Here is a 144,179-nt window from a genome sequence, read left to right as displayed (position 1 = left end):
AGAGGTTATGATTATGCTATTTGCTGACTACTGATGATCCGCCATGTGTTATATAGGATTGTTTTATTCACTAATACTATATAAAACACAACTGAAAGCTAGGGGGGGTCTATATAACACCTAGGGTATTGATTCTGACACCTCTTTGTACCATCAGAGGTGAACAATGCAGATGATATTGTGTGCCATCAAGTTTATTTGTTGGTCATCCTATGTATTTCCAGTTGATTATACAACAGCATCATTTACAGTGGAGCTCACAATCTAATTTCCCTTTTTCACACATACTAGGGCCAATTTGAGGGAAAGCCAATTGACCTATCAGTATGTGTGGAAGGATTTAAATGTGAAAACCCTGTCTTGCAGGCAGTATCTCTTCTCATTGAGCTGCTGGTGCTGCTGGACAGCTCCAATGCTGAATCTAATGTCTGGCTTCTTTTGATTTTTGCCTCTTCAGATTCCTTGCCTTTATTAGTCTCACCCTTTTGGCTTCCTATATAAGCCAGTCCCTTGCACTTCTTCCTTGCCAAACTATTGAGCTTCCTGCCTCTAGTCTAGTTCATTGTTGCCTTGCTCTATAAATAACTGCTGCATATCTGTGTACCGAACTTGGATTTCTTCCTGACCACGTCCCTCTCTTATGCTAAAAACTGTTGCTACTTATCTGTGTACTGAGCTTGGATTGTTTAATGTCCCCGTCCCTGTCTTATTCTACAAACTGTTGCCGCTTGTCTGTGTACCAAACCTGGACTGTTACTTAACTTCTCTTGCTATTATCGTCCATCTTCCAGATTGTTTCAGCCACTGTCCTTAGAATCTCTTTTCAATGTGTTAAAGGAAACCAGAGTCTGGCTTGGATTTGTCAATCACAGATACCTCAGTGCCTTCATGAAAAATACAAAGGTGATGTGAAAGGGCAACTGCATTCCCTTAAGCAGTTATGCACATACCTGTGCAGAACACATTTTTTTGTATAAAAGATCACGTGGTTTCCACAACTGTGACCCCTGAAAACTAGATAAACACTTTGTTACCCACACGGAAACACCATAAGTAGCAGACAACCCGTCTATGAGGGTAACCCTTAATGCAAATGTCAAAATTTTAGCACCAAAATGTTTTCAGATTTAGCAATCTGTGCTGATTAATACCATAGTATATTTTTATAGCTGTCGGAGCTGCGTTTTTCTGATACGGAGCTCCAAATCTCCAGCATAGACCAAGTTAAATGACAAAATTCTGGCTTCCTGCAGCCACCACTAGAGGGAGCTTACTGTATACAGTTTTATTATTTAGTTCATATGCAGTAAAACCCCTCGCTCCCTCTAGTGGTGGCTGCAAGCAGACAGAATTTTAATCATAGCTCATTGATTTGGAGCTCTGTAGCATAAAAACAGAGCTCTAACCACTAGAAAGATATATTAAGATATTAATAAGAACAACATTTTGGATCTATTTAGAACTTCTTCAGAACGGTGTTATCCTTTATGATAAAAAAAAGTTTTAAAAAAGGAGCTGTAGACTGTAGCTAGACATAAACTTGTCTGTACATAGCACCACTAGAAACCATACCAATCAATATTTTTTGTTTTTCGCCTATCTCTAAATGAGTGGGATGCAAAGCTGTATAACCTGCCAATCATTGGCCATTGCAGTGAACCCTAACTTTTGTGGGCAGAGCAGCACGAGAGATTTACCAGCTATCTATACTGAAATGTGATGCTGCATCTGCCGCAGCAGGGGTTGGAAGCTACACAGTGATCTACAGATACATATTTGCATGTTATCAATTGGAAGTTATGAAATATTAGTGGACATCCCCTCTGGATTAAAATACAGTTCCCGATCAATAAAGCAGATTTCATATATTAGGCATTATAGCTCAGCAATTATTTTACCATTGTTTTCGTCTCATTTCCTAATATGGGAAAGAGATTTGCTATAGTATGTGTTTATTATGACCTTTGATGACCTTCACTTTCCTTTTTTGCAATAGTTTTGACCACGGAGCAATGACTGGCCTCTTATTTCATCTTCATTTTCTTTGGACTATGTGGGGGCAGAAGGAAAACACATGTACCCTGCATTCCCATCTCTAAAGACTTCGCGGTTATCCATCATCCCGATCTTTATAGACACTGAACTAGTAAGGCTGTGACAGCGGGAAAAATGGGAAATATCTTGGCATCTGGTCTTAAATTACAAAAGTAAAACAAAGCAGCCGGGATATCTGATGATTTTTATATAAAGCACTAATGTGGGTTGTTCTTATGACTAAATGGTTTTCATTGCATCTCGAGCAAAAAAGATTTTTAAGACTGAGAAAAGGCACTGTGGATTTACGCCAATAACCTGGTGACTGCTGGGCAAAGCTGCTCATAGACAAGGTCAGATAATGCCACTGGTTGGCCCGGGTCCTGTCAAAATAATGGGCCCTAAAGAAGAAGAAACCCTCATTTGGAGGTGAATTTAGAGCCAACCACTTTTCTATTTCTCATGGGATAATTTACAAGTAAGGCCTGATTTACATTGAGTTATTTTTCTTCCATCGGAGGTATACGTAGGAAGGAGTCCTGACGTATACCTCCAACGGAAGGTAGCGTTGTATCTCATTGTATAGGCATTCAATGGGATACGTCGCCCAAACTCCCTCGGGCAGAGTGCTAATTGAAGCGATATGACCGGGGAAGCCCCTGACATCATTGTCCATGTATGGGGCTTTCAACTTCGGAGTCCCCGGCCAGAGCATAGCAACACCCTGTTAGGGGACTCCTGTCTTGGGAAAGCCCTTGACATCACTGTTTATATAAGGACAGTGACTTTAGGAGCTTTTAGATGCCGGAATCCATGGCTCGAGCATCGGCAACGCTCTGGCCCAGGATTCCGCTCCTCCAGTCCTGGAGTCCCCGACCATTTATACCACATGGTATATGTTTTATTTGCAGGATCCCTCAGGATGGAATAGCGTAGTCTACTACATTATTTCATCTTCCAAAAAAAAAGGTACACCAGCCCAAAGAAGACAGAAGACCAAAAGGACACTCTTTTGGCCTCCATCGGACTAATGGAGCCCTATGGACACGTTTTTTGTGTACATCAGTTTTCCTGACATACACGCTAAACGTAGGGCTAAATTGCAGGGTGAGTCAGACCTGACTCATTCGATCTTATTGATGATATGTGTGCAATGATAAAAAATAGGGGAGCTGCTATAAGGGGTACATCCCTGTACCCCTTACTTCAGCCCCCCTTGTTTTTGTCACTGAGGTCACACCGAACTCTAGAGCTTAAAAAGGCCCAAAAGCCCCTCTGCCATATAAGACACCAATATTATAAATGACACATGGTAGTTGGGGGCCTAGAAGCTTAAAGTTACATCCCTGCTTGCAGCACTGGGGACCTGGGATCAAATCTGATTCAAGATCTATGTGGAGTTTGTATGTTCTCCCTGTGCAATGGGAAATTAAAGGGGTTTTCCCATCAGAGACATTTATGACATATCCAGAGGATATGTCATAAATGTCAGACAGATGCGGGTCCCACCTCTGGAATCCACACCTATCTCTAGAACGGGGCCCCCTAAACCCCGTTCTATCGCTCTGTGTTGTGGCTGAAACTTTGATTTTCAACCATGCTGCTTACGTAACTGCCATTCACTACTATGGAAGTTACGGAAACAGTGTAGCACAGCGAGCTAGGCTGTTTCTGTAATTCATGGGCGGAAATCACACACTTCAGCCACAATACAGAGCAGTGGAACGGGGCTAGGGAGGCCCCATTCTAGAGATAGGTGTGGGACCCGCATCTTTCTGACATTTATGACATATCCTGTGGATATGTCATAAATGGCCCTAATGGGAAAACCCCTTTAAGTGATAAAATAAAATAAAAAATTTTGGCTGATAACTTGTGTTTTTATGGTGACTGACAAATGACAATTTCAAAATAATATAAAATGGTTTAATAAAAAAAATTGGGCAGACATTTTTCAGGTTGTAGATATTTATTTGCGCAGGTATGTTAAAGGGAACCCGTCACATTGATCTTGCAGCCTGATAGAGCAAGAGGAGCTGAGCAGAGTGATATATAGTGGAGTGTGAAAAGATTCAGGATAACCTGTAATTTATTCACTTAAATCCCTGCTAACTCTTAAGAGTCCAGTGGGCGGTCCTACTAAGTGATTGGCAGCTATTCTTGTATTCACCCTCATACAGAGAAGGCTGTCAATCAATAGTTGAGACCGCCCGCTAGACTCTTTGGCCCACAGTGAGCAGGGATTTAAAAAATAAGTCACAGATTCTCCTAAATCTTTTTGCACAAAGTTTTATATCAATCTGCTCAGCTCGTCCTTCTCTATAACATGCTGCAGACAGATGGGACTTCATGTTCTACGTGGCAGGTTCCCTTTAAAAAGGTCTACTCCAGGATTAAAGAAAAGGACGAAACAGCACCACTCTTCTCCATGGGTTGTGTCTAATATTCAAGTGAATGGTGCTGAACTGCAATACCAGACACAGTCCATGGACAGTCTGTTGAGGTTTGGCGATACTGTACACAGACCAGTTTCTGACACGTTTTCAGCAGAAGTCGCCATGGTGCAGGCGGCATCTGACATCTTTGTAAATCACTATTGTCAGTGTGAACAGTAGAGATGATCAATAGGGATCTACCTTTGGCGATTTCTTCTTGAGTTGGACTCTCCTGGGACACTGGGCAGATCTCTAAGTGCAGACTGTCCTATCCTTGATTTATCCATCATGACTACAGGCAGAGCATATCTCACCGTGATTGATAGGTCACTATTTTAAGATCATTCACCTTCGGTAGGACAATACACCACGGTGAGATGTATTAAGAATTAAGTATTCAGGAGTAAACATCACTTCTATTCATTGTAGGATCACACTTTCCCTTCTCTAGCCCATGACGGACAAGTCCTCCCATGAATGAAGATTTTTAAGTGTCCCTTGAAGATATGAAAGATCTTGGTATAACAGAGAAGTGATTGATAAGATACAGATGTCTGGTCAGTCTTCAAATGAGTGGAGAACCAGATACATATAAAGCTATGGAGATAGCAAAATATCTTGACAGTGAAGAATACCATCATACTATCATCTGTACACCCAACTTTTCCAACTAAGTTTGCCATCATGTAGCTGAATCACAAGCTAGTGTATGGATTCCATAAAGGCAGCTGTGTACATACCGCAGAGGCAGAACTGTTAGTTATGCTGTCCTTCACGGAATAATAGAATCAAATTATAACTTTGTAGTTACCTGCAGCCACCACTAGAGGAAGCATACTGCATAAAAAATTATACAGCTCCTTATGAGGAGGTGTATAAATTCATATACAGGAAGCTCCCCCTAGTGGCTGCTGCAGGCAGTCAGAATTCTATAATTTAACGCTATCACTGTATAAAAGGAAGCATGAGATTTGGATCTCTGTGTCAGAAAAACATATTGTCTATTTTGTCATGAGACCGTATAACTTTTGAGTAAGTCCCCGCAGGGGGGACATGTAATGTAGTCCAACGTGCGGTAAGGCCAAGTTGCAGGTATAGTCGCAGAAAGTTGGAGCAGAGACCAGAATTGATAAAAAAAATAAAGAACGGCACTTTACTAGACCTGGCGTTGCGCTTACGTAAGGCAACAACGCAAACAGCGGCACAACAGTTCTCAGGCAATGATGACTGCTCACCCCTCAGTTGTAGGAGAGAGTCTTGACGCTCCTCCCTGATACAGGGACACGTCCTATTTAAATAGAGGCCCTTATTATTCTTTTGCTCCTGCAACTCCACCTACCACATCCATGGGTCTTCTCTGGCTTCAGGGTTTACTCACGTCACAACAGCACTCCTGGTTTTCTGTGGGAAGCAGCTTGCGCACTGACCCCATTGGGCGTGTACAGCGTTGCCCCCAGGGTGAGGCACACAGCGTATCCACGCTATATGCATCCTCACCATTGATATAGCGCAGCAAAATTACTCAAAGATGGTATCTAGGCTGTTTCTCTTGACGCCTGAATTACATAGGGGAAAACAATGAAGGGTAGTAAGTAGCAGTGAGCTTTTATGGCTTGAGCATCTGCACGGCTCAGAATATGTGACCACAGGTCCTGTGCACATTGCAATACAACAGTACCGCATCACATAATAATGCAGCCTTACCACTAGGTGGCTTTATAGCAATGGAAATATATACATATAGTGACATCTGATCTCCTCCAGGTCTGGACCAATAAAGGAAAAAACATACATAACACAAAAAGGATCTAAAGAGGCAGCAAACCTCTATCTCTTCATTCATCTATGCAGCTTCTCTCTTGAACCAAGATGGTATTCCCTTCCACACATTAGGCTAGTCTAAATCCACTTCCCAAAGCATGGAGTGTGACTCTGCAGTGGGCACCGCAACATTAGTAAAGTAGAAATAGGGGAAAAGGACACAAGTGTCATGCTACTCCCTACGTCACAGGGGAAGGGGGTTAACATACCCCAGTCCCTAGTGTCATATGATGGAGTGGATTGTGGTATGAGTTGTGCTCTTCACCTATATGTTTCGTTTATTAAATTGTAATTCTACATATGTGCAACTTTGTTCATGAAGTAGTATATAGTATAATAAATAAGTTTGTAATTTACATTCATTACCGCTCTCCTCGTCATCTGAAGCTGAATCCCTGGCTGAGATGAAATGCAGGATCTAAAAAGTCGCTGGTTTGTTTGGAGTAAGTGACTGTTCTAATGAACCAGCGGTGCAATGTGCTCCCCTCTGATTGGCTGCTCTGAAGTGATAGGTCTGTAGAGGGTTAATAGCCCTGGAGACACAAACATAATGATAGCAGTTGCAACTTCTCCTCTGGAGCAAGCATTAAAGCGGTGGTCTCATAAAGACAACCCCTGCCCATATGCCTTATTAGGTCATATAGATGTCAAAGAGGGGGGTTCCCCACTTGCATATCTCCCGACAGTCCCAGATTCCGGGCGGTGTCCCGCTGTCCCCAGCGGCTGGTGGTGTGTCCCAGTTTCAACTGTGTCTGTGTCCCCAGGATGCAGATACAGTTGAAATCAATGCTAAAGCAGGGAGTCAGCTCCCTGCTTCAGCATTTACTGTGTTAGGCGGCCGTGAGCCACTCAGCACAGACAGGTGTGATGGGACATTATACTGTATAGGCAAAAAAACACAAAAACAGGGAGAGGGCTCAGGTGCATTAAATAGTCTTGAGGGGAGTGGCTTCTCAGTGTTATCACTGCACACAACCAAAGCTTCAAATAATGTGCCAGTCGCATATCTTGCCAGATCACAGCCTATTAGTCAAGCCAATACTATTAGATCAGGTGGGCTGCCCTGCACGCTACACCAGACACTGGCACACTATAATCTCTCAAAAGTATCAGACCTGGCTGCATCCTCAAAAAAGTGTTTACAGTAAACGTATCCATGAAAATCATGAGGTATTAGTTGTTATTTTGGCTAAAATACGCAAGCTCGCAACCCAACTTCAAGGGTCCTCACCGTCTTGCAAGTCCATACCCTAGAACTTTTCGTTTCCTACATAAAAGCAATGCACAGAAAAAAGGGGGACAAGACTAGTGGGAGTGGATATCACTGTTTAATACACCTGAGCCCACTCCCTCTGTAGCGTTTTTGACTTGTCTGCATCCTGTTGGGAACTGGTGTCTACCAACCCATTTAGTAAGTATGGCCTGTTTTTGTGTTTTTTTGAGTATATCTATGTCCCCCTTTTTTCTGTGCATTGCTTATACTGTATAGGGGTACCTGCTAAGGGGTCATTATACTGTATGGGGGCAGCTATGGGGGCATTATACTGTATGAGGGCCACTGCTAAGGGGTCATTATACTGTATGGGGGCATTATACTGTATGGGGGCACCTGCTAAGGGGGCATTATACTGTGTGGGGGCAGCTATTTGGCATTATACTGTGTGGGAGGCACTATGGGGTATTATACTGATTGAGGGGCAGTATAGGAGCATGATACTGTGTGGGCTGAACTGGGTGTGTATGGGCGGGGATTGGGCATGGTTAGAGGTGTGGCTTAACAGGGGGAAAAATTTGCTACGTGCAGCGTATCAGTTCTTCCTTTCAGCAATACTTGAAAGCTGGGAGGTAAGCACTCGGGTCCCCTCTATGAGCCGAAATGCAAAGCCGCTCTGTAAGGGTATGTTTACACGCAGTGTTTTCAGTCATATTTCAGGGCGTAAACGCCTCAAAATACACCTGGAAAAACACTACTGAAACTCCAACAAACAGCTTCCCATTGAAATCAATGGGAAAAATGGCGTTTTCAATGGGAAATCAATGGGAAAGACAGGCCGTTTTTTACGCCGCTGTTTCAAAAAAATAGGGCGAAAAAAGACGCTGTGTAAAAAAAGGAGCAGACGTGACGTCTTTAGCCGTCTTTGGAGCTGTTTTTCATAGTGTCAATTGAAAATTTGCTCCAAAAACGCCTCAAAAAAAAGTTTTTTGCCGTTTATACTTGTGCGTGTGAACATAGGCCTAAGAGCGGCTCTTGTCCTATTAGACTCGAGCTGTTCATGGACGACCAATGCAAGGAAAATGTCTGGCCAGAAAATTTTGCATATTTAGCTGGAAAAGGCAAATGGATCTTTCTCATATTGCACCATAAGGCCAGGACTCCAGGTCATGTGACGGCCACAATAAAATCATGGGTTACAGTGAAAGTGGGGGAACAGCTGAGCAACAATCACAAGCTTTATTTATATAGAACTAGAAACCCCCTTTAATTTACACTTTCTCCATATTACAGTTTCTTGTCATCTGTCGCTTTTCATGATCCTTCTGTAATACAACACCACCATCTAGTGGCAGCCTCTATGTATTACATCTTTAGCATCATACCAACAGCTCTTACTGTCATGATGGTGGCAAACCTCTTTAAATTATGGCATCTACTAGATGCCCTCATAGAGATAGGCTAGTGGGTACTACTGTGCTGGGTAAACAGCCTTCTGTGGTGGTGGGCAAAAGAGTGTGTTTTATGTAAAGAAGTGAGTCCTACTCGGCTGCGCTGGATTATTGGGAATTCAAAACTATTGGATGACTGGATAGAATATATAGGGCCATATGGGCAGAATATTAATGGGAATATGCCCCATAATTGCCATTGTTTCCCATTAGACACAGCAGGTGCCGCTGACCCCACTATGCAACCGCAGACTAGGGGAAAGTCTACACATAGCATTTTTTACCTACAGCGGATTTAGCTGCACATATTTGAAAAAAATTGCATGTGTTACAAGTGGATTTTGCAGCAGATTTCACTGAGCATTGCAAAGGTTGAAGGTTGCGTTGAAAGTCTGCAGCATTTCCGCAAAAGAGCGTCCATGCTGCCGGTTAGAAAACCCACAGGACGCGCTGATTTCTGCATGGATTTCTTCTAAATTCCTGATAATCCAAACTTTTTTTTAAATTTATTTATTTATTTATTTATTTATTTTTTACATACCGGATGAGCAGGAGTGACAGACCATTGGGTGCTGGATTAATGAACCTCTACTGTATAAGGGCAACAATAAACCTTAAAGAAATATTCCCATGAAGACATTTATAGCTTGTCGACTATGTGTAGGTTCTTCTTCTTGCACTCCCACTATTTGGGAGAATGGGGGTCTCCTGCTCCCCTGTTCGGCACTCCAGAGAAGAGGAGAGAATGTATCCGTACATGCGCGGCAGCGCGGGGCTATGTCCATGAAGTTTATGGGAGTTACGGAAAGAGCAAAAAAAACCTGGCCCAACATTTAGGACATGCCGCTCATTCTGAGTCATTGAATCATTAATTGATAGGGGTTTGTTCCAAATAATAGCAGTGAGGAGTTAAAGAGGCTCTGTCACCAGATTTTGCAACCCCTATCTGCTATTGCAGCAGATCGGCGCTGCAATGTAGATTACAGGAACGTTTTTATTTTTAAAAAACGAGCATTTTTGGCCAAGTTATGACCATTTTCGTATTTATGCAAATGAGGCTTGCAAAAGTACAACTGGGCGTGTTGAAAAGTAAAAGTACAAGTGGGCGTGTATTATGTGCGTACATCGGGGCGTGTTTACTACTTTTACTAGCTGGGCTTTCTGATGAGAAGTATCATCCACTTCTCTACACAACGCCCAGCTTCTGGCAGTGCAGACAGCGTGTTCTCCAGAGATCACGCTGTGACGTCACTCACAGGTCCTGCATCGTGTCGGCACCAGAGGCTACAGTTGATTCTGCAGCAGCATCAGCATTTGCAGGTAAGTAGCTACATCGACTTACCTGCAAACGTCGATGCTGCTGCAGAATCAACTGAAGCCTCTGGTGTCGATGTGTCCTCGCTCGTCTGACACGATGCAGGACCTGTGAGTGACGACACAGCGTGATCTCTGGAGAACAGCTGTGTCTGCACTGCCAGAAGCTGGGCGTTGTGAAGAGAAGTGGATGACACTTCTATGCACAACGCCCAGCTAGTAAAAGTAGTAAACACGCCCCGATGTACGCACATAATACACGGCCAGTTGTACTTTTACTTTTGAACACGCCCAGTTGTACTTTTGCAAGCCTCATTTGCATAAATACGAAAATGGTCATAACTTGGCCAAAAATGCTCGTTTTTTAAAAATAAAAACGTTACTGTAATCTACATTGCAGCGCCTATCTGCTGCAATAGCAGATAGGGGTTGCAAAATCTGGTGACAGAGCCTCTTTAAATTGGTGAAGCCATTGATTCTGTGGAATAACAAGTGTCAATTTTTGCCCGTATTTAAGGTAGGAGGATGGCAGATGTTGCACATGGTTATAGTGCATTTCCTTCTGAAATATTGGAGAAAATGAAAAGCGGACTTTGATTAAAAAGTTGATTGGAGAGGGAAAAACCATTAGAGAAGTGCAGCAAATTATAGGCAGCTCAGCCAAAATGATCTCAAATGCCTTGAAGTGGCAACTAAAGCCTGAAAGACAGAAGGAACCGGGGAACTACTGTTCGAATGGATCGAAGAATGGCCAAAATGGCAAAGGCTCAGTCAATGATCACCTCCGGAAAAATCAAAGACGATCTGAAGTAACCAGGGAGTCCTGCTACAATCAGAAGATGATTAAGTGAAGCCAAGTTACCAGCAAGAAGTCCCCGCAAAGTCCCGTTGTTGTTGAAAAAAAAAGACATCTCATGAATAGGTTAAAATTTGTCAAGGAACACATTGACTGGTCCAAAGAGAAATGGCGCAACATTTTGTGGACTGATGAAAGCAAAGTTGTTCTTTTTGGGTCTAGTGGTCGCAGACAATATGTCAGACGACCCCCGAGCACTGAATTCAAGCCCCAGTACACTGAAGACAGTAAAGCAAGGTGCTGCAAATATCATGATATGGGGATGTTTCTCATACCATGGTGTTGGGCCTATTTATCGCATACAAGGGATCATGGTCAGTTTAAATATATCAGAAAACTTGAGGAGATCATGTTGCCCTATGCCGAAGATGAAATGCCCTTGAAATGGGTTTCAACACAACAATGACCCAAACCACAGCAGTAAGCGAACAACCTCTTGGATACAGACAAATAGGATTGAGGTAAAGGAGTGGCTAGCTGTTCGCCTGTCCTCAATCTATAGAGAACTTGTGGGGTGACATAAAAAATGTGGTTAAAACCCAAAAACGCAGAAGGACTATGGAACGTCGTCCAATCTTCCGGGACTGGATACCTGTTCAGAGGGGCCAGAAGTTGGTTGACTCCATGCAACACAGATTTCAAGCAGTTCTCGGAAACAACGGTTATGTCATTAAATATTAGTTCAGTAAAGTGAAATCTGAAACATTTCTGAGTCTTTAAAGAAAATACTGGCACGGCTATTTTTTTGAACAGCCTAATATTACTTTTTCTTTACTTTCTGTAAAGGATTAAAGGGGTTTTCCACTTTCTGACAACTGACGACCTATCCACGGGATAGGTCATCAGTATACACTACCGTTCAAAAGTTTGGGGTCACCCAGACAATTATGTGTTTTCCATGAAAACTCACACTTATATTTATCAAATGAGTTGCAAAATGACTAGAAAATATAGTCAAGACATTGACAAGATTAGAAATAATGATTTTTATTTGAAATAATAATTTTCTTGGAATGCTCCATTTGCAGAAATTACAGCATTGCAGACCTTTGGCATTCTAGCTGTTAATTTGCTGAGGTAATCGGGAGAAATTTCACCCCATGCTTCCAGAAGCCCCTCCCACAAGTTGGATTGGCTTGATGGGCACTTCTTGCGTACCATACGGTCAAGCTGCTCCCACAACAGCTCTATGGGGTTGAGATCTGGTGACTGCGCTGGCCACTCCATTACAGATGGAATACCAGCTGCCGGCTTCTTCCCTAAATAGTTCTTGCATAATTTGGAGGTGTGCTTTGGGTCATTGTCCTGTTGTAGGATGAAATTGGCTCCAATCAAGCGCTGTCCACAGGGTATGGCGTTGCAAAATGGAGTGATAGCCTTCCTTATTCAAAATCCCTTTTACCTTGTACAAATCTCCCACTTTACCAGCACCAAAGCAACCCCAGACCATCACATTACCTCCACCATGCTTGACAGATGGCGTCAGGCACTCTTCCAGCATCTTTTCAGTTGTTCTGCGTCTCACAAATGTTCTTCTGTGTGATCCAAACACCTCAAACTTCGATTCGTCTGTCCATAACACTTTTTTCCAATCTTCCTCTGTCCAATGTCTGTGTGCTTTTGCCCATATTAATCTTTTCCTTTTATTAGCCAGTCTCAGATATGGCTTTTTCTTTGCCACTCTGCCCTGAAGGCCAGCATCCCGGAGTCGCCTCTTCACTGTAGACGTTGACACTGGCGTTTTGCGGGTACTATTTAATGAAGCTGCCAGTTGAGGACCTGTGAGGCGTCTATTTCTCAAACTAGAGACTCTAATGTACTTGTCTTGTTGCTCAGTTGTGCAGCGGGGCCTCCCACTTCTCTTTCTACTCTGGTTAGAGCCTGTTTGTGCTGTCCTCTGAAGGGAGTAGTACACACAGTTGTAGGAAATCTTCAGTTTCTTGGCAATTTCTCACATGGAATAGCCTTCATTTCTAAGAACAAGAATAGACTGTCGAGTTTCACATGAAAGCTCTCTTTTTCTAGCCATTTTGAGAGTTTAATCAAACCCACAAATGTAATGCTCCAGATTCTCAACTAACTCAAAGGAAGGTCAGTTTTATAGCTCCTCTAAACAGCAAAACTGTTTACAGCGGTGCTAACATAATTGCACAAGGGTTTTCAAGTGTTTTCTAATCATCCATTAGCCTTCTAACACAGTTAGCAAACACAATGTACCATTAGAACACTGGAGTGATGGTTGCTGGAAATGGGCCTCTATACACCTATGTAGATATTGCATTAAAAACCAGACGTTTGCAGCTAGAATAGTCATTTAGCACATTAACAATGTATAGAGTGTATTTCTGATTAATTTAATGTTATCTTCATTGAAAAAAACTGCTTTTCTTTCAAAAATAAGGAAATTTCTAAGTGACCATAAACTTTTGAACAGTAGTGTATGATCGGTGTGCGTCCGACACCCGGACCTCTCACCTATCCGCCACTCCGCGCACCAGATGTTTGGAACGGGATGCAGCAGTTGGAGCCGGTAGCAGATGTCTCCAACCACTGTATATTGGCCATTCGGCAGAACTGCAGCTCTGCTCCTAGTCACGTGTATAGTAGCAGTACTGCAACTCGGCCGCTATTCTTTGACTGGAGCCATTTGCTTCCGGCAATATTGTCCGGTGCCCACAGGCAGCCAAAGTGGCGGATCGGTGCGGAGTCCAATCATATACTGATGACCTAAAGGTCATCAGTTGTCAGAACGTGGAAAGCCCCTTTAACACAAACTGGGTACAGTCTGTTCTTGTTTTGATTTGGGATTGAGTGTGTAGTATGTGGAATTCAATGTGTATTTCCAGTGCATTTGCATTTAGGCGAATACAAGTTATTCTAATGATTTTGCTCTTTATTTGCTTTTTTTTTTTTTTTTAAACTCCCTGCTATTTTTTTTGAACACTAGTGCATAGGGGCCAATAGCATTGTGTAGTATCTACTTTTCTGTGTGCTCCCCATTGGCTACCGGTCTTTTTTTTTTATTTATTTTTTTTAAAATCCTCCTCCTACTTACCATGTCAGACACGCTCCGAGGAATCCACGTGGTGAGGAAACAGGACAGCGTGCGCACTAACGTCCCCGTCGAGCTGGTGTTTGGCCCATGCGGACATGGCCATGCAGCTGAATGCGCTCTGTGGAAGCGACTACTCCGTATATTGGGCTGTTGTTTATATGCCCACACTATTCTAAGAGGACTCACCACAGCCTCTACAGCGCATTAACCTGGATGACCGTTTGATGTATCGGCCAGGCTGCCAATTGCCACCGCACCTCTGGCCTGTTGAACTGATCTTCATGCTTGAGCTGCATTACGGATAAGTAACAGATTACCTCCATTGCTTGTTACTGCTGGTACCAGAGTGTTTATTGACGAACCGGTATAGTACCGAGTGGGAAAGCCACAATCTCATACAGTGAAGGAAATAAGTATTTGATCCCTTGCTGATTTTGTAAGTTTGCCCACTGTCAAAGTCATGAACAGTCTAGAATTTTTAGGCTAGGTTAATTTTACCAGTGAGAGATAGATTATATTAAAAAAAAAAAACTGAAAATCACATTAAAAAAAAACTGAAAATCAGTCAAAATTATATATTTATTTGCATTGTGCACAGAGAAATAAGTATTTGATCCCTTTGGCAAACAAGACTTAATACTTGGTGGCAAAACCCTTGTTGGCAAGCACAGCAGTCAGACATTTTTTTGTAGTTGATGATGAGGTTTGCACACGTTAGATGGAATTTTGGCCCACTCCTCTTTGCAGATCATCTGTAAATCATTAAGATTTCGAGGCTGTCGCTTGGCAACTCGGATCTTCAGCTCCCTCCATAAGTTTTCGATGGGATTAAGGTCTGGAGACTGGCTAGGCCACTCCATGACCTTAATGTACTTCTTTTTGAGCCACTCCTTTGTTGCCTTGGCTGTATGTTTCGGGCCATTGTCGTGCTGGAAGACCCAGCCACGAGCCATTTTTAATGTCCTGGTGGAGGGAAGGAGGTTGTCACTCAGGATTTGACGGTACATGGCTCCATCCATTCTCCCATTGATGCGGTGAAGTAGTCCTGTGCCCTTAGCAGACAAACACCCCCAAAACATAATGTTTCCACCTCCATGCTTGACAGTGGGGACGGTGTTCTTTGGGTCACAGGCAGCATTTCTCTTCCTCCAAACACGGCGAGTTGAGTTAATGCCAAAGAGCTCAATTTTAGTCTCATCTGACCACAGCACCTTTTCCCAATCACTCTCAGAATCATCCAGATGTTCAGTTGCAAACTTCAGACGGGCCTGTACATGTGCCTTCTTGAGCAGGGGGACCTTGCGGGCACTGCAGGATTTTAATCCATTACGGTGTAATGTGTTACCAATGGTTTTCTTGGTGACTGTGGTCCCAGCTGCCTTGAGATCATTAACAAGTTCCACCCGTGTCGTTTTCGGCTGAGCTCTCACCTTCCTCAGGATCTAGGATACCCCACGAGGTGAGATTTTGCATGGAGCCCCAGATCGATGTCGATTGACAGTCATTTTGTATGTCTTCCATTTTCTTACTATTGCACCAACAGTTGTCTCCTTCTCACCCAGCGTCTTACTTATGGTTTTGTAGCCCATTCCAGCCTTGTGCAGGTCTATGATCTTGTCCCTGACATCCTTAGAAAGCTCTTTGGTCTTGCCCATGTTGTAGAGGTTAGAGTCAGACTGATTCATTGAGTCTGTGGACAGGAGTCTTTTATACAGGTGACCATGTAAGACAGCTGTCTTTACTGCAGGCACCAAGTTGATTTGGAGCGTGTAACTGGTCTGGAGGAGGCTGAACTCTTAATGGTTGGTAGGGGATCAAATACTTATTTCTCTGTGCACAATGCAAATAAATATATATCATTTTGACAATGTGATTTTCAGTTTGTTTTTTTGTTTTATATATAATCTATCTCTCACTAGTAAAATTAACCTAGCCTAAAAATTCTAGACTGTTCATGTCTTTGACAGTGGGCAAACTTACAAAATCAGCAAGGGATCAAATACTTATTTCCTTCACTGTATCTATCTCTCTCTCTCTCTATATTATATATGTCTATCTATATGTGGATTGCTTCCAGAGGTTATTTCATCTATTTTCATTAAAGGGTTTGTCCACTTTCAAATTAACCTTTTTTTTTTTTTTTTTGTATAATAAAAGTTATACAATTTTCTAATATGTTTTCTGTATTCATGCCTCACACAGAGATCTCTGCTTGCTGTTACTCTGTAGGAATATTCACGGTTTACTTTGTGGATAAAATTCTGTCCATGCTCATGTGATCAGAGCTGTGTCTTCTAACGATCCCAGCACCTGTGCGTCCATCACATGAACCCGGAAACAAGCCGTGCACCTGTGTGTCCATCACATGACCCTGTAATGAGCCATTCTTCACATAACCATTTAAAGGATTTCATCCACTGGAAATAAACAATGAATGTTCCTACTGAATAACAAGCAGAGATCTTGAAAACAATGGGGAATGAATACAGAAAGTATATTGGAAATTATAGAACTTTTCATTATACAATTCAATATGCTAAAGCTGGTCAACACCTTTAAAGAGCATCGGTCACCAGTTTTTACAACACGAACTGCAAACATTATTAAAAAGATCTTTGACCTGATGAAGCTGGTGTACTTACTTTGAAAATACTGTCAAAGTTTTCCTGCCGGATATTAAAATTAGCATTTTATGAAGTCCAAGTATATTTATGATGTCATCTCAATCTTATGGGGGAAAAAAAACAAAACATACATTTGCTGAAACTGTAATACCCCTTAAATTTTTTCCTTGTTTCAACATTAGTACAACACTATACCTATGTGACTGACACTGCCTGATGGCGCATGAATTGACTGCATAGCCAATTTTCTGTGACCATGCAATACTTTCATTTTATAGCGCGCCTGTTTGATGGCCACTGCACTTTCTCTATGAGAACAGCAATTGTTAGGACTGTGCAATAAGACGCTAAGCTACGCATTTCATCTATGGCTTGTGGTCTTATTTTTGTGGCTATATTTTAAGTCTCCTGCTATTAATTAGAGGTTTCTTTATATCAATTATGCCATATAACTTTATATATGACTATTACGTGTGCCACCTTTTGAATATAATCTTGAATCCCGACATGAATTTTCCACTTTATGTATTTATTACCTACATTCCCCGTCATTTTGCTCTATTTATGATGGATTGAGTAGTATGAACTTTGGATTGCGCACATATAGAAGTTATTATTCTGAAAGCAGAAGGTTATCTCTGGTATAGACATGTGATGTCGTTCTTTATGCAGGATCGGCTGTTTTTTTTTTTTTAAATTAATTTCTTACATTTAATAAAGAGGTCAATTAATCTTACCCCTCTAAGGCCCCATGCACACGACCACATGTCCCGGACCGAACAGTGCAGGGAGCCGGGTCTCCAGCATCATACTTATCTATGACGCTAGGTGTCACTGTCGTGCTGCGGGACAACTGTCCCATACTGTTATCAGGTTTTCAGTACGGGACAGTAGTTCCGGACAGGCAGGGACTCCTAGCGTCATAGATAACTATGATGCTAGGAGCCCGGCTCCCTGCAGTGTGTTCGGTCCGGGACATGCGGACCGTATATCACGGATCGAACACCGTCGTGTGCATGGGGCCTAACAGAGTGCAATTTTTTGCCCTCATCTTCCCCATTATCTATGTCCATCTTCACAGCCATTTATTTTCCATCTCCAATGCATCTAAAATGAAAAATGAAGCAAACTTTGCAAATAGTCATTAAAAAATATCCTACCGTTGTGTCTATGGTTCTCCATGGTAACAGACATCAAACTCTGTAGTCGGACCCTGCAGCCATATTCCCTCCTATCCGTTCCCTACTTTTTGTAGATTACCAAGAAGTTAGGAAAATGTAGGGGGCAGATTGGAGGGAGTACGACTGCAGATTCTGACTACACAGGGTTTGTTTGTAGTCTGTTACCATGGCAACATAGGTCTGTATTACAAATACAGAGCCAAACCGTTTGAAATTATTAATCTAGACTATTTGCAAAGTAGCTTATTTTTTCATTTCAGATGCATTGGTGCAATAATAAAATACTAAAAATAATTGGTTGCGAAGGTGGACGCGGCATTTAGGCTACTGTAATGAACGTAGATCAAGGGAGAGGTTTTCACCTGGCATTAATGGATTCCTATTGTCTTTTTTTTTCTTTCATAAATCAGTAGTACATGTGAAGATGTCAAACTCTGTTCATGTTCAGAAACCTCCTCAATCCTCAAAATCTATCTAGATTAAAGCCAATAGAGTTGGGGAGAGAAGGAGAAGCAGAGAAAAGGCATCTCATTGGTTTAGGTCACAGTAATTGCAATTCAATAAAACATTAAAAAGGTCCAAATAAGTGAATACCATAGACGCCCCAACGTACAGACAAGTGACTATACACAAAGCTCCGGCACTGCTACATGTTTAAATAGAATTTATTAAGACATTCAGCTATGTCTGTCAGTCTACATCCAAATGTACCACTAAAAAAAAAAAGAGCAAATAAAACATTTCTCTAAAATAAAAAGTCACATCAGTGAGATTGACAGCTCAATCTCTCTTTACAGCCAATGCATACTAGTATAAATTAAGGGTTTTTCCTTTATTTTTATTTTTTTTATTTAATATCAAAATTCACATAAAAAAAGGTTTGCTTTTTCATATTTTAATTTTTTTTCTTCCACCTAAAGCCATAATCAAATGTGTAAATGTTAACAACATTTCTGGCCAGGGCAAAATAAAAAAGGAGAAAAAAAAAGAAAACAAAAAACAACAAAGCAAAAATATATAAGCCAAGTGCTAGCTCTACCGAGACGATGGCATTTGCTGAATTTGATCATACATTAGACATGTACTCATTTCCAAAAAGTGCAAATATCGCCATTGTTTAACACTGTATTTTTTTCAGAAACAGAAGACTGCAGCGACGCGATTCGCACGCCCCTTTTCTGTGCGGTGGAGCTCATCCCATAGTCACATGATCACCTGAGCTCCAATTATACTTCATATAAAGGGCTGAACGGAACGGCAATGCAATACTACTAAAAAAAGAAAATAACTTGCAGGGTCCATCATTTTAAATTCCAGTGATGCCCCTAATTTTTAACATTTTCCCAGATTGTGTATATTTTGAGTGCGAGCATGCAAGCGTGCAGCCTCCCTTTTTTTCCACACCAGCAAAGTCAACCTTTCCCCCATGCTTTTAGTTAATTCCGGAAAAGCAAAAAAAATATGTTCTTGTCTGTGTAAACATTGATGGCCATAAAATCCACCCCAGTGGAAAGAATTCTATTCCAAAATTTGGAGAAAAAAAATAAATAAAAAATATATAAAAAAAAATTCCCCCACCAAGGAAAGCACCCACCAGTACTCTGTGACCATTGGCAGTGGCTGGCAGCGGTTAGAAGTGATTACTCGGTTAACTTTACTTATCTTCTTTTGATACTGAAAAGTTAAAAATTAAATAAAAAAAAAGTAAAAAAATAAAAATAAAAAATTGCACATGGGAAAAACTTTGCATACGCGTTGATGAGTGTCAGTGCTAAAGTCCTCGCGTCCTCTCCGGGAACTGTAGAATGCCGCATGTGGCAACGATGGGATTTGGCTTGGAAATGGCAAGTTCCAGCAGGCAGAGATGACCCTCAGATCCCCGCACAAACCTCGCTGCCTGGGGAAAAACACTTCTCTCTGAAGTCCTCGGCCTGTACAGCGTCCGAAAGGCTCCCCACCTCCTCCCTGTTATCGAGCCCCCCCATGTCTCTATGTAGACCGTCCTCCCCCGGTTCCAGATGAGTCTCTGCAGGTCCTGCGGACGGAGCGTCTCTGGTCTGTGCGGACTCTGCATTGTTCTGCTCAGGATCTCGGTCTGCAGGGGCCGCGCTGCCCTCTACTCCCCTATAGATATTTTGGGGCTGTGGATTTGGTATGCTGGCATCGGGTACAGGGTTGACAGCAGCGCCAGGTTCTGCCCCCACCTGCTGAGACAGAGATTTCAACTGGCAGTGACATAAGGGACAAGTCTCCTGTACATACAGCCACTTTTTAAGGCATCCAGCATGGAAAATATGGCTGCAGGGTGTGATGACCGCAGAATTCATGTCCTGCAAAGACAGAGAAAATAAGTAAGTTCCTTAATAAGCTTGAAATAACTTACAGGGGTCATCCAGTTTGAACTGGGGCTGTAGGTTAGTCATTGCATGTAATAATATTGGATCACATGTTAGGGCTCCTTCGCTGGAGGGAGGGGACACATGGACAGATCATGCACTGAAAGCCTGCCCCCACAGCGCTCAAGGAGAAAATAAGCATTACATGGATCCCATTAATCCGGGTCCCTGCAGTGGAGGAGTCTCTACGAGCCGCTAATAAACTTGTCTGAGCAAGTGAGCCACTTCTATTACCATCTATTGTAAAGTGCTGTGGAATATGTTGGCGCTGTATAAAAATCATATGCCTGGGAAGGGATTGCCTAAAGGGTTGGATTCACATACTGCATTTTCCCGGCCAATCAGACGATCGTGTGGGCACAGTTTTTGTGCCTCGTGTGATTACCATCACATATCTGTACGATGAGATGCAGGAAGGGGTTAAAGGAGTTATCCCATAATCAATATTTATTACCTATCCACAGAATAGGTGATAAATATCTGATCAATGAGGTCCGACTGCTTGGACTCCCCACAAGAACGGGTTCACCTTGCCGTTTCTGGGAGTCCCATAGGAACGGAGCAGTAGTGGGCGTGCTCGACTACCGCTCCCTTAATTTCTATGGGGTTGCTGAGCGCCATCTTCGGCAGCCCCATAGAAATGAATGGAGCTGTGGCCGAGAATATACATATGCGCTCTTTTCCTATGTGGCTCCCAGGAACGGGATAACCCCATTAAAACCATCCGATTAGTGCAGGGCTTATATATTTGGTTTGGCTCCATATAATCTACTGGTGATCATCTGCCGCTTTTAGCAGAATGTTTGGACCACACACACGGGTACCCACCTGATAGCATATAGAACAGATGTCGTTGTGTTGCTCCAGCTGTACATTGGTGGCAATGGGTAAAGACTTGATCTTATTTACTGCATCTCTGCGCAAAAGAAAACTCTTCCATCCAAGCTGTGCCCGCAGCCAGACGTTATAGTACGAGTGAATGAAGATTATCATGGAGCCCATTACGGTCCATTCTCCAAACACAGTCTCGGAGACCCCGTATGCCACCACGCACAGAGCCACAAGGAATTCCAGCAGGCGATAAGTGCCATTCACATAGTAAATGACTTCATCCATGTTTTCCACCGGCTCCTTGCGAAACTCCTCGATCATAAACAGAACGTAGACGAACAGGGTGCCCAGTACCTGAGGGGAGAGGGTGGAAGTTACATTCTGGAAATAACTTAAGACTCCATCTGCATCTCCAGCAGACCAGGAAAGTTCTAGAGGAAGAAGTTACAGCCGTGGTTCCCAGTCACAGATGTTTATTTTCATCAAAACAGGGTTAACCCTTAAGGCCACAGTCTAGTTTACGCCTTAAAGGGGTTTACCGGAATCAAAAATGATCACCTATACACGGAAAAGGTGGTCATTGGACCCCCCTACAGATCGCGAGAATGCGGTCCCTCTTCACTGATTGACCACAGTGAGAACATAGATTGGAGCGGTGGTCGAGCATGTGTGATCCCGCTCCTTTCAAGGTCTATGGGAATGACAGAAACAGCCGACTACAGCGCTCGGCTGTTTCCATCAGACATTAAATGGAGGAGGGCACGTACTCGACCGCCGCTCCATTAAAGCTCCTCCTCACTGCGTGGGGGTGCAGTACGGAGGAAAGGAGGGAACGGGACAAGCAATCAGTGGGGGTCCCAACAATCAGACAACCACCTATCCTCGGGATGTCATAATTGTCAATTCTGGGAATACCCCTTTAAGAACGCTGTGCTTCTTTTTGTGCTTTTTTTCTTTTCAGTGTTTCCATTACTACATTCCAAAAGCCATAACTTTTATTTTTCCCTTAATGTGGCTGTATTAGGAATGGTTTGATGCGGAATGAGCTGGATTTTTTTTTTAACACCACCATTTTGGAGTATTGAATAACTTGCTTTTTTCAGAGAATAAAAAAATGTGACCTTTAGTCTGTAGGTTGGTACAAATATGGCAATACCCAATTGATATAATTCTAAGACCAATAACATTTTTATTTTTCTGTAAATCGAAGCTCCACGAGAGCTTGTATTCTGCGGGACTAAACGAAACTAACTCCGACATTTTTTTTGGGGGGGGGGGGGGAATAGGGGTGATGGGGAAGATGAACAGACAGACAACCCATTAGACCCCTGTCTCAAAGAGGATTAAATAAGCTCACATACATGGCAGTCCTGAGAACCCTTGTTAATCCCCTAGCCGCCATGGAAACCCATCAGCAGCCTGCAACCGTAAAACCACTAAGGTGCCGCGGTTGCTATTGACCGTAGCATCTAAGGGGTTAAACTGCCAGGATCATAGTTACCTCCGATCCCAGCCCTTGCAGCAAGGTGTTAGCTGTAGGTTACCACACAGCTACTGAGCCCGTGCCATCACCGCCCTGTACATAAACAGCACTGTGCGGATAGTCCATCCCGCCGGCCCTCGTGGGAAGGAGTTAATGCAATAAAAAATAAAATAAAAAGGTCTGACTTGAAGTAAAATCGCACAAAAGTCCTTCCAAGCTTCCGTGTCTCTTCTGTTCTCAGTTCAGTAACAATTCAATCTTGAGCCTGAGGTTGCTAGGGACACACTACCCGACAGGTAGTATATCCCAGGCAACCAAATTGTCAGACATGATTTAGCAGATCTGCTCTTAGCTAGATTGGCACTGAGTAGACAGCAGAGAAGGGGGAACGTGAAGGTTGGTAGGAGTATTAAACGCTGCACTGATGCACAAGCTCTGAATTCAGTGATGTATCAGATGCAGAAAAGTCATTACAGAAGAGATTAGAGATGATTTTACCTGCAGAGAAGTGAGGATACTGCTGGATATGATAATCAGGAGCCAGAAATCCATGTGGAAGAACTGACAGATCATATAGGCCATGTAAGAAGGGAAAACCAGGAGGAACAAGCAGAGGCTGACCGCTCGGAAGTGCTTCCACAGACTCCTGCAGGATAAGAAATATACAACGTGTAACTCTGGGTTTGGCACTCGCTGGGTATTCGCAGATCATATCATCGCTCTACCCACTTATCGCGAGAAGCTCCCAAAGCCAGGACAATGGGATCAGCAATCTCTAGCATAGACTGCAGGATGGAGGCCACCACTATGAAGAGGATAATGCTCAGGAGGAAAGCTCGATGGACCACTTGTAACTCAATCAGTCCAGTCTGTACAGCGAGGATCAGCAGGGTCACCCCCTCAGTCATTCCCCTAGAGAGAGAGGAGCCGTAAACAAGGCATGAAGACGTAGGAAATATAGGACTGTGGCAGGAGTGGTCCTTTAATGTTCTTATGCTGTGAACCGCCCATAGACATCAATGTAAAGAGACACAGAGGTTATGTATGGACGTAGACAGCGTACACTCACCGGTTCATCACAGGGTCATTTATAAACGCACGATGCCCTTGTAGATAAAACTTGCAGAGGGTCAGCACGCCGAGAGCCACGAAGGAAACGGTGAAAACCAAACCGAGGAGCGAGTACGGTGTACTACAACACTCAGCAATACTGTCAAAGCAATACACAAACAAGGAGTAAAAAACTAATTTAATGATGAACTTTCAGTAACTTTCTCATACATTTTTCAATTCCTCGGACTTTAAGATCTTTGTTTGCTGACAGAGAATGGGAATAATACGGTTAACACCCAGAGGCTGAAAACCTAATACTTCCCCCAGCTGATGTCTGCTACATTAAAAGCCATCTAAGGCCTCATTCACACTGCTTTTTATCCCTTCCGTTGGAAGGAGTCCCGACGTATAGGTTTAACATATACCTCTGATGGATGCCATACACTGATAAACGTAGGGCACAAACGTGATGTTAATCAGGCCTGAGAAATCCGGTGTGCCAAGCAGAAATTCGATACTTTTCACCTGAAAATTGTAGCAAACTATTAGGACAGGAGAGCGATTTATGCTGCAGATGTATTTAGTTCACAGAAGATTGTCAAGACTGGATACATTGTAGCAAACTCTCAGCTAGAATAAAATGTTAGGTCTGTACAGCCCCTGGATGTGAACGATCTCATTCACTGACAGCAAGATAAACTCAAAAGGCACAACTCAGAATTTTTATATTATTGTGACATTTAATTTTTTTAAGCCGTGACTGGTACAATATTGGAAATGCGTGAACATCAGGATCTAATTCCTGCGCTGTATAAATCCACACACGCTACCAGCATTACAGGTCTGACCTGCTCCGTTCCCATCTGGTTTGTCAGATGTCAGAATTTCAATGTAGAAAACGTGCAGTGAATGGGTCACGTAGCGCACGGAGCGCATGGAAACCTGAACGGTTTACTGTCAGAAGGCAGGACCACACCACAGACTAGAAGGATTTATTGCAGATTCTGTGATGAGGAGTCATAAAAGATAAGATTCAGTGAATCCATATGGTGCAATACCGCGTATGAGGTGTCTCGGGAAAATATTATGAAAAGTCGGGATTTCTAGTGAGGATCACATCAATCATATTTCTATTTTTCTAAACAACATCTGTAGAGACACCGGCTACAGCACTGTTCTCCCTGTAAAGGTCCGTTCACACCTGTCGGGTTTGGCGCGGATTTTCCACATTAAAATTCCGCAACCCTTTCACATGCTACATTAAATTTTCCGCGCAAATTTATAAATAAACATAATAACAAATCAATCAGTTCCTGGTTAGTTTATATAAACAGGCCGTGTATGTTCATCTCCAGGATATCTCTGGAATGTGATAAGCTTTCCAAGTCAATGAATGTTCAGCTCTTTAACGAAGTAGCATTCCAGCCCTGGATTTGAGGTCTGAGTCTGACAGGTCGCTTATGTTATCTGCTTTGCATCAGCCGCACCTTAGCAACCAATATAAATATAAAGCAGGCGATCGGTGATGAATATGAGCAGTGACATCAGTAGGACCCTTGACCAGACATCTCTCCCAGCCGAATCCCAGGCGTAACTTAAAGAGGACCTGTCACCCCTCCGATCATGTTTTAGTAAATAATTATATTACCCATGAAATAACAATTCTGGAGCATATTTTCTTAGAACTGTGTGTTTTGTAGATCCTCTGTTATTCCTCCTAGAAATATATGAATAAGTTGACACTTGGTGTTAGCAGTTGGGGGTGTGTCCCTTCAGTCTGACAAGGTCCAATCAGCGCTGACAGAATGAGACGGTAGGGACACGCCCCTTAGACCAGAGGAATGGTAACACCCAGTGGTCAATTATTCATAGATTTCTAGGAGGAATAGCAGAGGAACAGCAGAATGCAAAATTTGTTCCAGAATTGTTATTTCATGTGGAATACAAGTATTTACTAAAACTGACATGTCCGGAGAGGTGACAGGTTCTCTTTGGGGACAGATTACACGGCTGGATTTACATGGTAAAGCAAGGCACCGCCTATGATTTTAAGTTACATCTTGTATTATAGTCCAGAGCTGAATTCGCAATTCTGCGGTTTACTATTCGACAAGTTTGTGGTCCGACATCCCTAACAGATTAGCTCCTCTAATGCAGTAGACGAGTGACTTTCTCTTACATCATTTTACTATACAGTGCCTGGTGAGAAGAACAGACTTCCCCTACCAGGTCACCAGGGAGAGCTTTGTGATGTAATTTTGATCAGCTTCAGTTTTCTGAAAACTGTGAAATTGTGTTTAAACAGATGACCAGAAGACCCCTTTAAAGTCTACATTCACCTTTCAACAGGGATTTCGGGAGAGACAACATTGATGGCCTATCCTCAGGTTAGGCCATCAAGATCTGCTCGGTGGGAGCCCGACTCTCGGCACCCCTGCTAATCAGCTGTTTTGTGGAGGCCGCGGTGCTCCTGCGAGCGCGGCTTCCCCTTTATTCCTTTTACTACTCAATACTATCAAATGCCAACACACTTGAAGCAGAAGTTCACAGTATTACAGCCTTCTTCCATTCAAGTTAATGGGAGAAGGCTGTGACCCTCCGCTACAAGGGTGTCGGCGTTTGACAGTATTGAGTAGCTGAGCAATGAAGGGGAAATCAATCGCGCACAAGCTCTGCTGCCCCTTCAAAACAGCTGATCGGCGTGGGGGTGTCAGGAGTCAGACAATCCCCCCCCCCCCCATTCAGATATTGATGGACTATCTTGAGGATAGGCCATCAATTTCCGCTCTCTGGAAAACTCCACGCGGTAAAACAGATGATGACCAGAAGTTAAAACTTCAAACAGAAGGAGATCTCAGAAACTTTTTTTTTTTTTTATAAAGACACAAAATATCTTGTAAACCTACCTTGTAAGAAATAGGAATAGCAGTCTCTCGCGGGAGGTCGGCTGGTCACGTGTACTGAAGTACGTGTAGATCTGAAGCGCAAACAGCACCAACCAGAACACCATGAACAGGACCGGGACCACAAGCTGATTCCAGAGAGACATTCCCAGAGCAAGGAGCCCATAGACTTCTACCACCTGTCAGGTTACAACAGTAATCAAATCATTTGTTTTATATGGTCTGCAACCGGTCATGAAACTACAACCCTCAGCCTGAGATTGTAGGGGTATGTTGGGAAATGTAGTTTCCCGGCAGCTAGAAAGACACAGATTGCAGACCACTGAAGTAATGAAAGGAGCCAATAGCGGTTTTACCACCTCGGATGCGGATGGCATATCGATTAGCCATGACATCAATGTCTGATAATTGGGGATACGGACACTGAGCACCCCACCAATGACTATAAGGACTGCACTTATGACCGCAATCTCTCGACGATCAATTATTATCCCCAGGGAATGACATAGTTGGCCAGTGTAGTATTACATGATGACCGTACAAATGAATGTAATACATGGACGGGATGGGTCTGCCAGAATGGGAGCCGTTATCACTTGGCGGCTCGCTGCTCTGGCATTATAAGAGGGGGAACTCGAGCGAGGCATACCCCTCTATGATGTCCACATGCTCCAATAGGGTATATGGACAGGGGTTGTCTTTAGGAGATAACCCCTTTAACCAGCGGGAACCATTGCATACATTTTATAGCTTATTAATGAACAATCTTAGATACATGTTTATACTGAACGCCATTTTTTTTACTCCTTAATAAATAACCCTCTACTACTGCGAACATGCAACGACAGCTGTTAAACTAAGTTAAAGGTGAATAGCCGATGTCTTACAGGACGTTGATGTTTTACCTGAACAAGCTCCCTGTATGCAGACTTAGCAAGATTAAAGGGTACCAGTAGGTTGGATGCCAAGAAGTACAGCACTTCGAGTCCAGTGAAAATCATGGCAAACTTGTTAATGACGACAATGGTCTCAATTGGGACAAGGCAGAGACGAGCCAGCAGGGGGAGCATGTGAGCTGAGAAAAGCCAGATCTGCTTTGTCTTCATCACACAGGAGCACAGGGTACAGACGACCAGCTGGCCTGTAACATAACGTCACAATGACCATCAGATTGACCATTAATAAAATGACTTAACATTAAATGAAGTAATAATCTTAATCCCAACAATTCAACAAGGGCCGATCTTATAAAAAGAAAAAAAAATAAATAAAATAACGCAATTACCGCATTCATATAACTAAATCACATTCAACTTGTGGTCAGTGAAGCATAAAAGGCGCACAAAAACGAAAGTATAAATTTTATCAATAGATCAGCTGATAATATCAGTCACGCGTGTATGTAAACGTCTGTGGAGGTTCTCTATATTTATAGGGGTTGGAACTCCATTTTTTAGGATACAAAGCTCCAAATCCCCTATAAAGGTGGAGTTAAATGACAAAAATCTGTTTCCCTGCCGCCACCACTAGGAGGAGCTTACTGCATATTGGTTATACATCGAACTCAATAATAAAACAGTACACAGTCAGCTCCTAAGCTCCCCCTAGTGGTGGCTGCAGGCATTTATGAGCTATAAACTCGTTTACATGACAAACATTAAATGTGTTCATTGATGGACATTCACTTGGCAGGAGTTTTCCATAGTTCATTATAATTCCTTCATTACACTGTACACTAAATGATTTTGAGTAACTTACGATACTTATTTCAGGTTACAATAAAAAAAAAAAAAAAAAAGTGCGGCATGTGACGTCAAATCCACACATCGCAGTCACATGACTAGGTCACATGACAGCTACAGATAACATCCCATTGGAAGACTGGACACGGTCTTACAAAGAACGCTTAAAGGGAATCGGTCAGCAATTTTGACTGCCGACAGCGCTAAATAGGAGGGAGACTGCAAGTTGCATAACCATGAACTCGACGTTCAACGCAACCCCCCCCCCCCCGACACCAATCGCAAGTGTTAGACACAACCCCTTGATGTTCAAGTGCTCCACGGCCTCCTCACTGAACGCTGTCAGTCTCTCCGCTCCGAGTTCCTGCTCTTGCCGTCTCCTGATTGGACATGGGAGTCGTCAATCAAATTTAAGAGTGGCACTTGCAAACGCGGTGCCGGGGGCATTACACCTCCATCATGCAATTTGTTATAGTTACACTGCCCTTCCCCTATATAGCGTTTTTACCAATTTTGAGAGCTCAAAACTGCTCACAGATCCCCTTTGGGCATTGTTCACAAGGCGCTGCAAAAAAACGACGTGTAAACGCATCAAACACGCTACTGTTTTTTGCAAAGCGCCTTTTAAAGTACAGGCGTTTTTTTAAGCATTTTATGGGCGCATAATTAGGACTTCCATTGACTATGGGGATTAGGCGTGTTTTACGCGCCTGGAATTGACCTACTTTTTTTTTTATAGGACGCATTTTTTAAACACGCGCGGAAAAAAAACGCATCGTATGCACTACAATGCGTTTTCCCATGGATGTTAATGAGAAGCTTAAACCATGCGTTTGAAACGTTTTTCAGCACGTAAAATGCGTTGAATACACGCCATGTGAACAAAGCCTTAAATTGCATGCTATAAGTCACCGTGGAACCTTCCCGTTACTATGTAGACGGCTCTGTGCACACTGACTGTTAATACGGATTTGCAGCCGGCGTATCTCCCGACACTGCATATTAGATATGCTTACAACTCTCCCGGATGCGGAGTCAGGAATGAGTGCGGGTGATGGGCGAGTAGCTGCAGAGATACATTACATATAAATGTTGTGTATTGTTTTTTTTAAAGCTGCATTAGAAGTACTAAATGTCACTTACCCACTAGTGCCGTGATGAACCGGTTCATAGACAGGGGCTCCAAATGCATAGGTCCCTCATAGCCAGACTCCATCTCACTGCGAACATAGTCCCTAAAGCACAAAATGGAAACGGTCAAAGTCATAAAGGAAACATAATACGGTATCGGACTCATTTTTCCAGCACATCTCACAGATGCTCGATCGAATGGAGATCCGGGGATTCAGTGCAGATATTCTCAGACCGACTAGGGACATGATCCATAAACAATAACAATGGAAAAACGAGAAGCTGTCCATTTATTCATACATTTCTAGGAGGAATAACAGAGGAACATAACCCAAAGTTCTAAGAAAAGATGCTCCAGAACTGTTATTTCATGGGGAATACAAGTATTTACTAAAACAGACATGTCTGTAGTGCAGAAATACTATTATTTTCCCCACGTAATTCATAACCGCAGGACACTAGGGAATCGGAGTGGTCCTCACCTGGAAATCTGGTGTCCAGTATAGAGAAGCACGGCAGTTACAAGATAGAGGTACAGCTTAGCAAGATGTTGCCGAGGTAAAGTCAGAAGTACAACACTGAGGATGTAACCTGCGGAGAGAAAGGACAATGTGACCGGATTACTCATGAGGTTTTGGGGGGACGGGGACGACTAAAAATGATCAATACAATATATGTCCTGTGAACAGACCAGGACACCGAGGCTTGAAAATTGCTGATCTACAATCAGATCCCATAGACTGAAAGAACTGTGTAAAGTCCGCAGCGGGGGAAGCAAAACATCATAAAACTTATGGCATTCCAGCGCAGTTTCTATTTTAAGGAACATGATAAAGCCCTATCATATCTACAGCATATAGAACATGATCCCGACCTTCTGCCCAACACAAAGCAATTCAGGGACGAGGCAGTATACGGGACCAGCAGTGTAAGCCCCTCCCTTTAATCAAGCCACACCCCCTTATGCCAAATAAACACAAAATACCCATAAGTGAATGTATATTATTGGACCAGAACCTTACAAATCCAATTCCCAAAAAGAAAAAACGTGCAGCTCCCCAAAATATTGTTGATTTTGGAAGTCCCCACTGATCAGCCTAGTGTAGCGCTCCATGGATACCTGGACTATTACAACTGATGGCAGAGTACCATAGAAATGTTCTTCACGGCTTACAGCTGCATGACATGTACGTAATTATTGATTTCAAGTACACCCTCAAAAAAAAAAAAGGGCAGGGCCTGTACCCACTAAGCACCCACCCCCGCACTCCCATTCAGCTAAAAAAGCATGCGGAATTTCCCACCACGTGTCCGAATCCATGCCGCTTTACTAATGGGGAATTATTTAGGGGTGTTATTTAAGTTAAAGGGGTCTGTTCCAATGACCGATTCACTTTAAAAAGGATGGTCCCAAATGGACAACTTCTTCTCCAAAGGTAGCCGTCCCATCAATCAACTGACTGTAGTGTATCAAGGTGCTGATGCGCCATGAATGAATGAGCGACTACGTAGCACAGGGTTAGGCAAACTTTTTTTTTTTTTAGGAATACCAAAAAGTACTCCAGTTGCCCTGCAAACATAATCACAGAACCAACTGTAACCACGTATGCGACAAACCAGTTACTCCGTTAATTAAACTCACAATTCAGCACAAACCTTGGCCCTGACTTTAATTGCAGAGATGATCCATCTGTGGTGCATACGAGGCTACCGAATACCAGCTGGGTGGTGCACATAGGAGAGACGGCAGCAACCGAATACCAGCTGGGTGGTGCACATAGGAGAGACGGCAGCAACCGAATACCAGCTGGGTGGTGCACATAGGAGAGACGGCAGCTACCGTATACCAGCTGGGGGGTGCACATAGGAGAGACCGCAGCTACCGAATACCAGCTGGGGGGTGCACATAGGAGAGACCGCAGCTACCGAATACCAGCTGGGGGGTGCACATAGGAGGGAGAGCAACTACTGAACCCCATCCTTGTGGCGCTGACCACCAGGAAAGAGCAGCGCTTCATTATGCGCTTGGGGACGCTGAACATCAGGAGAGAGAGCAGTGCTGCATTGTGTGCTTGCCAAGTGTTCAGCAGCAACAAACACAATGACACTGTGCCGCTCTCTCCTAGTCTTCAGCGCCGCCCTCTCTCCCAGTCTTCAGCACCGCCAAGCACACAGCGGCGCTGTACACTGGAAGAGGAAAGTGTGCCAGCAAACCATGCCCCACGTGCCGGCTGTGGCATCCCAGATGTAGCTGAGGAGTCCGGAGCTGGAGAAACTCTTATTGACCTTTCATGGGTGAATCAAGAAGCACAACATTTGACCAGTCTGTAGCGCTGCCGTCCGTTCTATAGGTTCACATGGGACCCTCTGGCTCAGGGTCTCTTTGGCGTTGCACGCTTCCTCCTGTGCGGCTTTCTTTTCTGCTCCAGACTATGGTAAATACCGCGAGCTGCTGCCTCTAAACCTTCGTCTGTATAATTCATTACAAATTCCCAACTACTGTTCTGTAATATCTAAAGAGATCTCCTGATCTAATACAATGTTTAGAGAAATCTTAATCTCGTACACAGAAATACTAAGCCTTTCCATGTCACATGACGGCCTGGAACAACTTGTTGGCATTTAATGAAGTCTGCGGAGGAGAAGAAAATGGAAACAAGTATTTCTGAAAATACATTCAAGAGCGTGGAAGGCGCCAGTGGTTTTGGGACATCCTTATTTCAGGGGAGATAATGTAAGCGTTCCTAAGCAGACTGCAGTGACCACATCAATATCACATATATCAGAGATTAGGACGGTCAGGGAACCCCAAGCTGAATCCTAATATTTATAGTAGAGGGTTATGCCTTATTATATACATCTCGGGTGCTGCAGAACCTCTTGGCGTAGCTTCATTGACTTAAAACTGGCACCTGTGTTTGCCCTGAAGTCCATCAACAAACTACAAAAACTTCTGCCTATCGTCCGTTGAGCTTGTCACGACACAACCCATGGCTGCAGTAATTGAATTTCCCCGACCACTGCTGTGCGCTTCTGACGTTACTGTAAATATTAGATCAAATAATCCAGATGCAGAGCAGTGGTTTCCATTCCAACCTTTGGCTCTGCTGCAAAACTACAACTCCAAGAGGATGCAGGGCATGCTGGGAGTTATAGTTTGCAACAGCCACAGGTTGGAAGCCACTGCTGTAGAGGATAACAAGCACTTTCAGCTGTAATGCAATAGATGGAGAAGAGACAATTATCCCTCTCAAAGTACATAGGAAGAAGGCTTTATCCACAGTATTCACCTCTGTATACCTGGATTATATGAGAGTAGGAGCCGGGGAGGAACCACATTTTAATTTGATTAAATATTGGTAAAAAGAGGTTTTCCAGTCATAACAAATTGACTCAGGCTAGGCCATCAATATCTGACCGATGGGGATCGGACTCCCGGCAGCCTCACCGATCAGCTGTTTTGGAGGGGCGCAGAGCTAGCTGCTTCCCCTTAATGTCTTATCTGCTCGTACTGTGAATCACCGACACACTAGTAGCTGTGGTTTACAGCATTACAGCCTTCCTCCATTGAAGTGAAGGCAAAAGGCTGTAATACAGCGAACCGGCCCTACAGGTGTGTCGGCGATTCACAGTACGAGCAGTGGCCAAAATGAAGGTGAAGCAGCGCTCAGATAAGCGCCGTGGCCCCTTCATACAGCTTATTAGTGGGGGGGGGGGGTGTTGGGGGTCGAACCCCCCCACCGGTCAGATATTGATGGCCTAGCCTGAGTATAGTCCATCAATTTCTTATGACTGGCCTTTTTTTTAACCCTTTTGCTGCCATGGGAATTTTCCCACTTTTGACATACACAAACTTTACACTCCTGAACGCTTTCATGCAATTTTGCATCCGAACATAATGTGTTAAAATGCCTAAAAAGTCACGTTTGTGGCTAAACGTCTAACACAAGCAGAGCCTGAGACGCACGTGACCTCCCAAAAATAAAAGTTCAACACGTGCAGAGCTCAGACATGCCACTTATGTCTAGGTCTACCTGCACATAATCACCAGAACTGAAGAGACCAAAACTCCCCCCTCCCACAGAGACGGACAACAAACCAGGAAGTAAAACTTTTCATCCTACTCCTTGACATCAAACGAGTGCTGCACCCCAAATATTGCACCTTGTCCTCAATACGATACCAAAACCCAACATCTGGCCTTTATATTGTAGTTACGGCAAGTGTTTAAAGCCATGACGTATTCTGTATCTCCTTGGCAATAAAAAGGTTAAATGCAGATCAAATGCAGACATTCCCCTGCGTCTCACAATAGAGTCTGTCCGCAGAAGGCGACCTCTATAGGAAACCTACAGAGCATCACTTATATGGGGAAGGGGGAGGTCAATTCAAATAGCGCACTATACCACCTGAGACACCATAAGTCACAGCCAAGACCATGCGATGCCAATCAGCAATATTATTTTATATATAGTTTACACTTTAAGTCGGTGCCCCAAATAAAGATTTCGGGGGCTGTTCAGCGGGTGTAATAGCACCCAATGATTTATGGGATAAACTTGCTTTAAAAGATAACATTTTGGATGCTGAATTCAATAATAAATCGGTCTCCAGTAAGTTCCCCCAGTGAGGGCTGTTGGTAGCAAGAATTTTAGCCTTTAAAAGGGTTTTTTGGGAATGTACATGAATGCCCTATACTTAGCCTAGGCAATTAAAGAGTGATCTGTGGGGATTTGCCCCCCAGGACGTCAGTACGTACAGACTGCATCCCCTTCAATGTATATCAGGGCACAGCGGCTCGTCCATATGAGTGGCCGTATCTGATACTGCAGTTCAGCCCCATTCAAGACTTTCCTAAATTTAGTTTCATACATTAAAAAAAAAAGTTATAATGGAACGGTTGCTTTAGGGACGAGGGCCCCGGATGTGAACTGCTGCGGAAGTAATGACGTACCGACATAATGCATGTTGAGTGCCAGGTACTTGTACTGAAACAGAGGGTTGTTGTTGAGGTTACTTCTTTGGATCTGCTGGAAGAAGGAGCTGACGTCCCATCGGTACAAGACATCTAGCAGCATGATGCTCGGTACGCGCAGGGCCACATTCAACATGGCCTCTAGTTTCTCTTTTGCACCCATACTGGTTCCCTTTGGAGGAAATAAAAGTCAAGCTGTGGAAGAAAAAACGATGGCTGCGTTAATTCTCACATCAACAGACACAACATTATATATAGCCGGTAAGAAACCTCTGCACCCGCACACTTCTATGTTTAGCATCGCCCCAAATATCAAAGGAATTAGCAGGGCCTGTCTAATTGTGGGCGATCCCATTATAGCGGATTATTTATAACTTAAAAAACCCGCTCCACTCAGGGAATAAACACGTGAATTCTATTATATCCTTGCTCACAAAACAGGTTTATACTAATTCAGATCGAGCCTTAAACAGGTTGTCTCATCACTCATGCGCTAGGATATGCCACCGTGTCTCCGATTAGCAGTGGTCCAACCGATGTGCCCCCCGCCGATTAGGCTCTGAGCTAACTTGTCTGGCAAAACGATGGAGACCATGACGGAAACTACGACAGAACCCATTAAAGTCAATGGGTTATGTCAGGTGCGGTTGGTTTTCGCCATGCGATTTTCTTAGTGTTGGCCCCTTTTTTCCCATCGGGACATATCGGATGCAGGTCAGAGAACTGAGACCCCCACAGATTGTCAAAACGTAGCAGCAGAAGCACTCGGGTGAGCGCTGCGCCGCTTAGTTTCGGATTGGCTTTTCTCGGAGCAGCGTACGGGCTCAATAGAAAGTCTATGGGCCTGTACACCACTCTGAGGGAATCCAATCAGAGATGACACGGCACATCGCTCACCCGAGTGCTTCTGCTGCGGTGTTTTAGCGAGAAAAGTTTAGTTATACTTTAACATTTCACATTCATAAACCACAACCATCACAGACGAAAGAACGAACGAGGGAAAGAAAAGAACGAACGAGGGAAAGAAAAGAACGAACGAGGGAAAGAAAAGAACGAACGAGGGAAAGAAAAGAACGAACGAGGGAAAGAAAAGAACGAACGAGGGAAAGAAAAGAACGAACGAGGGAAAGAAAAGAACGAACGAGGGAAAGAAAAGAACGAACGAGGGAAAGAAAAGAACGAACGAGGGAAAGAAAAGAACGAACGAGGGAAAGAAAAGAACGAACGAGGGAAAGAAAAGAACGAACGAGGGAAAGAAAAGAACGAACGAGGGAAAGAAAAGAACGAACGAGGGAAAGAAAAGAACGAACGAGGGAAAGAAAAGAACGAACGAGGGAAAGAAAAGAACGAACGAGGGAAAGAAAAGAACGAACGAGGGAAAGAAAAGAACGAACGAGGGAAAGAAAAGAACGAGGGAAAGAAAAGAACGACAACGAAAAAAAGAAAGACAACGAAAAAAAGAAAAAAGAGATATATATATAGTTAGATATAATCTTTCCGCCCTTTGGAAGTTTATTGCGGATTATAGCGGCCTGAAAACAGGACCAAAAATGGCGCATAACATTTTAGATAACATTATCTTACACAGACACAGGTCAGTGGAAAGTTCAAGGATCCTAAACTACTCCTGTATGACAGGGAGATAAGGAGGCCTCAGTTATCTCTCCTGTATAGATGTAGCAGAGCTGAATTTACCATTTAACGGGGTTTTCCTAGAGCCGACTCCTTACTAAATAGTCATTGCTGCTAGAAAGAGGAACATTGCAGACAGGACCCAATACTGAAACGTCGACTTTACCCCTTGATTGAGCTTTCTTTAAATAAGTACAAATATTACTAAAAATTTGTGAGGCTCAAACGGCAGGCGAATAACATTTTAAATATTAAAAAAATAAAATAATTCCCATCAGTACAAGACCTGGTAACAGCTGATGTGAAGTTTACTCTTAATGGATGGAAATGGAGCACGAGCTGCCAACTTCGTGATTATATAATAGTGAAGTTTACTTGATCCAACATTAGAAGGGCACGAGGATTAAAGCAACAATGGAAAACAAACGCCCTAAAATAAACAGTAAAATAAACAGTAATAGACATGAATCGCTGCGAGCATTCAGTACAGGGACGCCGGCGTCATATCTGCACTACTGTGACTATTGTATGGACTATATGAGGTGACTGTCCTATGGTCGGTCAACTACTGCAACCTCCTCCCCGAGGCTCTATTCACACAACAGGGTCCGAGCGTTGGCCGATAAACACTGCCGTTTTGCATCCGTTCCGTTTCGGGCCTTTAGACCCGTTTTGCAGACGTTCTTTTCCCTGTCCGTTTTAAAAGACGGATTCATATAATTTTTTCCCCATGATGGCACATGATACAGCCCCCGGGGGGGGGGGGGGGGGAGAGTGCCATCTTCAAGGGCATTGTGGCACTACCTAGAGCAAAAAAAAAATCTCCTCACATGCACGTCGCACTGGGAGGTGGAGAGAGCGAGCGGCAGAAAGCACGGCTGTCACTTCGATCACATCTAAGCAATGGCCGTGCTTTACACGGCCCCATAGATTTCTATGGGAGCCATGGAGCCGGGAGATCGGCCATTTAAATAGCCCAATTTTGGGTCTATTGTTCTTACTGTGGCCGTTAAATAAACGGCCGTCACACAGCCAAGTAACCCTGTCTTGTGAATGGGGCCTAAAGGCCCTATTACACGGGCCAATGATTGGGCAAACAAACGTTCATATGAACCCTTGTTCCCGATCATTGCCCTGTGTAATAAGGGCAACGATCAGCCAATGAACAAGCTCGTTCCCTTTTGTGCAGAATTAAAAATCAACGTTGCGGCAGCACATCTCTCCTATGTATACAAGGAGACGTGCCGCCGACATGATGAAAATGTATGTGGACGAGCGATCGGAGTAAGGAGCGCTCATCACCATACAGAACCAAGCATAGCTCCTTGTGATAGGAGCAAACGAGCGCCGATCTCCTTGATCGGCGCTCGTTTACACGGCCCACGAAACAGTACCTCAACGTATCCATCCACCTCTCATGCCGCTTCGCTCTGTCAGTCCCTTCACTGGCCACCCTACAATGACACACAAGATGGTCCACAACCTGTCCCCTCCAAACACCTCTGCCCTAATCCCCCGACAAGTGATCTCTAGTCCTCCCAAGACCTTCACTATCCCATCGTCACCTGCAAGATTTCTCCAGTGCATCCCCCATACTCTGGAACTCACTACCCCAAAACATCAGAATCACCCACCATCTAAACCTGCAAAAAAAACTAAAACCCCACTCTTCAGAAAAGCTTACACCCTTCAATAACCCTGCTTGCTCTACTCTACTACATAAGCAGCTTCTTCCATCACCTACTGTCTCATCCCACATAGATTGTAAGCTCTGGCGGTCAGGTTCCTCTCTTGTACCAGTCTGTACAAGCTCATGGTTATTGTACCAGTCCCAGCTTCTTTTTCTATAGGGCATTCGGCATATTTTCATGCACCACCATATGGTGCCTCCTTTAAGCAAGTTGATGTGAAGTTACAAGCTACAAAATTTCTTCTCGTGGATTCCATGAGGCAAGGACTACCGGGCGACTTTGGCCGCAAAACAGGTCGCGAGTGCAAAGATTGCTGTGTCGCGCATAGCAAAAATATAGGTGAACGGGGCCGCGTTGCGACCGGGACGTCGCCGTGACCGTCGCAAAAACGTTTAACATGATGAACTTTTTGTAACTGTCAAGTCGCGGTAACTTGCGAGTTGCAACGTGCCGAGAACGGTGCAGCGAACTGATGGTTTTGCTTGCCCCACAGTTCTGTTCACACGGCGGAATTTTCATGCCGATTCTGACGCATTTTGTGTCAAAATCAAAGGTAAGAAAAACGCTTCCCATTGTCTTCAATCGGAAAACCGCCTCACTGGAAGAACAAAAAAAAAAAAAGTGACATGTCCGTTCTTGACGAAGTTTCTGCCGCGTATTCCGCCGTGAAAACCTTCATCGGGTGACCACAGGCACGTTACCCCCATTAAATAGGGCTAGTGTACGTGCCAATAAGCGGCAGTTTTTACGGCAAAGCCACGGCAGAAATCAGAGGGTCAGCCTCAGATTTCTGCTACGGTTTCAGTCAATCCGACATCTAATTTCCCTATTAAATACCCAAAATCCAAAATCACTGTCTTTGGGCTGGTCCTCTCATCGCGTCTTATATGTGTTTTTTGCAGCGATAAAACAAAAAAAACAAACACTGAAAAGTTGTGCGGTTCTCCTTTTGCTTTGCGATTAGCGCCTACACGTAAAACAGAGATTCACATTACAGACATTTGTTCCGAATCTATTCACATTGCAAATTCCTCTCATATAAAAGCGACTCCCAAAGATGCAGCTTCACTTTAGAGCCCACAGGTGGCATAACATCTACCTAAGGGCCCATTCACACAACGCAAATCTTGTCCGTGTGCTGTGCGTGGCAATCACGCGCAGCGCAAGGACCCATCGATTTCAATGGGGCCGTTCAAACATGCAGGAGCTTTCACGCCGCTACGCGCCCATTGAAGTCAATGGGTGTGTGAAAACCACGAACCGCAAGTGGATGCCCATCCGTGTGCGGTGCGTGACTTGCGCATCAATGCCTCTGACCCCCCCCCCAAAAAAAAAAAGTGCTTTACGAGTGCGTGAAAAACCACAGGCCACTCACAAAGCACACTGATGCATAATGCAGCGCACACGTTTATTACGCACGTAAATCTGTCACGCTCGTGTGAATGTAGCCTTGAGTGTATCTTCTGATAAAGGGACTGCATAATATACACTGTAGCAAAACCCCTCCTGTTGCAAGCAACTGCAATTCTGAACAAACCCTTATGTATGGTGTGTGAAGTGTACGGCGGTCTATAGTTTGTCTATGAGGCATATAATAGCTCTGTGGACCAATGTGAGCGTGACATGGGGGATGGGAATATTGGAGTGTAATGAGTAAAACCTAAATTATTATGATGAGGTCGGTGGGGCTGGACCTATTCACATTAAGGAATCTTACACGTGCCCTGGTAATATGGAAGCGCTCGCACACCTCCAGCGGAGCCCGAACACGCTGTACAACAGCTTATCAACAAGTGACACGTGAGCCCAAGTTATATAAGCAGCGTGGGCACACGACAGGGCACCCATCATTATGGGACGTGGTAAGATCCCAGGTTGAAATGTCTGATACCACCTCAACCTTCATTTTAGAAAACAATAAAAAAATACTTACAGCGCCTCCAGGCATGTCACGCACAGGGCCAAGGGGGCAGCCCCCTTCTATATGTCAGGCACAGGGCCAAGGGGGCAGCACCCATCTATATGTCACGCACAGGGCCAAGGGGGCAGCTCCCTTCTATATGTCAGGCACAGGGCCAAGGGGGCAGCCCCCTTCTATATGTCACGCACAGGGCCAAGGGGGCAGCTCCCTTCTATATGTCACGCACAGGGCCAAGGGGGCAGCTCCCTTCTATATGTCACGCGCAGGGCCAAGGGGGCAGCACCCTTCTATATGTCACGCACAGGGCCAAGGGGGCAGCTCCCTTCTATATGTCACGCGCAGGGCCAAGGGGGCAGCACCCTTCTATATGTCACGCACAGGGCCAAGGGGGCAGCACCCATCTATATGTCAGGCACAGGGCCTAGGGGGCAGCACCCTTCTATATGTCACGCACAGGGCCAAGGGGGCAGCCCCCTTCTATATGTCACGCACAGGGCCAAGGGGGCAGCACCCTTCTATATGTCACGCACAGGGCCAAGGGGGCAGCACCCTTCTATATGTCACGCACAGGGCCAAGGGGGCAGCTCCCTTCTATATGTCACGCGCAGGGCCAAGGGGGCAGCACCCTTCTATATGTCACGCACAGGGCCAAGGGGGCAGCACCCTTCTATATGTCAGGCACAGGGCCAAGGGGGCAGCACCCTTCTATATGTCAGGCACAGGGCCAAGGGGGCAGCACCCTTCTATATGTCAGGCACAGGGCCTAGGGGGCAGCACCCTTCTATATGTCAGGCACAGGGCCAAGGGGGCAGCACCCTTCTATATGTCAAGCACAGGGCCAAGGGGGCAGCACCCTTCTATAGGAGACGCACAGGGCCAAGGGGGCAGCACCCTTCTATAGGAGACGCACAGGGCCAAGGGGGCAGCACCCTTCTATATGTCAGGCACAGGGCCAAGGGGGAGGCACCCTTCTATATGTCACGCACAGGGCCAAGGGGGCAGCACCCTTCTATATGTCACGCGCAGGGCCAAGGGGGCAGCACCCTTCTATATGTCACGCACAGGGCCAAGGGGGCAGCACCCTTCTATAAGTCACGCACAGGGCCAAGGGGGCAGCACCCTTCTATATGTCAGGCACAGGGCCAAGGGGGCAGCACCCTTCTATATGTCAGGCACAGGGCCAAGGGGGCAGCACCCTTCTATATGTCAGGCACAGGGCCAAGGGGGCAGCACCCTTCTATATGTCAGGCACAGGGCCAAGGGGGCAGCACCCTTCTATATGTCAGGCACAGGGCCAAGGGGGCAGCACCCTTCTATATGTCAAGCACAGGGCCAAGGGGGCAGCACCCTTCTATAGGAGACGCACAGGGCCAAGGGGGCAGCACCCTTCTATAGGAGACGCACAGGGCCAAGGGGGCAGCACCCTTCTATAGGAGACGCACAGGGCCAAGGGGGCAGCACCCTTCTATATGTCAGGCACAGGGCCAAGGGGGAGGCACCCTTCTATATGTCATGCACAGGGCCAAGGGGGCAGCACCCTTCTATATGTGATGCACAGGGCCAAGGGGGCAGCACCCATCTATATGTCACGCACAGGGCCAAGGGGGAGGCACCCTTCTATATGTCACGCACAGGGCCAAGGGGGCAGCACCCTTCTATATGTGATGCACAGGGCCAAGGGGGCAGCACCCTTCTATATGTGACGCACAGGGCCAAGGGGGCAGCACCCTTCTATATGTGACGCACAGGGCCAAGGGGGCAGCACCCTTCTATATGTCAGGCACAGGGCCAAGGGGGCAGCACCCTTCTATATGTGATGCACAGGGCCAAGGGGGCAGCACCCTTCTATATGAGACGCACAGGGCCAAGGGGGCAGCACCCTTCTATATGTCAGGCACAGGGCCTAGGGGGCAGCACCCTTCTATATGAGACGCACAGGGCCAAGGGGGCAGCACCCTTCTATATGTAACAGGCAGGGTCAAGGGGGCCCTTCCAATTCCATGCAAAGGAACTAAGGGGGCAGCACCCTTCCATATGTAACACACAGGGCCAAGGGGGCAGCACCCTTCCATATGTAACACACAGGGTCAAGGGGGCAGCACCCTTCCATATGTAACACACAGGGCCAAGGGGGCAGCACCCTTCCATATGTAACACACAGGGCCAAGGGGGCAGCACCCTTCCATATGTAACACACAGGGCCAAGGGGGCAGCACCCTTCCATATGTAACACACAGGGTCAAGGGGGCAGCACCCTTCCATATGACACCCACAGGGCAAAGGCGGCAGCACCTATATGACACATACAGGGCCATGGTGGCAGCACCCTTGCTTATGTCACGAACAGGGCAAAGGGGGCAACACCATCCCCTAGGATATGTATAGAGGTGAGATATTCCACCACATCTCAGGCATGAGCAGTACTGGCAGCGATAGGCATCCAGTGCCCACCCTCCACTGATCACACAGCACTGCAGGCCCAGGACCCCACTAGTAGCGACAAGCAATACCGGCCAGGCTTCCCCCACCTCCCCAGATACTATCATCCTCTACCTGTCTGCGTCTCCTCAGTGACTCCTGGGATCCATATCGGAGGCCTCCGGCCCACTCTCCGCTCACGTCACACGAAACAGCGCCGCCTGCTGACACCTTATACCCGCCTGCACAGCGAGCTGTTGACCCTCTGCGGTGCCGCTTCTCCGAGCTCTTCTTTACCACGGATTTCCGGCCACCACAATCCTCCAGGCCCTTCACGCACTGCACATCCACACACACAACCCGCAACCCGCCCACAACAACAAACAGCGGCGGCTCTGCGCATGCGCGCTCAGATACCCCGGCCAACCCCGCCTACATACTGGCACCGTGATCCAAAGGCGTGTGTCAGGGAGTGAAAACTCGCGCATGCGCACATCGAACCCACAGGAGAATGACTATAACAACTTATATGTACCCCACACATTAGTTGTAAAGCTTCTAAATATCGTCATTGTATTCTGTGTAGTAGACTCTCTAGACCTTAAATAGCATTTTATTGTAAAAATGCAAAAAATTCTAATCACTGCCCTAAAATTCTGACAGTTCCCCCATAACAATGCCCGAGAGCCTCCATAACAGTGACAGCCAGAGCATTCTATAAGGTGCCATTCACACATTCTGTGTTTGACGTGGATTTCAGTGTGGATTCCGCACCCAAATCGTGCTAACGTGTGTCCATTGCATGAGGATGTGGTTTTTGCTGAGGATCCTCTTGTAAATACATGTTGGATTTGCCATAGGCTGAAAAAAGAGGCTGTAGTGGAGTCTACGCGACTATTCTCAGCCAATCATTTCAATACTATTCGTATGACCAGCTGGAGCACCGCACAGCAATTGCGGCAAATAGGCCGTGGGTCCCTGCAACTGGATCCATATTACGTGGTTGCCCATTCATTTAAACTTTGTGTTTATCCACATCATCCGGCAGATTCCGAAAACTACGCTGTCCCATTCATGTTGTGAAATTAAAGGAACTGCGATGACCCCATTATACGTCAATGGTGTCTGTTAGGCGCCGTTTGGATCCATCATATGGTAGACTGGCACATGATTGTGGCTTCCATTATAAGCAGAAGTAACTGCGCTGATGTGAACAGAGCCAAATCATGAATGTCTCCATTTAGGGCTGCTTTAATCACAAGCACAAACACCTCGGATTCACTGGGCACTTTTCTTTCCTGGAGCGCCACATGATGGTGATATCATGTGTGACGTACCCCAGACTAAGGGCTTATTCAGACGTACGTGGATAAACTCGAACGTGAAAAACTTCAGTTTTTCACGTCCACATTGTCCCCGTGCGGGTCCCGTTTTCACGGATCCCCGTAGATTTGAGTCTATAGAGGGATCCGTGAAAACAAAAATTTTTCAATGGACCCTTCACACGGTCCATTGAAACCACGGTCGTGTGAACGGCCCCATTGAAATACATGCGGCCGTTATTTTAACGGCCGTCATACGTACGTATTCAATGTTAGTCTTAATAAGCCCTTACTGAAGAAGCCCAGCAGAGGAGGTGGGTTCAGAAGGACATCTGTGACTGACACTCTGGGGGTGTCTGATGCACTATATGGGAACCCCCTGTGGCTGTGGGAGTGAAATGGGAGGGCATCTCCGCGGAAGGCCACCTGTTGACATCTGAGGCCTAGTATGGGGGCATGTGTGGCTAGCACTTGGGCAGCAGTCTCTATGGAAGATAATCTGAGGGACTTTATTTACACACCACTATTGTATTGCAATTTTTGTCCATATATTCTCTTCAGGGTGTCCCAGTGCCCATAGATATTATAGTACTGCAGACAATATGGAGCACTCTGAGGTGTTTTGCTAGGGATAGAAAGTGATTTATTGGAAGTCCGAAGATCTTTAGATCAAATCTTTGCTTTGTGGGAGCCCCTAAAACGTTTTTTAGAATATTGCTTCATAGAGAACATATTTCTTCATGTAAACAGCTTCATGTACTCAAATGGTGGTCACCCAACCAGGAAGTAACGTGGTTGCTAGGCAACATTAAGTAGATCAGCCTATAAACTACCCTAAAGGGAGCTAAATCAAAGCTTTTCTGTTCAGCATTATTCACAAGAAACGGGAATGGATCTTTTGGACCCATTTACATTTTATATAGGCAACAGATCTCCCCAATGCCAGGGGTGTTAGGATTTAAGAGGTGAAAGCTCTACTGGTTCTGCATTGTATTCTGTTTAAGGGGTTCAATTAAATTCTCAGATGAGATCTTGGGCACTATATGGGCAATGCTTGTTATAGTATACCCTTGCTTGCCCATACAGCTTACGCTATAGATGTGGCCTATCCATAGAGACAGACGTATGGTTAAACGTGTATTGGCTGAGCCATGGCAATCAATGTCCGCTGTTAATTCATAGAAGTAGATATAAGGAGGAGAGACTGGAAGGGTAACAAGCTGCCCATACAGCACCAATGCTTGTGATAAGCAATATGGCCTGATACATCTAAGATCATTTCAACTAAACTCCAATAGAACAGACTAGCGATAATTATGGAGTCATTGTTTTTGGATCATTGGCACATACGTTATTTAATGCAGCCAAGATAAAATAGGTCATGTTAAAAGTTATGAAATAGTTGCTGGCAATAAATAAGTCAGCATAAGAAAGCCATGAAGTGAACAGATGTGGACAGTGTTGTAAACTTGGGAAGATAAAAGGGGTTTCCTGGGGATTTGTAGGCAAAATACAAAAATAAAGAACCTAATTTTTGCCTTCTCTTAGGGTATGTGCACACACACTAATTACGTCCGTAATTGACGGACGTATTTCGGCCGCAAGTCCCGGACCGAACACAGTGCAGGGAGCCGGGCTCCTAGCATCATAGTTATGTATGATGCTAGGAGTCCCTGCCTCGCTGCAGGACCACTGATTACAGTACGGGACAGTTGTCCTGCAGCGAGGCAGGGACTCCTAGCGTCGTACATAAGTATGATGCTAGGAGCCCGGCTCCCTGCACTGTGTTCGGTCCGGGACTTGCGGCCGAAATACGTCCGTCAATTACGGACGTAATTAGTGTGTGTGCACATACCCTAACTTTTACACCTTGCCTAACCTAAAATAGTCAATAAACACAACAGAGTGCAATATGTATACGACGCCTTTGATGGTCGGGTTAACCACCCTCTTCTCCTATGTAGCATATCTTCTTCCATCATTGCCAGACAGTGGCCAGTTTCACCCCTGCACAAGTGCCCCCTAGTGGAGGGATAAAGACGACAAGCAGCAACGACACAGCATAGCAGCTCAATAACATTTCACCGACATAAAATTACATTGCCAGGAGGGACCCAAAATTCAATGATAACAGTAATTACAAGGCCTCACTTTTAGTTTTGGGGATGCATTCCCCATTTATTACATGGGAACACCCAGGAACGCCCACAAAACCTCCAAGAAACTCCCCTTTTGAGGGGACATTCGTGAGACGGTTTGGAGGCACGCTTTTTAAAGGGAATCTGTCAGCAGTTTTAAACCCTCAATACATAAGTATTGACGTTCAATTGACATAATAAAGTCACAAAAAAAAAAGTAAGAAAATGTTTACTAAAATGTTCAAAAATATAGTCAAAACCTTTTTCCATTTTTCACAAAAATAATGTAAGCAATATAAAAAGTAAAACGTATAGGCACCGACATCCGTAAAAGTCAGAACTATTAAAATGTCACATTATCTAACCCGCCGGGTGAACGCAGTAAGAATAAAAAAAATCACAATGCAAGCATTGGTGTTTTTTGGTCACCTCACTTCTCCCCAAAAAAAGGAATAAAAAGTGATCAAAAAGTGTAATGTACCCCAAAACGATACCAATAAACACTACAGCTCGCCCCACAAAAAAACTATTTATCACACCGCTCTATCGGTGGAAAAAGTAAAACTTTATGGGTCTCAGAATAAGGCGACAAAAAACAAATGTTTAAACAATGTTTTTACTTTGTAAAAGTAGTAAAAGATTCAAAATGATATCAATTTTGTATTTTCGGAATCGTATTGACCCAAAGAATAAAGTTAACATGTCATTTTTACCACACAGTGAATGCCATAAAAACGAAACCCGAAAAACTCTGGCTGAACTGGGTTTGTTTTTTTCAAATCCATCCCAAAAAATATATTTTTTTACATTTGTCAGTACAATATTACATGGTACCATTAAAAAACTACAATTCGTCCCACTAAAAAACAGGCCCTCATACAGCTTTGTCGAAGGAAAAATAAGAAAATGATGGCTCTTTAAATGTGACAATAGAAAAATTAAAAAGGAAAAAAAATGAAATTGCCTGTGTCTCCAAGGGGTTAACGTACTCGGCGTTGCGATTGCAAGTGCCAAGCAGGCAGCCCTTAAAGGGGTTTTCCAGCCACTAAAAATGGATGTCGTATCCTCAGGAAAGTCCATCAATAGCTGATGAGTCAGAGTCCGACTCTCAAGACCCCTGCCGATCAGCTGTTTTAAAGGGGCTACAGCGTTTCCCAGCCCCTCCCCCTGCTCTGAGTAACAGCCCTAGCAGTCTCCTGATTGGACACGATTTTAATGACAGACTTGCTAAACCCATTTTCTGCCAGGAATGTTTTTTGTTTTTTGCCTCCTCGCATTTCATTATCAATAACTTTTTTATTTTTATGACTATGTCGCTATTTGAAATGTTGTTTTCAATTAGAGCTGCATATGAGATAGCGTTTAATATACAGAGCATGAATTTGTATTGGATTAAAAAGCACGTTTTTTGTGAGGATACGGGAAGGGGTATATATATATATAAGTATAAATATAAGGGGTATATATATGTATATATATATATATATATATATATATATATAAATATATACAATTAAAATAAAATGGTCAAAGTGAGTTAGTTGTGAATTGGATTAATTGTATTTTCCCTTCACAGACACTGTTCATATAATGCAGTATTGGTGCAGTTTTTGATGCGTTCTCGTTTTGCGTCCTCATGGAGCCTGTACAGCAATACAACGAGTCCGTACGGTTCCCAATTACTGAACAGCGACCAATAATGGGGCCAGAGCCGTTGCCAGGCTTTACTTCACCCAGGGCAAAGGTTTAGTTTGCTGCCCCCAACTCTTTGGCACCCCCACTGGCACCGAGAACCTGGGTCACATCTCCTGGTAGCCCCCTGATAACTACGACCCTGGGTGGGACCCCATTTAAGGTGGGTCTTATATAAGCTCTGTTGACTTGCAGGCATTGCTGGGGTCCTGGGTTTGAATCCAATCAAGTACAACATCCACATAGAGGTTGTATGTTCTCCGTGTTTTTGTGTGGGTTTCTTATGGGTTCTCAGGTTTCCTTCCCCACTCCAAAAACATCCTAAGGCTGGATTCACACACAGTATTTTGCTGCGTTTTTTATGGAACTTTTGTGAGGATTTTGTGGTGCTTTTCTTAAGAGCGGACAGACGTTACATTAAAGTCTATAGTAAAATATCAAATGCACTACACACAACTGCGTTTTGGCTTGTGGCGTTTTTGAGGAAATTCTGTGGCTTTTTTTTCTCCAAACACAGCATGCTCTGGGGGTGGCGTTTTTTTCAGGCGCTTTTCGCATAGGCTTTTCTATAGGACTTCAAATAGGCCAGAAAAAAAAAGCAGCATTTACAATTGTCATTTTTACCACACCCAGAGCATGCTGCGTTTTGAAAAAACGCCACTGACCATAAAAAACGCTACAGAAACGCCACAAACCAAAACACAGTTGTGTGTAGTGCATTTTGTATTCCGCTATAGACTTTAATGTTACATCTGGCTGCACAAAAAAAATGCATAAAAAAAAACTAGCTAAAAACGGCATTAAGGACACGTTTTGTGAGACAGTTTTGGCACATGTGACCTTTGCACACTCTCTAGAACTACATGTCCCAGCATGACTGGCCAAGCGTGACCGAAAGCGGCAGCATGGGATATGTAGTTCTAGAGCACAACTGGAGCAGATCACGTGTTGGCAGCTGGCAGTTTCAGGAAGAGTTACCATGACTACCGGGCACTGCAGCCGCTGACGCAGCCAGACGTCACTCGAAACGTCATATCCGTTGTATCTCGCTGTGTTGTTGTGTCTTGAGCCGCCGGTGCCGGCTCTTTCATGGAAGTGACCCTTGTGGGTGTATAGGAGCCCGGCTCTGATGGTTTAGTGCCCCCCGTTACAGGACATCCACTGACATGGCCTTGAAAAACGACTCCAAGTCGATGACCCTGTCTCTGATCATTAAATGGGGCGGCCAGGAGTTCCCGTTGTCTGCCCTGTCTGAGGAGGACACGGTGATGGATCTGAAGCGTTCCTTGAAGAGCCTCACCGGGGTCCTGCCGGAGCGCCAGAAGCTGCTGGGCCTCAAATATAAGGGTGAGATGATGAGCTGCCCCGGATCTAGTGCCCGGAATAAACACCTGAAGCCCTTTAATGCCATATTGGCTGGATAGGAAGACTGAGCAGCCACAGTCCCAGGGTCAGTGGGAATCCTAGTGGTTAAATCCCATTCATCCTGAAAATTAGGGTACTCTGTCCCTGCTTCTGGCAAGTCAATTTCAGACATGTACTTTACCAAGTGGTCTGTGCCCCCAAACCAGTAATCACTGGCTGACCGCCCCTCTAAGAACCAGTGGTCACTGGCTGGCAACTCCACCTCAAAGAACCAATGGTGCCCGTCTGGCAATTCCGCCCCCCAAGAACCTGTGGTCACTGTCCTGCAACTCTGCCCCCAGGAACCTGTGGTCACTATCCTGCAACTCTGCCACCAAGAACCTGTGGTCATGGGCCAACTGTAACCCTACATATGTGCTGCCTTTTTTCATCTTTGATCCACAAAATAATAAAATAAAATCTTACGATGACAATTTGTCTCTGGCAATAAAGCAATTTCTCAGATCAGTCACGCAGATAATTCAGTCTATTAAACTCCATGGTTGCACTCCGCTCCTGGAAACGCGCACAATGCGTTTCTAGTCGCATGACGTGGCACAATATTGCGATCACAAAAAAAATGAACACTTTTGGATTTTTTTGCCATAATGGCAAATCACATACCATTTCTTTCCCCGTGCAATTGTACGTGATTGAAAATAAATGTTTCATAAATCATGTGATGTATTTAGCGCCGTCCTAGCCCAATAGGGGCGAGCCCCAAGCAGGATGCAAGGTGTAAGTTCCCAAACCATCATGGACTTTGTGTTACTTATCATGTACCAATCCCGAGTACTGTCCAGAGCTACATTCACAATTCTGCAATTTCCCAGCATTCCTTGCTGCAATAGTTCTCTCTTGATTTGCAATACCAGGAACTCTACAGTAATATGGTGTAGAAAAAAACTCTCCTGCTGCATCATAGGAGCTGAGCTAAGCTGTTAGAGGTGTGTCTGTCAACAGGTTTGTAGACTGTTTCCAATAACAACCATATGTGATTGCATTGTGATCTAGATTGTAATATAGGGTGTAACTAGGGTCAATACAAGATAAGTAATTCGAGGATGTGGCCGGAGACTGGCAGCTGGGGGCAGAGAACATTTTCTTACGGTAAATATATTGTAAAGTTCATTATTTATTTTAATTCTTAGCAGGTTTCCCTCCATTTTTTAGGAACCTAGACCATCCCTTTAATGCCATGACAAACCTGTTCACATTGTATTATACTGATTTATATGTTTTAATATATGACGCAGGTAAACCAGTGGATAACAGTATGAAGTTGGGCGTCCTGAAATTAAAACCAAATACAAAGATTATGATGATGGGAACCCGGGAAGAGAGTCTGGTAAATATGTTTTGCTTTATTATTATTATTTAAAGAGGACCTGTCACTGGATCGTATAAGTTGAACTGGTTAACTGACCTGATTCCAGTGCTGTTTTTTTTTTTTTTTTCCCCCTGGACCCCTCTGTTCTAGAGATATAGGCCTCATGCACACGACCGTGTTTTTGCGTCCGCAATTCCCCCGCAAATCCACGGGAGAATTGCGGACCCATTCATTTCTATGGGCCCATACACACTATCCGTGTTTTCACGGGTCTCCGCATGTCCGCACATCCGTGCCGCAGAAATTCCGGACATGTCCTATTATGGGCCGCAAATGCGGTGCGGACATGCCAATAGAAGTCAATGGGCCCGTGGAAATTGCGGATACACCGCCGTGTGTCATCCGCAGTTTGCGGATTTGCGGATCATGTGACCTTCTAAAGGGGGTTTGACCAAGCTTTTGGCATCCTGTTTAAAAGTCCTTTTTTTTTTTTTTTTTTTTTTTCATCCGCATTTTTGCGGATTACATACGGATGAACTGCGGATTACATACGGATGAACTGCGGATGACATTCCACGGAACACGGTCCTGGAATTTGCGGACCAGAAAAACACCACGGTCGTGTGCATGAGGCCATAGCCCACTGTTGTGTTGGCTGCCAATATGCTAATTTGCTGTAGTTAGCCAACAGGGAGTGAACTACCGTCAAGCTGCCTCGCACTGATTGGTCAGCATCAGAGACAGGAAAGCTAGCTCCACCCCATTGGCTCACTACAGCAAATTAGCTTATGAGGAGCTAATACAACAGTGGGCCATATCTCTGGAACGGGAGGTCCAGGAGAAAAAACAAAAACCGCGCTGGAATCAGGGAGACAGCGCTATTGAGGTCGGTTAACCAGTTCAACTTATTTGATCTTTAAAAATAATAATTTTTTCACCCAAGTGGCCCAAAAAAGTGCTCACTCAGTTGTGATCTATGGTAATCCCTCTCCAAAAAGAAGACGTGCTGTCACATGATGCTGCCTGGCATTAGGACCTTGTATGCGCAGCGGTATGCCTGAGAAGATCGAGGAGGGGGGGGGGGGGCGAGGACAAGTGGAGTATTTGGGTGAAAAAAAATATATATATATTTTCATCTGTTTTCGTTTGCAACTTTTCTATGCCAGGAAAGTGGTGTAGAAAAAGTGAATAAATTCCCCCCCATAGTTTTTTAGTTTTTTTTAGGGGGTTTTCCAGTCCTTTCAAATTAATAGCCTATCCTCAGGATAGGCCATTAATAGCTGATCACTCCAGGTCGAACTCCCAGGGACCATGCCAATCAGCTGTTTTGAAAAGCGTGCTGCGCTCGTACGAGTGCTGCTTTCCCTTCATTTCTACTTGCTCACTGTGAATCGCCGACACAGATGTAGCGGCGACTCACAGTATTGTAGCCTTTTCCCATTCACTTCAACGGGAGATGGCTGCAATACCGTGAATCGCCGCTATATCCGTGTTGACGATTCACAGTGAGCAAGTAGAAATGAAGGGAAGAGCTGCATGAGCGCTGCACCCCCTTCAAAACAGCTGATCGGCGGGGGTCCCGGGAGTCGGACCCGGATCGATCGGCTATTGATGGCCTATCCTGAAGATAGGCCATACATTTTTAGGGACTGGAAAACCCCTTTAACCTAACCCCAATCTTGACAATATTTGTGTGCACTGTAGTCCACTCATTCCCTTTATTACTTTGGTTGCCCGCTCAAGCTCTGCTATATCCTTTCTATATACAGACAAACCCATACTCCATGTGCGGCCTGACTAATGACTTGTAAAACAGTAGGACTAAGGCCTGATTCACACGAACGTGTCCGTTTTGCTCGCGTAAAAAACGCTGCGTTTTTCCTGCGTTGCAGTTCCGTGTGACAACCGTGTACGGTGTCTGCGTTTTTTACACGCGTAGGTCACGCGTTTTTTACGTCGGCAAAATAAACTGAAGGAGGTGACGGATGTGCGTCCGTGTGCTGTCCATGAATGGCCCCATTGAATTGCATAGGTCCGTGTGACGTCCGTTGTTTTAGCGCGTGTAACACGGACGTGAAATACGCTCGTCTGAATAAAACCTAAGTTCTCATCATGTGCTTGTATTCCGATTTTGATGCACCCCATGATCTTCTAGTGCAAGCCGCAATCTTGATATTGAATCTGATTTTTCCTGAGATTTATTTTCCTATATTGTCCTATCGTCTACCCGGCAGTTATATTCATCCTATAGTTTATTGCAGGAAGATGTGCTGGCTCCACCACCAGACAACGATGATGTAGTGAACGACTTTGACATTGAAGAGGAGGTCGTGGAGGTGGAAAATCGGTATGTTCTTTTTAACACTTTGGAAGCCTGATCCTTTTTTTTTATAAATTCTTTTATTTGTCATTTTGTTGTTTTTTTATATTACAAATCGTACAGAATATACACAACATAGTGCGAAAAAAGGCAATGAAAGACAGTTAACGGATCACAGGTCAGTTATCGGCCTCACATAAGTACATGGGGTCACCTGAAAGTACCATGTCGCTAAATACAGTTAATTAGGGAATCTCCGATATGCACCCTGAACCCGCAGCCGTGCATGGTATGTCCTGAGTGCGCACAGGGGCATTAAAGGAGAAGAGAGATGCAGAGACAGAAAGAAGGAGAGGCAAAATAGTGAGGAAAGAGAAGGAAATGGGGGGAGAAAACAAAAAAGAGGGGGGGGGGGAGCTGACCTGACATACCGGGTCTAGACGGGAATTCACGAGGCCATGATGCTTTTATATTCCTCGGTCGTTTGGAAACAAATCCATTCACGCCATGTTTTTAGGAAGGAGGCATGAGTCCCCTTCATTGATGCCGTGAGGTCCTCCATTCTCATGATCTCCTGGATCTTGCCGAACCACATGCCCACCGTCGGCGGACCGGACTGTCTCCACAGTGCTGGAACACATGCCCTAGCAGCATTTACCAAGTGACGAACTACCGAACGTCTATACGAGGGCAGTGGGACCTCGCACAATTGAAGCAGGAAGAGGCCCGGAGATCGCGGGAGAGGACAATCCGTGAACTTTGAGGAAATACGCCACACCTCGGACCAGAACCCAGTCAGGAGTGGGCAGTCCCAGAAAATATGCAAGATTGTACCCACATGGTCCCCACATCTCCAGCATAGTGGCGAGGCCGCCGGGATCATTGCATGCAATCTGGAAGGCACCCTGTACCAACGGGACAATATCTTCAACCCTGCCTCTTGGAATCTACTGGCCATGGAGGACTTATGCGTCATGGTGAACAGGCGGTCTCGTTGTTCAGGGGTGAATGTTTCGCCCAAGTCCCTCTCCCAGCTACGCAAGTACGGAGGTGGCGGCAAATTGGAGGGTGAGATCAAAAACGCATAGATTCTGGACAAAGCATGTCGGATTGTGCCTGTACACAGGAGTTCGAACACGGAGCAGTCCCGTTGCTGCACTCCAGGATGTTCTAGGGACATCAGGAAATGTCGCAACTGGGTAACCTGCCACGCCGAGAAAGGGACCGGATCCGACAGGACTCGTATTTGATCGCTCGTCATCCACCTCCCCTCCTGCTGAAATTGTAGGGCCTGCCCCTTACCCACCCGCAACCATACTTGAAATGGGCCACTATCCAGTCACGGTGGAAATGCAGGGTTGCCTAAAATCGGAAATAGCGGGGAGGGGGGACGGCGAGAATTCTGCCCAAGGAAACACCCGCGCTGCGACTGCTAGGGTGGGACCGATTGTCGGGTGGGACCGCGCGACCCTGGGATCATGTCTGCCCAACCACGACAGGGCCTGCAGTGGGATAGATATAAACGCCTGTTCCATGGACACCCATTCTTTCATCCCGCCGTGCCGGAACCAATCTAAGATTCGTGTCAAGTGGGAGGCGTGATGATAGGAGACAATATACGGAAGACCAATGCCCCCCTCCCCCTTTACACGAAATAGCAACGATCGGGCGATACGTGCTGGTTTCCCTGCCCATATGAATTTGTGCACTAGGGACAGTAGAGACTGAAAGAACGGGCGTGGGATATGTATCAGTAGGGCCTGTAGGAGATACAGAATCCGTGGTAAGATGTTCATTTTAAAAATCGCGCACCTACCGAACCAGGTGAAAGTGGCCGACGTCCAAGTGTCTAGGTCCGCCTTTATACGTTGAAGTAGCAAAGGGAAGTTCACCGCATAAAGGCGAGATAGATCACTGGGAAGCCGAACTCCCAGGTATTTAAGCGAGTCCCTTGCCCACTTGAAAGAAAAGGACTCCGACAGGTCAGCGACCAGAGTCTGTGGTAACGAGATGTTAAGGGCCTCCGACTTCTGGTAGTTTATTTTGAAGTTGGATAATCTCGAGTATCTGCTCAGCTCCACCATCAGGTTGGGCAAGGAAATTCTAGGGGCTGTGAGGAAGAACAGCAGATCATCCGCGTAAGCGACAACCTTATGGGCTCTGCCGCCCAGGTCCAAGCCTGTAATGTCTGGGTTGGAGCGGATGTGACACAGCAAGGGCTCCAGGCATAAAATAAAGATCAGAGGCGATAGGGGTCAGCCTTGGCGCGTGCCGTTAGTAATCGTGAAGAAGGATGAGATGTTCCCATTGACCTTGACCTGAGCTGACGGGGAGGAGTAGAGACCAGAGATCCAGGACATCATATGAGTCCCTATTCCGATATGTCGTAAAGTGGCCAACATAAAGTCCCAACTGACCCTGTCGAAAGCCTTTTCCGCGTCCGTTGACAAAAAACAAGTGGGGAGTGACGTGACTGCCGCCTGGTACATTAAATTAATTGCCCGTGTGGTGTTATCTCTCGCTTCCCATAGGGGCATGAAACCCACTTGGTCAGTATGTATCACGGTTTGAAGGAGTGGAGACAACCGATATGCCAGAATCTTGGCAAAGAGTTTCAAGTCTACATCCAGTAGGGAAATAGGACGATAACTCTGGCATAGGGATGGGTCCTTCCCTTCCTTGGGTATAACCGTGATATGTGCCCTCAGTGTATCCCTGGGAATGGAGCCCCCTTCGGTAAGCGAATTAAAGGCCCGGATAAAGTGGGGTTCGAGCACTTCTGAGTAGGTCTTGTAGTACGGCAGAGACAGGCCATCTGGTCCCGGGGCCTTCCCCGTAGGTGAGTCCATCAGTGCCCACGACCACTCCTCCGGAGAGATAGGGGCCTCCAAGGCCGCTAGATCATCAAGTGGGATGGATTTCATCCCCGAGGATCGGAGATACTCCTTGATCCTCTCCAGTTGGCTACCGCCGTCCTGTGAGGAGGGTGCCTTTGGGAGATTGTAGAGAGAGTGGTAGTAGGCACGGAAGGTCTCTGAGATGTCATGTGGGAGTTGCAGTCGTTTATTCTGGGTACCTGTGATGTGCGGGGCATATGTACGCGAGCGGATTTTCCGGAGGGCGCGGGCCAAGGTCCTACTGGGTTTATTACTGAATTCATAAAAATGCCTTCTACATTTAACTAGTGTGGCCTTCGCCTTGGCAAGACAGAGTGAGCGCACCTGCTCCCTCAATTGCCCTAATTCTGCTCCTAGTAACCGGTCCTGTGATATCTTATGGGACTGTTCCAGCCTGTGTATGCGTAACAGTAGGTCTCTGAGATGAGCCGTCCGCTCCTTCTTGAGTTTGGCTCCCATTCATATAAGGGAACCGCGCACCAAACATTTATGCGGCTCCCATATACAGAACAGGTCCATCCCCGGTGTGTCGTTTTTATCAAAGTATTCCACCACGTCTCGGCGTACTTCAGAGACCACTGTCATATCCTGCAGGAGGGACTCATTCAGTCGCCACTGCCAGGAGGGAGAATGGGCAGGCTAGGGTGAGGGAAATAAGGGCATGGTCAGATAACGTTATGTCATCTATGGAGGATGATGTCAGGCTGGGAAGATGTGCATGACGCAGGAAGAAATAGTCCAACCTGGAGTAGGAGTTGTGAGGCGCCGAGTAGTATGTGTAGTCTTTGACCGCAGGATGCATAACTCGCCATGCGTCCACAAGTTGATGGTCATGCAGCAATCGCCGTATACGATGATGTGCTGCCCTGGGTAGGGAGGAGTGTCCTCGTGATGTGTCTAAGACGGGGTCTAGGGTGACATTGAAATCCCCCCCCCATGACTAAGGTACCTTCCAGAAAGCCATCCAGAGCCCTCAAAACTCTGTCCAGGTAGGCCACCTGACCAGAGTTAGGGAGATAGTATGAGGCCAGTGTGTACAGTGCATTATCCAACTTACCCTTTACGAAAAGGTACCGTCCCGCTTCATCTGTGCAGGTGTCCACGTGTTCCCAGTGTAGGAAGCGGGAGACCAGGATGGAGACTCCCTTGGTCTTGGAGTCAGGGGACGCACTATGATACCCCACGGGGTAGTTGGAGTCTGTAAGCTTTGGGATGTTGTCTGCCCGGAAGTGAGTTTCCTGCAGGAAGGCCACGTGTGCTTTCCGTTTCCATAGGAGACGGAGAATGGAGGACCTCTTTTCCGGAACATTCAGACCCTGTGCATTTAGGGAGACAACAGTAATGTCAGACATGGCAACTGAAATGTCCGGAGTGGACCGAGGGGGAAGGGGAGGGAAAGGAGAGGAAGAAAAAGAGAGAAAGAAGAAAAAGAACGTGTTTGCAGAGCAAGCTCTCTAAAGTCGGAGTACAATACCTCTCCACTACTCAACGCGAGCTGTGTCGCCCGCCGGAAACCCTCAAACACGACACAGCTACACGGAACCCTAATAGGGAACAAGGAAAGACCGGAGTGCAAAGACAGCGCAACAACAGTTAAAATGTCAACTAGAAAATTCTATTAACCAAAGTGCTTTAGATCACCGGACTCTCCCTATTAACAGTTAACATTCCCAGTATTCACCTTCCCCTACGTAATAACACAGATTGGGCAGGTAAAACAATTAAAGCAGGTGAACTTATTTAAACCTCCCCCAACCGGTGTGTATCTGCCCGCCCCCTCTACCCACAGTGATACAACCAGCTATAAGGCAGTTCCAGCAATGTGTTCCTTACAGTCCTCCAGGAACCTTATGGGAAAAAGAGAGAGAAGGAAAATGCAAAATGTAGTCCAGGAAAACGTCCACATTAAGGCGGCTGTGAACATTGTCCCTCTGCGGCGATCGTCGTCCAGGGGGATGGAGGTCAACGGATCCCGACCCTCTGTCTCTGTGTGGAGATCGATGTTCCAAGGGTCGGAGGTCCGGTGGCTCTGCTCCAGGTCGGATTGGCTGACGGGACCCATAGTCCGGATACGGGCCTCCTCTGGGAGCGAATTGTGGCGGTGGTTCGGTCCAGTCTGGTAACCGCACCGGCGAGGTCTCCAAGAACCGGAATGCTTCTTCCAGATCTTCGGGAGAGCGGACAGCGAATGACATTCCCTGCTTTCGAAGGATGATGTGGAACGGGTGTCCCCACCTGTATGTTGCGCCTGCTGCCCTTGTTGCTTCCAATAATGGGCGGACAATTCTGCGCATGGAAAGCATCAATCTGGATACATCCGGCAGGACGGTGATATCGGCGCCATTGTATGGGACAGCCAGGCTCTGCGGGCAATCTCCTCTTTTTGCTTGTAGAAATGCACTCTACAGATAACATCCCTCGGTCGATTGCCGTCTCCATTCCTGGGGCCCGCCAGTCTGTGAACTCTGTCCATCTCTATGGGCATATCTCGCGGGCGTTCCAGGAGCTTGTTGAAAATGTGGGTCACAGCATCGTAAAGTTCGTCGGGGGGTACAGACTCGGACAAACCCCTCAGTTTCAAATTATTACGCCTTCCCCTATTCTCGACATCATCTAAGTGTAGGGAGAGGTCTCTGAGTTGCGTAGCTTGGGTAGCCAAGGACTGGGAGAGGACCGATATGTCCAGGGAGTCGACGGAGTGCTGGCGCTCTAAGGTGTCCACTCTCACAGCTAGGGCCCGTACTTCTTGTGTGACCTCCCCGATGGTCCTGTCGTGTTTCTCCTGTAGTCGTGCGAGGCGGAGGTCTAAATCAGTTTTAGTGGGCAGTACCTTGACCATCTCCCAAAGTTCTGCCAGGGTCCGTTCCATGGAGAGCGGGGGGCCCGAGGACAGGCCTGCGTGGTGGTCTCCTGTGTGCATTAGCGGGGTGGGGGAGAGGGTCTCCCTGAAGATAACCGGAAGCCCCTGGCTCTGCTGACCGCCTGGCACGGATGTGGGCCGGTGGTGGTAGGGGTGTCTCACATGCCCCGCCTGTGGGCGCCATGTTAGGGGCCCCATGTCTGGTAACGGGCTGGTGGTGGCTCTGCAGGAGGGGGGTCATCACTGTCTGGGCCAGTGGAGGTGGCCCTGTGCTTCCTGCCCCACACTGACCTCTGTCTGCCGGCTGCATCTATCCTCCAGATCCGTCGGTGCAGGCGACGGGCTGTAGCTGGCCGGAGTGATAGGGCGGCGGGGTGTGTCTCCGCGGCGAGGTGGGAGGCTGATTGCGGCCTACTGGAGTGGACGAGGAGGATCGCTGCGGCGGGCCCTCCTGTGCCGACCGGAGGAACCGGCCGATGTTCGGGGGGTACCGACCGGTGTTTCCCCCTGGTCATGCTGGTGTCAAGCGGCTGGTAGGTGAGCCCTGGCGGGCGATATTCGGCGGGGTGAGTCCGGAGCTGCTGCTGCACGCGTCCTCACTCCGACATGCCTAAGTCACGCCCCGGAAGCCTGATCCTAGTGTGACATTGTAAACTTGAATCCCATTTACTCCGTAGGCAGCTGAAGATGTATATCCGGTGCAGAGCAGCCATAAATCTTGTGTTTTTCCTGCATTGATTTGGGTATTTTTCTTTCCGCTGGTTTGTGTAACTGCACATTTTTCCTCTCCCTGCTTGCCGAGTGGGCGGGCTCTTCTTGGTGTGATGTAATAGCTGTGTTGTGTGCTGTGAGCCAATCACATGTCCCCTCACTGCTGCTCCTACTGCCCTCTCCCCTCATGCTATTCCATTGAAACACTTGGACAGATTTATCAAAAGTAAAACTGCCCCTGTTGCCCATTGCAACCAATCACCACTCAGCTTTCTTTTCTTAGGCTGCTCTGGAAAAATGAAAGTTGTGCTGTGATTGGTTACTATGGGCAACAAGGACAGTTTTTTTGGGTGAACGTGGGCCTATAAAACTGAAGGTAGTAAGGAGGATATCTGTGATGTTTTGTCTCCCCTTTTCAGGTTCATTTTGTCCCAAATCCGCAGGGGTATTTTTTGTTCCCCCCCCCCCCCCCCCCCCCCCCCCATTTTGCAATTGTCTATGCTTTGGTCCTCCTTGGTGGTGATGGGAGAGGACTCCGCACTGTCAGGAGGCAGGAAGGGGAGGCGCTAGAGGGAGGAGTCTAAAGGGGAGGCGCTAGAGGGGAGACTAGTTGTTTGGTCCATTACTTCTATTCTAAATTATTCTAAATAATTTGGGAAGGATCAAGTCCTGCGAGGGACACATCAAGCTGAGGTACTGATCGCAAGTGGTCCCATAGGAGGCAGTGTCGATTTGAAAAGCAGAACTGTATATTACTTTGTGTGCAGATGTGGTCGCCAAAGAGTTAGGACCCGCCATGCGCTATAAGGTTCCAGGGGGACACAAAAAGCAAGTATGGGGTAACAGGGAGTGGAGATCCCATTAAACCTCAGTATTAGTATTCTGTGGATAGTAGTGGCCACCACAATGACACAGACACTTTTTGTACACTAACGTCACAGATGACACATTACTTGCTGTGCACCAAATCGTGGTGACTTCAATAAAGAATATGTTGGCTATCTGCATTACCGTAGTAATGTACTTGGGCTCCACCCATTTTATACTTGCAAGCTGCATCCCCCTCCTTCCTGTCTAGTATCTAAAAGACAGATTATTTTTTTTAGGGACTGAGGAAGGAAAAGTGGAAACTACAAGCTGGCGAAAGTCACAAAGATTCATACATTCACATGCACTTAGGGCTGGGCGATTAATGGAATTAATTCGATGAATTTGCCCTCAAGGCCTCTGATTATTCTGTTTTTTTTAACATAATTGTTGAATCGATGCCCTAGTGGCGCCGTCGCGCAATGTCCACCTCATCTGCTCCCGGTTCTGCCTCTACCGTTTCACCCAACCGTGATCGGGCCATGAAAAATGGTCTGTGTGTTGGCCGGATTTCCCGGCACCACCACGTTACATGTGAACGTGACTGCTGGCATCATAGTCCTATATAGTGCTAGGAGTCCCAGCTTCCCCATGGAACTGCTGGCAATGCTCTGGCCAGAAATTCTGTTCCTAGCGGGAGCTACAGTGGCACTATCTAAATGGGCACTGTAGCACTATATGGGGGGTTGACGCACTTTCTACATGGGTACTGTGGCACTGTGGGCTCTGTCACTTTATATGTGGGCACTATGGCACTGTGGTACTATCTATAGTGGGCACTGTTTCACTTTATGGGCACTATGGCAATTCATATGTGGGCACTGTGGTACTATGTGGGCACTATGGCACTATCTACCGTTTGCACTGTGGCAGTTTATATGTGGGCTCTGTGGCACTATCTACAGTGCTGTGTCATAATCCCGGCACAGGTGTCGAACTGTCGAATAGGGGTCTTTCACCTGATCCTCTTAATTTTCACTTATAACGTTAGAAAAAGGCAGGACTTGGCTAAAGAAACAGAAATTAGTCTTGCTTGGTCTCCATTGCAACCAAGACATTGGGGAAGGTTTCTGCTTCAGCAATCTGCCTCCCAGCCAGCTACAAAGCCTAAAGCTGGCCATGCACATTACATATCTGCCAGCTGGATGATTGTTTGCACAACTGTTGCTTTATGTTTGTATAATATTTCTTCCATCAGTATAAGGGACTAGTAATGTTCCATAGAAATGGCTTTATGCCGTTTTAGTACATGAATAGTAGTATGGATATGTTAAAACTTTATAAAAATATTTTATAGTATAAGAAAACTTTGTGGAGATGTATCGCATATTAAAACTGTTTTTGGTAATTTGTCATTATTTTTAGAGAAGAAAATCTGGCAAAGATTTCACGTCGTGTCAAAGACTACAAAGTAGAAGTGCTAAATCCACCGAGAGAAGGGAAAAAATTACTGGTTCTAGACGTCGACTACACATTTTTTGGTTCGTATGTTGTCACCTTCACATTTAGACCTCGTTCACATCTGCATCCCCATTCCGTTGTACTGGTCCGTCAGAAAAACGGAAGCGCCGGTTCTGTTGCACCACGGACATCACTGGCGGCCGGCGGAACCTATTCACTTTAATAGGTTCCATCGGGTTTCCGTCTGGGTGTCCGTGGCTTTACCGGAAACGAGCGCAGCATGCTACACTATTGTTTCAGGTAATTTCGAACGGATCTGCGAGGGAGGCTCTTAATGGAGCCTCCAACGCAGATGTGAACGAGGCCTTATCAGTGGACCTCAATTCTTCCATGAAACGAGTTTGCAACTTTTTTTTTCTGACAGTCTCTATTCTGCATCTTATTCTTCATTCTTTTAGACCATCGATCATGTGCAGAAACAGGGTTGGAGCTTATGAGGCCATATCTGCATGAATTTCTTACCTCTGCTTATGAAGATTATGATATTGTTATATGGTGTAAGTAGATATGTCCTATAACTTTTTTACTTGTGAAATTATGAGCACTGTTCATAATGGATGAAGGGTAAGTATACACTGCACAATGGGGAACATGCTGTATATGTATAAACTAGCATACCATAGCAACCAACCAGATTCCAGCGCTTTTCCTCTAACCCATTAGTTACATACAAGTAAAGAAAGTGATGTTTATGTTCTAAATGGAGAAAAATTCCGTTAATCCAGCATGTGTGACACTAATTCGTGTCTGAAAATCTAGGATTTGGGATAGAGAACAAGCTCTTCTCCAAATAAGGACACGCTGATGATCAACTAGTATTTGTGGGTCCGTCAGCTGAAACCCCCATGATCAGCTGATATTGCCACGAGAAGCTGGTGGTAGCTGCACATTTCTTCTGCAGCAGCCACTGCAGGAGAAATGTGGTATTACATATCGCCTGTTCAAATGAATGTCCTTAAAGGGGTTATCCAAATCGCCATTGATTTTACAACTTAAAATTAAAGCTCTATCTTAAATAGTTGTATTTGCAAAGCTCCACGGATCTTCTGTTTCTATGCACAGTCATGTCGTACAGGAAGCGGTGCACTTTCTTCCTGTGCAGTGACGTATTGACACAGCGGCTATTGACTGAGGGCTGATGCCCACTCCCATCACCAATCGTTTGATGGCTTAGTTATTGAACAGAGTAAAAGTGCCAGCCCCTTGTGGTCACATGATTGTTGATGTCCCAACAAGAACAGGAGCGGGAGGCGAGGGGCTGGCTTAGTTATTAAAATGGCCAGCCCCTTGTGGTCACGTGATCATCCTCTATGAGGTCCATATGTCCTAATAGGGCATTTGTATGGGGACTGTAGTTATTCTGGATCTATTTTTCTAAAAAGCCAGAAGATCAGGTTATTCATCAGTTACCTAGCCAGGAATTATGTATTTCCTATGTATTATGTTTTTGTTCTCTGATATACAATCGCCTTTTTAATGTATTTTTTCATTGTTTTTGTTTTCTAGCGGCAACCAGCATGAAATGGATAGAAGCCAAAATGAAGGTGAGCGGCAGAGTTTTCTATCATTCTATAGGTGTAATGTATGAAGACCATCCTTATGTACAAAGAAGGTATGTCGATAGGACCAGGCTCTCTGGTTAACACTTCATTACTGAGGTGTGATAGACATTGACTTTGAACATTGAAATTTCAGGGCTTTGAAATATCTATCATTTCCATTCTACAGCAGCCTTTGGCATGGTGTTACTTAATTCTAAATGACTGCATAAAGCCTCAGCCAAGTTTTTCTTATCTGAAGCTAACGGATGCCCTTAGGCTTTGTTCACATTCGAATCATGGCTTCCGTTGGTAACGGAGTTATGAAAGATTTCAAGGATCCATTTTGACTTTTAAAGGGCTGTGCCATGGCAACCCCTTCTTTGCTTTTCCAACCTGTCAATGAGACAGGCTATAAAAGTTAGTTAGGTGGGGGACCAACCTCTCGGACCCCCACTGTTGCTGACAAGGTAGGTTACCTAACAAAGTCTCCCGTGTCTGTCGGAGGAATTGCCTAATACAGGGGTGAGCAGCAACCTTTGGCACTCCAGGTGTTGTGAAACCACAATTCCCAGCATTCCCTGACCGCCTTTGGCTGGAATAATAAGGTCTTTGGCTGTCCGGGCATGCTGGGAGTTGTAGTTTCACAACAGCTGGAGTACTGAAGGTTTCTGACCCCAGGCCAAATAATTGCCTGTCACTTATAATATTAGTAATTCACTGACCGGCAATAATGCTTGAAAAGTGTTCCAAAGATTTATAGAAGCCATCAAGCGATCGCAGCTAGAACTTTTTGTAAAAAAGTAAAAATACGTTAAATTTAAAAAAAAAAAACGCCCCCCCTCCTAAAAAAATAAATCTCTTCTCCTTTTTTTTAAAAAAAATAACAAAAATATTTTCTTGTTTAAAAATAGTAGACGATAAAAAAATAGATATATGCTAATACGGTGTTAATGTAATAACCCGTATAATACAACATGGTACATGGCATAACCCCCAAAAAAAGAATCGGTAACAATTTTTTTCTTCTTATTCCCTCCCCTTAAAAAAATTTATAAAAGTTAATCACTAAATTATAGGTACCCAAAATAGTGGCAATAAAAAACGACAACTTAAAAAAAAAAAAAAAAAAAATATTGCCAGGTCCTAAAGGCCTGAAACTGGATGAAATGTCGCTACTCGCCGATATTAAAACCTTTGTGCTACACGTTACATTGTAGCTTTATGTGATAGATACTGTTGTGTTACTAAGTTGTTATTTTAAACTTTAGTTGGCATCTTCTGCATATAAAATAAGAGCGTGAATCTGATCTTTCCTTTTGTTGGTAATCTTTTTTTTCTTTTTTTTTTTTTTTTTATCTAGGAGCTGGGTGTCAGCACGAATGGCAATTACAAGATCACTTTCATGTTGGACAGTGCAGCCATGATCACAGTGCACACACCCAGAAGAGGCCTCATTGATGTAAGCATATGTCGCGCTTCGGGTAACACCTTCTGTTTCATGTCATCTCATCGTAGAAACAATAATTAAACACATTCCAGCCTAGTTTCATTCTCACATGACTCCGCCGTGGGGTCTTTTAAGTCCAGCGACTTCAAATCACCTATATCCCCGACTTTTTCCGTTTAATGTCTTCTAGCCTCAAAAGTGGCGAGTTGGCAGTAAAAAGCGGTAGTTGCCGTCATTTATTCAAAAGGGGTTTCCCCGAATTTGACACTTCAATCTGACAATACTTACTCTGCCGGGACACATTTCACACTTTTGACAAGCAAAACACCTGAATTCTAAAATAAAAAAAAAATCATATTTTCAGGTTTTTTTTTTGGGGGGGTAAAAAAAAAATTGAAGAAAGAAAATCATTATATATATATATATATATATATATATTTTAATTTTTTTAAATAGACACTTGGCACATTGTGAAAATGACACCCAGCACTTTACAATTATTAGCGCCTTCATGCAATTTTGTATCAAAGTGGAAAGTTACATCCGAGTCACGGGGTCAACAAATGGTCTGTTTAGGGATGATTAGATGTATGACTGCTCGTTTCTCACTTCTTTAGTAGAAAAAATAAAGAAACCCCTAAATGTGACCCATATCATCTCTGATTAGTAAGAGGGGGGCATTTCATGAAGAAAAGTTCCAGTACCCCCCCCCCCCCCCACTGAGATTGCACGGGGGGAGAGGTGACAGTGACAAGCTTGGGATCTTTCTTCCTGATGTCACTTGCACTTATAAGTCAATGGGGTCCGTCAGGCACTGTTTTGATCAGTTGTACGACGGACCTGTCAAGGCTTCTGTTAGAAACAGAAAGTATGATGCCAGTATGAACAGAGCCTTGGCTATGAGAAATATTAGGACTGTACTGGTTTCCAGGCCATGTACGTATATTTCTAAGTTTCAAATTGATGGATACCTGGAATAGGCCCCCTTCACCCCATCATCTCTAAAATAATGCGATCCCAGTCCCCTTTTGCCATGGAGAGGTGACTGCACATGTAATAACATTCACATTTGCGCTATTAGATTTGTGTCAGAGGCTCAGGTATTTTTCACAGCGAGAATAGCGCTGCAGACTGCACAATTTATTTATTATTTTTTTTAATTTGACGTTTTACAGTACTAAGCACGATACTGCTCTATTCTTGACATGAAAAATACCAGATTCCGTCCAAACCCCATCACGAGCCAGTGGGATTCATCCGGTCTCATTGGGATCCGTTTTGAAAACTGATCTGTTATGGCTCCGTTATGAATTCTAGTGTGAACAGAGCCTAACTCTCATTCGTTTCCACAGAGCAGGACTAAGCATGCGGAGCCGCCACTCTCTTTCAGGAACCTTTTTGTGTGGTCCGCGTCTTTCTGTAAGAGGAGGTAACTGCCCTTTAATTTGTAACTCCTGTATTTTGTCCGATAGGTGAAGCCACTTGGGGTGATATGGGGTAAATATGGAGAGTTTTACACCAAGAAGAATACCATTATGTTTGATGACATTGGGCGGAATTTCCTGATGAATCCACAAAATGGCCTAAAGGTAAGTGAAATAGAAAATAAATAAATCTACACACTGTACAATCCAGCCCCGCTGATAGTCTTCTGTGCTGACGCTTTTGGACAAGGGACTAACAACAATAAATAATTCCTGGTCCTGGTTGTGAACTGTCATCAACTATTAATGCGCATGCTGATGGATCATGCTGTCAACTGGGGCGGCGGACATTCAGCTGGGAGGATCGGTTATTGGAAGCATACTGAACATTATCTATCTATCTATCTATCTATCTATCTATCTATCTATCTATCTATCTATCTATCTATCTATCTATCTATCTATTCTGTCTCTTATATCTGTTTATCTATCCATTTTTTTTTTTTCTTCTTGAACAGATCAGGCCTTTTATGAAAGCACATTTGAATCGGGATAAAGATCAAGAACTTTTGAAACTGTCTCAGTACCTCAAAGAAATTGCTAAACTAGATGACCTTTCAGAGCTTAACCATAAACACTGGGAGAGGTAAGCCGTGTGTGTGTGAGTGTGTGTGTGGTGTGTGTCGTGTCTCTAGTGTGCCAAAATGTCCCAAACGTTTGGTGCACAAAATACTACAGGGCTAATGGCGTTTATACGCTAATCTTAATGTAAAGAGCACCTAATTTATTGACAAGCACGAGCATCTCGATAAATAATGTGCATCTTAGGCCGTCCGTGTGTCAGAAAGTGAAATTGGAAGTTGGCGTAAATGAAAATACATTTGTTAGGCTGCGGGTGGCACCTCCCCCTTCTGCTAAGCTAATACTCACCCCCGGCTGTTGTCATGGAGATGCGTCCCTCTGTTGTCCGTGCAGTCCGGCCTCCTGAGAGGACGCTGCAGCCCATGTGACCGCTGCAGCCTGTGATTAGCTGCAGCAGTCACATGGAATGAAGTGTCATCCCAGTAGGCCGGCCTGCACAGAGAACTGGCGAATTTGTCGCTGTTACAACGGCCATGGGTAAGTATTCACCTTTTTTATTAATTTTAAACTAAAAAAAAAGTTGTTTTTTTAATTTATCTTTTGCTGCAGAATTGCAGCATTTCCGCCACCAAAGTCGCAATACTTGGCTTTTTGTTGTGGATTTTACCTCCCGATTGTATTCAATGGGGATAACCCGCAAAAGAAGAACAATTTTATTACATTTTCATGCTACGTACTTAAAGGGGTTGTCCACTTTCTGACAACTGTTGACCTATCCACCGGCACATAATGCTTTGTACGGAGCCGGAAGCAGTTGGCTCCGTACATAGCATAGCGGCCGTGCTGCAGAACTGCAGGTCCACTCCTATTCACTTGAATACAGTACTGCAGCTCGGCCGCTATTCCATGGCCAGAGCTAACTGCTTCTGGCATGTATGTCCGGTGCACGGAGGCACCGAACCAGCTGATCTGTGCAGGGCCCGGGTGTTGGACCCCCACAGATCATGTACTGATGACCTATCCGGTGGATAGATCATCCGTTGTCAGAAGCTGGAAAACCCCTTTAAATAACCGAATGTTTTAGCTGTGGAATTTTTCTGCAGCGTGTGCATGAGATTTCTTCAAATCTCATTCACTTGCTGCTACTGTAAATGCTGCGAAATGTCCGAACCCCATTGCGGAAATTCCACAGCGTTCACGCTACGTGGAAACCCAGCCTGAGGAGTGTGTGCCTGACCCCATAGATGAATTGTTGGCAGATCTCTTCAAAGATGGCAGGAGCTTCTGACCAAAATCTAACGCCTGTAGACTGTACTTGTATGAGAAATTGACTGGTTACACCATAAAACTCTGACCATCTGTAGGGGAGAAGATGAGAAGAGGGTTGCCCAGTCCTGGTTATTGGCAGAAATGGTGCAACATTTCTCCAAACAGGTCCGGGCACCCCAGTTCTCCGTATCAGTGCGGATCCCCACCAATCAGAGATTTATGACCTAGAGCGCCTCTCATCTCCCTCTTCTCTTTACTTTTTCAGATATCTCTCCAAAAAACAAGGTCAATAATGGATGATCCCAGATGAAGAACGTCACATCAATAGATTTGTTTTGGGAGGGGGCAGCATGGACAAGCTGCGGAGTTAAAACTTGAATGTTGGATCATTTATCCCTCTTTTTTTTTTTGGTCCCTAGTTTGTAGCAACTTCGCACCCACAAGCCCGTTTCAACAATTTCCTTTGCCCCGCTTTACCAATAATGAGAGTATTCAGACGCTGGGCCACAGTGCTTTCTGCATATGATCAATTTTTGATAAATATGGTAATTTTTATTTATATTTTTTATATTGACTGCTCAGTAAACGATATCGTTTTTGTGTTTTAGCTTCTGTTGTTTTTTTAAAATTTCTTTTTCTACGAATAGTTGCTTTTGAGTTGCGGATCAGAGCAGCTTTGTATGATTTACCAAACATTAAGGACAACAACAAAAAAAGTTTGCGATATGCCAATGATAATATCAATAAAACAAAACACATGGCCTTAAATAACTGGGTTTGCTTTTGATTCAAAATATGACTGTAATATTTACAATGCAGTTGACGTTCAGTAATCCAGAATGTCTGATAATCTGGCAATAACTGCAACATAATGTGGAGATCAATATCGATTAGGAAATTCCTCTTGTTGAAAAAAACATTTATCCCTTTACCCCATTAATGCCGCACATCACCTTCGCTCCCCTGTACATTTCCCCTGCCTGCTATTTTATTTCAGCTGTTCCTTAGTTCAAACCCCCTGCTGTTCTACTCCAATAAAATCTATAAATGGAAAAACACAAATAAATGTTAATTTATATAAATCTATTTAAATGTATATACATACATACATACATACATACATACTTACATACCGAACATTAAGACCAGTAAATTAAATAACCTTGATTAACTTGTTACAATGGCATCTGACAAGGGGTGGGATATATTAGGCAGCAAGTGAACAGTCAGTTCTTGAAGTTGTTCTGATGGAAGCAGGAAAAATGGGCAAGTGTAAGGATCTGATCGACTATGACATGGACCAAATTGTGATGGCTAGGCGAATGGGTCAGATCATCTGCAAAATGGCAGGTCTAGTGGGGTGTTCCCATTATACATTGGTTAGTACCTACCAAAAGTGGTCCATGGCTCATTGATGTGTATGAAAAGTGAAGGCTATTCCATCTGGCAAAGTGCCCATACTGACCCCTGTCCACCACCAAAAGTACCTACAATGGGCACTTGAGCATCAGAACTGGACTATGGAGCAATGGAAGAAGGTGCTTGGTCTGATGAACACATTTTTTTTTTACATCATATGGACGGCCGGGCGGTGCCTTTGGGTCACTTACCTGGAGAAGAGATGGCACCAGGATGCACTATGGGAAGAAGACAAGTCGTGTGATGCTATGGGAAACGTTCTGCAGGGAAACCTTGGGGCTTGGCATCCATGTTTACATTACTTTGACACGTACCATCTACCTAAATATTGTTGCAGACCATGTACACCCACTTCATGCCAATGGTATGCCCTATTGGCAGTGGCCTCTTTCAGCAGGATAATGCCCCTACCAAACTGCAAACGTTCAGGAATGGTTTGAGGGACATGACAAAGAGTTTAAGGTGATGACTTGGCCTCCAAATTCCCTAGATCTCAATCCGATCGATCATCTGTAGGATGTGCTGGAATAACAAGTCCGATCCATGGAGGCCGCTACTCACAATTTACAGGACTTAAACAATCTGCTGCTAATGTTCTGGTGCCAAATACCACAGGAACCTTCAGAGGTCTTGTGGAGTCCAGGCCTCGACGGTAATACATGGATGGGCAGGGTTTGCCAGATTTGGAGCCGCTCTTTGTTAGTGTCTCTCTTCTCTAGTTAAAAGAGTGGGTTCTGAGCGGGAAACTACTCTCTATGACATCCATACACCCTAATAGGGCATAAGCAAGGGGGATGTCCTGGTGGGACTACCACTTTAAAGGGTACGAACACACGGCGTAAACACTGCGGATTTTCCGCAACGGGTTCATTGCAGAAAACCTGCAGCATATTACAGTTGCAGCCGTGTGGTTGAGATTTCAACAAATCTCATCCCCAAACTGCAGAAAAATGCAGCCGAAAAACTCATAAATTGACCTCAACTGCAGCATGTCAATTAATACGTAATCGTAGAGTGGTGTGTGTTGCGGCGGAATCACAGCGTTTCCGCCGGAAAAATCACAAGTAAGGAAAAAAATAATAAAGTTATACTTACCCAGAGTTCCCTGCCTCTTCTCCAGTCTGGCCTCCTGGGATGACGTTTCATCCCATGTGACCACTGCAACCAATCACAAGCTGCAGTGGTCACTTGGCCTTCAAAGTCATCCCAGGAGGCCGGACTGCACGCAAAGACGGAGGGGGTAAGTATGAATTTATTTATTTTTCCGGCGCTGCTTTACGCAGCGGAAAGTTTGCCGGAAAAATGCACCACAATGTGGTGCGATTTTTGGGACGGCATTCCCTGCGATGTTCAGGGTTGATACACTGCGATGCTTGACACAGCGTATCCACCCAGAACACGCTGTGTGTTCGTATCCTAAAAGGGTTTACCGAAGGTTTTCTGCCATACAAGTGACATTTATATACTTTGCCCCGACTAACCGATAATCTGGCTTCTGTCAGGTTCTATTAAAGGTCTTTTACCAACTTTGCCTTAAAATAACTTGACCTTTTGTGGTGTCTAAAAGGTTTTTCACTTCATTGTGTTCTTTACTATGTTAAACGTGTTATATAAGACAACCTATTATAAAAGTATTCAGACAAAATGTTTCATCCCATATATACATCCCTATGGACTGTTGTCTGGTATTGCAGGTCAGCCTTATTAACTGATCTGCAGTACCAGACAGATCCAATGGATAAGATTGGCGCTATGTCTGGCCGAAGTTAGGACCCAACAGTCGGACCTGGGAGAGGTGTGCCAACGGTCAGATCTGCACTGATCACACAATGGTGGCATATCCTTAGGATATGGCATCAATCTTTAGTTTCACACAAACCCTTAATCCCTAAACAAAAAGTACTCTAGATTTTTTGCACAATAAGACAGTCATGCAGTAAAGTGAATCTGCTTTTATTCACATGATTGAAAACATATACTGAATAAAAACTTGTAGCATATTACAATCTAAGATGTAACAAGAATCTTATCATGATAATGAGTATAGTATTGTAGCAACACATACAGCCTTACGGGACGTACCATTAAGGGTATGTTCACACGGCTCATTTTCAGACGTTTTTCGGGGCGTAAGCCTCCCCGAAAAACGGTAGAATAACACCTCCAAACATCTGCCCATTGATTTCAATAGAAAAAACAGAGGTTCGTTACGACGGGGCTTTTTTTATCTGGCCGTTTAAAAAAAAAAATGGCGCGTAAAAAATGCATGTCACTTCTTGAGCCCGTTTTTCATTGTATCAATAGAAAAACAGCTCAAAAAACGCATTGATGCTTAAAAAAACAGCTGAAAACAGCTCTGTATTTTACAGCCATTTTTGTTTATTGTGTGAACATACCCAAAACGGAACCTGTCAGCAGTTTTTAGGTCTCAAAACTGCTAATGGTGATATAGGGTGGAAAAGGGCATTGTAAATATACCTTGTTTCTCGGCCATGCAAGTTGCATGACCAAGCAAATTATGTTTCAATTCTGCGGTGCGGCGGTCGAAAGTGCCACCGAGGCAGGACTTGATGTGCAAGTGCCCCTGCTCTGCAAGCCCCGCCCCTCTGCTCTGAGTGATGGCTTTAGTAGTCTCCTGATTGGCTGCTAGAGCATAGTGGCACTTGCGACCGTCGTTTTCTTGGTCATGCAAGTTTAAAATGCCACCTCCTCCCCCCTATATCAGTAGTTGAGGCTTCAGAACTGCTGACAGTTTCCCTTTAAAAGAATGCTGTGTCTTTGTCAGAATATAGTTATGATGTATGTATATATGCAGGTCCAACACTAGCAATACACTTGTTTTACACTTCAGAAATATACGGTAAGATAACATAAATATTTGAAGAAAAAAAAAAGGGTTAAATAAATATAATGTTAAGGTTATGGGGTCTTCTACAAACCTACTACTCGATCATAGCAGCAAAAGAGATCACTCCTATGGTTCGAAGTCAGATACACATCTACCGAATAAAACACAATACTTCAGAGAGATCTACCAGTAGAAATACAAAGCCCGAGTCTGCACTACTGCTATGTCCTTATGACAACACTTTACTATTCTCATATGTGTTGTCATAGGGACACTGTGCGGATCCAAATCACCATTCACATCAATGTTCACATTCTAATTGTATTGAATATTGGCAGTTACATGTCTACATATGTGTGCTTATTGATGTAGATGGTGATTTACAGCCACACAATATCAGAGTAAGGACCTACTCGCAGTGCGTTTGCAGCGTCTCTTTGCCATAGGCATGGGAAAGGTCCCAGCGCATACACCGAATGTATCCATAGACCCCCATTTACCTCCTAGTTCACTGTATGGAAAGACGTAGTTAACTGCGCTACTCCATATAGAGGAATCCAGTAAAAAAAAAAGTTGTGTTTTGTTTTTTGTTTTTTACAATGGAAGCCTATGGGTGACATATACCACTGTGTCTACTGGCGCATAGCTCCGATGTACAAATTGCCAACACAGTGTGAATAGGCCCTTAGCTATATATATAAAAAAAACTTAGAATTTCACCGAAGGCCTTTCTACGTATTCCTTCTGGCGGGTCTCCTTTAAGTTTTCAACCAAAATAACATGTTTAGCAAAAGTTATGCTTGCGTCATTTCTCATACAGACTGGATAATTAAAGGAGAACACACACACGCTCTATACAAAGCCCAGTTAGCAGGTTTTTCATGATCCAGCAGTTCAGATTATGTGAAGCCAAATTCTCTACATAAGGTGGTATAGGGGTTTGTGATAGTATTCCTTTTAATAGTGGGTTTAAAGTGGCTTAGCGGTTAATAGCTAGTATACCTGGTTGTCTAGGGGGCAAGCACGTTTTTATTAACATTGATTATCCTAGGGTGAGAATGGGTTCATATATAATATCCCTGGAGGTCTAGGTTGGTATAATGATTAACACGATATTATATAATAATTACAGTATATAGTTGTTATTATTACATTATTTAACATGGTGAAGGGTCGTCTCATGAGGAGAACTCCTTTATAAAAAAAAATAGCTGGTGCGCTGATCAGGTGATCGCTGCAGTTTGGCTTCTCTACCCCGCCAATCAGATGTTATGACCAAGGGAAGCCACGACCAGCCTTCAGTTTCCATGTAAAGAATGGTTGTCAGTGTAATGCATGGATGCGGCAGAGCAGTAGTCGCTCTTACAGAGTGGCTCACCTATCCGGCCCATAAAGGGGAACCCATATAGGGCATATGCACAGGGGCTGTTGTGGTGAGGCAACCCATTTAATTGTGGTAGTTTAGGGCGGGAACCTGTACCTATCCAAATGGGTCCAGAATTCTTATAGGGGGTCAGGGTTCTGCTTTTCTGATACAGAGTTTCAAATCCCCTGCTTCCCTTCACACAGCCATCCAGTTAAATGGTTACATTTAGTCTGCCTGCAGCCACCACTAGGGGGAGCTCACTGCATAGGAATTCATACAGCTCCCTTTAGACGGAATAATAAATCAGTCCACAGTGACCTCTCCCTAGTGGCAACAGAATTATTTTAGTTAATTTTTTCTTTTGAAATACTCAGAGGGGACTTTCTGGTTACTAAACCCCCCACCCACCCTAAGGTTTGCCCCCTGTCTATGACAACTCTGAATTGCCGAGGCCCAGGAAAATAAGAGTTGTCATGGGGACACAGGCAGAGAAGCCTTATTCTGTTTTCTAAACACGCTATAGGGGCTTTTATATGGAACTTGTGCTCCTTTAACATGTCGTTGGTCAAGGTTATGAAATTATTACCGAAATGCACCACATCCTTCTTCATTCTCCATATCCAACTATAGGGTCCCACTGAATATACTGAAACCCAATATAAACCTACGTGCAGCCAATTACTTTCCATGGTGACATCTCTGTTGTCAGTCATATTCTGTTTCTAAAATGATACTAAGATATTGAACAGAACACAACGTGAGGATCTGAAGCTGTGGAATATACGCACTTTGTATATGGTTAACAACTACAGAGCTGATCACAAGGTATTTGGAAGAACCCATGACTGCTCGGCCTCCTTATTTTCTAGCAGCAGTCCTGGAGACAGTCCTACTGGTACATAGAGAAGCGTTGGAGGCGGCAGGAATGCAATAATAAACACTCTGTCGTAACATTTTTTTTTCCTTTCGCTAATGCGCTTACAGATCAAGCATGAAAGCTTTCTGGCCTATGTCGCATTGAAAAGAACAGACGGGTGGACATCACAGATATCGTACCACTTAGAGTTTATCTTCTTCCGGGGCCATAGTCCATTCAAAGGTAGCGACGCGTTGACTTGTCTGTCTTGGTCTTTCACCATTTTCCAATAATACCGGTCTTTGATGAAAAATGTAGCTTGGTAGGTGTAGGAATAGTAGACAGCGTTAATGTATCCTACAGGATGGTCAGAAGGGTCCACTGGTGGGAAGACGTCCGTTATCCGTTTCGGAAAATTATCACTCACCTTGTTCTTCTCTACACTGAAGGCAGTTACCTAAAACAAATGGTTGGAATTAGACTTCTATACTGGGTGTTTGGAAATATTGGAAGGGTTTATTGCTATTATTGTGTTTATATTGTCTTATTTTTATATCTAAATAGGTCCAAAATTCAGTGCCGATTAATGGAATAATATATCTTACTCCAAATCCCTGCTTCCCTTCACATTGCTAGGGAGTTAACTAACAAAATTCTTGCTGCCTGCAGCCACCACTAGGGGGAGCTTACTGAAGACAGATTCAAATAGCTCCTTATTGAACTCCTCTTTAGTGAGCTCCCCCTAGTGGTGGTTTCAGGCAGTTATAATTTTATTGTTGCGTGAAGGTTAGAAGGGGATTTCTATAAGAAAAACAGAGCATCTACCCTTATAAAAAATATCGAAAAATGAATCCGCACAAATGTGGTCCCATTTAGACTGTTTTGCTATGTTGGGTTATGTCATCCGGAAAACCCCTTAATATGATGGATATCATATAGAGGGATCCACTGCTCAGGACCACCTTGGCAAACGGTCACCCATTCATTTGAATGGGAGCTGGAGGTGTAATGAGCAGCTTCATCTGGCAATACCGGATTCTCAGGGGGGTTCTTGAAGCCGGACCTGCAGCTATCAGGTGATATCCTGGGCAGGTTCATTCTAAGGCTATGTTCACACTGAGTATTTTGCCAAGTTTTTTGACGCGGAAACCGCGTCGCAAAGCTCGGCAAAAACGGCCCGAGAACGCCTCCCATTGATTTCAATGGGAGGCGTCGGCGTCTTTTTCCCGCGAGCAGTAAAACTGCCTCGCGGAAAAAAGAAGCGACATGCCCTATCTTCGGGCGCTTCCGCCTCTGACCTCTCATTGACTTCAATGGGATGCAGAGAAAGCATATTTCGCGCTGTTGTATGCCTGCGGCGCTCAATGGCCGCGGGCGAAAAACGGCGCGAAAATCGGCGTGCAGGGAGAGGAAAATCTGCCTCAAAGTTCCAAACGGAATTTTGAGCCAGATATTCCTCCCCCAAAATACTCCGTGTGAACATAGCCTTAGAAGGGGCTGTGCCGCTTGGACAATTGCTGTAATAAACTCAGGTTGAGAAATTCTTTGATGTACACAAAGATCCAAAGCTTTTTATCTTTTTGTCTTGGGGGGGAAAAAAATGTTGGGGTTGAATTTTTCTGAATTTGCTGCCATATTGTCTACATTGTTGTAAATATGAAGACCTGCTATATTTGACTTTATTTCGATGGACGCTTAGTACACATGTTCAACTGTCCATATTCCGGATATAACACCTGGACCCCATACGGTTCTAAGTAGAACTTAGGGCTCTTGGGTGCTGTAAGTACGGTTCGGTACGACCGCGGAGGATCGCGGGTGTTACATCTCAAAAAAAGGAAGATTAAAGTGGTTTTCCAGCCCCCATGAAATCTTTTGCAAACTGGTGACAATGATATAAAATAACAAAAGGTGTAGTACGCATCTCACCAATCCCCTGCTATCATCACGCTAGCGCTTACCTGGCCAGTCTTTGTTTACCCGGCTCCATCAATCGCGTGTCGTCTTGGCACGTGGCCGCTTCAGCCAATCATATGGAGACGTGTCAACGCCACTGTTGTCACTGCTGCAGGCACTGATTGGCTGCAGTCAACACATGTCGAGACAACACGTCATCGTTGGAGCCGGGTAAACAAAAAATGTCAGGGACCAGGGAAGTGTTGGTGCAACGGCAGTGGGAGATGAGTAAGGTGAGCATTACTCCTTATGTTATTTAATACCATGGTCAGCCATTTCCCAAAAATGTAATGGGTACAATAGGCTCATCTGACTGAGGCTCAGATATGGTGCAACATGTGGCATTTTCTGACCAGCGGCCAGGAAAATAGTGTCTGAAGCTACGTAATGTCTATATAATGACATTACCAATACTGAACGTGCAGTATGTGTAGGGTATTCTATAGATTATATTACATACATTGTATCCGCTGAAGAAGTATATGAATCTGTCCTTCTTGTCAAAGAAAACTGCGTCCACAGGACTCGGGGCTCCTGGAAAGACGTCCGAAATAAGTTGAGGATACTTATTTTTTTTCCAGTCTTCAGTATATGCCATGTCTTTCTCAGGGTCATAACGCCAAACTTGATTACCTTCCAATTAAAGAAATATCCGTATTAAGCATTAAGTAGTCACCATATTAGACTATATTGCAGCGCTGTACAGAGATGTGCCTTGCTCCAATCCTATTCTGTAGCTCTCAGTACGTTTTGTGATGTAGACTGTAGGCTAGCACGTTTTGAAAGGGGACAGTCATAAAGCAACTGTCATAAATAAGGGAGTTGTCGACACTTTTGGGGCATGATTAACTAATAAAGGAGGGTGTGCTGTTCAGCAGAGGCGTAGCTAGGGGAGAGTCTGGTGGGGCATTTATTTCAGGTGAGGAAGGGGCTCCACTGGCAACAGCAACAAGAATTAATAAGGTTTTAATAATAATGGGGGTAATTACTTCTTTAGCGGCAGACTCACTTTCAATGGTGGAGGAGGGCAGACTGCTCCCCAGTAGGAGCAGTGTTGGCGCAGGGCTGACTGGTTATAGGTCCTCCGAACTACAATTCACATTAGTATACAGGAGCTTGTGTTTATTACTAGAGGGACATTAACTTTAAAGGCTATGTCCACATTTGCAACCAATTTTTTTACTGCTCCAATGCATCTAAAATGAAAATGAAACAACTTTGCAAATAGTCTTGCCTAAAAAGTTCCTACAGATTTGTGTCTACAGCTCCTATACAGACCTATGTGTCTCCATGGTAACAGACTACAAACGCTGTGTAGTCTGATCCTACAGTCATTCTCCATTCTATCTGTCCCCTACATCTTGCTAGTATACATTTGTAGAGTACAGATGGAAGAGACTAGGACTGCACAGTCAGACCACACAATGTTTTATGTAGTCTGTTACTAGGAGCTATAGACACAAATGGTAGGAAATGTATAATCAACATGGTTGCTTCATGTTAGATGCTTCATGTAAGATGCATTGGAGCAATTAAAAAAAATGTGATTGTTTAGGTTGACATAGCCTTTAACTTCTTAAAGCAGTAACTAAAATATAAGATTTGTTTGTGTAAACTAGACAGATTTGCCAAAACGAAAGACAATGTCCTATGATAATATATTTAATTGGATCATTAAAAGTCCAAGATTGGTGACAACAATAAAGGACCTTTTACACGGCCAATTATCGGGCAGACAAGTGTTCACAGAACGCGCGTTGCCGATAATTGCCCTGTGTAAACAGGGCAGCGATCAGCAGGTGAACGCGCAAACGCTCCTTCATCCGCTGATCGTATCGCTTTAAAAAAAACGGAAACATCGTTGTCGGCAGCACATCTCCCTGTGATAATAATATATGGGGACGAGCGCATGTCCCCATACATAGCTCCTTGTGACATGAGCAAACGAGCGCCAATCAACGAGCTGTCTCGTTGATTGGCACTCGTTGCACCGGCCAAAATTGGCCGGTGTAATAGGGCCTTTAAATCTTCTTTTTCTCTATGTGTTTTAGGCTTTTAGAAAAAAGCAACACCTCTGAGAACACCTGTGGCTGACTAATAAATGAGTCACTCATATAATTTATCACCGAGTTCTATCGATGCAGGAATGCTATGTACTTTTTGGCAGCCTTGCATTTTACTGAAGAAAGAACAAACAGACTCTTGACCAATAAGATTCTTATTGTTTGATTTCTCTTAATGAAATGTCCTTAAAGGGGTCCTCCGCTTTGGTCAGTCGCAGTTGTTATAATGGACATTCGACAATAAGCGGATCACAAAATGTCCTCCTGCTGGGACCCCCACTGATCAGCTGTAATCTGTGGGGAAACCTGGCAGTGAGTGTTCAATTTCCCTGCAGTGCCAGCACAGGGAAAATGAAGCATTACACAGTGCCCATTCCAGTCTAAGGATTCTCTGCGTAATGCAGGACAGGACAGGTCCTCCAGAGCGAGAGACACTCTTTGTAACTGCTCTTAACTCTGGCCACATGATGAGAATCCTAAACAAAGGCACCTCTTCTATAAATTCAGAATTCCCAAATAGGGTGTATGAAAATGGGTTTTCTATACTTGGCAACCTATTTAAAGAGGGCTTGTCCACTATAAACAACCATTTTTTCTTAGAAGTGTGTCTCGACCAACCCTGATTACAGGTTGTCCTGCTGCTGGTATCCCCAGTGATCTGCTGTAATCTGTTAGGGAACTTGGCAACAAGTGTTCAATATCCCTACAGCACCACCGCAGGGGAAAATAAGCATTACACAGGTTTCATTCAAATCAATGGGCTGTTCATGTAATGCACTGGTCCTCCAGAGTGAGACACTCAAAAGTTTGGCTAATATATAAGGGGCCTTCACCTTAATTAACTCAGAATACCCTAGTATGGTATTTGAAAATGTGTTTTCTAAACTAGAAATGCCCTTTAAATGTTGCCCATGTTCTAGGTAGTTTTTGACATTAGCATTAAATGGGTCCATAACTTCCACAATATGAGATACCTTTTACTGCTAGTTTGGGTAAAGTAAGTGGCAACTTCTATATACTACAAAAAGATATTTAGAGTGGTTGTCACTTTGTTAGATCCATTCACTGATACCCGATGTAGAGGACCCACATTACAGCTCAATTGTGGTACAGGCCATGCAGTCTGAATCTAATTTTCAAGTAAAATTGCTTTCATGTTTCGTAAAAGAAGTGTATTGGAAAAAACATGGGGGATTTTCGCATCCTTGGGTAAATCAATGATCTAGTAAGACCTTCCACCATGCAGGAGTAATTTCGATTGTCCCACTACAGTATTCCATAGTAATAAGGAAAGAATGTATAAACCTAGTCATTAGGTTAATTTTACATACCTTTAAAGAAATATTGTGCATCAATATTCCAAGTCCAGACATGAACATAAGCATCAATGTTGTTTTGAGGGAGACCTTTCCAGCCTGTCTTGATGGGAAGAGGGTCTCCAAACCTAGTTCTGTTACTTTTGTTTTCATACATCCAGTACCAGCCGGTCTTGAAGAAGTAGGTGTTGAACCTGTAGAAAGCTTCCCCACGTGAATTACGTTCCTTCCTCACCCAATCAAAAATGGTGCTAAAGCTTCCATCACAGGCACCTGGTGGAAGAAAGACAGCAACGTAGCATGAGTACAGAAGAGCATATTCTTTGGAGAGGCTGTTTGTTGGCTAGAATATAATGGTAGCTAATAATAGACAATGCCCCGTGTAAACTGTCCTAAGACAAAGTGCAATTACCATATTTTTTCTGAACAGTTTTTCTGTCTTCCCAGTCTAGCTCGAAATGCTTTCCCTGAGGAGTATAGTTTGGTTGCATCACTGATCCCATACGATTGATATGAGGTAGACCAAGGGCATGTCCAATTTCATGTACCGCAACCTACAAAAACAACAAAAACAACATATATGTCTATAAACACTTCATTACTCATCACTTTGTCTCGTTTTATACCTACTACTACTCATCATCAATATAGGGAATTAGTCAACGACCTCTGAAACAATCATCTAATTGTTGTCTTTTTCAAGAACCTCCTTCAAACAACGAGGTTCAAAAAACAATCCAAAACTAAAAAAGCTGAGATATATCATTACAGACTCACCTTTAAAAGGCTGATTCCTTGTTCACTACTTGGCCCAACAAAATGTTCATCATCATCAAAATGGATGTCTCCCAGATACCAAGCATGTGCAAACTGCTGACCAACACCATCGAATGCTTGGGAGCAACCAAGGTGCTGGCCTGTAAAAAACAAATAAAAAAAATAGATATATTTTAACATTTCAACACTTCCACTGATCAGATTTTGGTGTTTGATCACAAACATTAATGTTCCAAGCAAAGCAACACTAAGACCACTACTAGGGCAGGACCAGGGGTAAGATGGAAAATACATCTTCAGAAAGGGCTTCAAGTTCAGAGCTGAATGGACTTACCGAGGGCTCAAACAGGAGTAGGTCCAGGTTCATGAAGGCCTTTGGGCCCCTGTCTCCTTCATCCTGAGCTTGACGAGCGTAAAACTAGATCACCATATGTCCTCCATAAGCCCTCAAGCCCAGTGGGCCCTGGAAACTTTTCAGGTATCACTGGTGCTAACACCAGCCCTGAGCTCATGTATTATGGGGCATGAACTTTCAACTTTTATAGATTTTGGGTTCTTTTCTCTAATGTATCATAATGATTCAAGAGATGTCACATAACTAGGGATCAAACTGTCACCCCCATAATGAGTCTAGGACTCCATTTCCATGGCCCTTGGGCCAATTTCCCATCTTTGTGTTTGATAAAAATTTAGTTTTTCTGTAAAGTGGAGTCTGACCCATGTTCATGCCACCTAATAGCCAATATAATGGGACCGAACAAGACTAAGCCCCACCCCCCGTATAAGGTCCACATAGCAGCTGCATGGTCTGCCTGTATGGTACGTAAATATTTGTACAGTTTTTGAAGAATAAATTGAAAATATCTTTTTCAGAATTTTGACAGAAATAAGACTGCACAGATCTCATTTTTCAAATCATCATTTAGCCTAAAAAATAAAAAGATCATTGGAGTCTTTTTCCCTCCTCAACTTCTAAACCTCAACGTCTACAACATAATACTGGGAAAAACAAATATATATATATATATATAAAATATATAGTTTTGAGAAAGATAAATAATCATCCATTCTGCCACACCTTTATGAATTACAATAATTTATTGCATAAAGGGCTGTTAGATATTTCATTTTTACGAAAAGATAGGTGGAGGGGCTTAGTCAAAGTCCACCACCCTAGTGGTGGTCTACCATGACCAGAGGGTAATTTCTCCAATATTGGAAAAGTTGTATAGCACTTTAGGTGATTAAAGGGGTTCTAAAAGTTCTATACGTTTTTATAATTTTACCGTGTCAGCTGCTTTGTTCATCTCTGATATCAGAATAATGCCATCGGTAATTTGAGACACATTGGTTGCTAGGGACACACTTCCTAGCAACCACAGCCTTATATGTGAAGTTCTCTGGTGACGTGTCGAAGGATATTCAATTTTGTCATGTGAAAGATCGAAACTGGTACTGAGCTATAGGTAGAGAAGATACTGGTACTAAAGCCATACTCTTCTTTATTTGTTCAGTAATAATAATTAAAGTTGTTTTTTTAAACCAATGGCCTAACCTTAGGATAGGCCATTAATGAGGGGCTGGTGGGGGTCCTATCCTTGGGACCCCTTCTGATAAGAAGAACAAAGCCCCTTCACACTGTGTATCGTACTGCAGCTCCGCCCCGTTCACCTCAATGGGTATTGTGTCGGCACTGAAGTGAAGGGGCCTTGGTGGTCCAGTGAGTGCCACATTTTTCATCAGATCATAGGGGTACCGGAGCTTGGAGGCCCCACCGATTACACATTCATGGCAATCAAGAACAATAATAATAGTAATAATTGTGGACCACTGTAATAAATATTCTAGAAATAGAACAGAAATTTCTTGGTCTTGAGAGAAGTCTTTCATTTTTAGAATTCTTACATTGTAATATCAATGGGGAAAGGGGTTTAACCTGCCTGTGCCAAAGCCAACTCGAATGTCTATGTCTTCCCCAGTAAGGTCCTCTTCGAACTGTAGTGGGATCACCTCACTCCACATGCGGAAAGCAGTGTTGAGTATTCTTCTCTGTTGCTCAACAGTCAACTGCTCGCTGTATCCTTCTCCCATTAGCCTCCACTTCAGTGTTCTCTTGGAAAAACTCATTGAATTCTCATTTTCCACAGCTTCTATGTCGTCACGTTTTCTTCTAAAGTGGTCAACCAGTTTGGATAAAACATTTCTCTTCCGTCGAGAGTTTCCTGTGTGTGAGGAATCATGATAAGTTTCGTTGGTAGCAAAGAGACTCAAGGTTGAATTTTTACGTTTTGATGGTGTTTTTATGTCAGGAACTCCACAGCGAGGTTTGTTCATGGCCAGCTTGGTTGCATTGTCCAGGATGCCAGTGGCATTCAGTCCGTTGGCTTCTTGAAATTTTTTCAAAGACTCTGAAAAAGCTGGAATTATTTCCGTCTTATTAGGAGGCGTAAAAATAGCTCGTTCTGCTGAGTCCCCTTCTGATATGAGTTGAGATACATCTTGTGGGGCTGGGTCAGGTTCAGGAATGTCTCCAAATGCTTGTTCCTCCCAATTTACAGGTGTCACCCATCCATATTTCACAAGGTATTGCTATTGAAAAGACAAAATAAAGGATATTAGAACTTTTATAGCTATTATTTGACCTTACTGTCATGCCATAAACCTATACTATATACCTAGTACATATCCATGGATTCACCATCCATAAGGTGAGGTGCAAACTTCTCCTCAGGCAGAAAACTTCCCTGACTGCAGGGGGCAGCATTCAGACGGCACTATGTCAGCAAGGAGGCCAGGATCACACAGACAGTTTTGATGCAATTTTTGGCTCAGCTTTTTTAGCCAAACATAGAAGTGTACACAAAAGAAAGAAAAAGCATCAGTTTTTTCTTTATATTTTTCCTTCCTTTTGGATCCAGTTCTGAGTTTGGCAGCAAAAAAAAAAACGGAGCCAAAAAATGCATCAAAACTGTGTGTTGATACTGGCCTTAGGCAGCAGAAGAGCCACTCCTGTATATAGTCAATAGTATACTCCAGTCTCACTCAGACCTTGAAATTTTGCTGGCCATGCATGAAATCTGTCAGCATAGTGTTGACAGACACACCCCTAACAGGTTAGCTGAGATCCTATAATGAAATGTACTTTGGATTTTACAAATCAGAATACTCCACAGGGGCTAGAATGAATACTATTATTGCTCTTACATATGTTCAACCAGCAAAGTGCAGAAATATATGATGTTATGCATTCTAAAAAGCTTCCAGGATGCCAGAAGATTTTTAAATGTGGCTCTTAATGGGGTTGTACAGGATTAGAAAAACATTACTACTTTCTTTCAAAAACAACACCACACCTGTGTTTGGGTGGTTTTTGGTATTGCAGTTTAGCTCCATTGAAGTAAATGGGGCTCAGCTGCATTACCAGTCACAACCTGTGGACAGGTGTAGTGCTGTTTTTAGAAGAAAGCAGCCATATTTTTCTCACCCTGTTTAACCCCTTTAATGTGAAAGTTAACTTAAGATAAAATCATAATCGAAATCAACGGTAATATTTGCAAAATTACCCAAAATAGCAGAGATATTTATGGTTTTAAGATATTTGTGGTTTGTTTTGTCTTCTAATCGTGTATTCTGAGCAAGCACTAAAACTCCTCAATGTGTTCTGGGTGGCCACAGAAGGATTTCGGCTCTTAAAACATCAATTCTGTGGAAGTGTGAGAAATATTTGTGATTTACTTACAGCCAAACCTACATGAAGTATGCTTGGCCCTCCCTGTGCTTTGTACACACTCAGTGCTTGGTGGAGAGGTGCTTAGAGGATGTTTATACTGCTTCTGTGCTCATGGTTTTGCTCAGATGTTATCAGGTTTATACTCATATATATATATATATATAGATCATTTACTATTCTCTCACCCTAAACTTATTTTCGTTTTTCCTATGGGTAAACCTGTTATCATCATATAAATGTATACATTACATCAAATGTAATCACATTTTTCTTTGGCCTTAAAGTGGTATTCTCACTTCAGAAATGTATGGGATAACCCCAGGATGAACCATAAATGTTTGATAGGTGGGACCCCCACCTATTGGGAGATCATTCATAATTAAATGGGCCACAACTCTTTGTAAAGTGTCTGAACCCTTCTGGATCTAGTAGAATATTTTTATAAATTAAATTCTGATTTTTTGTGCTACTACACCAGGACTGCCAAGTGTGTATGTACCATAGAGGCAATCCATGCAGCTTTTATGGGGCCCCTGAAAAGAAGGGGTATGTTTCAAGTTGGTCTGGTCCTCAAATTAACAGTGATGAGAACCTACACAGTGTGGGCTCCACAGGTGCTAAAGTGTTAGCAAAGATAGAAGTGGAAAGTCATGAAATAGGATGAGGGCACCAGGACTTCATAATATTACCCCTAATATTCTGTGCAGGTTAATGTTATAATTTATTACAATGGAGTTCTAAAACCCATTCTTTACTGTTTTTCTGGGACTGTAATAATCGGTGGGGGTCTGACTCCCAGAACCCCTTCCAAGCAGCTGAATGAAGGGGTCCAGGCACAGCGCTGTACACAATGCCGGTAGTGGAAAACCCATCACCAGATATTGATGGCCTATCCTAAGGATAGGCCATGAATGTTGCAGTCCCGGAAAACCCCTTTAAATAATAAAACTCTGGCTGTCGGTGGCCACCACCAGGGGTAGCTCCCTGCATATGGTTTTGTACAGCTACCATTGAACAAATGCTTAAACGGAACCTGTCACCAGCATTTCACCTATTGAACTCTCCTCACCCCTCACTGGCCGCTGCGCTCAAAACTTCATTGCCGTTATCCCCTCTCCTAAACTTTTCCTCTGACCGTAAATAACGGTCTGCAAACATTTTGCGCATTTTATGGTAATTATCCGGCAGTCTCATTCGTTCCTCTTCTTATGCCTGCCCACCGCCGGAAAATGACCCTCCCTGAATGCCGAAACCTTATATGAGATAGCGTGCATGTGACCGTCATGTATGGTCTGACACCCTTCCCTGCTTCGTTCAGGCCTCAAATCTAGTTACTGTGTATGCGCTGCTATGGTGTCCCATTGTGCGCACGCACCAAAACAGGACATTGATGCGCAAGTGCTGGATTTCGTGTGTGCTGGGGGAAGACGAGCTGTCAATCAACAGTAAGGAGGTGAACTCGGAAAGGCTTGAGGAATGAAGATATGACTCTTTTATGCTCATTAGCATACAGCACAGGAACACAAAAAATGGAAAACTAAAGGTACAGAGGCTACTAAAAAGACAATTATAGGTTACATAAAAATGATTTTTCACCCACTACCACTGGTGAAAAGCTGGTGACAGGTTCCCTTTAACTCAATCTCTCACTTGAATGAGGATGAGCTGGAATACCAGACACAGACCATGAATAGAGTAAGACTATTTCTGGAAAAATGCAGATTTTAAGTTTACTTTATTATGCAAAAATATATATAAATTGTCCCTTATGGCAAAATATATTTTATAGTATGTTGTGCACTCTCCATCACTAACAACCATACCTGTGCAGCCTCGGGGCTCAGAATCGGATCGGCTTGGGGATGATTTTGTAACTCAAGATCGGAATGATCCCTACTGTGGAAGAGTTTTTCTGAGCTGGTCCCCTTTATGAATAGAAGGTAGGGGGCAGTAATCAGGATCAACACAGTTTTCAGGCAAACAGCTTGCTCCATACCAGTTGTACCTGATCGTCTTCTGTATTCATGTGATCAGCGTTACAATTTCTTGTAGTGTCAGTAAAGGTTTCTCTTTGCTGTGTCAAGTTTTTCAAGTCTGCAAAATTTGATTTATTTCAAATCTGAAAAAAAATTTAAATCTTGTAAGTACCCTTCTTATCCAATGCATATATTTAAAGGGGTATTCCTACCTAAGCAAGTGATGGGAACCCCAACCATCATGACCAGGCCTTGTGTAGAAAACTTGTACCTGCACAGTGGCCGTTTGTGAGTGGCACTGTTCCTGGAAAAATCAAAAGGATCTGGCCACCCCGTAGAGTCCCGAGACCCTTTCATTCTAGTGGTTAGTGGTGGTCGGACTTCACACGATCACCAAATGATTACTTATCCTAGTAGAAAAACCCCTATGAAATTAATATAGACCGGTACTAGGTATGAAGAATTTTTCACAGTTCTTAGCTTGTGTTATGTATCTGAATTTATGGTAAAGTCACCAATTTATTGAAGGATGTAGTCACTTGGTCCAAAAGCTGACCATAGGTGGGCAGGGTTCTCACCATCAGTGAGGGTTAGTAAGACATCTTCTCCTTTTGCATTCCCACTATGTGCCACCAGTGCACAGGGTTTCTAATCCCTCCAATTTTATGCAAAAATGAAAGGTTCAGGAATATCGCACTGAGATAGTACTGAATTTACATATCGAGAACCTGTAGTCACAGATTGTCTTAGACTCCACCCATCAAGTAGGCCACACCCTAAATCATTTATCAGCACACCCTCTGCAGTGTCCTCCTCTCAGTCCCACAGCACTGTGAGTGCCTAATGAACATATGCATACATATGGCTCAGTATATTCATATATACATTTTCCTTTCAGCAAGTGCTTTTTCCCCAGGGCTGCCTTTAGGCACAGGCCTACTGTGCCTATAAGGAAATCCATACTGCATACATCCCTTTACATACCTTTAGTATTGGCCCTCAAAGATTTGGCATGCTGTTTATAAGGCTGGCTTAACAACCTAAATCTGGCAAATTAGTTTTTTACATATGGCGCTGTTCACACTGATGTAGGTTTCTGTTCTGTCAGGGTTCCGATACTTTTCGAGGGACCCATCATAAGTCAATTGGATCCATCTGGATTTGTTGGGATCCGAAAACAGATTGTCAGAGCTTTCATGGCTCCATTAAAGTGGATCTGTCAGCTTAATATGCTGCCCTAAGAGAATTATATCACAGCTACAGGTCCGTACCCCAAGTAGCCAAAATGGCCCAACAATTTTTAATGGTATTTGGCAAATAGGAGTACTGAAGAATACATCGGAATACATAGTTATGAGTCTGCCATATTCATGAGGGAGCGCTCCCGCAGAGTGAGGGGGGGGAGCACTTTTCTCATAAATACAGCATATTCATAACTATAAGTCCGGTGTATGCTGTCAGCGCTCATATTAGCCGAATGGGCCAGAACACGGACCTGTAGTTGTAATGTGCTGTCCTGACATAGGGCAGCATATTAAGCTGACAGTTCTGCTTTAAGAACATAAGTCATGATACTAATGTGAACAGTGTCAAAATCAGGCAAATGGCATTAAAATTAGAACCAATAATACCCCAAAAATGCTCTCAACAGACTGTATGTCTATATTATACAATATATTGTTAACATTTTATTATTAAAGCTATAGGTCTATAGCATAAAGTTAAAAATGTTTGTGATGCACTAGATTTCCAGAAGTTAATTTTTTTAACCCGTTATCTATAGTTTATTAGTATTTATTAGTTGACTTATGTAACCATTATACAGAACTTTAGTTACATATCTGCCCCTGTTTATCCCTGGTTTCACCGTGCCTATTGCTCATTATTATGTCAGTTTTGTTTTACACTTTATACTCTGTTTTTATCTAAATGTCTCCCTTCATGATGAAATCCAGACACTCAGCCCCATCCGTCACCATCAATATACCTTTACACATCAAAGACTAACACTACCAGAAGCATTGATGTTCTTATCTAACCCTTCCTGAATACATCTAAATAAACCCTGTGCGTGTTTAAATAATTTTCTTAAAGTTCCGCCATTTTTGTAATATATTTGATTTTTTAAATTTACTTATTTTTTAGTGCAGCGGAGAAAAACCTATGTTACTACCTGGAAAGTGTCAGCAAGTTGCTGCTGACAGATCTTATTCCTATTTTGTATGCACTACCGTTCAAAAGTTTAGGGTCACTTAGAAATTTCCTTATTTTTGAAAGAAAAGCACAGTTTTTTTCAGTGAAGATAACATTAAATTAATCAGAAATACACTCTATACATTGTTAATGTGCTAAATGACTATTCTAGCTGCAAACGTCTGGTTTTTAATGCAATATCTACATAGGTGTATAGAGGCCCATTTCCAGCAACCATTACTCCAGTGTTCTAATGGTACATTGTGTTTGCTAACTGTGTTAGAAGGCTAATGGATGATTAGAAAACACTTGAAAACCCTTGTGCAATTATGTTAGCACCGCTGTAAACAGTTTTGCTGTTTAGAGGAGCTATAAAACTGACCTTCCTTTGAGCTAGTTGAGAATCCGGAGCATTACATTTGTGGGTTCGATTAAACTCATGTGAAACTCGACAGTCTATTCTTGTTCTTAGAAATGAAGGCTATTCCATGTGAGAAATTGCCAAGAAACTAAAGATTTCCTACAACGGTGTGTACTACTCCCTTCAGAGGACAGCACAAACAGGCTCTAAGCAGAGTAGAAAGAGAAGTGGGAGGCCCCGCTGCACAACTGAGCAACAAGACAAGTACATTAGAGTCTCTAGTTTGAGAAATAGACGCCTCACAGGTCCTCAACTGGCAGCTTCATTAAATAGTACCCGCAAAACGCCAGTGTCAACGTCTACAGTGAAGAGGCGACTCCGGGATACTGGCCTTCAGGGCAGAGTGGCAAAGAAAATCTGAGACTGGCTAATAAAAGGAAAAGATTAATATGGGCAAAAGCACACAGACATTGGACAGAGGAAGATTGGAAAAAAGTGTTATGGACAGACGAATCGAAGTTTGAGGTGTTTGGATCACACAGAAGAACATTTGTGAGATGCAGAACAACTGAAAAGATGCTGGAAGAGTGCCTGACGCCATCTGTCAAGCATGGTGGAGGGAATGTGATGGTCTGGGGTTGCTTTGGTGCTGGTAAAGTGGGAGATTTGTACAAGGTAAAAGGGATTTTGAATAAGGAAGGCTATCACTCCATTTTACAACGCCATGCCATACCCTGTGGACAGCGCTTGATTGGAGCCAATTTCATCCTACAACAGGACAATGACCCGAAGCACACCTCCAAATTATGCAAGAACTATTTAGGGAAGAAGCAGGCAGCTGGTATTCTATCTGTAATGGAGTGGCCAGCGCAGTCACCAGATCTCAACCCCATAGAGCTGTTGTGGGAGCAGCTTGACCGTATGGTACGCAAGAAGTGCCCATCAAGCCAATCCAACTTGTGGGAGGGGCTTCTGGAAGCATGGGGGGAAATTTCTCCCGATTACCTCAGCAAATTAACAGCTAGAATGCCAAAGGTCTGCAATGCTGGAATTGCTGCAAATGGAGCTTTCCAAGACCAAAGCAAAGTTTGAAGGAGAAAATTATTATTTCAAATAAAAATCATTATTTGTAACCTTGTCAATGTCTTGACTATATTTTCTAGTCATTTTGCAACTCATTTGATAAATATAAGTGTGAGTTTTCATGGAAAACACAAAATTGTCTGGGGGACCCCAAATTTTTGAACGGTAGTGTATCTGTGGGTAATGCTGTAACCTGACTGTGTATCTGAATGTGACAACACACATGCAAGTATTAGATATTCATATGTTAAGTGGACTTTTTGGATGTTCATATGTTAGAGGGGTTGTCTGCTGTAGACAACTCTTTTTTATTTGCCCTATTAGTGGGTATGGATGTAATAAAAGTGGGTCCATAATCAGGAACCGCCTCTATTAAGTCACACCGGCGTAATACGGGGTGCTTACTGCACCCGTTTTTAAATCCCAGCCTGACCGTGGATATGATTACCCAAACTTGTAGCATCATAAGGACTTGCGCCCGTATTGCGCTAAACTGACCTATGTCAGAGCATGGAGCCGCTGCAAAGGGCATGATTTCAATTAGTGCTGTCCAATGCTTAAAGGGGCTGTATCGAATTAGAAAAAGGATCTGCTTTCTAACGGAAACAGCACCACACCTGTCCATGGCTTGTGTCTGGTATTGCAGCTCAGCTCCATTGAAGTGAATGGGACTGAGCTGCAATACCACACACAACTCAAGAAAAAGGGTGGCGTTGTTTCTGGAAGAAAGCAGGCGCTTTTTCTAATTCTGTACAACCCCTTTAATTTAAGTGAGAACCAATCAGTGATCTTCTCTGGGGTGAATTGTCACATAGGTAAGAATTATCTAAACCGGACAAAAGTGGCCACATCCATTTAAATTACATTTGAATTAAAATGAAATTTAAAAAGTTTATAACATTTGTTACAGGCAACACACTTTCTTTTATGTCTTTGCTGTGCATACAATTAAATCATAATGCAAAACGAATCTATATATATATATATATTTTACAAATATTCCTTAAAATTCAAATTAAGTAGCAAACTAAACACTTAAAAAATGATAACAAAGATAAAATAAATTCAGATGGGTGGGGGTCCGACAGGGGGGATCTCGAGAATGAGACCTGACCAGGTCTCCGGTTTAATTAAAGTCTAAACTGAAAATTGGTACAGGACCAGCTCATTCTTTGAAATGGTGGTGGTCCCAGCTGCCGGACCGTCACCTATCTGACTTTTAGGCTGGATTTACACATGTAATTTTTGGTGCAGTTTTTAAGTCAAATGCAGGAGTGGATACAAAAGAGAGGAGACTCTAATCTCCATTTTGTACGTTTGCTTCTTTTTGAAATCACTACTGTGTAAGGCTCAAAAAGCTACATCAAAAACTGCCGCAAAAACTGTATGTGTGATTTCAGCCTTGGATCTTAGCTTTGGCTAAAAAACAAACAAAAAAAAACAGCATAAAAAAACGAAGCAAAAACTGTGTGATTCCAGCCTAAACAAAAATAGTAACCACATATAAAACAACATACAATAAATACTCTCATAAACAAAAAGTAACCAAAATGAAAAAACAAACAAACACAATCTTCTAATTTCTATAGGATATGATAAAAAATAAAGTTAAAATTCATAGCATATAAGTGAAAGATCCTAACATTCTAAAACATTCTTTCTATAGATCTTTTCAGAAAAGATTTCCCCCTTGAAGGCTTGCTAAGGGGTGATAGTGGAGTAGCATGCAGCGGGTAGGCTTCAGTCTCATCTCGGTTGGGTTAGGTTGTACTTACTTGCGGAGATCGTCCTTCTGTAAGAGTCTGATGTTAGTCTGCAGCCTACTGACTGGTCTTCTTTAACAAGATCAGAGCAGGGATGTGAGTAATCCCGCCCAGGAATAAATCAAAAGTTTTCATCTGAGATGTCATACAAGCTGTTAGCTTATAACAAATAGAGCAAGGAATGCCAAAAAACCTAATTATGTATCTGTGCACTCAGCTACTTGTCCACAGCTGGCTGGTCCTGGATGTTTTCATACAGCAGCAACCAGGATCCCTGTTCACTCATAATGTCAATGACTTGGAAATATTAACCTGCAACGCTGGGAATAGGACAATGTCCAACGTGACCTCATCCTTGTCCTATGTAAATTAATGGCCATACTTGCACGGTACAGTGAGTCTTAAGACTAGCGGCTCTCCAGGGAGCTCCAAACAACATAGGTTTGGAGAAGAAAAGGTTCTGTAAGAGATTAGAAAAAGGGTCCAGCACATCCAGCTGCAATACCTGAAATAGCCTGTGGACAAAAGTGGTGCTGTTTCCGTAACCAACACAGACCTTTTTTTATATAATCTCATACGACCCCTTTAAGCAGTCAAACTATTCTCAAGCTGCTGGGCTCCTAAGAAACTGGCCCTTTACATGTCCACAAATCTGAAAATATAGGAAGAAGCAGCGGCAGGTATCCATGCCATTTTAGATGAAAGGACACTTCAGCAAGAAAGGTTATCAATTATGGGTAAATAGTCACGTAAAGGGGTATTCCCATCTTATAAAGTGATGGCATATGATCACTTTATGATCAGTGGGGATCCGACCTCTGAGACCTGCGCCATCCTCAGAATGAAGAGGGTGCATCGCTGTTCTTACCTGCACAGTGGTGCCAGGACGCCCACTGTGTAGGGAACTGCAGCACAGCGCCAATCAAGTGCATGGGACTAGCTGCAGTTTCTTGCACAGTCGGGTGGTCAGGATCGCAGCTGTGCAGGAACAACTTAGGAGGGGACCGATTTATTTATTAATTTTAAGGATTAGTGGGATCACATCACTTTCTAAGATGGGAATAACCCTTTTACATTTCATAAATGTCTGCTGCTACCTTTTTCCTAAAGGGTATCAAGTGGGTTGAAAAGATATGTTATATTCTACAGTGGGTGGGGATGGAGGGGTAAATTTAAGTGAGGGGCTTGAAGATATTCCCTTCCATAGTGTCCAGTTAATTGTTCTATGATTGGGGCCAAAGATTTTAACATCTAGGTGTGTTGACTTGACTTCCAGTTTGATGCTGGGCCACCAGCCATGTGGCATTGAGGAGCTGGTATCAGTATCACTGACAAGTTTACTGCCTGCTCGATAGTGACTAATAGGGGAACAGATAACTTTATGCTCATCTGTTAGTTTCACATGAGTGACTAACACTGAGCCTCAAAGTCTTTGTGGGGGCAGAGCTCCATTACCTGTCCAAATGGGCCCCAAAGATGAATCAGCTACAACATCAATATCCACACCACTCTTCTCAAGGTTCCCACAAGTCACTCAACAGCTCCTGCAGTTAACCCAACAGGTCAAGTTTTTTTTTATAGACCCTAAAAATAATGGACTAGCAAGTGATTTTGAATTAAAATTTAATCTGGGAATATTATGTGGTCTGCATGACTGACACACATTTGGGAAAGAGGGGAGGGGGGGGGGGGGTTATACTGTACTATGGAGTCCACATTCCCTGGACATCAAAGAATAGAAGTTTATTTAATACTGCCAAGATCTCTGATAGCGAAGCACAAGAGCAACATTTCTGAGAAATTCTGTTGTGTTTATTTCTTTATGAAGATGGAGTATTTTTTACATAAATAATTATAGTGTGCAAGACATGGCTGTATAGGTTGTACATATACTTCAATATTCCCTTTGACGTACAGTATGTTATAGGATAAACGGTAAATGTAGGGTAATGGGGTTGTACAGAATTAGAAAAACATAGTTGCTTTCTTCCAAAAATCCAAAATCCAAAAATCCAAAAATGCAAAAGTCATTGACTCAATACTACTTTCAACCTCTCTAATGACAGCAAATTATTTTCAATAACTATTTTTAGTTGGAGGGATCTAAACAAGCCAGAGAGGCAGTCTGTTGTGAAGCAAAACTTCCTGTGACCACTTGTGTAAATCTAGCTACATGTGCTGCAAGGGTAGTCAACCAGACAGCAAGTCACGTAGTTGCTAGGCAACCTGAAATACCACAACCTCCAAAATACACCAAAGAAGAGAAATAAACAGGTGTTACAAAGATATCTGATAATTTTGTGAATGCAGTTACTATTAGAGTAGACATAGACATTAGATAGCTGAACCATTGTTCAGATGACAGTGTTATAGGGGATGTCTCACGTCCGACATTTAGGACATAGCCACAGGATATACCATAAGTGTCTGATAGAGATGCGTGTTCCACCACCTCCCAAGTTACGGAAACAGCGTAGTTCAGCGAGCTCGGCTGTTATTCGCATTCCGACCACCTCTCCACTGATTCCCTGTCTAAATGCGGCAGCCAGTGGCCACCTTAACAGGAGGGGACAGAGTCGGAGGACCCCTGTTCTTGAGATTGGTGTGGATATGCCATAAATGTCTGACGTGAGATAACCACTTTAAGACTGTCAATCCCTAACTACTCCCATAACATGCATGCCTGACTTAGCTGAACAAAGCTCCTTTACTGTAACAGTCCCAGCTTTTTGCATGTTGTGCACCATATTGTACCTACCATACAGGCCACGTGACTGCTATGGGGCCCAGAGTGAGATGGCATTGCCACTGAACTGCTTCCACTGCTTCCTGCCACACAGTCATAATCCTTTCTCTGCAGTCACCACTAGGGGGAGTTCATTGCATACAGATTTTTACAGCTCCCACTTGGCTCAATACTAGCTGTATAAAGCCATTTGCTGTTAGCTCCCCCTAGTGGTGGTTGCAGGCAGCCAGAATTTTATCATTAAACTACATGACCCTACACTAGAACTGTACACTAGAACACCTAGAATGGAGATCTGCTAGTACTTGATATGACCAATCTACTATACCAAGATCACTGAAGGTTATATTGACCTGAATAAATGATGGGTTCTCTTTAAATAGTCTCCAATGTCACCGTTCAAGAAGTAAATGGTATAATCTGTATAAACGTTTTTTTTCCTGGGGATTATTATATACTGTATATCAGAGACATGTCATATTAGAAATACAAAGTCGATATAGCTGGTCCTCACTGGGATGAGGCTGTTCACTAAATAAACAGAAACTGAGCTAACTAATCCATTCCAACAAATGAAGCAAATCCTTAAGTGTAACTCTTATGTAAAAGTGCCGTGACGTGTGCACGACCAATGTATTATATGGAAGATGCGTGGCCAGCCGTGCAGTGACATTCTTCCTTAGCGATGTCCTTACCATTAGTTCTGGGCCATTACTCTGAGAAATGATGTCTGACTACATGTAGACAGTGCTGATTTACCCCAGACCGAAGGAAGATGAAATATGTAAATGAGAGATACGCTTAGTAGAAACATTGAATGGCAAAAGGGGTTTGACTGGTTTATTCCAAACGGCAGAATTTCGCAAATTTTGTCTAAAATTTTGAAACATATTGGGGACCATGAATAAAACAGGATATTTTTGCCTGAGAACTTTCTCAGGCATGAAGGAAAACAGTGGTGTAGCTACAGTCGGACTGGCACACCAAGTAGTAGAAGATCCTCTGGTGGGTTTAAGGTCCGACACAGTAATGGACCTCAAGGTCCAGCAGGACAATTTCATTTGGACCTGATTTTGAGTCAGTCACTTTGTTTCAGATCCAAATGTGTGTGCACAATGGTAACATCATACGCTATATGGACTTAAGTATTGGAACACCTACACATTACACCTACAGGTGCTTTATGGAACTTGCTTTGTGCACTGGGGCGCAGTCATGCTGGAACCGAAAAGGGCCGAACTCCAAACTGTTCCCACAAAGTTGGAAGTTACAATTGTCCAAAAGGTCTTGGTCTGCTTAAGCATTAAGATTTCCCTTCATTGGATCTTAGGAGCCTAGGCCGACCCCTGAAATACAACCCCATAGCAACCCCATACAACCCCTCCTCCACCAAACTTTACAGTTGGCACAATGCAGCCAGACAGGTAATGTTCTCCTGGCATTCGCCAAACCCAAACTTGTCCATCAGACTGTCAGATAGAGAAGCGTGATTCATCACTGCACAGAACACGTTTCCACTGCTCCAGAGTCCAGTGCCGGCGGCTTTACACCATCCAATCTGATGCTTGGCATTGTGCTTGGTGATATAAGGCTGGCATGCAGCTGCTCAACTATGGAAACCCATGCCATGAAGTTCCCGGGGCACAGTTTTTAATCCACAATTGTTAATACCAGAGGAGGTTTGGAGCTCTGCAGTTATTTATTCAGTAGCCTTGGCAATTTTTTTTCACTATGTGCCTCAGCACTCGGCAACCCACCTCTGTAACTTTACGTGGCCTCCACTTTGTGGCTGAGTTGCTGCGCTTCCTAAACGTTTCCACTTTACAATAATATCACTCACAGTTGATCGTGGAATATCTAGGAGGGAAGAAACGTATGAATTGACTTGTTGCAGTAGTCACGTCCTATTATAGTATCACCCTGGAATTCAATGAGCTCTTTACAACGACCCATTCTTTCACAAATGTTTGTAAAGGCGACTGCATGGCGAGGTGCTGGATTATATACACCTGTGGTAATGGAACTGAATGAAACACCTGAATTCAATGATTTAACCTCTCCCGACGCTCCACCGGCGATTTAGGTAGAGAAAGGGTTTTTAAAAATGGCGCCCGCTCAGAAGCTGAGTGGGCCCAATACCTGCCGGGTCTCTGCTGTGTTGCACAGCAGGGACCCAGCGGCAATGCTTATGATCAGAGACATCTCTGATCGCAAGCATTTAACCCCTCAAATGCTGGTGTCAGATGTGACGACCAGCATCTGAGGGGTATTTCGCTTTCACTTTTCGTTTGTTGCCGCTCACTGGCTCCCCCGCGGCGAGATTGCGGGAGCCTGGTATATTCCTATAGCAGCCTGGAGCCTTGTGAACGCTCGTAGCCCTGCTATAGGAAGATTGCAGGTCTCAATAGCAGTGGGCTGATTTTGCCATAGACTGCAATACTGTGATATGGCATAAGCGATCTAATAGTCACAGGTTCCAGCCCCCTAGGGGGACTAAAAAAAATATATAAAAAAATATAAAAATTTAAATCACACCCCTTTCCCTAGATCACCTATAAAAATAAATAAACATAAACATGTTAGGAATCCCTGCGTCCGAAAATGCCGGAACTATAAAATATTTATTCAATACGGTGAACGTCATAGCAGGGAAAAAGGTCAGAACCGCAGAATCACAGTTTTTTTGCCACTTCAATCCCACCAAAAAATTCAATGAAAAGTGATCGAAATGCCAGATATTCCCCAAAATGGTATTTATAAAAACTACATCTTTCCACGTACAAGAAGACGCCTTATACAGCTCTGTACACAGAAATATAAAAAAGTTACGGGGGTCACAATATGGGGCGATGCAAATAAATTTTTGTTTCTTACAAACGTTGATTTTTTTTTAAAAACTACTAAAACATAACAAAAACGATATCAATTAGGTATCACCGTGATGGTACTGACCCGCAGAATAAAGCTAATGTGTCATTTTCAACGTTCAGTGAACACCGTAAAAACGAAACCCATAAGAATATGGCGCAACTGCTGTTTTTTCCCATTCCATTCTAAAAATGTGTCCAGCTTCCCAATACATCACACATGAAATTAAATAGTACCATTAGAAAGTACAATTTGTCTCGTAAAGATTAAACCCCTATATGGCGGTGTCAAGAAAAATGTAAAAAAGTTATCACTTTTTGAAGGCGGGAAGAAAAAAACAAATGCATAAAAATTAAAATTAGTCTGGTCCTGAAAGGGATAAGAGGTCTGTCCCAATACTTTTGTCCATATGGTGGGTCTTCAAGATCATTTGCTCTGGTGAACCCAAGGCACCTTAGTCCAACCCCGTGTAGGTATTAGGGTCCATACACACAGCATTCCCATGTGGACGCATCCTGTATATCAGCACACAGGGTCCCTACAGAGTAAGGGGCTACATTCAGACGAGCGTAGCTAACCTCAGGCTAACCACGGACGTGAAAAACAGCAGTTTTAGACTAGAGTCTATGGAGGGATGCGCGACTCGCAGTAAAATAGGACATGTCCTATTTTTTTGCGGACCCTTCACACACTCCGTTGAAACACCGGTCGTGTGAGCGGCCCCATTGAAGTACATGAGTCCGTGTGACGGCCGTTGTTTTAACGGACTACATATACGCTCGTCTGAATGAGCCCTAACACATATCTGTAGACACTACATGTTCCGCTGTTTTCTCCCCTAGAAGCAATGACCCGTGGCTTAACTGAAAGTAATTCTATAAATATTATGCAACGCGCACGGATCCTGCAAATCCCGACAGTCAAGGTCAACAGACCTTCTGATGTGAAAGCCGGAGGGGATCTTGTGCGGACTCCCTTCCCCCCTCTGGGCCTGGCTGCACCCCCTGCTGCCTGACTTAGTAGTGACTTAGTCGTTTCCTTGCAGCGCTGGAGTCCTGGGTTCTACTCTGATCCAGGGCAACAACTGTATGGAGATTTTATGTTCTCCCCGTGTTTATGTGGGCCTCCGGTTTCCGCCCATTCTCCAAAAACGTATTATTTGACTCTCTATGAAATTGGCCCTAGTGTGTTTGTGTGTCCTAGATAGGGAACTTAGATTGTGAGCCCCTTTGGTGACAGGGGATGAGGGGTGTGATGTCAATCTTTGTACCGAACTGCAGAATATGTTGGTGCCATATAAGTAACAGGAAGTAAGATTTAAATAAATCCCTTTCTGTCGTTTTTTTCATTTTCGTTTTTTCCTTCCCAACTTCTAAAAGACATTACTTTATAATTTTTCCGTCAAAATAGCCGTATGAGGGTGTGTCGTTTTTTACAGCACCATTTATTGTACCATATAATGTACTGGAAAACTGTAAAAAAAAAAATCTTATTGGGGTGGAATGGGAAAAAAACAGGGATTCCGGCATTTTAGTTTGGATTATATTTTTACGCCATTCATCACGCATTAAAAACGACATATAATACAATACAACATTTTTTTTTATTAGGTTTTACTACTTTTAGAAAGAAAAAACTGACTGTTCAATTTTTTTGGGGGTTGCCATATTCTGGGAGCCATAACTTTTCTATCTTATCGTTGATTGAGCAATGTGAGGATTTTTTTTTTTGCGGGGCGAGCTGTAGTTTTTATTGATAACATTTTGGGGTATGTAAGACTTTTTATCTCACTTTTTGTGGGAGACGAGGAGACCAAAAAACATCAATTGTGGTGTTTTGTAATTTTTTTATACCATTCACTGTGTGGATTCAATATAAAATTTATATTGTAATAGTTTGGACTTTTACGACGCGGCAATAGCAATTATGTTTATTTAATAATTATTTTACATTACTTCAGGAAAAAATGGGAAAAGGGTTTATATTGTGGTTTTTCTTATCTAAATAAAAAAGCTTTTATTTACCTGTTTTTTACTATTTTTATTCGTTCCCCCATGGGACTTGAACTAGCGATCGTTGGATCACTTGCACCATATACTGCAAGACTTATGTATTGCAGCATATTGTGGTTTTTAACAACTCCTATTAAATGGTAACTAAACTTTTAGAAAACTTCTGACATGTCATAGTGACATGTCAGAAGTTTTGATCGGTAGGGGTCTGAGCACCGAGACCCGACCGATCGTTAAAACAAACTGGCAGAAGCGCTCGGGTGAGCACTGAGCCGCAGCATTTCTGATCGGCTCTTCCCGGAAAGCCGATGTAACGGAGTACGGGCCCATTGACTTTCTATTGAGGCCGTACACCGTTACATCGGCTTTCCAAGAAAATACGATCAGAGAACAAGCGGCTCAGCGCTCACCCGAGCGCTTCTGTCACTTAGTTTTAGCGATTGGTGGGGGTCTCAGTGCTCGGACCCCTACCGATCAAAACTTCTGACAAGTCACTATGGTATGTCAGAAGTTTTCTGAAGTAGCAGAGAGATGGCAGACCCTGGGGCCTTCGTTAGGCCCCTGGGCTGCCATGACAACCATCGGAACCCTAAAATCGAGATGGCAGGGATGTGATGGGCTATCAGAGGGGGTCGCCCCCTCTTTCTAACGGTTTAGATGCCATGGTCGCTATTGACCGTGGTATCTAAGTTGTAAAACGGGCGGGATCTAAATTATGGTAGCCGATACCTGCCGAGTATGGAGCAGGCTCAGCCCGTGAGCGTGCTCTATACTTCCCCTTGCCGGCTACGATGCTACCCTACATCAACTTCGGCAAGGGGTTCATAACTATTTCTCTTCTGAAACAAGATCAATACCAGGCAAGAACTTCTGCAATAAACAAGGTTATTCTGCGCAATTCCTCACCTGAGCGGTCTTTTTCTCGGAGTGCCGGGAGAGTATGTTGCACGAATGCTTCTTGATAAATTGAGCTTATTAATTTACTACTCATGAAAACAAACATGACTGATGTCAGGGGCAGAGAACACGGAGTCTGTCTCATTCCAGCACTAGAACATCCTATCACTTCTAGTGATTTATTATGGACATATGACCAGGTTACTATAAGTTGAATGATTTTACCCTGTGGATGTTGTTTTTACCCACAGGTTTATCTAAACAGAGTGCCACCTACGTTAAGTAGTGGTGATTTATACATTGAAAGCTCCAGATGTAGCGGAACTGAATTTGTCATTAACCTCTTTGTAGGCGCTTTGTTTGTGCAACATGATCACTCACTGAGTTAAAGGCTTTGTGCACTTTTGCCTAAAATGAGGGGGATTTACTAAGACTGGCGTTTTATTCATCAGTCTAGAAACATGCCAGAGCAAGATGCACTACACTTATAAAGAGGAGCATTAATTTGGCTCATCTTGGGCTGTCCGTGCACCACAAACTGAAATCTAGCAGCGCAAAGACGAAAAAGGTTGCAATTTTTTGCACAAAACAGAAGTGCGCCCCAAAAAATTTTTTACTTTATTTCTGCCAGTAAACTGGAGCAAATTGCTTACAAAATCCCCCCCAATTTATTGGTCATAAATTGATGCAGCTTTGCAAATATGCTCGATTAACAATCTCCTACCATTTTACCTTTTGTGTGGTCTGATCCTGCAGCCATTTGTAACACCAGTGGCGTAGCTATAGGGGTCGCAGCACTCGCAGTTGCCACCAGGCACTGAATTTAGGTGGCCCATGCGCCCCCCGCGGAAATGTTTGTCCACAGACTCAGTAACTGGGACTTATGTAGGGCTGGGGCAAACATATATCTTGGGGCTTGTACCCCTAACCTTTTAAGACCCTAGAAACTCCCCTGGCTGCTAGTGCTGCATTGATGGGTCATTTAAGAGACCCAGTGATGCGGTTAAAAGTTACAGGCGGGCGGTCGGCATGGTAGAGAAGTTGGGATGGCCCAAGAAGAACTTTTGCACCGGGGCCCATTAGCCTTTAGCTACACCCCCGTGTAACACCTGAAGGGTGGAAGAGTTAAAGTTGCAGCAGGGTGCACAAAATTAAAGAACGACATTAAATATTTGATATTATAATTAGTGCTGCAAACTTTTCTAAACTTTTCTGATAAATATATGATTCTTGCTTTTATGTGAAATGCTCAGAACTGTACAGTATATTAAAAGTAAATGTCAACACTAAAGTGAGATACATTATATAAAAGCTACAGCAACTGTAGTGGATCATAAAACAGCCCTCTATTGTCTAAGGAAGAGGACAAGACACAGCAGGGGCTTACGCAGAAATCTGAAGGTTCCATACACCCCCCCCCCCACCGTGAGCTACAATATATGTACAGTTTTTTTTAATACAGCTAATGTACACCGTCATTTTTTTCAATCAATTAATTTTTATTAAACTTTTGTAATGTGTCACAATAAACCAAGCAATTAATATCGCATACATAAGCCACAATGGCTATTAGTACACCGTCATTTTTTAACACAACTTTATAAGGGCTGGAGCACCAGTTTTTGCAAATTCCCTGCTTTCCACACAGTAAATTATAAAATTGGCTATCTGCAGCCACCAATAGGTGGAGCTCAGTGCATATAAATTTATATAACTACTAATGAACTCAATAGGAGTTGCTCTGTGCTCCCCCTAGTGGTAGGAAAACACTATTAAGCCATGTTCACATGGGGCGCAGTGGCGTAACTACCGCTGTAGCAGCCGTAGCGGCTGCTACGGGGCCCGCGGCATGAGAGGGCCCGTGTCGCCCACCATGGCCTGTGGCTCTGTTAGCTGCCGCTATGGCTCTGCTATCTGCCGCTATGGCTACTACAGCGCGACGCCACAACACTACAGCAGAGCAGGGAGGTATCTCCCCGCTCTGCCATTAAGGGGGTTGTTCCTACAAAAGACATGTATCCCCTATCGACAGGACAGGGGATACATGTATAATCGCTGGCAGCGATAAGGAGAACGGGGGACCAAAAGTCCCCTGAAGTTCTCCATCACAAACCTCGGACTTCCGGGGTCTGTGTCGGCAGCTCCGTAGAAATGAATGGAGCGCCGGTCGCGTTTGTCCGCATGACTTTCGGTCCCCCGTTCTCCCTATCGCTGTCAGCGATCACACATGTATCCCCTATCCTGTGTCTTTTGTAGGACACACTATAGGTCGAATTTTTTGGGGGGGGGGGGTTGGGGCTGTAGGCGTTAGCTACAGGGGGGGCTGTATAGCGTTACCTACAGGGGGGGCTGTATAGCATTACCTACAGGGGGGCTGTATAGCGTTACCTACGGGGGGGCTGTATAGCGTTACCTACAGGGGGGCCTGTATGGCGTTACCTACAGGGGGGTTCTGTAAGGCGTTACCTACAGGGAGGGCTGTATGGTGTTATCTACAGGGGGTCTGTATGACGTTACCTACAGGGGGGGCTGTATGGCGTTACCTATAGGGGGGGCTGTATGGCGCTATCTACAGGGGGGCTGTATAGCGTTACCTACAGGGGGGGCTGTATGGCTCTATCTACAGGGGGGCTGTATAGCGTTACCTACAGGGGGGACTGTATGGCGTTACCTGCAGGGGGGGCTGTATGGCGTTATCTACAGGGGGGCTGTATAGCGTTACCTACAGGGGGGGCTGTATGGCGTTATATACAGGGGGGGCTGTATGGCGTTATCTACAGGGGGGGCTGTATGGCGTTATCTACAAGGGGCTGTATGGCGTTCTCTACAGTGGGGGTCTGTATGGCGTTATCTACAGGGGGGTCTGTATGGTGTTATCTACAGGGGTGGCTGTAAAAAAGGCACTATCTACAAGGGGGGGTTGTGTGACACCCAGGGGAGGGGGGGGGGCCCAGTCAAAAGTTTGCTATGGGGCCCAGTCTTTCCTAGTTACGCCCCTGATGGGGCGGATACGCTGCGTAAAAGCACGCCGCAGCGTATCCGCCCTGTGCGCCGCATCGAAAAAGCGCCCCAAACTGTTGCATTAACCTGCCTGCTAGCAGACCAGCCTCCTGGCATGACGTTTCATCCATGTGACCACCGCTACAGCCTGTGATTGGCTGCAGCGGAGGTCACACGGTATAAAACGGCATCCCAGGAGGCCGGCTTGGAGGAAGAAACAGAGACTCCTAGGTAAGTATAGTGGATTCCGCACAGCAAGTCCATTTCTGAGCGTTTTTTTCCGCTCAGTATCTACGCAGCGTGTGGATGAGATTTGTTCAGTCTCATCCACTTTGCTGCTACTGTATTCTGCTGCGTTTTTTTTCTGTCCGCAATTCCGGACGGAAAAAATGCAACATTTCCGTTATGTGTGGACAAGCCCGCAGGAAAAGAAGTTCAGTGGCGGGCACCGCAGCTCCATCGCAGTTGCATAGTCTGCCTCTATTGAGGGTACACTACTGACAAGACACCTCCCTACTTAAGACAATATTAAAAAAACATTAAAAAACAACAACAGGAAAATGTATTTCTTTGAGATGTTCCTTGAGATGACCGATATTGCCACCAACACAGTTCCCATAGGGTTGTCACCCAACATTTTTCCAGACTGGTACTGCTGGCAAAAGCATTTAGTTATCTATTTATGCAGTAATTCATTCTCTGCACCTGTATGACTATAAAAAAATAAAAACTCCCAATATATTGGATGAGTTTGCTTATTGGTTTTAGTGCCAGAAAAACCATGCCCACCGCTGTTTGTAAATGAGAAAATTTAGTTTGAAATAATCTGTGTTGGCACTGCAAGTGTATAAAGAATGTGTTCTAACGAAACAGAAAGAATCGTCTTTGTTGATAAGATGTATCTAAATAAAGCATAAAAAACAACCCAAATTAAAAAGAGAGGTCTCTTTGGATGTCGTTCTAAAAGAGAGGTCTCTTTGGATGTCAGAACGACTCTTTTAACAATCCCTTAAGAAGGGTCCTCTTACAATAAGCTGATCAAAGGGTGTCCCGAAGCTGGAACCCACAGTAAACAGCTGCAATATGTGGGGCAAAACCAGCAGCAAGTGTTCAATTCCCCTGCAGCGCCTCCGCAGGGTAAATTAAGCATTACACAGTACCCAATGAAATCAATGTGCTGTCCATGTCAATACAGTCAAGTCACATTATTATGACCACCAGCTAATATCCGGAGTAACCGCCGAGTGCAGCACGGACAGCAGCTAGACGGGCTGGGAGTGATCAATAAGGTGCTGGTCGGTGGTCTCAGGTATCTGGAGCCATGCTGACTGCAGTGCATCCCACATTTACTGGAGGGTGCATGGGGGAGGATCCATAGAGCTAAAAAGATGATCCAGGTCCCACAGATGCTCAATTGTGTTAAACTCTGGCGAGTTAGGGGGCCAAGGAAGTACTTGGTCATGCTCTTCCAACCACTGTCGGACATTTCTAGCCGTGTGACATGTCGCATTGTCTTGCTGGAAGATTCCATCTGCCCCACGGAAGACAAACAACATATATGGGGGGACGTGATCGCAACGATGGATTCATACCCAAATGGGTTCAGAGCCTTCCACATGGATGAGTGGCCCAGGGAATGCCATGAAAAAGTTCCCCAATACTATAACGCTGCCGCCACCAGCTTGTGTTCTTCCAGCAATGGTTGCAGGGTGTTTGCTCTCTGATGATTCTCGCCTGACACGCCGACGTCCATCCGTTCCATGAAGCAGAAAACGTGACTCATCGGAGAAAACAACCCTTTGTTAATCATCGGTGGTCTGAATCCTATACTGCCGTGCAAATTGAAGTATTTTTTTCCGATGCACCTTTGTTGGCATAGGAGCAGTGACCATCCGTCTACTTCGGACCCCCATATGCAGTAGGGTTAGCTGAACTGGTAGCCCCTGGTTGATTTTCACAGTGCGCTGCTCCACTGTAGCGTGTCGTTCGGCCCTCGCGCACCTTCGTAGCCGACGTTCACCACTCACATCAATGGCACGTGGTGCTCCGCAGTTTCCATGTCGGTTATTCCCAATGGTGCCATTTGTCCACTCATGATACACTTTCACCACAGCAGCACGCGAACAGTTCGAAAAATGCGCTGTGTGAGAAATACCGCCACCTCTGGCCCGAAAGCCAATAATCATCCCTTTTTAGCAACTCTGATATATCGCCCCTTTTACCCATGGCAACAATGAGTGATATGTGATCAGACAGCCTATCGCATACCGTATATACCCACCAAGCCCACCACACATCACTGCCTTCATGGGCTACGCGCTGCTGACGTGGAAAGTAGGAGGTGGTCATAATAATGTGACTCAACTGTGTACATAGCTGTTTTGGGTCCTCCAGAATGAAAGACGCTCTTTGTAGCCGTTCATCGGTCTGTCTAATAGATGAGGCTCCTGAATGGGCCCCCTCTCTATTACCTAGAATTCCCTATTAGGATATGTAGGGTACACTGGGTCCCTACTGCTTTGTATTACAGACCGGTAGACGACCCGCATGGCGCCTCCCCTGAGTACTACATTCTCCCCTAGAAACTTGAAGTCAGAGACACGGTATGGGCATGGCAGGTTATCGGCATGATATTGGACATCCATACAACACAGATTTATTATATGACTTGAAAAGTGGCAACCAGTCCCCCACGTTTATTGGTGGTTCTTACCAAGTGCCTTACACAGCAGGGGGCGACAAAGAGCACCAGGGAATACACCCTTGAATCTGTGCTGCATCCTACAAAAAAGGTGATGGAGTAAAATTTTGTGCAAAAATTTTAAAAATAAAAATGTCTTTACCATTTAACGTAGGAATGTTTTCCGCACTTGGAGGAATGTTTGATGTTATTATCAAGTGCAAATTAAATTGCCCTTTACGACTTTTATTCTGGCCCTTTGTCTCCATGTGTGGTTTTCCTCTCTTGATTTATAAGGTGAGCAGAAGCTTCCTTGAGATTTTCTGCTCGCTGTGTTCTAGGGATGTGCCAGCCTGTCCCAAACTTCTCTCCTGGAACAGTCCAGCATTCCTCAAACCTGTAAATCATTCTAGGTGCATATTCATCTGCCAAAATACTAATCACATGAGCTTCTGTCTTGTGCCAAAGTGTAGGCTGCTATTAAGAGGAAAGTGTTTACCAAACTGCAGAAAGAAGTGAACCACTAATCACAGGAAATGTGTCTTTAAAAGGGTTGTCCACTTCGAGTAAATTAATGTTGTTATTTTTTTGTATCAATAAAAGTTATACAATTTTCCAATATATTTTCTTTATTAATTCATCACGGTTTTCAAGATCTCTGCTTGTTGTCATTCAGTAGGAACATTCATTGTTTACTTCCAGTGGATACAATTCTGTCCGTGGTCATGTGATGGACACACAGGTGCTGGGATCGTTACAAGACACAGAAGATACATATACTGTAACTGTAACGAGCCGTGCACCTGTGTGTCCATCACATGACCATGGTCAGAATTTTATCCATATATTGCTTGAAGTCCCTACTGAATGATTGGTGCTAGAGGGAGAATATTTAGGATAGGGTGGTGGAGGTCCCTTGATTGTGAAGATCCAAGGCCAATTGACATGTTTTCCGCTTCTATATTTCAGTCTTGTTTGTAGTCTGTAATCCTCAAATGGTGTACAGAACACAGGCTGTAAGGTCATAGGTGGCAGGAAGCTGAGCTATGGGCTAAAACTATGGGTTATGAAGGTTTTCTATATATGATTAAAGGCAATTTGTCATGAGACGGATTTATAAGATACTCTTTCTTATTTCTCCGGAAAGAGAAAATTGATAGCCTAGCCCCAGTAGAGGCCATCAATATCTGATCGGTGGGAGTCCGACTCTCGGCACCCCCCGCTGATCAATTTTTTCAAAGGGGCCGCCGCACTCGCACGAGCGCTGCCTTCCCTTCATTCCCTTTACTGTTCAATACTGTCAAACGCTGACACACCTCTAGCGGCGTTTCACACAAGGGGGTAAAATTTTGAACTGTTGCTACAAGTGAGAAGGCTGTAATACTGTGAACCACCGCTAGAGGTGTGTCGGCCAGTGGCGTAACTACCGTTATAGCAGCCGTAGCGGCTGCTACGGGGCCCGCGGCATGAGGGGGCCCGTGTCGCCCGCCGGCACGGGCCCCCACTATGGCCGGAGGCTCCGCTAGCAGCCGCTATGGCTGCTACAGTGGGACGCCACTGAACACTACGGCAGAGCAGCGAGGTATCTCCCAGCTCTGCCATTAAACAAAAGACATGTATCCCCTATCCACAGGATAGGGGATACATGTGTGATCGCTGGCATTGCTAGGGAGAACGGGGGACTGAAAGTCCCCTGAAGTTCTCCATGAGAAACCTCGGACTTCCGGGGTCTGTGTCGGCAGCTCCGTAGAAATGAATGGAGCGCCGGTCGTGCTTGTGCGCATGCGTGACCAGCGCTCCTTTCATTTTTATTGAGCTGCGCAGATGCCGGAAGTCAGAGGTTAGTCATGGAGAACTTGGGGGGACTTTCGGTCCCCCGTTCTCCCTATCGCTGCCTGCGATCACACATGTATCCCCTATCCTGTGGATAGGGGATACATGTCTTTTGTCTTTTCACACTGTAGGTCGGATTTTTTTGGGGGGTTGGGGCTGTATGGCGTTCCCTACAGGGGGGGCTGTATGGCGTTCCCTACAGGGGGGCTGTATAGCGTTCCCTACATTGGGGGCTGTATGGCGTTCCCTACAGGGGGGGGCTGTATGGAATTCCCTACAGGGGGGCTGTATATCGTTCCCTACAGGGGGGGGGGGCTGTATGGCATTCCCTACAGAGGGGAGCTATATAGCGTTCCCTACAGGGGGGGCTGTATGGCGTTCCCTACCGGGGGGGCTGTGTGGCATTCCCTACAGGGGGGACTGTATGGCATTCCCTACAGGCGGGGCTGTATGGCGTTCCCTACAGGGGGGGCTGTATGGCGTTCCCCACAGGGGGGACTGTATGGCGTTCCCTACAGGGGGGGGCTGTATGGCGTTCCCTACAGGGGGGGGCTGTCCCCCCTGTAGATAACACCATACAGTCCCCCCTGTAGATAACGCCATACAGTCCCCCTGTAGATAACGCCATACAGTCCCCCCTGTAGATAACGCCATACCGTCCCCCCTGTAGATAACGCAATACAGTCCCCCCTGTAGATAACGCCATACAGTCCCCCCTGTAGATAACGCCATACAGCCCCCTCTGTAGAGAACGCCATACAGCCCCCCTGTGGATAGCGCCATACAGCCCCCTCTGTAGATAACGCCATACAGTCCCCCTGTGTATAGCGCCATACAGCCCCCCTGTAGATAACGCCATACAGCCCCCCTGTAGATAGCGCCATACAGCCCCCTCTGTAGATGGCGCCATACAGCCCCCCCTGTAGATAACGCCATACAGCCCCCCTTTGTAGATATCTACAGAGGGGGCTGTATGGCGTTATCTACAGGGGGGGACTGTATGGCGCTATCTACAGAGGGGGCTGTATGGCGCTATCTACAGGGGGGGGGCTGTAAAAAAGGCACTATCTACAAGGGTGGGGTTGTGTGACACCCAGGGGAGGGGGGGCCCCAGTCAAAAGTTTGCTATGGGGCCCAGTCTTTCCTAGTTACGCCCCTGGTGTCGGCGTTTGACAGTATTGAGCAGTGTGAGCAATGAAGGGAAAGCAACTCTCGCATAAGCGCCGCGGCGCCTTTAAAACAGCTGATCGGCAGGGGTGCTGAGAGTTGGACTCCCACCGGTCAGATATTGATTACCTATCTTAAGGATAGGCCATCAATATTCCCTCTCCAGAAAACCACTTTAAGTGGTGCAATTGTACCTGCTGAATAGTGCTCCAAATATTAAAATTTATGTTGTATTCCAATTATGGCCTAATTAAGTGCCTTGGCCGAGACCACATGGTGCTTTTAGGTCAATCAGGCTGTGAGGCGTTTTTTTCCTAAATTCTCAACGAAGGTGTCTTTAAGTGGGTGCAATAGCACCCACTGCATTACTTTACAAAGAGCATCATTGTAAAGTGATGACTGAATCACATTAATACGATGGTGGCTTTCCAGGTTAATGAGTTTTGACCTTACAGATTCCCTATTTTGCTTTCCAGGTAAAAAAAATCTATTAGGGTATGTTCACACGTAGTCAACCAAAACGTCTGAAAATCAAGGGAAAACAGACCCTGCTTTTCAGACGTTTTTTTACCAACTCGCATTTTTACCAACTCATTTTTTTACCAACTCGTTTTTGGAGCTGTTTTCATTGGAGTCTATGAGAAAACAGCTCCAAAAACGTCTGAAAGAAGTGTCCTGCACTTCTTTTGACGAGGCTGTATTTTTACGAGTCGTCGTTTGACAGCTGTCAAACGACGACGCGTAAATAACAGGTCGTCTGCACAGTACGTCGGCAAACCCATTCAAATGAATGGGCAGATGTTTGCCGACGTATTGGAGCCGTATTTTCAGACGTAAAACGAGGCATAATACGCCTCGTATACGTCTAAAATTTGGCCGTGTGAACCTACCCTTACACGGCCGACGTTGGGCCGTGTGAGAGGACCCTTACTGTTTTTTCCCCCTTTATGTTACAGGCAGACACATGGACCACAGCATACAACTCCTCATATCTCAGCTTCCTAGACCCTGTGAGTGCGACATGGGGCAAATGGGAAAATATAGGGGTAAATGCAGTCACACCTGATTCTATGGGTCCTGTGCGGAGTTAAAGGGGTTGTCTGGTCATGGGCCTGTTTTCATACTTATGAGTTATGACCTATCCATAGGATAGGTCATCAATATATGATCCTGCTGCCTCTGTCACCGTAAGTTATGAAGTGGTCAGTGATATAAGCAGAAGGCTCCGTACATTGTATAGCGGCCATGCTGGGTTATTGCAGCTCTACTCCTATTCAAGTGAATAGGAGCAGAGCTGCAGTACTGCAGCACGGCCGCAATACAGTAGTCAGAGCAGAGGCATAGCTAGGGGTTTAGCACAGGGGGAGGGGGCAAAACATCTGAGTGGGCCCCCCAACGCATGTTTAGAACTGAAGAAGCGCATTCAAATTTTCGTGGTCATCATTCTGAATGAGCAAGAGTCCTGTGCTGTATATGTTGTTATATGTCCCATTCTTACTGAAGTTTAATATTTTCTCTGACAGAGGAGTTTGCATTAGAAAGTGTTGTAGACCTCTCAGATAGTACATGAAAGAATATATAACCCCCATCATCCCTGTATATACCAGTCATCAGCCATGTGTATACCAGCCATCACCCCTGTATATAACCCCCATCATCCATGCATGTACCAGCCATCAGCCCTGTATATAACCCCCATCATCCCTGTATATACCAGCTATCATCCCTGTATATAATCTTCATCAGCCCTGTATATACCAGCCATCATCCTTGTATATAACGTCCATTATATACTAGGATGATGGAGGTTATATACAGGAATGATGGCTGGTATATACAGGGATGAAGGGGGTTATATACAGGGATGATGGGAGGTTATATACAGGGATGATGGCTGGTATATACAGGGATGACGGTCATTATATACAAGGATGATGGCTGGTATATAATGGGATGATGGATGTTATATACAGGGATGATGGCTGGTATATACAGGGATGATGGCATTATATATAGGGATGATGGGGGTATATACAGGGTTGATGGTGTTATATACAGGGATGATGGACGTTATATATAGGGATGATGGACGATATTTATATACAGGGATAATGGCTGGTATATACAGGGATGGCTGGTATATACAGGGATGATGGACGTTATATATAGGGATTATGGCTGGTATATACAGGGATGATGGGGATTATACACATGGATGGTGGCTGCCAACATCATCCCCCCTGCCCCCCCCCCCCCCGCGCTAGCTACGGTACTGAGTCAGAGCCTTCTTCTTCCGGCACCGACCACTTCATAACTTATGTTGACGGAGGCAGCAAGAACAGCTGATCGTTCTGGGGTCCAGGTGTTGGACACCCACCAATCATATATTGATGACCGATCCTGTGGATCGGTCATCATTATGAAAAACAGCCCCATGACCAGACAACCCCTTTAAAGAGGCTCTGTCACCAGATTTTGCAACCCCTATCTGCTATTGCAGCAGATAGGCGCTGCAATGTAGATTACAGTAACGTTTTTATTTTTAAAAAACTAGCATTTTTGGCCAAGTTATGACCATTTTTGTATTTATGCAAATGAGGCTTGCGAAAGTACAACTGGGCGTGTTTAAAAGTAAAAGTACAACTGGGCGTGTATTATGTGCGGACATCGGGGCGTTTTTACTACTTTTACTAGCTGGGCGTTCTGACGAGAAGTATCATCCACTTCTCTTCACAACGCCCAGCTTCTGGCAGTGCAGACACAGCGTGTTCTCGAGAGATCACGCTGTGACGTCACTCACTTCCTGCCCCAGGTCCTGCATCGTGTCAGACGAGCGAGGACACATCGGCACCAGAGGCTACAGATGATTCTGCAGCAGCATCGGCGTTAGCAGGTAAGTCGATGTAGCTACTTACCTGCAAACGCTGATGCTGCTGCAGAATCAACTGTAGCCTCTGGTGCCGATGTGTCCTCGCTCGTCTGACACGATGCAGGACCTGTGAGTGACGTCACAGATCTGCACTGCCAGAAGCTGGGCGTTCTGAAGAGAAGTGGATGATACTTCTCGTCAGAACGCCCAGCTAGTAAAAGAAGTAAAAACGCCCCGATGTCCGCACATAATACACGCCCAGTTGTACTTTTACTTTTAAACACGCCCAGTTGTACTTTTGCAAGCCTCATTTGCATAAATACAAAAATGGTCATAACTTGGCCAAAAATGCTCGTTTTTTTTTAAATAAAAACGTTACTCTTATCTACATTGCAGCGCCTATCTGCTGCAATAGCAGATAGGGGTTGCAAAATCTGGTGACAGAGCCTCTTTAAGCATGAATACAATTTTATAATTTGTTGAAAACCTAAAATAGTTTTTATGAAAATGAATATTATTATTTGCCCTGTATTATCTTAAGGTATTTACTGAGAGCGGTGACACGGAAAGTTATTTCTGCAATATTGTCGCTTCTCAGGTCTGGTTTATGTCCAACTGAAGTCTGCCATTAAACAGCTGAGGTAGACAGTTTTCTTCTGATTTTTTTTATTTCTGACTTTCAGATTGAAGGTCAGATGCACATCTACCTGGTCAGCAAATACAAGCTCAGTATACTTTGCCACTCAGTGTTGAATCTATGAACATGCATTGAGTTACACAATGTGTGCGACCTGATACCCCCGGGGTGCAACTATTGCAGACATTGTACCTTATTTAAAGGGGTTTCTCCGGTTTGGAAAACCCATTTTCAAACAGTCTTTTAGGGAATTCTGGCTTATTAAGGCGGCTCCTGTTCAGAACTCTATTATTAGCCAAAGCAAAAAAGTGTCTCTCACTCTGGAGGATCCAGCATGTCCATGTACATGAATAGCCTATTGATTTGGACTGTGTAAAGCTTCACTTTCCCTGTGGTGGCGCTGCAGGGGAATTCAACACTTACTGCCGGAAAATCAGATTACAGCTGATCACTGTGGTGTCGCTAAGGGGACCCCCTTTGCTTGTCATCAGAGGACCCTTTTAAGAAGCATTGTCCAAGGTGGATAACTCCTTTAAGTTACTGGAAATTTCTGAACTTCATTCAGGTGTCTAATTATATAGCCTACTTGAGTTGAATGTCATATGATGGATTTTACCTTGTAGCATGGGTCCAAGACATTTTTGTGTTTTCAAAAGCTGTAAAAAAAGGTTGGGGGGAATTGATCAACTTTTATCAACAAGATTGCTGGCGTAGAAAAGTTGCAAATGTATCAAAAGTCGCAATCTGCGTAAAATATTTAGCCTTTTGTTGCATTTACGCTGCTCACGCCATTTTTCCAAAAAGCGGATGGGGCTTAGCAAAAGCTGAGCGTGGCCGGGGCCTAATAAATTATATCCATCTTACTCAAGCTATCTTTATATTAAGACTAGCGTAGGAAAGACCAGTCTTATATAAATCTCCCCCTTTGTCTCTAGTTTCTCCCAGAATGTCCCTATTTTGGACTTAAAGGGAACCTGTCACCTTTAATATGCAGTCCAATCTGCGTTCAGCATGTTACAAAGCAGGAGGAGCTGAGCAGATTGATATATAGTTTTGCAGCAAAAGATTCAGAATAACCTGTAATTTATTAATTTAAACCTCTGCTCATTCTGGGTTTAGAAGTCCTGTGGGCGGTCCTACTCAGTGATTCACTATCTTTGTATTCCCACTAATACATGGAAGGCTGTCACTCACTGAGTAGGACCGCCCACTGGACTCGTAAGCCCAAAATGAGCAGAGGTTTGAATAAATAAATGACAAATTCTATTGAATATTTGGCTACAAAATATATAACAATCTGCTCAACTCCCCCCGCTCTATAACATGCTGCCCGCAGATTGGACTGCATTTTCAACGTGATGGGACCTTTAAGATTTGGAATTAAGCCCACTCCTTTAGATAGTGCTATACACCCCCCCCCCACACTGTAGGCAGTGCTAAACAGCCCCCCTGTGGACAGTGCTATACAGCCCCTTGTAGACAGTGCTATACAGCCCCCCCTGTAGACAGTGCTGTACAGCCCCCCCCCTGTAGACAGTGCTATACAGCCCCCCCTGTAGACAGTGCTATACAGCCTCCCCTGTAGACAGTGCTATACAGTCTCCCCATACAGTGCTATACAGCCCTCCTTGTAGACTTTGATATACTTTCAAGTATCACAAAGAGGGACAATCAATATGGTGCACAGCGTCAATTTTTTTTCTTTTAAGCCACGCCTCTAGTTCAACCCAATCCCCGCTCATACACACCCAATTCAGCCCACACAGTATAATGCCCCCATAGCTGCCCCATACAGTATAATGCCCACACAGATGTCCCATATAGTATAATGCCCACACAGATGCCCCATACAGTATAATGCCCACACAGTTGCCCCATACAGTATAATGCCCACACAGATGCCCCATGCAGTAAAATGCCCCATAGCTGCCCCATGCAGTAAAATGCCCCATAGCTGCCCCATGCAGCATAATACCCCCATAGCTGCCCACACAGTTTAATGCCCCTCATACTACCCCCACACAGTATAATTCCTCCCATAGCTGCCCCCACAGTATAATGCCACCCATACAATATAATGCCCCCAATAGCTGCTCCCACAGTATAATGCCACCCATACAATATAATGCCCCCAATAGCTGCTCCCACAGTATAAAGCCATCCATAGCTGTCCCCACAGTATAATGCCACCCATAGCTGCCCCCACAGTATAATGTCACCCATACAGTATAATGCCGCCCCATATAGTAAAATGCTCTTATAGCAGCCACCATGTCAGCCTCCCTTCTCTACCCAGTATAATGCCCCATAGTGCCTAATAGAAAAATAATAACATAATTACTTACCTATCCCCGTTCCCACGTCGGGTGGCGGATCCTTCTTCTCCAGTCTGCGCTGTGAGTGACTCGGTGCAGACAGGCGATGATGTCACTACATCGCTCCTGCCTGCGCCTAGCCTCTCACGGCAGAGTGAATGCTGGAACACTAACCTATCAGCTCCTTGCTCCAGTATTCAGGAAGCGTGACCAGTGCGGTGAGCCCTGTGTGGCTACGGGGGCCCTGCGGCACCCCCAGGTTTAGGGGCACGGTCGCAATTGCGACCCCTAGAGCTACGCCACTGTATACAGTAGCCTATGGTAGAGCAGTGAGATAACTCCCTGCTCTGTCATAGTGTTCAATAGTATCTGCATCCGAAGGACGAAGACACTATTGAATGTGGTATCGCTACCGCTGTAGCAGCCATAGCGGCTGCTAGCAGAGCCTCCGGGCATGGGAGAGACCCCGTAGCAGCCGCTATGGCTGCTACAGCGGTAGTTACGCCACTGGTCCCAGAGGTGGGACCCGCATCTATCTGACATTTATGACATATCCTGTGGATATATCATAAATGTCTCTCAGGGGAAAACCCCCTTTAAGGCCTAAAATAGGCTGGTCACTAAGGGGTTAAAAAAAACTAAAATACAGTTGAAATCTCAAATAAATTGTGAATATGGCAATATTAAATGTGCAAAATTCAGAGTAAATAACTGAAAGCTTTATAACGGGTATAAAACACGAATTATAAAAAATAAGATATAAATGAAAATAGCACAATCTATACATTAAAAGTCTATCGTCAGATCAGATTTCCCACAATAATAATTGTGAGCGTTTTTTATTTATTACTAGTGTTCAATTTTTTTAATCATATTATCATTATTAATAATATTTGTACTAAATAATATGTGCACAGCTACTCCTTGCCCACAAGTCTACACAACCAATCAGTCTTTTCAACATTAAAATGAAATTTTGTAATGAATTTTATTTTGTCATAGATTTCACAATGTAAATTTATAAAAACAGCCACTTCTATAAAAGTTAGTTGCTGACATTCTAGTGCAAATTGCTAAAAGGTGCAAGGTAGATTTTACGATTTAGTGTAAAGTGTAATAATGTATCAAAATAAATTACCTTTTTTGTTGTGGCTTGTTTATACTGTTTCCTCTGCTTTGTAGACAATGAGTCGAGGCTTCACGTAGTCTATGTAGCGACGATGACGACTGTGCTGGAAAATAAAAGAGTCTTGTACTCCCAACAGCTGTGTCTCCTCAGCTCCTCCCACACTCGGCCATTTTTAAATCATGTTTATTTTTGTTTTTTCAAACCTACTTTTTCTTCTTTGACGAAATATGCGGGAATGTAGCCAAGAAGAGTTGACTTAAACTGGGTGTTTGATTAAGACAATAAGTACATTTTTCTCTTTTTTTCATATGATCTGTTATGAATTTTTTGAACTATGACTTATTTGAAATATTTTTATTCAGCAAGATTAGTTATAATTTGTAATTATTATTCAGATTTAAAAAGATGGAAAAGAAAAATTTCTATAAAAATTTTTTTTAATATTAACTTATTTTTAAGAATTAACTTATTTTTAAGAATTTTACCCAAAATCTAAGGGTAATGCCACACGGTGCGGCCCTGACACGGTGCCGACGCGGCCAACAACCTCAATGACACCATGTTCGGCATGGCTGTGAAATAGCCTGTTAGTGGCCGCACGTTAATGCGGGTAAACCGTGCCTTTATCTGCAAAATTGTGCGCCCATGAATTAATACACCCTTTATGGCCGCACGATTATGCAGGTTACAACAAGTTACCCCCTATTCATTCTCTATGGCAGCGCCGGAAAAAGCCGAACTCTGCACTCGGCTATCTCCGGCGCTCCCATAGAGAATGAATTGAGCGGCAGTGTGCATGAGAATGTAACCGTAATACCCCTTAACCAGGTATTTGACAGCCGCGCCTACATAGTGCCAGCGCGGTTGTTGGCCGCGTTGCGACTGTGACAGTGCCGCTCCGTGTAGCCTTACCCTTAAAGTCTCATTATATTAAATTATCAGTTGTAAATGCAATAGCTAAAATGAATACATTTTTTTAATCATTATTTTTAGATAGATATTAATATGTAGTCACATAGTATTATTAATTATTTATTAATTATTTAATAATGAAAAACTTACCGTACTTATTATTAATATATATTCATTTATTATTTAATAATAAATTATTATTAAATATTTACTTACAGAGATGTAGCAATTTCTCTATCCCATTGTGGAGGCCATTTTGACCAAAGTGATAACAATATATGCTGAGATAGTGACAATTTGTCATCAATTGTTGAGAATATTATCAATATAATATATGGCATTTTCTAAGCTTTGAATGGAATTGCGCTTAAATCATTGCATTGATTGTAGGGTAAGAATTATTCACCAATTGAGGAAAATACAATTTTGAAGTTAAAGAGGCTCTGTCACCAGATTCTCAAATCCCTATCTCCTATTGCATGTAGATAACAGTAACGTTTTTTAAAGTTATGAGCTATTTTATATATATGCAAATGAGCTTTGAAATGGACAACTGGGCGTTTTTTTCCCGTTATGTCCAACTGGGCGTGTATTGTGTTTTTAACTGGGCGTGTTTACGTGTATGACGCTGACCAATCAGTGACCAGTCAGCGTCATGCACTCCTCTCCATTCATTTACACAGCAGCACAGCGTTCTTACTAGAACGATGTGCAGCCACATACACAAGTGTCCTGATAATGAATACACATGACCTCCAGCCTGGACATCATGTGTATTCAGAATCCTGACACTTCTGACTCTTTTCTCTGAGATTTCCAGCAAGGGAAACGAAATCTCGTTTACCTCCGTAATCTCACGAGATTACGAGTGGCTTGCTGGAATCTCACAACTGATTGGTCAGCGTCATACACATAAACACGCCCAGTTAAAAACACAATACACGCCCAGTTCGACATAACGGAAAAAAAACGCCCAGTTGTCCATTTCAAACCTCATTTGCATATATATAAAATAGCTCATAACTTGGCCAAAAATGAACGTTTTTTAAAAAAACTAAACGTTACTGTTATCTACATTGCAGCGCCGATCACATGCAATAGGAGATAGGGATTTGAGAATCTGGTGACAGAGCCTCTTTAAGAGAAATTTAAAAAAGCAACTTTATTCAGCTTCCATACAACGCGTTTCAATAGGCATCTTCATCACAAAGTTTTTTATGGAGCCGCATGTTTACATTTTTTACCCATACTGTGGGCATTATCCTACCTCTGCGGCATCACTTTTTTCATTATTCCTGTGCTTCATATCACTGAATTATCTGTGCACTGTCAAACTAAATTGTGGCAACATACTGGTATATTTAAAAAAAGTTTTGGGTACTTTATTCCCCATGGAGTACAAAATGTTTGCAGACGACTCCTTTGTCAAGCAGAAATAATAGGGAAAAAATGGTAAATTCAAGTACAATTAAAATGAAAAATGTAGTTCATGCTCCTCACTATTGTTATCTGTGTACTGTGACACCACTGTGTGCATTATACCTGCATGGTGACATCATTAAGCGTTTTTTTTTCCTCTGTTGTGATGTCACACTGTGCTGTGTGTGTTATTCCTGTGCTTTGATATTATCGTGTGCATTTTTCTTGTGACATCACTTTGTGGATTATCACCACTATTTGTATAATTCCTATATTGTAACTTCACATAGTAGTTTATCTTTGCACTGTGACATCACTGTGTGAATTATCTCTATACAGCAACAATACTGTGCACATTAATCAACTACTGGGACATCACTGTGTGCATGATTAAAGCACTGGACAAGGGTGACTGGGAGACTAAATCTCTAGGCACCAGGGACTGGGGATTAAACCAATGGCCTGGGAGACTAAACCACTAGACCAAAGAGATGGGTTTACTAAACCAGTAGACACAAGGGACTGGAGAACGGAGCCACTGGATAGTAGGAACTGGGACACTAAACCACTGGACACCGGAGACTTGAGAATTAAGCCTCTGGATACTATGAACCGGCATACTAAACCACTAGACACCAGGGAATTGGGGATTAAACCACTGGACATATATCAGGGAAATTGGAATAGTGGGAGAAGGGCATGGGGAGCATTTTCCCAGCTGAAAAGGTCTTGTCCTTCTACAGATATATATATATATACAGTGAAGGAAATAAGTATTTGATCCCTTGCTGATTTTGTAAGTTTGCCCACTGTCAAAGACATGAACAGTCTAGAATTTTTAGGCTAGGTTAATTTTACCAGTGAGAGATAGATTATATAAAAAAAACAAAAAACAGAAAATCACATTGTCAAAATGATATATATTTATTTGCATTGTGCACAGAGAAATAAGTATTTGATCCCCTACCAACCATTAAGAGTTCAGCCTCCTCCGGACCAGTTACACGCTCCAAATCAACTTGGTGCCTGCATTAAAGACAGCTGTCTTACATGGTCACCTGTATAAAAGACTCCTGTCCACAGACTCAATGAATCAGTCTGACTCTAACCTCTACAACATGGGCAAGACCAAAGAGCTTTCTAAGGATGTCAGGGACAAGATCATAGACCTGCACAAGGCTGGAATGGGCTACAAAACCATAAGTAAGACGCTGGGTGAGAAGGAGACAACTGTTGGTGCAATAGTAAGAAAATGGAAGACATACAAAATGACTGTCAATCGATATCGATCTGGGGCTCCATGCAAAATCTCACCTCATGGGGTATCCTTAATCCTGAGGGAGGCGAGAGCTCAGCCGAAAACTACACGCGGGGAACTTGTTAATGATCTCAAGGCAGCTGGGACCACAGTCACCAAGAAAACCATTGGTAACACATTACGCCGTAATGGATTAAAATCCTGCAGTGCCCGCAAGGTCCCCCTGCTCAAGAAGGCACATGTACAGGCCCGTCTGAAGTTTGCAAATGAACATCTGGATGATTCTGAGAGTGATTGGGAGAAGGTGCTGTGGTCAGATGAGACTAAAATTTAGCTCTTTGGCATTAACTCAACTCGCCGTGTTTGGAGGAAGAGAAATGCTGCCTATGACCCAAAGAACACCGTCCCCACTGTCGAGCATGGGGGTGGAAACATTATGTTTTGGGGGTGTTTCTCTGCTAAGGGCAAATGACTACTTCACCGCATCAATGGGAGAATGGATGGAGCCATGTACCGTCAAATCCTGAGTGACAACCACCTTCCCTCCACCAGGACATTAAAAATGGCTCGTGGCTGGGTCTTCCAGCACAACAATTACCCGAAACATACAGCCAAGGCAACAAAGGAGTGGCTCAAAAAGAAGCACATTAAGGTCATGGAGTGGCCTAGCCAGTCTCCAGACCTTAATCCCATCGAAAACTTATGGAGGGAGCTGAAGATCCGAGTTGCCAAGCGACAGCCTCAAAATCTTAATGATTTACAGATGATCTGCAAAGAGGAGTGGGCCAAAATGCCATCTAACATGTGTGCAAACCTCATCATCAACTACAAAAAACATCTGACTGCTGTGCTTGCCAACAAGGGTTTTGCCACCAAGTATTAAGTCTTGTTTTCCAAAGGGATTAAATACTTATTTCTCTGTGCACAATGCAAATAAATATATATCATTTTGACAATGTGATTTTCAGTTTTTTTTAAATATAATCTCTCTCTCACTGGTAAAATTAACCTAGCCTAAAAATTCTAGACTGTTCATGTCTTTGACAGTGGGCAAACTTACAAAATCAGCAAGGGATCAAATACTTATTTCCTTCACTGTGTATATATATATACTAACATAATAACAAAGATGATTTTCCGGTAGCACAGGTGAAACTTCCTCACTGAGTTTTATTCCCTCTCAGCAGAAATCCCAGAATTCCTATAAAACATCTGCCAGCTCGTGAATAGGGAGGGTGCACCTCTCCCAATGAATATAATTTACTGTAATGTTTCTGTGACAGGAACCGCTCTCTGAGGCGAGAAGAGGGGAGTTCAATATTTATAATCCCACCAGAGAGTTCATATATCTAGGTGGGAGAAGAAATCCGGGCAGTTTACAACTCACTCCATTACTGCTGACCTTTACACTTCTTGTTTTACATACCCTGGAAACCTACAGGATGACTGAATGGAATAAAACGCAATCCCTGACATCTCTGCCTTCTCATACATATTTACTGGTAATATAACTATAATAAAATGTATGCACCCGTTGGTTCGGAACTCCCGTTAATCCGTTATGTTACAAATGTATACATCAATATTCTAAAAAATTATTATTATTGCCATACATTATATATCACTAAATATCTGCCTCATTTTTTTTATACCAATGCCTGCACAAATAATAAGTGATACCCTCTAAGTGGTGGAAAAAAACATTGTTTCATGATTAGCAAAGAAAATAATTTATAATGTAAGAGGGATAAAATTGTAAAAATGTTCACTATTAGGGCTGATTCAGACGAGCGTTGCGTTTTTGCGCGCGCAAAAAACGCAGCGTTTTGCGCATGTGTCAGCAGCGCGTGGCATGCGTATTTGGACCATGTGTGCGTGTATTACGCGCGTAAGACATGCGTTTTTCCTGCGCGTGTAAAAAACGCACGCAGGTGTTCTGTTTACGCCAGCCTACAAAAAGGCCAAGAATGCAACACCCCTGCTTGATGTGTGCACCTGTGTTTCTGAATTTGTGTGCTTTTGGTGCAACACAGTGTTCAAACGAGTATTTGCAGTTACTTTGTATGCCACACTGCATTGATGCCACCTAGCTCTCTGGCCCGTGTCCTATTAGCATGGATGGTATCCCGGAGGTTTGGCCAACGCCGTAGCATGCTACTGCCACACCGGCGGAGATCAGGTAGGATGTGGGTTCACCCAATAGTGGCACAACACACCTCTAAAGGGCATTTTCATACCCTCTATGCTGACCTCCGTCGTCACCCAGATAAATTTCGCTCCTTTTGGCGCCTCTCTGTGCCTGCCTTTGATATACTGCTGGAGCTGGTTCGGCCTGGAATAGCCTATCAGGACACCAACATGTGACGCTGTATTTCCCCAGAGGAGCGTCTCCTTGTCACCTTACGGTATTTGCTGTTTCTTAATCCAGGTTACACATTGTTTTAGGTGCTTCATGTCCTACCTAACATGTTGGCTTTGTGGTTTCTGTTCCTGATTTCCTGTAGATTTTTTGCGACCGGCAATAGCTACCATTCCCTTCATTTCGAATTCCTTCTTGGAGTGTCCACTATTTCCGACATTGTCCCAGCAACCTGTGTGGTCCTGTGGCGGAGATTGAAGAGCAGCGTGATCCCTCAGCCTACGGCCCAACACTGGCTTAGAATAGCCCAGCAGTTTGAAACCAACACTCAATTTCCCACCTGTATTGGTGCACTGGATGGGAAGCACATCCGTGTCCAAAAACCCCCCCACTCTGGGTCTCGATACTTCAACTACAAGCAGTTTTTTTCCATAGTCTTGCTGGCCTTGTCGGACTGTAATTTGTGCTTTACCATCGTGGACATCGGGTCCTATGGAAGCTCTGCGGATGCCCGCATATTTCGCTCATCCAGAATGGGCCAGCGTCTAATGTCTAACCAACTTGATGTTCCCGAGCCTAGCATCCTCCCTGGCACCAGCGGTCCACCCGTTCCTTATGTTATGATTGCAGATGAGGGTTTTGCCCTCAGCAGACAAGTCATGCGTCCATATGCGCGGAGGGGCATGGATAACCGTAGGCGCATTTTCAATAACCGGCTAGGCAGAGCACGGAAAGTGGTGGAATGCGCCTTTGGCATCATGACCAGCAAGTGGAGGGTCCTGATGACAGCAATGCAAATGTCGCCGTCAAATGTGACATGTGTGATCAAAGCCTGTGTTGGCTGCACAACTTTACCCGCATCCATGATGCCGCTCATGATGGGGAATATATGAGCCCAGGCTGCTCGGCCAGGGCGGCCACCGACATCTGGCCTGCGAGTGCGCCATCAATTTGCTGAGTATTTTGACAGCCAGGCTGGAGATGTACCCTGGCAGAACGTAGCCATTTGAGGTGTGGTGAAGTTAGTATTCTTTTGTCGAACGTCTGTTTATCCCTCTAGTCCTTTTTTGGTTTGGGTGGGGGGGAGGGTTAGGGACTCGCAAAACTTGAGGCCCCTTGACGTGGGTTGCGAGCTTAAAGGTCGGGAGGGGTTTGGAATACCCTTTTTTTAAGCCAACTATTCCCGGACCTAACATCCTCTTGTGTAGACAAAGGATTTCCTGCCCTATTTGTCAGCGCCCCTTTCTGCGTGAGTAAAGGTAGGTATGGGCAAACAATAACTATACTAATAGCACCTCAGTTCCTGGTATTCCAAACCCCTTCTGATCAACGAAGACCTCAACGATGTGGTGGAGAAATGTCATACCGTCCAAACCTCTTACGCCATGGCACCTCATAGCGGTAGAGGCTGTAGAAATCGGTGAGCTATGTAACAGAAGGATTGTCCACACGGGAGTGAAATATATAAAACTTTGGCGTTTATGTTATTTGCACATACACTCCATAACACAAAAAAACAGACGCGGGAGAACATACCCCAACAAAAATTGGCACCAACATGATGCATTGCATAAAGTAACCTGGAAGGATTCCTAGGCTGTCATGGCTTTTTTACATTTGGCCTTAGAACACACGCGCCCCTACAGATTGTGATAGGCATGGGGCGGCGAGGTGTAAGCAGACATATCAGCACCACTATGCTGTCCCCGGGCCTGATGAGGATGTTCCTGCACAGCATAGTGGGGATGATACTGGGTCTGGTAGCCATGAGGCTGCATGGGAGCCTGTAAACTTGGGGCAGGTAGGGAGTATGGAGGGAAGTGACGGACAGGGCCAGCCATTGGGCCAGGGGAGAGGTATCTTGGCCCTGGAGGATATTGCGGCATCTGCGATATGCCAGGGGCAGGTTGTGAGGGCCCTGACAAATGGACCCCCGCGGAGGGCATAAAGACACTACGCCACTGCTCGATAGCTGTGAAGCACCGCCCTGGACTAAGCGGGGGTGTAGCACTGTCGAGTAGCGACAGCATGTTAGATTGCAGCCGCGCCAGCCTATGCACTGGTACCCGGCGCATTAAAGGTGCCATGCTGCGACAAAAAAAGTTGTCCTCATCAGCTGTCCTCATCGTAGTTTTCCTCATCAGCTGCACGCCGCAGGTACTCCAGAACACGCGCGTCCACCTGTGCACCTGCGGGTGGGTTGACAGGGCGTCTGCGGCGGGGTGCTGCATGGCTAGGTGCCACTTGGTCCGGTGGCCCAGCTTCAGGCGCTGAGGCGACCGGGACAGGATCCTCTCTGGTGGGGTCCGGGGTTAGGTTGACCAGGGGAGCGGCGGCTTCGGACGCCTGGTTAGACTCCTCTTCCGACGCGTCAAGAGTGTCGCTAGTTCTAGAATATAGGGGAGACGTCAGTTGAGGAACACTATTTACTGTGCAAACACAAAGCAGCTTTGGCGTATCTGACATTTTTGGGAGGTCACGTTTGCAAAAAGGGACAACAACGAGTACTTACGGTCACATGTCCATTATTTCCCGCAGGAACAACAGCTGCTCATAATAAATATAGCGGCGCTTCCTGGTGCCACCCTCTCCGCTGCGGCCGCCGGAACCATATTCTCTCCGGAACTGGTCCCTTGAACTTCGCCACCGTCTCTTTACATCGTCCACTGTATAAATAATAAAGAACACATCATTCAAGAAACACACCAGATGTTACTGCGCACACAGACAGTGCATATAAACTACTGTACCACACGTCCACACAAGAACACACCTTACTTTCTGATACTATAAAGATGCCACTGAACGGAAACGTTGCCAATGACAGGCATTGATTCAACAGGGACGCAATAGGCAATATGGATGTCATTATACACATATATGTCGACACACATATATACACTCACCAATGCGTTGGCGGTCACGGGTGCGGCTGTCGGCCCACTCCTGCTCGAACAGCGCCTCGGCAATATGCTCCCATGCTGCCTCCTTGACTGTGCGGTCAAGGTATGACTCCGCATGGGTGTTCCATACCTCCGGACGCTCCTGAACTAAAGCGATGAGCTTCGCCACATCCATCTGCCGAGGCATGGCTGCAAGCTGCTTGTGGTGCTGTAGTAAACGGTTTGGCCTCTTTTTGAAAACCTGCTCTCTAAGCTACTTCCTGCTTTTCTGCTGGTTTCAACGAGTTAGTTCAAACTCCTTAGCATAGAGACAACGTGTCCTGCGTGAAAAACGCGCGTTCAGCGCAGGTGCCACCGTATGACATGCGTGATTTTCACGCACCCATTGACTTCAATGGGTGCGTGATGCGCGAAATACGCAGAGATATTGAACTTGTCGCGTTTTGTACGCAGCGAACAAACGCTGCGCAAAAATCACGCACTGTTTGAACTGCCCCATTGACTTCTATTGGGCTGTGCGTGGCGCGCGAAAAAAACGCGCCCTGCACGCACGCAAATCATGCTCGTGTGAATCCCCCCTTAGTAATGGGTTTAGATGACTTTTTTGGAAAAAGGGTATCAATAGTCATATTATTTCTATAGATGATGGGTTCAAGGATGTCTTCTGCTGCTCTGCCTCCTTTCTCTACCTGATGCTTTTTCATTAAAACACTGATAAACTGCAGCTGCATCCACCTCCTCTCCCCTCCTTCCTGTCTTCTATTTACTGTTTTAGGGTCAGTTGACACATTGCATAAATACTGCGTTTTTTTCCGAAACTAATTCTGTTGCGGAAAGGCCGCAGGAAATACAGTAGCAGCAAAGTGGATGAGATAAAAAAAAATCTCATCCACATGCTGCGTAAATACTGAGCGGAAAAAACACTGAGAAATGGACCGGCGGTACAGAACTTTATTCCACAGCATGTCAATTGTATTTGCTGCGGGTTTTCCCCATTGAATTCAATGGGAAGGTAAATTCCACAACAAATAGTAGTTGTTGCGTTTTTTTTCCGGCAGGTTCGCAGAGATTCCGCCACAAAAAATGCAACTCTGCATGAAAAACCCCACTATACTTACCTAGGAGTCTGTGTTTCTTCCTCCAAGCCGGCCTCCTGGGATGTCGCTTCATCCCGTGTGACCGCCGCTGCAGCTAATCACAGGCTAAAGCGGCAGTCACATGGTTGCAACGTCATCCCAGGAGGCCGGCCTGAATTACATCAGAGGCCCAGCCTCCTGGGATGACGCTTCATTCCATGTGACCGACGCTGCAGCCAATCACAGCGGTGTCCTGGGATGAAACGTCAGTTTGGTGCGCTTTTTTGCCCGGAATTCCCTGCGGAGCACAGTGCGGATACGTTGCGTGCTTTTATGCCGCGTATCTGCCCCGTGTGAACACGGCCTTACAGTAGATGGATCTTTTGGTGACTGGAGGTTTTTGGACATTAACAGAAAGTCTGTAAGGAAGGGGAAGTGGAACCACAGGCTACTGGAAAGAAACATAAGGGAACATACAGCTCGTCTGAAAACCATATCAGAGCCTACTGTCAATACCAATTATAGTTACTGTATGAGTACTGATGTATTTACTGCACAGATCCACATAACAGATACGATTTTTCAGTCTCTACTGATTTCTATGTGGAAAAATCAGTATCTGATGTAGCATAGCATGATTTTTCCGTATATGTGCGTACAAAAAAAACCTGTGTAATAATATGGCGGCACATAGAGTCAAGGAAACCTCCATAGGATAACATTACCGGATTCATAATACTAAAGCACAATGTCCGAAATGTTGCTTTGTGACTATCATTATTGGTATTGTATATACCAGAGTCTAGAATATGATGAATTTTAATGTAAGATTTATAATGGACATCCTTCTCGGAGAACGATTCTCCAATTCTTGGAAGTTGTGTATGAACTTTTACTCCTTGAACGTGCACCTGGGAGCGCAACGTAACTAAGGGTTGTGCTGCGATACATTGGAATATGTGTTTATTGATACCAAAACTTTCATTTTTCAATTTCACTGCTTTTCATAAATGTCTTCTCGTGGGGGGATGACGGCTTGATTCTGATTGATTGCTATTTGCTATGGTTACTCATTGTGATATTATAAATTATTCCAGGTGTTCCCTGTGAACCTACACTAATATATTAGGGAATTGCAGAAATAGCAATTTTCTTAGAGAGTCACTCCCTTCTTAATAGGATCACAGCTGTCAGGAACGAGGAATCGGGGATTATTTAGAAAAACTGCCTCGATAGTAAAAGATATAAAATAAATGGGGAAGATGATTTTCCCCTTATTTATAGTGTGTGTGACAATTTTTACTCCAAAAATACCTCCAAATACCAACAGGCCAGACCTTGTATACGATGCAGAAGGGTTTGTCTAAAGTAGTGGTTCCCAATTTGTGGCTCTCCAGCAAAACTACAACTCTCTATCTGTAGTCAAAGGTGGCCGTAATTGCATGCTGGGTGTTGTAGTTTTTTCATAGCTGGCGAACCTTCCAGCAGCTGTTATACCATGCTGGGAGTTGTCGCTTTTTCCACGAGTAAAGAGCCACAGGTTGGCAAGCGCTGATCTAAAGGGCAAAATCTTGCCAACTAAGTATACTGCTGTTCATGGAACATTTCCAACATGGATTTGTTTTGCTTTTTAGATTACTGCTGCCTTTTTATTGCAATGTTCTATATTACATACATCAATGAATAATTTCTTATGGATTTATGTCAATTTAGGCCAACAATAGGAGAGGTGCCCACAGTCTGCCACTCAGTATGTACCATTGAGAGGGTGGGGGCACCGGGGCAGACTGGCACAATATACTAGTAAGTATTTAAAAACAAGCAAACAAGAAAAAAAACCACAATGCTCTGCTCTAAAAAATTTATACAGCCAATCAGATGCTGTGTCAAAGTGGTTGTACCAGACTAAAGATAAACTGAAAGTAAGTGGAATGAATATATAGTGGTAATGAATATATAGTACATAGAATAAAAATTTTTACATTTGCTTATATACAAAGTTTCACTATTACATCTACACGACAATAAGAAACTAGTATTTCCAGGAGGATTGTTCTCTCTTTATTTGGAATTGCTATTTAAACTTTTACCAAGATCTCTTCTCATGATAAGAATCCTCTGAACAGTAAGGTTTTGTTCACACAGCTTATTTTCAGCCGTTTTTCGGGCCGTAAACGTCCTGAAAAACGGCTGAAAAATCGGAAGCAGATTGCCTCCAAACATCTGCCCATTGATTTCAATGGGAAAACGGCGTTCTGTTTTTTACTCGGCCATTTTTCAAAACGGCCGCGTGAAAAAGAAGTGCATGTGACTTCTACAGCTTTTTTGGATCAGTTTTTCATAGACTCTACAGAAAAAGAGCTCCAAAAACGGTAGTTAAAAACACAGCAAAAAACGCGACTTTGATTAAAAAACGTCTGAAAATCAGGAGCTGTTTTGCCTTGAAAACAGCTCCGTATTTTAAGAAGTTTTTTTATTTTGTGTGTGCACATACCCTAATACATTGTTTTAATTAATTCTGCTGCGTATGTCACATTCCAAGAAGAAGAAGCCAAAATAAATAAAAAATATTCATGATATGAATGATCCTTCTGTAATGTATTTAAAAATTTAAATAAACATTAAAAAATATAAAAAAAAACTAGATACACAGAATAGATCCTTCTATGGCTCTATCCATGTATCAGGGGAAAGTACATTCTCTGTACATGTTCAGAAACCTCCTTAGTGGTCAGAAAATCTTTCTAGTGTTAAAAAGTAAATAGTAGCCAGAGAGGAGGGGGATGCAGCTGCAGTATCTATGCCTTAGTGTATCAGTGAGACAGCATGAGAGGGAGAGAGGGGAGAAGCAACAGAGAGGAGACATCTGATTGGCTCAGAGTAAACAGCACAGTTATTACATCATACTAGGAAGAGGCCGCCCCATCATCAAGCATGGAGAGGGAAAGTGTCTCTATCCATCTATCTGTCTATCTATCTATCTATCTATCTATCTATCTATCTATCTATCTATCTATCTATCTATCTATCTATCTATCTATCTATCTATCTATCTATCTATCTATCTATCTATCTATCTATCTGGCTGTCTGTCTGTCTGTCTGTCTGTCTATCATCTATTTCCTCAATAACATTGCTAAACAGTCCCCAAATTACATTACCATATGGTGCACAACTGACAGTGCCATAGACGTGTCATAAAGTGCTTATTATGGTACACACTGCCAAATTTATATACTGTACAGTGCCCACGTAGCAGTGAAATATGTCTTAAAGGGTAACTAAACTTTCAACAAACTTCTGACATGTCATAGTGAATGTCAAAAGTTTTGATCGATGGGGGTCTGAGCACTGAGACCCCCACGATCATTAAAATGAAGCGGTAGAAGTGCTCGGGTGAGTGCTGAGCTGCTTCGTTTCTGATCGGCTTTTCTCAGAAAGCTGATGTAACGGTGTACAGACCCATAGACTTCGTATTGAGTATTGAAAAAAGCCGATCAGAAACCAAGCAGCTCAGCGCTCACCCGAGCGCTTCTGCCACTTTGTTTTAGCGATCGGTAGGGGTCTCAGTGCTTGGACCCTCACCGATCAAAACTTCCGACTTGTCACTATGACATGTCAGAAGTTTGTTGAAAGTTTAGTTACCCTTTACAATGCTCACATACAACCACCACACAGAGAACAAATAACAGGGCCATTCAGTGCCAAAATTAGAAGCTAACTTACCGACATCACCTCTAACCTACGGTATAATGGTTCTCCCCCTGGTGGTCACCATTGACACAATTTCTTACTCCTTTATGCAAATTCGACCCACTGCTTTCCTCTAGCGGTGGCCTCACTTGCGCAATGATATCCTCTCCGTCGTCAGTAGAGGATGTTGGTGTCTTGTGAACACGCTTATACGCGCATGCGCATTATATGCCGGCTCGGCCACCTGCATCATGCAGGTGGATGCATCAGCAGTCGGCTCCAGGTCCTGCCTACTAGGTAAGTGTTCACACAGGGGGGATGGGTTGCCGCAAAGGGGATGTAGCTTATCGCGAGGAGGGGCCTTGGTGCCGCGAGGGGGGTGGCTTTCCGTGAGGAGGGAAAGGGGATTCCCGCAAAGGGTGGTGGGGGTTTCCCTGGAGGAGGGGCGGGGGTGCCGTGAAATACAAAGTGGCACTATAAAACTATATAAAAGGGAATTATTTGTTTTCCTTATTTTATTTTTTGCTATGTACGCACTGTTTTATATAAGTAACTAGCTTTTATACCCGGCGTTGCTCGGGAGGTTGACTTACGGTATAGATATAGTAAAAGCTCACTATTTAAAAACCTCTCAGTATGAATTTAATTGCTAGGGAGTGTCAATAATGTTATTGGAGGAAAAAAGAAATGAAATGAAGGAATATATTCATTATAGATTTATATAGTGTTGATTTAGGACTGCATGTTTCTATTCCAACGCTTGACTCAAATAAGTTGAGTCGCTTCTCCCCTTATGGAAACCTACCCTTTACTCAAAGCTGACACTGAAACAGAGTTGGATTTTAATGGCCACAGCAGCCGTTTATTATTTAAATAACAAGGAATTTTAAATACCATAAATTTTTGAATCCCCAAAAAGGAATTCTTCATAACATTAAATAACCAACTGCGACCCTATCAGGGTCATAACATTATTAAACAACCAGAATGACAGGGGCAAGTCCTTGAAACCACCGATATTTAATTTTGGTCATCTGCCCACCAATACCTTACCCCCAGCCGTAACCCGGCCCGGGGGCACCAATTACCTTTTGCAGATGACCACCATATATAACACAGCCTTCAAAAAGGGTTAACACCCTAAGAAGCCGACCAATTCGGGGTGCATCCCGTGATGCATTCCCCCCACCACTTTTTACGACCTACTTCAAGGACTCCCCCCCGCAGCTACAATGACAGAGTAACCTGGCCAAAGACATACATCATCAGTAAAATAAACTTCTGGCCGGGAAAAACAACCACCCGCAGCAACCTTTTGCTGCAGTGCACCAATCCACTCCAGGGCGGGTGGGCGGGAACATGTTCTTGATTCTGTGTAATGGCGAAGAAAGGGAAGAAAACTACAGGAAACAGATACATCCCCCTCAATCCCCACCCCTAATCCCACAAACCCTCCTACTATCCCTATCCTTAACTTCCCATAGGCCAACCAACTCCATGTCCCTCCCATCTATTTTAAGTCATGGAGGCCTCCCCTTATTTTATTTTTTCGTCTGCAATAAGGCCTCTTCTTTCTTGTAAACAATGTTTTTTGTCTTTTGATCCGGTGCCAAGATGTACAGATTCTTTCCAGTGCTCCTCTGGAGCAAGCAACATATAGTTGCCCATGGGAAAAACAGGGACTTTGAAGGTGTATTCCTGCCACTTTCAGGGCTTGACCTTGAGCCTTGTTAATTGTCATTGCGAAGGCTAGGCGTTCCGGGAACTGTTGCTGCTTGAACTCGAAAGGAACATCATTTGGAGCGAGGGGAATGCCAGGAATAAAGACAACTTCCCCCTTGGCACATCCTGGTAGTATGGTGGCCTCGATGACGTCATCCATTTTAAACCAATGAAAAATCGGGCTTCAAACAAACGAACTTTCGAAAATATATATAAGATACATTGCGATTTATTATTTTGAGTTCTTGTGAGTACCCCTCATCTTTGCGGAATCGTATCATTTTCTGAAAGTTGCTATATTATATAACTTTGGAAACTAATAAAAAAAAATTATAATAAAAAAGAATAATAATATTATCCATAGCGGTTTAGGGTTTTATATAGGATATAGCCCAGGAGGATCATTTACTGTGGCTGTGGGTTCTTCTCTAGGTAATTTGACCCAAGCTATCACGGCCCCAACCCATCTTGGCCTCATTCCTCATTTTAATAAATGGTGAGAATCTGTGCAGTGATCCCATCACCACAGGCCCTACAATATAAGCCTACATTATTTTTTGGAATTAAGGTGGTATTACACAGCCCTACGGGGGCCGTGTAAACGAGTGGCGATCAACAAGACAGTTCGTTGATCGGTGCTCGTTTGCTCCTGTCACACGCGAGCTATGTATGGGGACGAGCGCTCGTTATAGCGTTTGCTCGTTCATCTGCTGATCTCTGCCCTGTTTACACAGGGCAATTATCAGGAACGAGCGTTCTGTGAACACTCGTTGGCCCGATAATTGGCCTGTGTAAAAGGGCCTTTACTCCAAGAATCATGGGGGGGATAAGCACCCCTGGTGGGGCAGAGTGTGGTAGTGTGAGTGCCCCATTTTAATCTTTGCATACCACTAGTATGCTCTTGTCTCCCAGATACTAGAACCCTCCAATGATTTCATAAGGTGATGAAAACCAGACAAGAACATCAGATTATAATCCAACAGTTGATATTTATTTGTCTACATCATTCGCAATATTTAGACTCAGCATTGTTTGGGAATGGCGCATGCTAGAGCAGAAATGTTACTCTGCGGATGATTTGCTGACATCCGCCATGCCTGGTTTGCGGAATCCAGGGGCGTAACTAGGAAAGACTGGGCCCTATAGCAAGCTTTTGACTGGGACCCCCCTCCGCTGGGTATCACACAAACCCCCCCTTGTTGATAGTGCCTCCCTATAGATTCCACCACACAGTGCCCCCCTAAAATAGCGCCATACACAGCCCCCTGTAGATAGCGCCATACACAGCACCTGTAGATAACACCTTACAGCCCCCCTGTAGATAACGTCTTACAGCCCCAAATCCACCCTGTAGATAACGCCATACAGACCCCCCCCTGTAGATAACGCCATACAGAGTCCCCCTGTAGATAATGCCATACAGACACCCCCTGTAGATAACGCCATACAGAAACACCCCTGTAGATAACGCCATACAGACACCCCTGTAGAAAACGCCATATCCCCCCCCCCCCAAAAAAAAAACGCCCTATAGTTTGTCCTACAAAAGAGATGTATCCCCTATCCACAGGATAAGGAGAACGGGGGACCGAAAGTCCCCTTTAGTTCTTCCATGACAAACCTGGGACTTCCGGCGTCTGCGCAGTTCAATAAAAATGAAAGGAGCGCTGGTCACGCATGCACACAAGCGCGACCGGTGCACAAGTCATTTCTATGGAGCTGCAGACAGACCCCGGAAGTCCGAGGTTTGTCATGGAGAACTTTGGAGGACTTTCGGTCCCCCGTTCTCCTTATCGCTGGGCGTCCCAGCGATCCCACATGTATCCCCTATCCTGTGGATAGGGGATGCATGTCTTTTGTAGGAACAAGCCCTTCAGTGGTGTCGCGCTGTAGCAGCCATAGCGGCTGCCAGCGGAGCCTCCGGCCATGGGGGGGGGGCTCGTGCCGGCGGGTGGCACGGGCCCCCTCATGCTGCGGGTCCCGTAGCAGCCGCTACGGCTGCTATAGCGGTAGTTACGCCACTGGCGGAAACCATAGGGACACACTTTTGCAACCATCCTGATATATTTTTGGTGAATTTTATTCCTATTCTTTGTAGTGGGGTCTTCATCACTCATTATTATGGCAGTATTGCTTGCGCCAATTGGAGCAACCCAGTGTGGCGACAATGTTGGGGATAAACTGTTATATCCAGGGTTTTTGCAGGTTCAGGTTTTGCTCATCTCCTTTTCAGGACGAAGGTACAGAAATAAGGTCTGCTCACTTTCTCGCAGATGCAACGTGTATCAGTTATTAAAATGTCTTAGATAGCAAACTGCAACATTCCTGCTGACATATGGAGAGAATTAAAGGATTAATGTGGCATTTGAATTTATGTAATATGTCAATTTGCCAGAGATTTTTATTTATTGTTTCTACCTCCTCACTGAATCAATGAATCATAAAATACGTCTTTATCCCAATAATTATATACATATATTGAAAAAACTTGTTTGTCTTGGAGAAAGAGACAAAAAGTGAAGAAGATACATACGGATTTTCTTTCCGGTATGTTATTCTGCCACCTATGGGTTATACTGGAGACTGCAAGACTTCCTGTTTAAAATTGTTTTTGGAAAATGAATGCAGTTTATGATAGTCCTAAGATTCTGATAACCCCATAATTTTTTCTGAAATAGAACTGAAAATGAATCTGAAGGACTGAGAAATAGCCTTTTATGTCTCCTCTGATAAAACAAAATATATAAAGGGCCAGCAGCATACTTCGTGTTAGTTATAATTTCATAAACCTTTCTATGACCGTCTAGTAAGTTTGAATATTTGATAATCTGTCACCTATCTTTTAATGGTGGATTAAATAAATTTTCATTCCATAAAAATTGACCTGTCATCTCCCCTGACCTGTCCATTCTAATAAATACTTGTACCCATGAAATAACAATTCTGGAACATATTTTCTTAGAATTCTGCGTTGTGCCGTTCCTCTGTTATTCCTCCTAGAAATATATGAATAAATTAACAACTGGGTGTTACCATTTCCCTTGTCAAAGGGGCGTGTCCCTACACAGTCTCACTCTGTCAGTACTGATTGGACAGTGTCAGTCTATGTAGGGACACGCCTCCCCACTGCTAATACCCAGGTGTCACTTTATGCATGAATTTCTAGGAGGAATAAAAGTTGAACAGCACAATGTAGAGTTATAAAAAAAAATTGTTATTTCATGCGGAATACAATTATTTACTAAAACGGATATGTCAGGAGAGGTGACAGGTCCTATTCAAAGGGGTGGCCACTTAATTTTAAAAGTGGCCAGGTCAACATATCATACACATTAACAGCACTTGCACGCATATGTATTAAAAAATTCCTGATTCGGACCCGTTTGTGGCTCCGTTGTACTTTCTGTTTGGTAGACAGGCCTTTAACCTGCCCCCACGTAACTATAAGGGTATGTGCACACACACTAATTACGTCCGTAATTGACGGACGTATTTCGGCCGCAAGTAGTGGACCGAACACAGTGCAGGGAGCCGGGCTCCTAGCATCATACTTATGTACGATGCTAGGAGTCCCTGCCTCTCCGTGGAACTACTGTCCCGTACTGAAAACATGATTACAGTACGTGACAGTTGTCCTGCAGCGAGGCAGGGACTCCTAGCATCGTACATAAGTATGATGCTAGGAGCCCGGCTCCCTGCACTGTGTTCAGTCCGGTACTTGCGGCCGAAATACGTCCGTCAATTACGGACGTAATTAGTGTGTGTGCACATACCCCAAGACGTCATGCTGTGGGTCAACACAATGCTGTCTCTCCAAGTCTCCCTACACCGCATAGCCGGACTTCTGCCATGTACTTCTTTACATCTAACCAATATATAAACTGTATAAACATTTCTTACTTTCCTGGTGCACAGCACGTACTTTATCAGATATCATAGGATAGAAAGTAGTGCATGCTATAATAGTGGCATCTGCGCCCATAAACTATTATGTGATCCATTTAATGTGTGAACTTTCATGGCCTTTTCCTGGCATATACATTAAAAGGATCCCGCAATAGTCTATGGGTGGCAAATGCCGCTGTAAGGCACCCGTCACCCATAAACTCTTATGGCATCTGTTACCGTATAGGTCATGAAAAGCCAATAAAAAGCTCATGATATAAGTTCTAAGCTATGTGTTTAAAGTATGCCTATGCCGTATGCCATACAGTGCTATACACCACCTATAGGCTCCCATGTTAAACAAAAACATACTTTTTTTTGCAGGATCCTATTGTTTGGAATAGCCTAGTCTACTATGTTATTCAATATCTCAAAAATGTAAATAAAAATGGTATAGCGACATATACCAGCCCGACGGAGACCAAAAGGACACTCTTTGGCTTCCGTCAGCTAATGGGGACGTTTAAGGCCCTTTTACACGGGCCTATTATCGGGCAAACGCTGGTTCATCTGCTGATCGTATAGTTTTAAAAATGAAAAATATTATTGTTGTCGGCAGCACATCTCGGTGTGTAAACAGGGACGTGCGTTGCCGACATGATAATAATGTATGGGGACGAGCGATTGTAGAAATGAGTGCTCGTGCCCATACTAGCTCCTTGTGAAAGGAGCAAACGAGCGCCAATCAACGAGCTGTCCTGTTGATCGGCGCTCGTTTACATGGCCCAAGACCTTTGGTGTGTACGTCTGGAGTTTTCCTGATGTACACGCTAAATGTGCGTCACAAACTTTGATGTGAACAGGGCCTATGATGAAAGGTATCGCAGGGCGGCAGTCTCATGTCTTATCTTGTTTATATTAGATAAGAGTAGGATTGCTGGTAAGAAAAACAGAAGTCAGGAGCCTCCTGATCTTGTAGCTATTGCTATTCAGCAGCTCAAGGCTCAGATTACACTGCAGTTCCTCCTGGCAGTGTAAGAGAAGCTTGTGTGAAAAAGAAAACAAAAAGAGGTACCGGCGCTTCTCGAAAGTTATATTGTCAGGAAAATATAGGCGGTAGACTGTACATCAGATGGTTGCCAGGTTTGCGCACGTTTTTGGATTGTGCTGGTTCATCGGCACAACTCAATTTTATTGTATTTTGAGTCTCAGACTCGATATTTGACGTCAGGTAACGACCTCACAGTGTTTCCCATTGTTCAAAGAATTGTGACTAGATTAGAAAAATAATCCTTAGCTGGCGCTGCTGTTTTTGGAATGGATTTAGTATTATCCCCACTGAACATGACTGCTCCGGGAAACATTAATACTTTATTTATTTTGTAACTTCAATGTGTTTCGACCCTGTGTTATGGTCTTCATCAGGCATATAAAAATAGTGTCAAACAGCATACAAACAGTATACATACAGTGAAGGAAATAAGTATTTGATCCCTTGCTGATTTTGTAAGTTTGCCCACTGTCAAAGTCATGAACAGTCTAGAATTTTTAGGCTAGGTTAATTTTACCAGTGAGAGATAGATTATAAAAAAAACAAACCATTAAGAGTTCAGCCTCCTCCAGACCAGTTACACGCTCCAAATCAACTTGGTGCCTGCATTAAAGACAGCTCTTACATGGTCACCTGTATAAAAGACTCCTGTCCACAGACTCAATGAATCAGTCTGACTCTAACCTCTACAACATGGGCAAGACCAAAGAGCTTTCTAAGGATGTCAGGGACAAGATCATAGACCTGCACAAGGCTGGAATGGGCTACAAAACCATAAGTAAGACGCTGGGTGAGAAGGAGACAACTGTTGGTGCAATAGTAAGAACATGGAAGACATACAAAATGACTGTCAACCGACATCGATCTGGGGCTCCATGCAAAATCTCACCTCGTGGGGTATCCTTGATCCTGAGGAAGGTGAGAGCTCAGCCGAAAACTACACGCGGGGGAACTTGTTAATGATCTCAAGGCAGCTGGGACCACAGTCACCAAGAAAACCATTGGTTACACATTACGCCGTACTGGATTAAAATCCTGCAGTGCCCGCAAGGTCCCCCTGCTCAAGAAGGCACATGTACAGGCCCGTCTGAAGTTTGCAAATGAACATCTGGATGATTCTGAGAGTGATTGGGAGAAGGTGCTGTGGTCAGATGAGACTAAAATTTAGCTCTTTGGCATTAACTCAACTCGCCGTGTTTGGAGGAAGAGCAATGCTGCCTATGACCCAAAGAACACCGTCCCCACTGTCAAGCATGGGGGTGGAAACATTATGTTTTGGGGGTGTTTCTCTGCTAAGGGCACAGGACTACTTCACCGCATCAATGGGAGAATGGATGGAGCCATGTACCGTCAAATCCTGAGTGACAACCTCCTTCCCTCCACCAGGACATTAAAAATGGCTCGTGGCTGGGTCTTCAAGCACGACAATGACCCGAAACATACAGCCAAGGCAACAAAGGAGTGGCTCAAAAAGAAGCACATTAAGGTCATGGAGTGGCCTAGCCAGTCTCCAGACCTTAATCCCATCGAAAACTTATGGAGGGAGCTGAAGATCCGAGTTGCCAAGCGACAGCCTCGAAATCTTAATGATTTACAGATGATCTGCAAAGAGGAGTGGGCCAAAATTCCATCTAACATGTGTGCAAACCTCATCATCAACTACAAAAAACGTCTGACTGCTGTGCTTGCCAACAAGGGTTTTGCCACCGAGTATTAAGTCTTGTTTGCCAAAGGGATCAAATACTTATTTCTCTGTGCACAATGCAAATAAATATATATAATTTTGACTATGTGATTTTCTTTTTTTTTTTTTTTATATAATCTATCTCTCACTGGTAAAATTAACCTAGCCTAAAAATTCTAGACTGTTCATGTCTTTGACAGTAGGCAAACTTACAAAATTAGCAAGGGATCAAATACTTATTTCCTTCACTGTATATACATAAGGTTCATTGATGACGTAGCTACATCATCATTGATCCTTGTGTATATACTGTATGTATACTGTGTATACTGCACTCACAAGAAAGTGCTGAAAAGGAGGGCTAGGGGGGCCGTGGAGAACTGTTGGCAAAAAGCGGCTGACCAGCTATTTCCCCCTGCATCGCCATCTACAGGAGAAATGTAGTATTACATGACGGCCCGAGTGAGAATTGATCTTTGTTAGCATCACTCCGCTCTGGTTAATAGAGGTGGGGGGGAGGGGGGTTCCCAAGCAAGGGGCCCTTTTTCTATGACATCCATGTATACTAATAGGGCAAAAGGAATGGGGTTCTCGTTGTGAGACATCATCCTTAGCTTCTTGGCGCCACGTGCTGTACATTTACAGTGCTGAAATCCTGCGTTAAGAACCGTTGATGACACTGATGACAGCCATCAGCCAATATTAGAGATAACTCTGATGCTGCGGTCAATACTGAGGGGTTCCCATTGACTCCCCATCGCCAACCTCGGTGACATGATTACCTGGGAAAATGGTTAAATATGGCAGCCGGAGGTATAAGCCAGGGTAGTTTACACAGCGTTATTTTTCCAAGTTTTGTGCTGCGTTTCCTTTTTTTGTCGTTAAATCTAATGCAAAAATCTCAGCAAAAAATGCTCCAAACGAGCACCATGGGTTTTTTCTGCCAACCCATTGATTTCAATGGAAGGTCAGAGGTGGAATTTATTCAAAGAAAGAGCATGCTGCTTTTTGTTCCGTGATCAGCCAAAAGCCGCCCGGGAAAAAAGCCTCTGCCTCCCATTGAAAACAATGCGGGACAATTTGGGGTGTTTCTTGGTGCTGATTCTGACACCGTTTCCGCATAAAAAAATGCTATGTGAACTAGTCCTAAGAAAGGCCCCATGGCTGCCACATGTAGTTGCCTATTAGGCCACAGAATATTTTTTATACATTATTTATACTGCATAAAAAAAATATATATTTTTTGCATTGACCCCCCCCCAAAAAATTATAAAATAAGGTATATATATATCCCAAAATGGTGCTGTTAAATAATGCAACTCATCCAGCAAAAAACAAGCCCCCAGATACATTATGTTTGTATATAAAAAAAAAAAAATTAATTATCCTCAAGGTGAGGCCTGCAGAGAGAGTTGGGTCAATGTTCATTGGAGACAATGTGATCTTAGGCTTCGTTCACATCTTCATCAGGGCTCCGTTCATGGGTTTCGTCTGAGCTTTCCGTCAGGGGAACCCATGACCGAAATCCAAACTGAAACAAACGGAAACCTTAGGTTTCTGTTTTCATCAACATTGATTTCAATGGTGACGGATCCGGTGCAAATGGTTTCCGTTTGTCCCCATTGTGCAAGGGTTCCGTAGTCTTGACGGAATGAATAGCGCAGTCGACTACGGTATTGATTCTGTCAAAACTACGGAACTCTTGCACAACTGTGACCTATGGTTTCTGTTTGTTTCAGTTTGGATTCCGTTCATGGTTTCCCCTACGGAATGCTCAGATGGAACCCATGAACGGAGTCCCGGCGCAAATGTGAACGAAACCTAGTGTATTTATGGTTTACGGCAAGGGTCAGCAACCTTCGGCACTCCAGCTGTTAAAAAACTACAATTCCCAGCATGCCCTGACAGCAATTAGCTGGAATAATAAAACCTTTGACTGTCAGGGCATGCTGGGAGTTTTAGCTTTCCAACAGCTGGAGTGCTGAAGGTTGCTAACCCCTGGTTTATGGGATAAAACCAGGGTGTCCATAAGATTGCCATGACCGCATGAAAATTTCCTTGACTAATTTGATGTTATTATTGAAAGCACTCAATAAGTTGCAGGAGATTTTCAATAATAACTTGTCGGGCATTGCCGAGCAGATCTGTCAGAAGATTATAGCCTGCTGTACCGCCAATGGTGAGTCAAAGGCCTCCAGACTAGATCTTATCACGAAACAGCTTGTGGCTGATGCCTTCTGAGGGAATTATTGGATTACTCTTGTATTTATAGAAATCGATTTAGTTAAGTGCTAAATGATATTAATGAATTGCCATTTATTGAGAAAGTACCGTGGTTACTGCTACAGGGCTTGCTGTCTGTGGGGCCAAGGGCCACTTTGACCCATCAAGGCCCAGCATACCTTGCATATACCTTGTTTACCAGGTGCTCAAGCAGATATAACAGCTAGGCTGCAAACCACAGGTTTCAGATAGACCAATATTTGGGGAAGCCAGAGGGGTTTTTGCGTGGAATCTGTTTTGGGGCCTATCATAGTGTAATCCATCTATAGCTAAGCTTTCCTTCGATTGTGGCAAAAAGTCACTTTGCTGCCCTAATCCGTTATCTAAATACTCTGGCCAAGGCAGAGTGTCTTGATTGGCACCCAGCAGCTAGGGTACATGCTCCGTCAGCCCCTTCCTAGCTTTGCCCCTACAGGGGCAGGTATTAGCAGGTGTTGGCTTTGCTGCTCCTGCCCATTTATTTGCAGTGCTGAATGGCATAGTGGGTTATTTGGTACCATAAAGAAAAAAAAATAATGTATCTACATATATGAATTTCAAACAGAAGCCAAATGATGCTGTTTTTGGATATTTTTGTATATATTATTATCCCATTGAAATGTATGGAAATGTTATAGTGTATATTTCTATATGACAGTATTGTCTGCGTGTGTCAATACAAAGAGGTCACATTGTTTGCACACAAGTCTGACATATCTGGGAGGACCTGTTCGGTAACATTTGTCCCTCTGCTGTTCGGTCCCTGGCTGCATTGTGATTCAATGATGTAAATTGGGGTTTCCAGCTTCTTTAACCACTGTGGAAGCTGGATGTATAATAGACTGTAGATACGGAAGATAAAATAACAGTACAATATTCCATGTACGTCATTTAAGGAAGAGTAGAGATGTGACCGGATGATTTTGTTAAGGAAATATTTAAGAATTTTACACTTCCTGTTTATACCCAGCCATATTTCATTCATAATTGTGTAATCCGAGTTCCTATGCTCGACAGCACGTGTGAAGGCCATGGGAAAAGCTTGGCTCATAGCCAAGAGAATCACTAAGGCTAAGTCTATGGGAATGAGATGGTTCTGTCACAATGCTATAAAAAGGTGGCTATAGATTTGGGATAAATATCAGCCACAAAGGCCGATTACAACTGTTTCCCCCAAGTATTGCTCATGAACTGGTTGTTTATGCAAACAATTGGTATCCAACAGACAATTTCTCAAAATTCTGTTGTGCTTGATTTTTTTGGTTGGTAGTCGATTTAATGTTGTAAAAGGTTTTTATTTTTATTTTGCTAACTTCTGCATATGACTATATATGACCTTGCATTAGTATATAGAATAGTTTGTTAAAAGGAATCAGGATTTAGTTTTTTCAGCTTTCCTGTGTAGACTAGGTCAGAGTCAGCAGAGTCATCATGACAGCTCTATTGTACTACTGGAGGCCTAAATAAGTCAGGATAACAACTTTTTACACTATACATACAGGTATGGTTCTGTATGTAGTTTCTCTGCTACTTCCCAGTCTCTGGGGGAGGGGGCATTATTGCATCTCTTTCTATAGAATGTGTTATTCTATGGATATTTTTCTGTCTATTATCCCATTAATTGCAGCTACCTTGAAGCACACACATGCTAATGCACTGTCTATACAGATGCAAGAAGGATGTGTATGCCTCAAAAATGGCCACCACTAGGGATGTCTTTAAAAATAAAAAATAAATAGCTACATTTAAAAAAAAAGTAATACATTCATTGCTTCTTTTTTTACAGATTTACATCTAATTAATGGAATTAGTGATGTACATAGAAGAGAGGGAGCCCCTTTTTAAAAAATCAAAATGCCCCCCAATAAGGCACCAGGCTTTGCTGTTCATAACAAAAGAGCCTGCTGTTTGTTTTCTCCCTCCACAATTTCCATAATCCTTGGTCCAGTTCCTTACCCCCTGTGTCCTAACAGTGTAGTTCAGAAGAAGAGAGTCATACACAGGTTCTCACCACCCAATAGCAAAGGGAATATGACCAACAAGGGCTTCACCTGTCTCTCCATGGGCCCCATAGTAGCCAATGCGCTGGTATGTACTCCCTTCAATTAATCTAAAATTAAATTCACCTTACAATCCCATTTAAATTGACCATAGACATTAGGTAACTTTAGACCACATGATGATTTGGCCTACAGCTATCTCACCCCCATTTCTCACTTGAGGTCCTCTTACAAGGCCCGATATAAGCCATGAAAACGAGTGCCGATCAACAAGGCAGCTCGTTGATCGACGCTCGTTTGCTCCTTTCAAAAGGAGGAATGATCAGTAATGTATCGGGACGAGCTCGTGCCAAAACATTTCTCTCAAGGGAGATGTGCTGCCGTCAACGATTTCTATCAAGGGAGATGTGCTGCCGTAAACGATAATATTGGGATCGGGAATGAGCTTGATTATTGGCCTGCGTAAAAGGGCCCTTAGGCTTCGTTCACGTCTGCCTCAGGGTCAGAGTCGACTATGGTATTGATTCCGTCAAAATGACGGAAACCTTGCACAACTGAGACAAACCGAAACCATTTGCAACGGATCCGTCACCATTGAAATCAATGGTGATGCAAACGGAAACCTATAGTACCCCGTTTGTCTCAGTCAGGGTCCCGTTCTGACGGGAAGCTCCATCGGACGAGACCCTGACGCAGATGTGAAAGAAGCCTAAGGGCCCATTTACACTGGGCGACTATCGGGCAGACAAGCGTTCATAGAATAATGCCCTGTGTAAACAGGGCAGCGATAAGCAGATGAATGTATTGTTTTAAAAAAGTAAAATATTATCGTTGTCGGCAGCACATCTCAGGGAGACGAGCTGCCGACATGATAATAACGTATGGGGACGAGCGATCGGAGTAACGACCGCACGTCCCCAACCATAGCGCCATGTGACAGGAGCAAACGAGTACCGATCAACGATGTCTCATTGATTGGCGCTCGCTGCACCGGCCAAATATCGGCAGGTGTAAAAGGCCCTTTAGTTGAATGTACATGTTTTTTTAATAGAAATAAGCAGCTACCAGACACAAATAAATTTGGTGCATCTCTCCATGTGTTAGAAAGTCAAATCTATGCTAGCTATGAGCTGGCATAGATTTTCACTTTAATTTACGCCAATTTCTAGTGTAAATTATAGTAATTTTGTTGAGCTGTGAGTGGCCCTGCCCCACCTGCTAAACCCCGTCCACATTTTTAAGGTGGTGTAGAAAATAAAACTTCGCAAAATGCGAGCTTTTGTGAAAATGAAACTTTTCTACGTAAATTGTTCGATTGTTTCCCCTTTTTTGTTTACACATACAATGAGTTGTCTGAAGGCACCAATGGACATTATATTAGTGGTTCCAATTGGAATTGCAAAATCTGATCTCTATGGTCAGCCTACTCAATGAGTTTCACAAATTCCAAAGATTGCACCCAGAATTGCCAAATCATGGTTGTGTGTATAAAGTCATTTATAAATTATAACCATACAAAAAGTTGCATAACTGTACATTTTATTGCTTTTATTACAACAATAATAAAAACAACAACAACAACAACAACATAGCACAAAGTTGAACAAAATTGCAAATTTTTAACATTTGATTTGAAATATTGTATATAAATTCAATAAATTTTCTGCAAAAATGTTCTTTATATCTTCATAAATTATAGAGCACAGCTCTGTTTTACATATTTTTTACATATATTAAATAGAAAATAACCTTATCAGGGAATAATCTCAAATGGAACATTAAGCATATTAGTACCTAATATAAGAAGTATCTGCTAGTTTCATGAGTATGAAGGGCAAACCAAAAGGTTTCTCGGCTCTATATAAGAAGACCATAAACTGCGTGTGATATTTTGGGGGCCTTGCTACAGATTTTTTATTGGGTCCCAGAAGCTTTATGTTAAGCTTCTAGGCAGACTTTTTTGGACAAAGCATGGGGGAGGGGGGGGGGGGACACGACCAACAGCAATAAGAGCCTATGAAGAGACAGGAAGAGGATCTCAGTTTATTAAGACCTCATGCTCACGACCGCATTGGTTTTGCGGTCTGCAAAACCACGGATCCATTGCGGTCCATCATACTGCAAAAAACCTTTGTTGTTCATCCGTGTGTCATCAGGACTCACGGATGAACAACAATTCACCAGTATTGGTGAATCCGCAAATCCGAACCGTAAAATTTATTGTTCTGAGTTTTTGTGGTCCGGGTCTGCGCCCCACCCCCACATGAATCCGTGTAAACCACGGTTGTGTGCATGGGCCATAGAAATGAATGGGTCCGCAATTTACCCGAAAAAATGCGGATAAATTGCGGCTGCAAAGGCACGGTTGTATACATGAGGCCTAAAAGAGTGCAGCCCAAAAAGACAGTCATGCAGCCAACACTGAGGAAAATAAATCACAGGTAAGCATCACCCTAGTAGCCCAGGCAACTACCCTGCAGTACTAGATACTGGGGTCATCAGTGAAAGTTGTGATGGTGAATAAGTCTACATTATATATTAAAACGTAATGTGCTTAATGTACACTAAGATCATTCAAAAATAAAAAGATTAAATAGGATATATGTTTTGTGCAATGGGTTAATACAAAATTCATAGATAAAGTGCAAACCTGCTGTATTTTTGGTGAAA

The 144,179-nt window shown here is 44.0% G+C and overlaps 4 protein-coding genes across 5 annotated transcripts in view; 1 reads left to right on the top strand and 3 right to left on the bottom strand.

Annotated features, from left to right (window-relative positions):
* Positions 1–18,633: 18,633 nt before the first annotated feature.
* RNF145 (ring finger protein 145) lies at positions 18,634–42,599 on the bottom strand. Its single transcript, XM_075856088.1, has 11 exons — positions 42,296–42,599; positions 34,478–34,693; positions 30,006–30,114; positions 29,536–29,627; positions 27,556–27,791; positions 26,654–26,829; positions 23,764–23,904; positions 23,424–23,606; positions 23,193–23,340; positions 21,209–21,565; positions 18,634–20,314 (listed from the first exon to the last, which is right to left on the bottom strand). Exons 2-11 carry the CDS (start codon positions 34,659–34,661, stop codon positions 19,856–19,858), a joined length of 2,085 nt encoding a protein of 694 aa, XP_075712203.1. The 5' UTR covers positions 34,662–34,693; positions 42,296–42,599; the 3' UTR covers positions 18,634–19,855.
* Positions 42,600–48,294: 5,695 nt separating this feature from the next.
* On the top strand, positions 48,295–68,196 carry UBLCP1 (ubiquitin like domain containing CTD phosphatase 1). Its single transcript, XM_075856087.1, has 10 exons — positions 48,295–48,659; positions 49,973–50,064; positions 52,308–52,393; positions 61,067–61,182; positions 61,561–61,659; positions 62,669–62,706; positions 64,064–64,162; positions 65,623–65,739; positions 66,093–66,220; positions 67,691–68,196. The coding sequence occupies exons 1-10, from the start codon at positions 48,479–48,481 to the stop codon at positions 67,716–67,718; spliced, it is 984 nt and encodes a 327-aa protein (XP_075712202.1). The 5' UTR covers positions 48,295–48,478; the 3' UTR covers positions 67,719–68,196.
* Positions 68,197–70,781: 2,585 nt separating this feature from the next.
* On the bottom strand, positions 70,782–115,352 carry LOC142748807 (matrix metalloproteinase-21-like). 2 transcript variants are annotated; one of them, XM_075856086.1, is made up of 8 exons: positions 115,295–115,352; positions 85,580–85,875; positions 81,967–82,615; positions 80,027–80,166; positions 79,662–79,803; positions 79,265–79,522; positions 76,331–76,503; positions 70,782–74,371 (listed from the first exon to the last, which is right to left on the bottom strand). In XM_075856086.1, exons 2-8 carry the CDS (start codon positions 85,748–85,750, stop codon positions 74,066–74,068), a joined length of 1,839 nt encoding a protein of 612 aa, XP_075712201.1. In that variant the 5' UTR covers positions 85,751–85,875; positions 115,295–115,352; the 3' UTR covers positions 70,782–74,065. The 2 variants fall into 2 exon arrangements, with proteins under 2 accessions (XP_075712201.1, XP_075712200.1); XM_075856085.1 differs by lacking the exon at positions 115,295–115,352 and adding an exon at positions 91,145–91,206.
* Positions 115,353–143,181: 27,829 nt separating this feature from the next.
* The window catches only part of IL12B (interleukin 12B), a 15,087-nt gene continuing 14,089 nt past the window's right edge, over positions 143,182–144,179 (bottom strand). Inside the window, exon 8 of the mRNA XM_075859874.1 lies at positions 143,182–144,179. This exon is cut by the window's right edge and continues 387 nt beyond it. The gene's annotated coding sequence lies outside the window, so the exon portion shown is untranslated.

Source organism: Rhinoderma darwinii, chromosome 3 (assembly GCF_050947455.1).
Source record: "Rhinoderma darwinii isolate aRhiDar2 chromosome 3, aRhiDar2.hap1, whole genome shotgun sequence".
Lineage (NCBI taxonomy): Eukaryota > Metazoa > Chordata > Amphibia > Anura > Rhinodermatidae > Rhinoderma > Rhinoderma darwinii.
Note: the sequence above shows the minus strand (reverse complement) of the source record. Positions and strands in the feature narration are given on the sequence as shown.

Coding starts and splice junctions, on each gene's coding strand:
- LOC142748807 (XM_075856086.1), bottom strand. CDS start 85,750: ATGGAGCAAGCTGTTTGCCTGAAAACTGTGTTGATCCTGATTACTGCC. Junction 79,523..79,661: donor AACTGTTCAGAAAAAATATG/GTAATTGCACTT, acceptor TTCTTCCACCAG/GTGCCTGTGATGGAAGCTTT. Junction 76,504..79,264: donor TGCACAATATTTCTTTAAAG/GTATGTAAAATT, acceptor TTTAATTGGAAG/GTAATCAAGTTTGGCGTTAT.
- UBLCP1 (XM_075856087.1), top strand. CDS start 48,479: ATGGCCTTGAAAAACGACTCCAAGTCGATGACCCTGTCTCTGATCATT. Junction 62,707..64,063: donor GGATAGAAGCCAAAATGAAG/GTGAGCGGCAGA, acceptor TTTTTTATCTAG/GAGCTGGGTGTCAGCACGAA. Junction 65,740..66,092: donor ATCCACAAAATGGCCTAAAG/GTAAGTGAAATA, acceptor CTTCTTGAACAG/ATCAGGCCTTTTATGAAAGC.
- RNF145 (XM_075856088.1), bottom strand. CDS start 34,661: ATGGGTGCAAAAGAGAAACTAGAGGCCATGTTGAATGTGGCCCTGCGC. Junction 23,341..23,423: donor TTGGGAGCTTCTCGCGATAA/GTGGGTAGAGCG, acceptor CTTATCCTGCAG/GAGTCTGTGGAAGCACTTCC. Junction 21,566..23,192: donor GTATCCTCACTTCTCTGCAG/GTAAAATCATCT, acceptor CTCTCCCCTCAG/GTACTGGGCACCCTGTTCGT.